The sequence below is a fragment of the Armigeres subalbatus genome, chromosome 3 (assembly GCF_024139115.2).
Source record: "Armigeres subalbatus isolate Guangzhou_Male chromosome 3, GZ_Asu_2, whole genome shotgun sequence".
Taxonomy (NCBI): domain Eukaryota; kingdom Metazoa; phylum Arthropoda; class Insecta; order Diptera; family Culicidae; genus Armigeres; species Armigeres subalbatus.
In genome coordinates, this window is record NC_085141.1 from 368807828 (window position 1) to 368927458 (window position 119631).

General features: G+C 41.4%; 1 protein-coding gene across 1 annotated transcript; it reads right to left on the reverse strand.

Annotated features, from left to right (window-relative positions):
- Positions 1-25260: 25260 nt before the first annotated feature.
- Positions 25261-102430, reverse strand: LOC134226397 (autophagy protein 5). The gene is made up of 5 exons (XM_062707156.1): positions 101823-102430; positions 101634-101758; positions 101474-101571; positions 77438-77543; positions 25261-25686 (listed from the first exon to the last, which is right to left on the reverse strand). Exons 1-5 carry the CDS (start codon positions 102176-102178, stop codon positions 25574-25576), a joined length of 798 nt encoding a protein of 265 aa, XP_062563140.1. The 5' UTR covers positions 102179-102430; the 3' UTR covers positions 25261-25573.
- Between the last annotated feature and the right edge of the window lie 17201 nt (positions 102431-119631).

Consider the following 119631-nt stretch of genomic DNA (forward strand, 5'->3'; position numbering starts at 1 on the left):
TTAGTTACTTTTTTGTTACACGGATCCATGCTAACGGCTGATAATGATTGTCGTATCCCAACCGAATTGGTTGGACGAATCCGCCATTGAATAGCGGTGCGACATTCCGTCTCTAAAATCGTCAATAAACTGACGGTTCGAGTCACCTCAGACTCAGTCTCAATCTCGCATGCTACGATTTCACCAACACTCACTCGCCCACATCAGCATCGATGCGCTGGTATATTGAAGCATTATGCCGCTAATTAATCATCATTCAACATTAACTCCGGATACTACATCCTTCTCCTTCTGTACTCCTTCGACTTTGGAAAAATCGAATTTTGCATTTGGAATTAATTAAGAGCGATTGCCATTGCCATTTAAATTGCTTCAAATTAAAATAATATCGTTTCAGAATTTGATTAATTTAAAGATAACGGGCTTGGTGGTAATGGCTATCGCTTTTGCTCCATACGCAAGGGATTTATCATGTGCTAGCAATGTCTTGAACTGGTAATAAGCTCCAATCAAGGCTCCAAACCATTTTCATCTTCTATCCTGTACCGTCACATTAGTTACAATTTATTAGATTGATGCAAATATCATTTGGATGTGGATATTCTTAAACTAATCCCCGGTATGATGTTTTCGATCGCCACTTTTCTTCTCATTTGAAGATAGACAAATTGCCAGTCAAATTTGAATGTGCGAATGAATAGGACATGCCGTACACGAGCGGTGTCACAATAAATCTTCAGCTTGGCACATTGATATTCTTTTCAAAATCTTAAAATATGAATATCATTTCATACAGTAGTGCATGGATTTAACATTTTGAAGTCAGGTTTCTAAAAAATCATGCATCTGTTTAGTATATAAAGAAAAATAATCATCATTTATCGGTGCAAATCGACCACAATTCAAAATATTCCTTTCAGCCTCGGTAGATATTCATTGGTTTCGCTCGATTTTCAATCAGCTATTGAGGATCAGGTGGCAAGTTTGGTATGGAAGTTTGATAGCATGCTGCGAGATTTTCGTGCCTGCTATGCCAAACGTCTGATCAAAACAAACACGAGTCAATGACGAAGCTGGTTACAAGCAAGTGATAGTAAAACGAAGATTTCCTTCCTTGATCCAAATCCAATTTTGATACCAATGAATCACATACAGTAGTTGGTTTCGTACCCGTCGCTACCGTTTCCAGGCGCTAACGTATATGTAAAAACAGCCAGCATGAGTTAACTATCTTAAGTTTGTATGGCGAAAGTTAACTCCTTGTGTGCCGCTGTAAGCACGCTCAAATCAGGCGATTCATTTCTAAATACATCTTTGAAAGCCAATCTTTATATCAAGCTTGTTTATTGGAATGTTTTGACATACTCCATAAGTACAAACAATCAAATTTGTAAACCGAAACTTCAAAATCTGTCTCACTCAAAAAAAAAATCAAAACTGGCAAATCTTTTAGTCGATTTTCAAATTCCTTCTACAAAATAATTGAAATAAATCACCCAGCATATTTTTCGGAACTAATTTCTGAAACCGATCATTATCTAAACCTAGAACTCGTTTAGTCAATCCTCCCACCTGATTCTTCTCTTGGGTTTTGATTTCTGCACGATCCACTTTTTTCGGATTCCTGATGCACGTAACGTTTTTTGTTCTAGACTAGATTCCTACACGCTCAAGATTTTATTTCCACTGCGAAGACCTGCTGGCTCCGGCAACTTTTATTAAAACTCTCGGAGACTTACTCGTTCCGGCAATTTTTATCCAACCTCGGAGACCTGCTCGCTCCGGTATTTTTTTATATCTAACCTCGGAGACCTGCTCGCTCCGGCATCATTTTTTTACTACCTCGGAGACCTGCTCGCTCCGGCTTTTTTTATTTAATTCAAATCTCGGAGACCTGCTCGCTCCGGCAACTTTTATTTAAACTCTCGGAGACCTGCTCGCTCCGGCATTTTTATTCAACCTCGGAGACCTGCTCGCTCCGGTATTTTTTTATCTAACCTCGGAGACCTGCTCGCTCCGGCATTTTTTCTACTACCACGGAGACCTGCTCGCTCCGGCTTTTTTTATTTAATTCAAATCTCGGAGACCTGCTCGCTCCGGAATCTTTTATTTAAATCATAGAGACCTGCTCGCTTCATGATCTTCTTTTTTTTTCTATTAAATTTGAAAACGCCATTTCCATTTCCATCTCGGAGACCTGCTCGCTCCGGAAATTTTTATTTAAATCATAAAGACCTGCTCGCTTCATGGCTTTTATTTTTTTTTTCTATTAAATTTGAAAACGGCATTTCCATACTTACCTATTAACCAATTAACTAGCACATTAATGGAATGTGGCCAGCATCCATTTCTATGTGCTAGTTTGAAAAACCGAACTATTACACAATTCCTACCGACTACGTCATGTCGTATCCCAACCGAATTGGTTGGACGAATCCGCCATTGAATAGCGGTGCGACATTCCGTCTCTAAAATCGTCAATAAACTGACGGTTCGAGTCACCTCAGACTCAGTCTCAATCTCGCATGCTACGATTTCACCAACACTCACTCGCCCACATCAGCATCGATGCGCTGGTATATTGAAGCATTATGCCGCTAATTAATCATCATTCAACATTAACTCCGGATACTACAATGATGTTAGTCGTTGAATCCGACGGCACATTAGCTGTAAAAGTCGTTTTTTTTTGGCGGTGTGCAACAGAACGGTGTGTGGTAGTGAGAAATGAACCACGGACTCGCCCAACTCTATGGCGAACCAAATATCCAGAAGTTGGCAAAAGCTGAAAGGGTACAATGGGCATGACATGTTGCAAGAGTGCCGGCCAGAAACCCTGCAAAGCTGGTGTTCGCCCTCGATCCAGCAGATTCAAGAAGACGGAGAGCTCGGCGAGCAAGGTGGGCAGACTGTTGATTTGATGTTATCTGTTTAGGTTTAATAAAATAAATGAAAACAAATAATTAAACTCTACATTATTGAGTCTACATGATCTTCACAAGAAAGGCATATCCCAAATATTATTAAAGCTGTTTTTATGATCACCTTTCTGAGAACAGCGTGGATGTACCGGGAAAACCGGTTTTAATCTCATTTCGCGCAGACTAATCAATTAGAATAGCAAATCTTATTTCACCTACCAACTTAGGAAAAAAAGGTGATTTTGACGACTATTACTAAAAAGCATCGAATTCATCACAAAATCTCTCAGAATCGTGGTCGTGGCGTTATCCCATTACTTAACTCACGGATTACAAACAAAGACAAAAAAAAACGCTAATAAACGAAGAAGGGATCGGCACCCAAGAATGATCGTAAAATTCGAGATTTAATTTTCTCGCCATCATCGAGAGGGGCTTCACTTCGCTGGAAGAGATGGGTTCCACGAATTTCCTAATTAGTGTTTTAGTTTTATGAATCTTGGATTGGTCGAGGTAGTGCTGCTAGACATTCCACACATCGTCCGTCGTCGGCGTAGTCCGTTCCCGTGTGGTTGGGGTTTAGAACGCGCATTTTTTTCTCCGACTGTGTTCTCCGCCCTTCAGCTGCCCGTCGTGTTTGCGCGGTTTCACAGAAACCCATTTTATGGACCCCGTTTTGACGGTTTGTTTTGATGCGCGAGCGTATGGGCATCAAATGAATACAGAAATGCTGTATTTCACTTTTTTTTGTCTTCGCTTAGAAGTCATCTCTCATGAGGGCATATTTTAGGGAATGATGCTTCTTTGTTTCGCTGTGGAGATTAGGGTTTGATAGCTTTTGAACCAGCAGACAGAATGGAATGTTTTTGGAGATTGAAACGGAAATGGCAATATTGCATTTTTTTGGCAGATTTGATTAGAGGTAATCGGAATAATGATCGTTTTTTCCAGAAAATTGTGAATAAGAGTTAAAAATATATAGATTTTTTGGTCTATAATTTAAAGCACATAAAAACCTATTATGTGCACATTCTAAAACTCAAAACTCAAAAAGTTCTTAGATATCTTTAAACCAAAAAACTGTTCGAAAACCACTATGTTTAAACATGTTAGTCAAAGATACTTTTGTTTACGTTCGAATGAGCCTTCGCACAAATGATGATGTTAATTTCCATTTACGACAGCGAAATAATACGGGAACATCATTTACATATTTACTCATATTACCCATCTTTTCATTTCAATTTAGTGCTTAAAAAAGTCTTAATTAAATCTGCTCATTTTTCAATAGACGTGAATAAATTTAGTTTCCGCTGAATAACAGTTTTGCCAAGTCTTATCACATTTATGAGGAGCTATTTTCGTTGGTTTCGCTTCGGCATGTTCCCACTTTCAATTATTTTTAACTATAGAAATTGGATAACTAATTTTCGTTCTTTCACTAATTTTATTCCCTGCTTCTATTCAGAGCATTGCACTGTTTATCAGTAAAAGGTGTGAATATTCTATTGCAGTCATAAACCAATAAATTAGCTACCCGGACCGAGCCAGAGGGAAAAAAACAGAGCACCATACGGACCCCATACCGAACGTCATCGTTTGGCTTTGTTCGAAGCCGTTTCGCTCTCGCTGTAGGGCTCAAGCGGTGCAATAACAATAATACGCCAAATAACAATGCGACCGATCCCATCTCGTCAAATTGGTAGATCTCCTCCGTCGTCGGTGTGGTGCGCTGACTTCAGGTGCGCACTGCATTGCTCTGCCCTAGGAAGAGGAGGTACCCGACCATAATTGTTATATTTGGGATCCTTTGGTTATTTTTTCTCGCCTTGCAGGTTAGTGGGAAAATGAGCTGCACCTTGTTAGTAGCTCTTCTGCCCGTCGCCTGGAGAAGGTGGATTAAACGAATAAAAAATGCAAATTTCCGTCATTGTTCGATGGGATGTACCCGTGATGGTACCTGAAGTGGCGAGCTTTAATTCCATGGGTGCATCTTCAGAAAACTAAATTCCTCGCCGGTGCACCGGATCAGAAGAGATCGTAAAATATTTGCATAAATTATGATGGGCTCAAATCGGAAACATGTGTTCGCAGCGAGGTGACGGATTCTGGATTGGGTTCTTGTTCTATAACCGAATGCGTGGGAACGGTTTATGGTTCCGAGGGCTTTAAATTTTCGGTTGCAGCAGGTATCTACAACATGGAGGAGGAACACGATATGCAATCAGAGGGATTAAACCGAGGGGCGTTTGAGTGAACGAGTTCAATTTTTGAACAAGTTGATCGACTTGCCCAGTGAGGAGAAGAAGAAACCATCTCAACTGATTATCAAACATAGTTCATGCTTTATTCCGCGCGCACACACAAACACATGCATCTTTAACTATACATAATTCCCAAATACGATTATATTTTGATGTTGAGCTTGAGCTTGAGCTTGAGCTTGATTGACTGCTCGTAGTTGCTACTCCATTATGACCAGATCAGCTGCTCTTGCACAGGGAACCAACAGATGTTTGCTTGGGACTAGCACACATCTTCAATGTACAAGTACTGGTGATCTCATTTGTTATGTCATACTGGCGCCTGCCACGTCAGAATGCAAGTCGATGTAGGGAAGAGGGAGGAAATGATGATGCAATCACTCACCCACAGTTAGCCGAATATACATCTGCACTTGCCACGAGTTCATGCGGAATTTGTTGGAATTTCTGGGTTAGGTTGGAGAGGCAGAGGTCCGTTTTGGTTAACGAGCTGCCAATGTGATAGATAGGAGAAGGTAACTGATGGAATTTCTAATTAGATGTAGGAAACGAGCTCTATAGTTCATTTCCAATTCTAGCAGATTACTGTTAGAATACTCAAGTTGAAGGTATAGGAATAAGAATGGAAACGGTATGAAAGTCCATTTCCAGTTCTAGCGATTGCTAGAACATGAGAAATATAGAGGAAGATACACAGTAGGAGAATGGAACGGACCTGGGATTGAACCCACGACCTCCTGCGTATGAGGCAGAAGCAGTAGCCATATGACTACCAAGCCCGCTTCTATAATTCCCAAATACGATTATATTTTGATGTTTTCTAAAAACTCCCCAGTAGGTGTCAGATTGTTGACCATATTTTTTTACATAAATCATAGTTTTTCATACCAGGTTTGTACGAAATCCTATAAATTGTGTATGCTTTTTATGCAATATTTGAATAAGAATCTTCAGGAGATTGCAATTGCATTCACCCATTGCATCTTTTTGGTCCTGAAATTTAATTAGAGGCGTGTGATTTGAGCCTCTGATTCAATGCTGAATCTTCGGTAGTTTAAGTCTCAAACATATCCTCGCCGTAATTTAGTTTTCCAAACTAAAGAAAGATTCTGATGAAAAACTGCTTTGTCCTGTTCAAACACAACTCATGCAGACATTTTTATCTAGGTTCGTTAATCAGTAATTTGTATATCTCATATCATCTACAAATGCGTCTTGTTCTGATACAAATCGGGTTTGCTTAATTGGCATTCAATTCATCGACTGGTAGGTCTACCGATTCGATTCGATCAAATTACCCACCTGCTGGTATCGCCATAAAATCGTCGCGCATGTTTCTTTTCCAAATTGCTAATTGATCGAACGTGATTGGAAGTTGAATATCTTAATCGATTAGATCAATATTTTGGGCATGTATCACCTCCTGTCAGCCAGAAGGTGTGACCAATCGAATTTCATCCCCACGCCATACGGATATCCAAATATATTTTCTCCGTTGATTCTACTGTACCGAGCGACAGCAACTCCGCCCAGAAAATTTTCGCTATTTGCGTGTTATGAGCGCGTGCTTCGCCGGTCATTGAGGGGTGGTGGGAAGTTTTGCACGGTCTCTCGCCTCGTATTTGCATACTTATGTATATAAAATATTCGGCGATTCGGTTTCACCAATCGCAAATTTGTTTACTCCCCACTGCCATCGTTTTGACCACATGGAGCGACCGCCGTTCACTCAACAACGCTAATGAACCGTATGTAAATTGGTTTCACAGATTCGATCGGTAGTACCTACTAATTAATAAATCTTCTCTGTAAATTCATTTGCTGGTATTCGTTCAACGAATAAATTTGTATGAAGGTTATGTCTTATCGTAAGGATTACATTTTTAACATACCTTTACTTTCTAGATTTAACATAGGATGTATGGATCATAACATCTATTAATTACTTACTTAAATTTGGTGGAATTCAATGGGATTGTACAAACTCGTCTTATGACAAGTGAAGACATTCCACTAAAAAGCTCAAAATAATTTTCTTAACTTAAATTTGTTTTATTTGATCATTTTTATTTGTAGGGGAGAATGTTCCCAAACCGACCCCCTAAATGGCAGAGGTCATGAAATTGCGAAATTTTTTTTTTTTTTTGCCAAGTTTCGTAGTCTATATTGTAGCGGAGACATTATTCTGTATTTCTGAGGCTTTATTGTGGATGCAGATGTGGAAAGTTAGGAGATAAAGAGGGTAAAGTGAAAGTATACGTTTTTGGCATTGTCAAAAATGGTGGTCCGAAACCGACCCCCCATGGTCCGAAACCCCCTTCCTGTAGTCCAGAACTGACATATATTTCGCACAAAAATAGTTTGAGTAACGACAACCGAGAGTGCAGACAGATTGGCCGACAGCGCCATCTGCGAGAAAAACCGGACAATCGGTACATTCCCCCTACAATTATGGAACACTTTTGCCAAAAAGTATTAACTTTATACTAATCAAATTCACTTTTTTCAATGAAAAATGAATTTCTATCAGCAATATTTGATATCTAACTAGCAAGCTATCTTAATTTTAACTGCTTCAAATGCTTGAAAAGCTTTAAATTTTTTTATTCGAGAATAATTACACAGTTATTAACTGCGAGGTTTCTAAGCCAGGTTACCATTTTTGCATTTGTATATCATGAGGCTAACACGATGATACTTTTATGCCCAGGGAAGTCGAGACAATTTCCAATCCGAAAATTGCCTAGACCGGCACCGGGAATCGAACCCAGCCACCCTCAGCATGGTCTTGCTTTGTAGCCGCGCGTCTTACCGCACGGCTAAGAAGGGCCCCAATATACCGTCTTACCCTAGCTAGATAAAAAAATTCTTTCCCCGTGTTCCCCTCAGTATAACTTCTGAACCCCTTGGCCGATTTCAACCAAATTTGGAATACACATTCTTTATCTTAAGGAGACGATGATAGGGGTGGTAGGAATGCTGTTTGGAAAAAAGAGACGGTGTGTGGGGGGGAGTATTGTTCAGTTATCGATGAACTCAGTGAAACTTCTGTACCATTTAGCCGCTTCCAACCAGATTTGGAACACACATTCTTTTTCTTAAGAAGACGAAGATAGGGGTTTGGGACGATATTTAGAAAACGGGAAGGTTGTGGAAGGACTGGCATTTTTCAGCTCTCTATCACCTCAGTTTAACTTCTGATCTACCCTTAGCTGATTTCAGCCAAATTTCACATTCTTCATATTAAGGAGACGACAATAGTGGATGGACAAAGGGAGGATGTAGGGGAGTGGTATTGTTTAGTTGTCGAGCAACTCAACCCTTCATCGAAATCATGTTTTGCCCAGTGAAAAGCAATGATTAATGTGTTTCTTTCTGAATGTCATCCCTTCTTTTAAAATAAACGTTTTCCTGGAATAAGACATCGGTGGAGGTTTTTACCGGATTAAAGCGATCCCTTTTTCAAAATCAGTCAATGTTTTCAAATGAAACCTGCCTTCTTCAAATCAAATGATGAAGTATCAATAACAAAACACAATTATCCTGTTGACCAATTGGTTTACTCATTTTCCGATAGTAAAAACTGCGAATCAAACTGGCAACTCTGAGCTAGGCCGGGTACATATACAGCCAGTATATAATATAATAATAATATAAAGTTTGAACTGAGAAAATGGAAAGTTCCTACATTATAGCCTGATAAAGGCGTCAAACCTGAAGGAAGCATATTCAGGATGATCAGTTGCTCTGTAGTAGGTTCCAGGTGCCCCGGGGGAAGTGGCCAATTTGAAAAACATTCAGAACCCTATCAATATGGGTATCAAGCTTCAAAATTTTTCATGAAGATGCTTCAGGAAGCATATTCAGGATGATCGAATGCTCTGACCACTCTGTAGTAAGTTCAAGGTGCCCCGGGGGAAGTGGCTAATTTGAGAAACGTTCAGAACCCTATCAATATAGGTATCAAACTTTAAGATTCTTCGAGGTGATACTTCTAAATGCATTTTAGAACCAGCAGCTGTCATGACCACTCTGTAGTAGGTTCCAGGTGTCTTAGGGAAGTGACCAATTTGCAAAATGTTCGAAACCATATCAAATACTCAATACTCTTAATCAAAGTTCAAGGTTTGTCATGGAGATGCTTTTGGACTCTCCTGTCGAATATAGTTCGCCGCAGCACGAAGTTGACCATCTACAAAACGCTCATTAAACTGGTCGACCTCTATGGCCACGAAAGTTGGATGTTGTTGGCGAAGGACCAACGCGCCCTTAGAGTTTCCGAATGGAAGGTGTTGCGGACTATTTATGGTGGGGTGCAGATGGAAGCCAATGGAGGTGGTGGTGGAGGCCAATGAACCGAGTTGTAACTGTTAGGAGAACTACCACACGGTACAATTTTGGCGGTTACGGTGGGCCGGGCATGTATCCAGAATGTCAGACGACAACCCGATTGAGGTGGTGCTCGATAATGATCCGACCGGTACAAGAAGAAGAGGCGCGATGCGGTCACGGTGGATCGACCAAGTGTAAGATGGCCTGCCATCAATGGCAGCAGGTCGCAAGCATGACTTAGCAATTGTGTGGGGTGCTATATCTTGACATGGCCATGGTCATATTATGGCAATTAAGGGCAAAGTGAAGCCTGCCGATTATCAAATTATTTTGGAAGACAAGGTATTTGTTGATATGATGACAAATCCTGAATGACGTCTGTTTTTCATTTTCGCGAAAGATCCGCAGGTCGCGTTCCACTTGGTCGATCCACCGTGACCGCTGCACGCCTCTTCTTCTTGTACCGGTCGGAATATTTTCGAAGCATCATCTCAATCGGGTTATCGTCTGACATTCTGGCTACATGCCCGGCCCACCGTAACCGCCAAAATTGTACCGTGTGGTAGTTCTCCTAACAGTTACAACTCGGTTCATTGGCTTCTTGCCCGGCCCACTGTAACCGCCAAAATTGTACCGTGTGGATAGTTCTCCTAACAGTTACAACTCGTGGTTCATTGACCTCCACCACCACCTCCATTGTCTTTCATCTGCACCCCACCACAGATGGTCCGCAACACCTTCTATTCGGAAACTCTAAGGGCGCGTTGGTCCTTCACCAGCAACATCCAACTTTCGTGGCCATAGAGGCCGACCAGTCTAATGAGCGTTTTGTAGATGGTGAACTTCGTGCTGCGGCGAACTCTATTCGACAGGAGAGTGAAAAAGCATCTCCACGAAAACCTTGAACTTTGATATTCATTTTGATATGGTTTCGAACATTTTGCAAATTGGCCACTTCCCCAGGACACCTGGAACCTACTACAGAGTGGTCATGACAGCTGCTGGTTCTAAAATACATTTAAAAGTATCACCTCGAAAAATTTTGAACTTTGATACCCATATTGATAGGGTTCTAAACGTTTTTCAAATTGTCCACTTCCCCCGAGGCACCTGGAACCTACTACAGAGTGGTCAGGGCAACTGATCGTCCTGCATATGCTTCCTGAAGCATCTCCGTGAAAAATCTTGAAGTTTGATACCAATATTGATATGGTACCGGATAATATATACGTGATTGAAAGGATATACTTATACATAATTGACCATAGTATCCGGAACCAGGATTACTGAAATGGCCATATCTCGGATGTTTTTCAACGGATCTTTTTGTCCAATTTCATCAATTTTTCAAAAATTTATAGGGATTTGAATTTGGGCCGAATTTGGGCCTCAATCATTTTGCCTAACCCCTGTAGTAACTTAAATCTACAATTTGATAACCTATCTAATTATGTACACTACAATTTGAAAACAAAAAACCTAATTTAGGACAAGCTAGGTATCGCTAGATGGCGCAACGAACCCTAAACTTCTCTTTACACTCACCAAAGCGTTCATGTAATGTTTTGATCCCGGTCAGACGGTGGACCTCAGATGTTCATATCCTGGGTGGGGTGTTCATTATCATCCGGAGGAATTTGTTTTGAACCCGATGTAGTTTTAGATGGTGGGTTTTAGCGCAGCTCTCCCAGACCAGGATGCCGTATTCGATCACAGGGAGGATGATCAGCGAAATATGCTCGAAGAACGGAATACTAATAATATATAAATATGTCTGAGCTCGAGATTCAGAATGCTGTCGAAGCCTGGGGCCTTCATGTTTTTCGACGATATAGGCCGTCAATTCGCCAGCAGAGATCTCCAACTCCTCCGAGAAGCCGTTGGGATTTAGATGAATATTGTTTGCTAACGACTGGTTCGTGCGGACTGACGATGTTCTGTCCGAGATTATGTGAGCTAACGAAGTGACGACCTATTTCGGCGACCTTCTCTGCAGGAGTTATCAAGCGATCCTTATAGCCATTGTTGTCTAATGGGATCAAATGTGGAATGGGCCGAGGCTTGAATTTTGGAATTTCGGTCAATTTCCAGAACGGGTTAGCATAGTCTGGGAGAGCGCGGATCTTATTGGAGAAATCAATTTTTCTGAGGTTCACCATTCTGGCCTGGATGATTTTTGTCAAACGATTGCAACGTGTCTGGTACTGCCTTAGCGTGACATTTCGTAAACGGATCAAATCTTCGATGGGTGTATCAATGGTTAGGGTGTTGCTAACCTGCCGAGCCGTTGGAACATGCTGCTCTCTGGCCACCGAGATTGCCTCTTCGATGGCACACAGCTGGCGGTCGATTCTTTCCGGCGTCTCCGGACGCACCTCGTAGTCTATGTCGTCGTCCACGCACCTTTGGAGTCCGCCCCAGTCGACTCGATGATAGTTTTGCCGGGACAGCTGATGCCGATAAACCGAGGAGCCCACTTCCGCCACCACGGGATAGTGATCCGAGCTGAGCTCCTGGTACACGACCGGTTGGGAGATGTGGTCGTGCATGTTGGTTACGTACACGTCGCCGGCCCAACTCAGCCGAGTGGGGGAACCCGGGCTCAGGATCGTGTAGTGACTTTCCTCCATGTCGTCGCTCCAGATGGTGCCATTTCGATTGCCGCGACTGTTGCCCCAGGCTTGATGCTTGGCATTCAGGTCTAAGGCAACGATATACTGACCTTACCTCCGCGTTAGTTTGACGATATCCTTCCGAAGAATGGCCGATGAGCCACTACTGACTTTGGCTTGGGTTGGGCAGAACGCCGCGATGATCGCAATTGTGCCGACAGAAGAGGTGATTTCGACACCGGTGGTTTCGATGACACTGAGCTGGAAGCTTGGAAGCAGACGACAGTTCTAGACCAACATTTGAAAAGGGTGTAACAGCCAAAATTTATTCCTTCTGATACTTTGTCCACATATCATAGAATCACATAGAACATAGAATCAGGAGAAATAAATTTTGGCTGTTACGCCCTTTTCAAATGTTGGTCTAGAGTTGATGTTGTGCGATGACCACACCACCTCCCCTGGTCGGCCGGTCGAGTAGCACGATTCAAAAATCCGGGATGTTGACGTTCACCTCCAGTTTTAGGTGCGTTTCGGTGATGAACGTCTATTTCCTTCTCCTCAAGGAAATCCTTCAGCTCAATTGTTTTGCTCTTTACTTGACTAGAAGAGCATAACAAAAACTGAACACAATTTCAACATACTGTGATATTTATAACTAATTTTGATTCAATTTTGTTCTCAGTAGCCATATATCTTTCAAGCGTTTTGACAGGATTTTATCATAATCTATACGCAGGATTTTGTTTTCACATTTTTTTTCGTTCGTGTTTTTGATCGTGTGACTTCAATTTACCACCAAACTCTTCGAAACATGTTTCATAAAATCCAGGATAAATCAAAGAAAAATCACATGATAATTGATATGCGTTAAACATGTAGTATGAGTGCAAAATTTTGAAAATATAAATCGTGTAAAAACAAAATCCGGTGTATATATCTTCTTCGATTGTACGATAATAGTAATTTCCCCGAATGTAACAATTCCCCGAAAATATAGTATCTCCTGCAAACACATTTTCGCAATCGAGTGTATGCGTCTGAGAAGAGCAGCGTTTGAAGATACGTTCAAGAGTGTCTTATTGGAGATTATCAAATCCTTTGATAGTATTGGATGTTCTTGATCCTCCAAGATGTGTTGTTGAATTATAAAGATTCAGAGTACAGTGTTACAAAGGTGGCTTTTATACTAGTTTAGCCGAAAACGGCTGCATTTACTAAAATTAGCTCGAACAACAATTCCGATCGAAATCGTTTTTTTCTGTTCCCAGCCGTGTGTGTTGGCGCAGTTCTGGTAGATAGAATGATTACTTCTAAACGTTCGCACCATTGATCCCTTCCAACAAACCTCCTGCAGCGCTACGATCCTTGGGCACATCGGCAAGAATGCGTGTGCTCCCGATGAAGTTGAAAGATTTGCAGTTCCACGAACCGAGTTTCCAATCGCTAGTCCCTTTTCGTCGCAGTGGTCTTCGCCGATGGTTCCGGTCCGTACTCTCATGTTGATTGTTCGTTGCTAATGTTTTTTTAAAGGCTGGCTTGCAGGGCCTGACACCAAACCCCCTAAATTTTCGGTGAACCATGGTGCACAGTTTCACTTAGAGTCCCTCGCTGGCATTCGGACGATGATCAGCTGCCCCTAACATGGAGAACAGACGCTGTTATGAGCCGATCCTGACATGGAGAACAGACACTCAGCAAGATTTGCACCCCTGGAGATGAGCAAATCCCCCCTTCCCTGTCAGCATACAACCATAGTTCCCATCGGGGTTGGTTACCCGATCTTCTCTAAGGTTCCTCGTATCCCGGCCAGCACCACGGGGAGGCAGGGATAGGAGTTGCTGGGTAAGAGGCTAAGGACCACGAGATGGGGTCTATTTTATTCTTTCAGGTACGCGAAGTACCAATTGTACGCTCTACCCAGCATTTGCCGTGCCACTTGAGACAGAATTAAACTATTTTTATCAATTCGCAGTGTTACCAGAACATGAACGGTACTCCAAACTATTCTTGAGTTCAGATCTTGAAGGAGTACCAGATCAACAGAGTAATTCAAAAGGTTTCCGAGCTTGTGTGTTAGTTGGTGAAGCCACATGGAACCAAGGATGTTATCGATCATTTAGTAATTTGCGTTCGATCATTTAGTAGTTTTTCAATAACTCATTCCAGAAACTGAATTTCAAAATGTGTTGTATTGTGGACTTCAAGTGCGAAAGTTTTTCTACAACTCTGCCTAACAGGTAGATGTTTGAATTTAACTTATAACGGAGCTATAGCGCTAATAAGAGCAGCTTAAACTTAATGATTGGAATTTTGTTATCATTTAGTCTAAGTAACTGAAACTATAACTATAACTCCGTTACTAGTGGAATTCAAACAATTAGGCAGGGTTATAGAAAAACCTTCGCATTGGAAGTCCACCATACAACACATTTTGAAATTCAGCTAGTTATTGAAAAACTACTAGCTGATCGATCGCAAATTACTAAATGATCGATAACATCCTTGCAGGGAACATCATTACACCAGTATATACGAAATACAACATTCTCAGAATATCTACGGTACTCCAAACAATTCTTGAGTTCAGATCTTGGAGGCCTACAAGACCAACAAAGTGTTTGATAGGTTCCTGAGTTTGTATGCTAGTTATAGAAACCCCATGGGACATGATTATGTCATTGTATAAAAAAAAATCTACATTCCCAGAAAAGCTACGGTACTCCAAACCATTCTTGAGTTCAGATATTGAAGTTCTACCACCAACACCAAGAACACCAACAGAGTGATTCATAGGGTCCGGAGCTTGTATGTTAGTTGGAGAAACCCCATGGGACATCATTACACCAGTATATGCAAATCACAACATTCCTAGAGTTCCTGCGGTAATTCAAATGATTCTTGAGTTCATATATTGGAGGTATTCAAGACCATTATTATTAAATCAGACTAAGGCCGAAGTGGCCTGTGCGGTATATAAGAGTCTTCTCCATTCGGCTCGATCCATGGCTACACGTCGCCAACCACGCAGTCTACGGAGGGTCCGCAAGTCATCTTCCACCTGATCGATCCACCTTGCCCGCTGCGCACCTCGCCTTCTTGTGCCCGTCGGATCGTTGTCGAGAACCATTTTCACATTCTGGCTACGTGCCCGGCCCACCGCAGTCGTCCGATTTTCGCGGTATGAACGATGGATGGTTCTCCCAACGGCTGATGCAACTCGTGGTTCATTCGTCTCCTCCACGTACCGTCCGCCATCTGCACCCCACCAAAGATGGTACGCAGCACTTTCCTTTCGAAAACTCCAAGTGCGCGTTGGTCCTCCACGAGCATCGTCCAGGTCTCTTGTCCGTAGAGGACTACCGGTCTAATTAGCGTTTTGTAGATTGTCAGTTTGGTACGGCGGCGAACTCTATTCGATCGGAGCGTCTTGCGGAGTCCAAAGTACGTACGATTTCCAGCCACTATGCGTCTCCGAATTTCTCTGCTGGTGTCATTTTCGGCAGTCACCAGTGAGCCCAAGTACACAAATTCTTCTACCACCTCGATTTCGTCACCACCGATGCAAACTCGCGGTGGGTGGCTCACATTGTCTTCTCTTGAACCTCTTCCTATCATGTACTTCGTCTTCGACGTGTTGATGACTAGTCCGATCCGCTTAGCTTCCTCTTCAGTCTGATGTAGGCTTCCTCCATCTTCTCAAAGTTACGTGCCATAATATCTATGTCGTCGGCGAAACCATATAGCTGGACGGACTTATTGAAAATTGTACCACTCGTGTTAATCCCTGCTCTTCGTATTACCCCTTCCAAAGCGATGTTGAATAGCAAACACGAAAGACCATCACCTTGCCGTAACCCTCTGCGGGTTTCAAAGGGACTCGAGAATGCCCCTGAAACTCGAACTACGCACATCACCCGATCCATCGTCGCTTTGATCAACCGTGTCAGTTTATCCGGAAAACCGTGTTCGTGCTGTGTTTAGCTGCCATAGCTGGTCCCGATCGATTGTATCATATGCGGCTTTGAAGTCGATGAATAGATGATGTGTGGGCACGTTGTATTCGCGGCATTTCTGCAGTACTTGGCGAATGGCGAACACCTGGTCCGTGGCGGAGCGTTCGCCCATAAAACCCGCCTGGTACTGCCCCACGAACTCCCTTGCAGTTGGTGCTAGTCGACGGCATAAAATTTGGGAGAGTACCTTGTAGGCGGCGTTCAGCAATGTGATTGCGCGGTATTTGCTACAATCCAGCTTATCGCCCTTTTTGTAGATGGGACACACGACACCTTCCATCCACTCCTGCGGCAAAACTTCCTCCTCCCAAATCTTGGTAATGACCCAGTGCAGCGTTCTAGCCAGTGCCTCACCACCGTGTTTAAAAAGCTCTCCTGGTAGTTGGTCAACCCCAGGGGCTTTGTTGTTCTTCAGCCGGCCAATCTCCTCCTGGATTTCCTGGAGATCCGGAGCCGGTAGAATTATGTCCTGCGCGCGTTCTCCCAGGTCCATCACCATACCGCCATCTTCGTCTGCCACATCGCCATTCAGGTGTTCTTCGTAGTGCTGCCGCCACCTTTGGATCACCTCACGCTCGTTCGTAAGAAGGTTCCCGTTTATGTCCTTACACATATCAGGCTGTGGCACGTGGCCCTTACGTGAACGGTTTAACTTCTCATAGAACTTTCGTGTGTTATTAGCGCGGTACAGTTGCTCCGTTTCTTCACGGTCTCGATCTTCCTGCTGGCGCTATTCAAGACGTATTCAAGACCAACAGAGTGATTAATTGATTTCCGAGCTTATGTGTTAGTTGGTGTAGCCCCATAGGACATCATGACACCAGTATATACAAACTACAATATTCCCAGAATATCTACGGTACTTCAAACCATTCTTGAATTCAGATCTTGGATGTCTACAAGGTCAACAGAGTGATTCAAAGGCTACTGAGCTTATGTGTTAGTTGCAAAAACCCCATGAGACATCATTACACCAGTATATGAAAATTTAAACATTCCCAGGATATCTACGGTACTCCAAACGATTTTTGAGTCCAGATAATGGAAATCTACGAGGCCAACCAAGTGATCCATAGCATCCTGTGCGTGTGTGTCAATTGTAGAAACTCCCATTGGACATCATTATACCAGTATATACAAATCATAACATTCCCGGAATATCTACGGCGCCATACATGAGTTCAGATATTGGAGGTCTAAAAGACTAACAGAATGATTAATAGATTCTGAAGCTTTTTTGTTAGTTGGAGAATCAACATCGAACATCATTACATTATTATATAAAAATCACAGTATTCCCAGAGCAATTACGGAGTTCCAGAATTCTTTAACAGAGTGATGCATAGGTTCCCAAACTTGCTTGTTAGTTGGAATTGCTCCAATGGACATCATTAAGTTCACACTACGTACGTAAAAAAAAGTGTTATTATGACCACAAACAACACATCCAAGGATGTTATCGATCATTTAGTAATCTGTCTTCGATCATTTAGCAGTTTGTCAATAACCCATTCCAGAGGCCTAATTTCAAAATGTATTGCATGGTGGACTTTTAGTTCGAAGGTTTTTCTACAACTCTCCGTAACAGGTCGATGTTCAAAATCCACTATAAAAGGAGTTACGGTGTTAGTTGCTATATTTATACTAAATAATAACAAAATATGCAATCATTTAGTATAAGTTATTGCTACTAGCGCTATAGCTCCGTTATTAGAGAAATTCAAACAACGAACTGTCAGGCAGAGTTGTAGATAAACCTTTGCACTAGAAGTCCACCATACAACACATTTTGAAATTTAGCTTCTGGAATGAGTTATTGACAAACTACTAAATGATCGAAGGCAGATTACTAAATGATCGATAACATCCTTGATCACATCCACATTTTTTTCGTTCCTTTTATCGTTAATAGTGTTATAGAATGAAGCTTGGTCTACGGGTACCACGGCGTCTCTTGATGACCGGCTGTACATATGAATTATTGCTACTCCAAGGGGTATCATGAGATGACAGTCTAACCAATAAATGAGGATTGCGTACCTAGAACTGAATAAAACTCGCAACACATTCAATCGACAATATAATTGGTTTCAGTATTGCACGGAAGTGGATGTTACTAAGACTAACATTTATATGTAAGGGTAAAGTAATTTAAGTATGAATAATATCACAAAATTTCATTTCAAACGTTTTTCACCGTACTTATCCCAAAATAAAATAAATGTAATAGCTAAAACATGCTGCTAAAAAAATCTATTTCTCAGTTCCTCTGCAACCATTTGATGTGATTCTCGAAATCATCAACAGAAGGTGCTTCAGTAAACCTTTCGAATCGACACGTTAAGCTCTGATGCACTGCTCTGCCGTAATCTGGAAAAGTGACGTAACAGCCATTTTACAACATGCATGTTTTCCATTTTTCTGTTAAAGAGCTCGATGAGTAGTACTCGTTAACACCATTTTTGGAAAATGGCGTATACGTCACTTTTTCAGATTACGGCATTGCTGCAAACATGCAGCACACTAGGAGCAAACTTTTTGAAAGCAGTGTACCAAGAGGAATCAATAGTTGAGTTTCTCAATAACAATCCTCTTCATCGGAAAAGTATGAAGTAGACTGGTAACAGGTCATTGTTTTTTTTTTTTGAGAAATGCTCTCATTGTTGATGAAATTTGTGTAAGGTGGTTATTCACTAAGTGCGTCACATCCTTTTTGGGACCGGGGGTCTGGTAAGCGTGACAAATAATAAAAAAACTAGAGGTTCATTACTAGAAGTATGGCGAAGGGGAGAGGGGTATTGAAATGGAAACTGTTTCGCATGACGTACTATATGAATCTTCCCTAGATGTCCTTCCTTCACCATAAATTTTTTTTGGCGGAAAATTCATGCTAGACCATCGTACATCTTCTTGTTGAACGATTTGAATATAAAGAATTGAACTCATGTACAGTTTGGATTGCCGTATATGTTCAACAGATTTTCAAAGTTTTGAAAATGAATCTTCAAATCCATCAAAAAAATCAATCTTTCAAAATTTGATTTTAATAGAAAATTGGAAAAGAAAAATCAGAAAATAATTCTTAAGAAAAATGCTTGGCGTTTGTTTGTTTTCAAGAACTTCGGTGAGTGCCAGTATTCTTTGATGAATCAAATCCTACATTGATTAAAATATGTAAATATTTTCTACTTCTTGAATGTCATATCGAGGGTAACTCACGTCGCTATCCAGCTTTCCACGCTCGCCATAATGGCGGCTGCTATAAACATTTCTGACAGTAACTGCTTCCGACGCCAACCAGACGCCAATTTGTATTCGACGCTATCGTATCTAGGCAACTATTTTACGTTGTTTATTGATATTTCAGAACAAAACTATTTATACAATCGAAATTGAAAACTTTTTTACATTCTCTGAACATTTATAATTAATTGTATTTATATTTGCAGGTTTTGATGCTAAAAGGTTACAAATTAAAGGATGAAGGTCTCGAGCAGCACTAATTGCATAGATTAAATACTACTTGGGCGTACATGACAGAGCTCATTCTGAATGAGGGAACAGGTCTCGAAGGCAGACGGTTGAATACAACCCATAGCTATAACAGTAACTTACAGAACTATAATTTCGTAATTTACTGTACACTCTCCAGCCAAGATAGAGCTTTCACATCTCTATTTGCAAGCACAAGCCAATGCTACTTGAGTTCTTGCATAGCACCACAGAACGTGTTTGGGAAATTGATTGATCGCAGCGTAATATTCGCTACGGATTCCTGAAGTTTGTAACAGCGAAGTGAGTGAGGTGTAGTGAATATGCTGAAGTTAATAAACCAGATATTTTGGAAATATTCCCACTTGATTCTGAATTTAGCTCAACTGTTAAATAATTATTACCTCTTTACCCAGTATATGTGCCTTTATTATCAAAGAATCTGTTATTTCATAGTCATAGTGCATAGTCAAATGCAGTATCAATGTATATATTACCCTATAGCTCCTAGCTAGATCATATATACTCAATCAAATCGGAATAGGAAACTTGCGCAGATAGACTTCTATCGCAATCCGCACGATAAACCTAACTTGTGGTACGTTTCATACTGCTTCGCTTAATTAAATTTGCGCACCACTAGCAAAGTTAGGTTTAACGCCCGGATTGCAACAAATATCCAACTTGTCTATTCCCTCTTTCCAGTTTCAACATGATGAAGAATATACAGAAATTATATCGGCTGCATGGAGAGGATTTGAAAAAATGATGAAAATAGCTAACAATCTACACGATTATAGCTATGGTGGAATACCATGGAGGATACAGGATTCGGGCCAGAACATCACTGTAAGAGACATATCTTTGCAACTTGCTCCGTTTGCCTTCGAAACCTGTTTTAATCCAATCATATGTCTCAAGTAGTATTTATATCTATACAAATAGTGGCCTCCATTTTTGAATGTATAACTTTTTGACATCAAAACCTGCAAATACAAATACAATTAATTACAAATGTTCAGAGAATGTAAAAAAGTTTTTAACTTTCGTCTGTATAAATAGATTTGTTCTGAAATATCAATAAACAACGTAAAATAGTTGCCTAGATACGATAGCGTCGAATACAGGTTGGCGTCGGAAGCAGTTACTGTCAGAAATGTTTATAGCAGCCGCCATTATGGCGAGCGTGAAAAGCTGGATTATCGAGCGCAAAATACTGGATCATGGTGTAACGAAGTTCCGTGGAGCTATTCCCACACATAAAAATAGTGGGGACTTCAAAGATTTTCATGTTGATCGATTTGAATATTGGTATCTGAGCTCAAACACAGTTTGGAGTGTCGTAAATGTCGAACGAATTCTGTGGTGTGTCTATACTGTCGTTCTACGCATAATTGTCCCATGTACATATGAAATCCCAGCAAGCGTGGGACAAATATGTGTATGACGGCAGTATAATAGTGTGACAAAATTCTGTGGAGCTATTACAACTCATAAAAATAGTTGAGACATCAAAGATCTCCATGTTGATCGTACTCATGGATAGTTTGGAGTGTTATAGATGTAGTCGGGTCTCCAGTAGCCTTGCGTACTAAAGCGTAGGATTTCCAATCCGGACATGGCGAGTTCGATTCTCGGTCCGGTCTAGGATGTGTTCGGGTTGGAGACATTCTCGACTCCCTGGCATAGTGTATCCATTGTACTTGCCACACAAGATACATACCCATACAATGGGGGGCATAGAAAAGCTTTCATTTAATAACTGAGGAAATGCTAATAGAAAACTGTTGAAAAGCAGGCTAAGTTCCAGTTGGAATGTAGAGCCATTAAAGAAGAAAAAGAAGAAAATGTTCAACGAATTCTGTTATGTATTTTTAATGGTGTGATGAAGGTTCATGGAGTTATTCCAACTCATAAAAATAGTGGAGACATCAAAGATCTTTTTGTTGATCGGTTTGAAAATAAGGATTTGAGCTCAAGGACAGTTTTGAGTGTCGTATATGTTCAGCGAATTCTGTGGTCTATATCTAATTGTGTACCGAAGTTCCGCATAAAAATAGTTCAGACATCGAAGATCTGCATATTGATCGATTTGAATATTAAGATCTATGCTCAAGGAGAGATTGGAGTGTCGTAGATGTCGGACGAATTCGCTAGTATGTATGTAATGGTGCAACGAGGAACCCTGGAGCTATTCCAACTTATAAAACTAGTGGGGACATCGAAGATCTTCATTTTGATCGATTTGAATATTAAGACCTGTACTCAAGGATAGTTTGGAGTGCCGTAAATGTCCAACGAATTCTGTGGTGTGTCTGTAATGGTGAATGAGGAACCGTGGGGCGGTTCCAACTTATAAAAATAGTGGGGACATCGTAGATCATTTTGTTGATCGATTGGAATATTAAGATCTGAGTTCAAGAACTGTTTGGAGTATCGTAGATATTGGAAAAGATCTGTTATACCGCTGGACAGGCGCGGGATATTATCATAAAGCATTTAAATTTCAATTATTTAACCAGAATGTGGTAAAAAGGCATAAAAGTATCATCGTGTTAGCCTCATTCAAAAGAAAGCATAACCTTTTTTCATTATTTAAATCACAATTAAAAAAAATTAACTTGAATTGCATGGTAATTAAGCAGAAATCGGTAAATATTTCAATGATAATTATTCTAACTGAATTCCGCCAAATGGCATTGGCAATGTCTTTCATGGCAATGGCAATGTCTTTCGGAAAAAAGGTGCATTCCGCGAAGTGTGTTTCGGAGATTTGGTACATTCCGCGGAATGTCGTACCGCGAAAAAAATCCACGAAATGTTTTTTGGCGAATAGTATACAACCTACCTGTTACCTCCTGTTACGATAATGAACTGATTCGGGGGCTACAACCCATGATAAATTTCTTTCAATAAGCTCCAATTGCGGGGGTGATGATGCATTTCAACTTGTTTTACACAGCTGTGGGAAAAATATGCTCCCCAACATAAAATGAGCGAGAACAAACGTTTTATCAAACTCCATCTGTGGGGGCCGCCTATCAGAATCAGTTTTTTTTTCAACTTGTATACAAATGCGATAGTTTTGTTTTCATGGCTTGCTATGACTCGAAGAGGTTTTTGCCTCTCTTTTATCGTTGTTCGTTATCTATTGAGAACGATTCCTAAAAACCCTGCTAGGAATACATTTTTGTTCTTTGGATTGCTGCGACTATGCCTTCTTATTCTTTTCTTCTTTTACATTTCAACTGGAACTTGGACTGCTTTTAAATTCGGAATTTACTTATTGAAAGTTTCACTAATAAAGGCAAAAAAAGAATTCTATTAGCACTTCCTCACTCATTAAATGAAAGCTTTTCTATTGACGCTTTGATGTTGCATAAAGATAAAGAAGCAGAAAGATGATACCTAATCGAAAAACTATTTACGGGAAACCATACGAAGAAGTTTTTAAAACTCTTCCCAATAATTCTAGAAGCAATTTAATTAAAAACGGTAAGCAGCGGCGTGGTGGCATTACGCCGTTGATGGTCGGCGACGTGGAAATTTTTGTTTTGTTTTTATTATCGAGACTTTCAGCCCGAGGCTGGCTCGTCTCGTAGAACGTGGAATAATTTCAAGCGTCAAAAATTCTTCGGAATATCCTTAGAAATACCTCAATTAATCCCTCAGGGATTCTTTTCCACGAGTTTGATGGGAAGTTCGACAAGGAATTCCTGTCGACATTCCTCCAGCATCGGAAGTATCCACAGGAATTCTTCCGGAAGTTACTCCAGGATTTCGTCTGGAAGTTCCTCCAGGATGACATCCGGAAGTTCCTCCAGGATTTCGTCCGGAACTTTCTCCAGGATGACATCCGGAAGTTCCTCCACGATTTCGTCCGGATGTTCCTCCAGAGTTTTGTCCGAAAGTTCTTCCAGGATTTCGTGTGGAAGTTTCGTGCGGGAGTTCCTCCATGATGTCGTCCGGAAGTTCCTCCATCATTTAGTCCGGCAGTGTTGGTAAAATCTCAAATTCTAAAATCTCATCGGCGATTCAAATCATGCATGAGTCAAATCCCATCAGAATCATGGCCCAGAGAATCGCTCATGATTCGAATTGCGATTTGCATCATTGCATGATTTTCACGTGTTCTTCTTTGTTGAATGCATTGAATTAACTTTTTTCGCTTAAAACAATAGCTAATAAACCTAAATGTAAACAAACCATACGCCTCGATTGCGTTTGGGATGCTTTTTAGAGCGGAATCATTTTTCGGTGAGTGAGCGAAGCGACGCGATTCTGTTCGAGAAAATCAAGCACGATGCTCTCACTACAGAACCGCAAGCTCATGCATGAAGCCTCATTGATGGAGATTTAAGTATGATTATATCGGTGTCAGGCCATTAGGCCGAATGAGAAGTCAGTTCTTCCTTTTTCCTACTCCATTCTTCTTTCTTCCTCCATCGTTTATTTTACTTTCTTCATCACTCTTTTCTTCTTGTTTTTTTAATTATTTCTTCCTTCTTTCTTTCTTCTTTTTCCTTCTTTACTCCTTCTTTTTTTCTTTTTTCATGATCCTTTCTCCCTTCTTTCTTCCCTCTTTCTTTTTTCTTTCCTACTCCTTTCTTCCTTCTTTCTTCTTTATTTCTTCCTTCTTTTTCCCTTCTTTCTTTCATGCTTCTTTCTTCCTTCGTTCTTCCTTCTTTCTTTCATTTTTCTTCTTTCTTTCTTCCTTGTTTCTTCCTTTTTTACTTCTTTCTTTTTCTTTCTCTTTCTTTCTTCCTTCTTTTATCCTTCTTTCTTCCTTCTTTCTTTCTTCCTTCTTTCTCCCTTCGTTCTTCCTTTTTCTTCCATTTTCCTCCTTCTTTCTTCCTTCTTTCTTTCTTTTTTCTTCTTTTTTTCTTTTTTTTGTCTTTCTTTCTTCCTTTTTTTCCTTCTTTCTTTCTTATTTCTTGCTTCTTTCTACGCCTCGATTGCGTTTTGGACGCTTTTTAGAGCGAAATCATTTTTCGGTGAGCGAGCGAAGCGTTGCGATTCTGTTCGAGAAACTCAAGCGCGATGCTCTCCCTACAGAATTGCAAGCGAGTTAGCTCATGCATGAAGCCTCGATGATGTCTCCATCATTGAGTATGATTCTACCGGTGTCAGGCCATTAGGCCGAATGAGAAGTGAGAAGTCAGTTCTTCCTTTTTCCTCCTCCATTCTTCTTTCTTCCTCATTTGTTTATTTTAATTTCTTCATCCCTCTTCCTTCTTTCTTGTTGCTTTTTCCTTATTTCTTCTTTCTTTTTTTCCTTTTTTACCTTCTTTCTTCCTTTTTGCTTCCCTCCTTCTTCTTTCTTTCCTCCTCCTTTCTTCCTTCTTCTTTCTTTCATCCTTCTTTCTTTCTTCCTTCTTTTCCCCTCCTTTCTTCTTTCTTTCATGCTTCTTTCTCCCTTCTTTCTTCCTTTTTTCATCTTTCTTTCTTTTTTGTTTCTTCTTTTTTTCTTCTTTCTTTCATTCATTCAAATTTCTAATATGGTGACTTTAATATCTAACTATGTATGTATGACGTTTCGTTATAACCGCGTAGATCGTAGAAAGGATAGCTCTGAAAGTATTTCTTTTTCGTTCTGTGTAGGGACAAACTAATTTTAATCCAATTATCTTGTCGTCACTATTTATTTACTTTTCGTCATGAGACCCATAAGATATGGTAAGATAATGAGGCAATTATTACGATTATATATATGTACGAAATAAAGACTAGGATGCCATTCAGAAGAATTTTCCACATTACTTCTCACGGATTATGTTGCTTACAATAATGCGAATGCAAAGCGATCAATTGCCAACTATTTCTACGCACATGGCTTCCCGGGCATTTGTGGGAATACAGTTATAGAGTAAGAGAATCACCCTCAGTGAAAGGGGTGTTACCTTTTTTAGTCAAACGTTGTACCAAGGCTCGTACACCTAACCATAGATCAAACAGAGATGCAGAAAGTTGTCCGGGTAGCTGAGATGTTCCGATAGCCACTGTAGCGGGGTCGTTCCCGGAACCGTGACTCCATGCGTTCGTGCTTCCACTGAAACGATAAGAATATATTTTTTTTTATTATTTTAGGAATATGATTCAGAACTTAAACGAGAAAATGTTGTTAATAGATTCAATTAAAGTTATCAGTAGCTGATACCGAATATTGCAAATACAGCCAAGTACAAAGATTGAAAAACAAACTGACGCATAAAAGTCAAGTACTTTCATGAACTGCAAAGGCGTGACCAAACTATAAAACCTGTTCCTTTATCTCTAAACAATTTACGCCAAAACCGCGCCACACCGCTTATCACTTATCAGTGCAACGATTCGTAACCTACACCAATCGCAAGACACCACGGTGACAAAGGCGAGGGGAGCGCTGGCTGTTGTAATCGATTGCAATTCATCACAACGTATTATGTGAACGTGACCAGGAACATCTATCATCGGAGGCAAAGTGAACCATCCCCAAGGGCAGTCCGCCGTTCAAGGACGCCAGCGTTGCGTTCTCATTGCTTCGAAATAACACCAGTCAAAGTCCAAATTCCTATGGTTTCAGCAGTAAAAGTAATCTAATGTAAAGCGTAATCCAAATCGTTCAATCATTTTGCGTCCGCTGCAACAACGGTCCCGCTTTCTGTCGCCACCATGTCTAATGGAATCGTGGTTTGATTTTTTTTGGTGAATACCAACGTAAATTTGGCTAATTACCGTCGGTGGCACTATGGGGTTTTCTAAGGGAAAATGTGGTTGCAAAATGCTTTTCGCATATTCTGCAACGGCAAAACAGCTAGTAATAATCGGAAGTATACAATGATAGCTTTAAATTTTCAGAAAAAATGTTGTTCTTTTGATGAAAATCTTGGAATTTGAAAAACAATCGAAAGACAAACTCAGAATACTTGTCATCAAATTCTGAAAAATACTTGCTGAATTACGGAAAGAAAAACCACAATATTCCGAAATCAAGCTTATAGTTTATCGACAATTTTGAAAATTCAGAGTTTTCAAAAGAAAAAAATGTTTTGTGATCCCGATGAGAAGTTTAGTGTAGGGTCTGGTTTTGGAATTCCATCGACGATACGACTGCAAGATAAGAAGATAACTTTGCTATGCACTTATATTTCCATTTTGAGATCATAAATACTTTTTGTCGAGAGGCAATTTTGTTTCTTTCTGCGAAGTACGTCAATATCAGAAACGGTTTTAAGTCTGAGTAAAGATGGAAATTTTTGTTGAAAATCACCTACAGAACGACATTTTATTTCAGTTTTAAAATTTAATAAGCTACAACCTTGCAACCTAAGAAGCAACACGTAGTGTGTGCATCGAAAGTATCCAATCAAGTACATGAAGTTTCAATAGACTATTACAAATTAGATAAATTCGGGAAATCTCGCAATTTTTCTGAGACTTCCACACCTTAAAACAGCGATTTTTGACCATCAAACCCAGAAATGGAGCTCCGTTGTTAGTAGACTGCTGGTTGCAATTCAATTCGCTAAGAAACAAAACCGAGTACACTTTTTGGCTCAAAACTCGCCAATTGCCGCATGGTAAGCCGTGTGTGTGGCTTCTGCAGTAGGTAGGCACTGCACGGCATTAGATCATCCTCAAAAAAGAAAAATTTCGCAAGATTGCATCAACCTCGATTCGAGAGTCGCATTCCGTCACCTATTAATAGTAGCAGCGCAATGCTCAGCCAGAAAGTGCGCTTATCACAAACGTCGAACCTTTTAGTCACTCTCACTCGCTAGGCAGTGTACTACGGCTCGGTGTTTTAGGGCGCACGGCTTATCGGATGGACGGACGAATGCCCTGGGCCTGGCCGGAGGGGGGAATCACAAATTTGTAACAACCATCGATCATGCGGCGCAGCGGATCGGACGACGACGGTGCAGCATAATGGCGCCCGCGCATCAATCATCACCCGCACTTGACACCTCGCCCCGTAGGGCCGCGCGCCGTTCAGACTCGCTGCTCACTCCTAAACTGCATCTCGACAGAAGCCAATTTGGGCGACTTTCGTTTCGAGTGCACTTGATTCGAACGCTGCTGGCCCTCCTCCTCGCTCATCTGCGTCTTCTAATTTGCTGTAACGAATTGCTGGCGCGTTAGGAATGACTGTACAAGTGCCTAACTATAGTGCGACTAGCGCTGGTGCTTCTATTTCGGGGCCTGACGTCCGAAAGTAGTTTGCCAGCGGCTTTTGTCTTTGACTGTTAAGAGAAAAGAAACAAAGGCGCTTGAAGTAGGCCGCTTGCATTTTCATTGACACCGACGGAATGGTTGAATATTCAAAGTTAGGGTGTTTACCTGATGGAGGGGAGAAACATGAGGAGGGTGTCATTCAGGAGTTGCGTATTGAAAGCATAGAGATATCCTTCGTTGCCCATTAGCCACTAAACTAGCATATCTGATTCGTAGACTGATATATGGAAAACAAAAATCACGTCTAATAAATTTTACAAGACCGTAGAGAAATGTAGAATTCGAGTTCTTTCTGAGCATGGGAATAAGGTTATGCGTATTGTTGGTACTTCGCGTACCTGAAGAATTAAAATAGACCTTGTGGAGCGAGAGCCCTCGAAACGTCTCATGCCATTCCTTTGATTGCTAATAAGGAAAAATCCATAAAGTATGTCATGCAAAAATGGTAAATATCTTCAGATGTGCACGTGTTGGGCTCCTCACTCAAAATAATTGTCACTTCAATTCCACTATAAAAAGTCATGTAGACTTTAAAAATCGAAACTTTCATCTGCCTTACTGGAATCAAATAAAACTTACTCAAATCACAAGTGTATCTTAATAAGAAATGTAGTGGACATTGAAAATAATATCTATATACTCTTCTAGTGAATTCTACTCAAAATGAATGTATGAAAAATATATGAGTGGGGTTCTCAGAGCGAAATGTATGTTTATCAACTATCGCTAATGAAACATTTTGCAAAAGCATTATGAGAACGATTTGCGAAGCAAAATATTTGAGTATGAAATAGTTTTCTACTCCTATTTTTGCCCTCGTCCGCTTCTAGTGGACGGGATACAGATCACTAATAGGGATACTATAGAAAAAAATTATCAAAGTTTCACTTAAAATTTAAGTACATGGCCAAACAAAAATTCACTTAAATTTTATTTTTATTTCTAGTGAATTGAGAATAATGAGTGCCATCACTAATAAATCATTTAACTTTTACACACGAAACTACATGGAAAATATCTGCATATGTTTTCAAGTAACTTTTAAGTGAAAATTATTTTGAGTGCTGGCTCTCGAGGTGCAGAAGACCGTCGCACTGTGGTCGGATATCATAAAATCATGGCATTAATAAATACCTTAGGGTAGCCTTATAGAAGTTTGGTGTCTTCCACAAAGTTGTTGCATGATAAGTAGGCCTTCACATAGTTCGGAACTTTCTCGCTAGGGCGGCGCTTCAGCTAACTTTTTATATGAGCGTGATAGGATGATGGTGTCTTCAGCAAAGTTCAAGAATTCAGTATTATGAGGAACTCTTGTGAAGAAACCATCTTTTAAAAGGCTTTTGATTTTGATATGCAATGCATCTTATGTAAAAATTGTGATTTAATATCAAAAATTGGATTATTTCTAGCTTAATTTTGTATCTATTTCCGCATAATTTGTCTGTATCCGGGAGAGTAATATATGGTAGGGTTGGACCCGATTGAACCGACAAACAACTTAAAAAATGCCATATTTATCATAAAATATTCAAAAATATATAGAAAAATCGGTTTATTTTCCCACTCCCTTCACATCCCACCGAGATTTTATCTCGGATAGAATCTGTGGGTTGTAAAGAATATAACGGAGGGGATTTTTGTTGCAGAAACTTGCCGTAACTCTCAAACAACCTACTTTCATTTGTTCAACTGTATGATTTTGCGCTCAATTTAACATACGCCACGAATTCCTTGGACTGCAAACTAGCATTTATAGTGCCATGCACAAGAAATTTTTATGCAGGCATTACATTTTCTTAAATAATAGTTTTCAATATCTTAATATTTATTTAACGTTGACATACCAACTGCAAAACACAATATAAATATAGAATGTTGTGTATATTAATCATCAAAGAACGTAATATTTTTTTTTTCCAAAATTAAGAGATGTGTCACAGTTTCCGGTGATGCTTCATGAGAGCCCATTTTCAACGATTTAGTGCTTGAAGACGAAAATAGAATATCACCAAATATACTAATACCAGATGGTATTTCTGACGAATCTTATCCAATAGATATCTTCAAATTTTTATGAGTTGCAAACTCCTCGAATCAAACATAGATTTATGGACGACGTTAAATAATAACAACGTTTTTATTTGAACTACCCAGAGTTTGTTAGGAATATGGATAAAATAAAACTTTCTTGTTTCAAAATCTGTCCAGAGTGTACGAACTTTAATCTCAAGAGAACTAAATCTATAGTGCCATTTAGTGTTTTCTTAACTAAATTCCGAAAAAAAAAGCAAAATAACTAAAACGAAGTTTAAACGCTGCCCAGAAAGTATATGTGCTCATTATAATATAAGTTTTACTGCATACTTTGATTGAATAAGTGACAGGTTTCCGACAAACACTTGTGGAGCTAAATAAATGTCAAGACATTGTGGAAGATTTGCGGCATGTTTCTGCAACCAAAATCCTCTCCGTTACATTCTTTGCAACCTAAAGATTCTATCCGAGATAAAATCTAAGTGGGAAGTGGAGGAAGTAGGAAAATAAATCGATTTTTCCTCATATTTTTGAATGTTTTACAATAATTATGGTATTCTCCATGTTCTTTATTGGTCAAATCAGCTCAGACACTACTACATATTGCTCTCTGAGATACAGAAAAATTATGCGGAAATAAATATTGCACATAGATACAAAATTAAACTAAAAATAATCAAATTTTGGATATAAAAACACAATTTTTACATAAAACGCATTGTATCTCAAAATCAAAAGCCTTTTCAAAGATGATTCCTTCACAAGAGTTGCTCATAATACTGAATTCTTAAACTTTACTGAAGACACCATCATCCTATCACGCTCATATAAAAAGTTAGTTGAAGCGCCACTCTAGAGGGAGAGTTGCGAACTATTTTTTACTACCATATGAAGGCCTACTTATCATGAAAAAAAACTTTAGGACAGACATCAAACTTCCACGAGGCAACCCTAAATAGTTATTTATTAATGATTTCATGATATCCGACCTCTACGACTCTCTACGACACTACCCATAATTTGATTACCCATAATGCCATTACCCCGAAGGCCACTACCCCGAACGGCGCAACCCCGAATGAATCACTACCCCGAATCCCATTACCCCTAATGGGACACTACCCCGAATGAGCCAGTACCCCGAATTAGTCATTATTTCGAGTTTATACTTCATTTCAATGAAATGAATTATAAATGTTACTCAATAAAAGTTCAAAATTCATATGAATGAACACTAATTGGAACTGAAACTGTTTCAACGCAGTATAGAACTAAGTATTCTTAGTCCGTAAGATCCCGTTCCACTTCGTATGAAACTCTTCAAGATTCCAATTTGAGGCAATTGCGGTCCACGTCAGCATGGCTACAAGGGCAACATTGTTGAAGTTGTTCCTTGGTCGCTGTAGTAAAAGCAACAGATTCTGGATGAAGCGTGGTCTAAATCTCAGAATCGACGAGTGGGTGAATAGGTGAGTAAGAGTGAGTGAGTGAGTGAGCGAGTAACAGTAAATGAGTAAGAGTGAATGAGTAAGAGTGAGTGAGTAAGAGTGAGTGAGAAGGATAGAGCGAATGATTGAGAGTAAATGAGTGAGTGAAAGTGGACGAGTGAGTAAGAGTGTTTAAATGAGTAAGAGCGGGTGAATAAATGAGAGTGGGTGAGTGAGTAATAATTAGTCAGGCAGAGGAAATGAGTGAGTAAGAGAGTGTGTTTATGAGAGAGAGAAAGAGAGGGAGATCTTGCTTGTCTTCGGGAAGTTGCGTTGACTTAAAGAAGGCATCATCTCGGTTCGCCTTCTGTCGGGAAGACGCGTTACTTTTTAAAAGGCATTATTTCCTCTGTGTGCCTAACAGGGTTGAAATATGTCAAAGTCAATGCATTGAAAAACATATTCTCCGGTCAATCTCATCGCCACCGTCGTGAGTGCGACTGTAGGGCAGCCAAAAAATCATTCCAGCACCAACCATTCAATTTACCATTCATCCCAACACAAGTCGCTCTGACAGACTGCTCAGTTCGTGCGCCACCGCATGAACGTAAGTGGCCCATTTAAACGCGTGGTGCATTTTTGTCATTTGCTGGGTGTATGTGTACATTTTACTGTGGCGAATTTCTTATTCGTGGCGAACTGGGTGATGTGAGTTCTGTTAATTTCTCCTCTCCTTCTTCGGGAATGTGAAATCGATCTCAGGGAAGGAAGAAAATAAAAAATGAAATGAAAAACATAACTTTCATCCAGTGCTGCCGAATATTTACAAGCCTGGTGCCTTATCGTGATATAAGCACGTTCATTTGAAGGAGGTATCATCTCCTCTGTCTGCCTTATACCGGGCAAACGCGTCCATTCAAAGAAGGCATCATCTCCTCCGTCTGCCTTATACCGGGCAAACGCGTTCATTTAAAGAAAGCATTATTTCCTCTGTGTGCCTTATACCGGGCAAACACGTCCATTTAAAGAAGGCATCATCTCCTCTGTCTTCCTTATACCGGGCAAATGCGTCCATTCAAAAAAGGCATTCTTTCCTCTGTCTGCCTTATACCGGGAAAACTCGTTCATTTAAAGAAAGCATCATGTCGTACCGGGAAAACGCGTTCTATTGTTCAAAAGGATCTCTTACCCTATTTCGTAGAATAGTACCTTTCTAGGTCATAATGACAAGACTGACAGTTAAAGTTAAATAGATGAAAAATCAAAACTGTTGCTTAAACTGGTTGCGATTCGTCGATATCTGATAGTGTTAAACATAATAATAGAATACTACAGATTCTACATTTTTTCGGGGTAATTGCTTTTCGGGGTAGTGGATTTCAGGGTGTCCCATTCGGGGTGATGGTTTTCGGGGTACTGTTACATTCGGAGTAGTGGCCTCCGGGTAATGGCATTCGGGGTACTGGCTTTCGGGGTAGTGTGATGGAGCCTATCCGACCACAGTGCGTCATTTTCGAAGCAGCAATTCAGGAAATAAGTGCGGCCCAAAACCGCACATCGTGAATTTCGAGCGGTGGATCCCATCGCAAACACTTCATTCAAGTACCGCAACTACTATAGTGGCGGCGACAAGGCAGAACGTGGAGTTAGTCTCATGATGCTCGGGAAACAAATGAAGATGATGATGAAATAAATGTTATCCGGTTTAAGTGATAAGCGACCGCGGAAGCGTGTTAAGAATGAAGGACAAATTCTTCAACCACAGCCTGATCAGCATCTATTTCCCACTAACTTGAAACGCAGGCCAAGTTTCAGTTGGAATGTAGTTCTATGGAAGAATAAGCTTGCAATGTACTTACGAGATTGACTGATTCACCGAAACCGAGTGCTAAACTGTTAGCAAGCTTTCAATCGTAAATATTATCGTACATAGATATTGTAACATACTAGAGTCGGTTTTTACCGCGTAAATACCAAAATATGTCTGAATGAACCGCGGAAATCCAGAAATTCGAGTAAAAAGTTGCACAAAAAGCGATTCCTGTAAAAATAACCGCCTAAAAACCGACTTCAGTGTTCATCGGGTATGAAGCATTGACTCTTCCTTGATCGAATGGTCCAAAAAAAATGAAAATCCATAGAGAAACGGCTGAGATAAACCAAAGTCTATCATATTTTCGGGACGTTTTTTAATTTTTTGCAATCGTAAAGTGTACCCAATATAAAAAAAGACAGACGTAGTTCTACCAGAGGCGTCGCGTCCGCATGTGCAACCTGTGCACTGCACATGTTGCAATTTTATCCCCAACATTTAAACTCTAGATAGATTTCTTGTCTTTCTAATCCAAGCATGTATTTGAATTATGTGCATTTGAAAGATGTTTCATGCAAATTTGACTATTAAATACATAAACGGAAAATATGCATGTTTTTTTTATAGGCGGCATGTGATGTGAGGCAACCAAATGCTGCGATGGGGACGCGTTATAGTTTTCTCTACGATACCGAACCGACCCACCGACACCACATGTTGTATCAACACGGAACTTTCAGCCGAGAACGTTTTGTCATGTATCATACACGCATTATTTTGTATGTGTGGATCATCTGCTCTAACCGCAATCGGCGATGTATAGGTAGTCAAAGCGTTCCTCGCAGGCAGTGCACGGTTTGGTGCCTATTGGCGCTTTGATGTTGCATGAAGAAGAAGAAGAAGCAGAAAGATGATATTCGAAAAAATCTCCACGGGAAACCATACGAAGAAGTTTTTAAAACTCTTCTCAAAAATTCTAAAAGCAATTTAATTGAAAACGGTAAGCAGTACGGGGTTGGACTTTTCTTCTACTGTATAATAACCACAATATTTCTTTTCGAAATTTTATTTTCTAATATTACACTTAAAACATAGTATAAGAAAAGTCCAACCCCGTACTGCTTACCGTTTTTAATTAAATTGCTTTTAGAATTTTTGAGAAGAATTTTAAAAACTTCTTCGTATGGTTTCCCGTGGAGATTTTTTCGATTATCATCTTTCTGCTTCTTCTTCTTCATGCAACATCAAAGCGCCAATCGAGAACCGCTTCAAACAGCGCATGCGCGATTCGGTGAAGAGAGCGCGGTCGGAACAAAATCGAAAGAGAAGAGTAAAGCGCGAGCATTTCTGCTTCCTCAAAGCGTTCCATGACGAAAGTTCCGCTTTGTATAAGCAACGCGCAGCAAAAGCGCTATTGATATTTTTAGGTACATATTGGGGAAACAGACCGAATTTTATGAAATTTGGCCACAATATTCTTTGATATGCAAAGAATGTTTGGGCCAAATTTGAACATAATCAGTCACAAAAAACCCCTCTGCCAATAATAGAACAAAACCTGCCAAAGCCGTCATTACCCCTATGTTAAATGGGATGGCCCGTTTACACATCCACTAATCCTGACGACAATGTACTGTTCGATAACACTAACGCGACATTAGCTCAATTTAAACAGAAATTGTCATCTGCTAATAAGCGCAATAAAACCTGTTTACAAATACGCCTATTATATTAGACATTGAAGTATCCGATAATATTAACATATTTTAAACAGACATTTCATCTTCTGATGAAAATCTATATTGTCGCAGAATTAGCGAATATGAAACGCGCCAACATTTTTAAAGAAATTTTTCGAGGTTTTTTTTCGAGAAATCCAATATATTTAGTTAGGGAGGGGGTAAGCCAAATGTCAATGGTCCACACGAATTTATGAAATTTTTTATGAGCAAGTTTCCATGCTGATGGACGGAAAACTTCTCGACATCTGTCCAGTCCAGAATATTGATCAAAGATATAAATTGTAAATAGAATAATTATTAATTGAGAAGAGTAAGGGCTATGAACTTCATTGTTCTCGTTATTGTACAGACTTTATTTTTCTGATATGACATGCTAATTACAAATTATTATTAGAGCCTATATATTCCTTTTCTGTTCCTTTTCTGTATTTAAAACTTCGTCTCATTTTACGAATAACTCAAATTAGAATTGAAAGTACCAGTTCAATAATTTCCGAATAGATATATTGCTTATTTGCCACATTGGAAACGATTCTGATGATAGTATTTTTTAATTTTACTTAAATCACTTTGAAGCTTAGTTAAGTTTGAGTTAATTCAGAAAATAAGAAGTAGCTAAGAACCAGTTAGATGCAACAAAATAAGCAAACATATTGAGAAACGCGCTGGAAAATTATTTGTTTATCATTTCAGGTCCCTTTTATGTGTTTTTTTTCGAAATATTAGAATAGTGCACAGGTTGAAGAATTGATCACGCGACGCCTCTGAGTTCTACGTTAAAAACGATAAGGGAATTCCGGACAAGTTAATTTCAATTTACTATATAAAATTTCATTCAGATTTGTATTCTATCAGATTTCTTTTATTAGCATTGGTTCATACGACTTCTATAGTTATTTGTTAAAAAAGTAACCAATTTCTTCTGTGCACAATATGAAAGTAATAACGATTATTCACATTTTCATTGCTAATCACGCGTAAACTCTCACTACATTTGTGCCCATTAACCATGTCGGCCTAAAAATTGTACCATACTCGAAAACAAGACTGTTTAAAACATATGTTGGTCTGCTTCTAGCTATCCACAGTCCCCTCGATTTTTTAACGGACGAACTATCGCGCAAATGGCTAACCCTATCACTGCTCGTTATTGGAGAAACTGTCAACAGGTGCCGACATAGATAGCAGTGAATAATTGTATGTATTTATATACCATTGTTAGAGTGTAAATTTATCAAAATTCAAATTTAATTCAAAATAAAAACTACATCTTAACGGCTTAACGCTCGACGGTCTAGTGACGAGCTCGGCGGTCTAGTGACTACCGCTTTTGCCTCACAAGCAGAAGGTCGTGGGTTCAATCCCAGGCTCGTCACTGTTAAGAAAATGTGGCGTGAACTACACACTAATTTTTTTTCGCTGAAATCCAGCAAAATTTTGCTGTTTTTTTGTGCTGTTCATCCAGCAATTTTTTCAGCAAACCAAATTACTGTTCAACCAGCAAAATCAAAATTCAAAAAAGTGACAGATCGAATACTGAAAATGCAGCAAAACATGATTCAGTTTGCTGAAAACCAGTAATTTGCTAGAAAAATTATTATTGCTGTATTTTCAGCAATTCTTCGTAGATTTGCTGAAATTACAGCAGTTACTGTAAATAAATCTCAAAATAAAACAACGAAAAAATATAATTGTGATTTAGAACGCTACATAGTACATTTTATTTGTATGATTATGCTATGCTCATTGAACGTTCAAAATACTGCAAAAATAGAAAAGATGCCGGTCCTTAAGCATCTCTATTCATTTCCCGTTCACGCTTCATGAGTATTCTACTTGTTGTATCGATTAATTTGTCTGAAAATGTAATGAGAAACAATTCAAGTCAATTAGTTGTAATTGAAAGTTGATCTAGTAAATATTTTTCATTTGTTTTTAGATAGGAGCTTATGAGCAAGCAAATTTGAAAAATGGTTCGTACTTACAGCAATGCTCTTACAAACAAAATCTTGGTCCACCAAAATGTTGACTTTTCTAAGTCACAATTCCATTCAATATTGATTCCGCGTATTTGTTCTATTGTCAAACACGAAACTTAGTCAATTGGCAATGAAAAATTAAAAAGGAGACTGTATTTTTAATTTGCAATATGTACTTCATTAATCAGCCATGTTGTCAAGCGATTTTGTTTTTAACAAAAGAGAAATAGCAAATACTGATGGTTTCCAGTAATAATTGGTTTGTTGTTATCCATTCAGCAATATTATTTTTGCTGGTTTTCGGTACTTTTATTAACTGATTAAATAGTAATATCGACATGACAGCTACATTACTGATTTACAGCAAAAATATTTTTACTGGATGCAAACAGTATTTCTTAATACTGTCATCTATAGTAAACTTCCAGAAAAAAAAAATGTTGTATTTCAGCAAACTGAGAATTGCTGATATGCTTTCAGCAAATGATTTTGCTGGATCATAAAAAGAAAATTTGGTGTGATGTATATAATTTTCCTTGGTGAATTCTCTATCTATGCTTCTACCTTATCCAATTAACAAAAAATTCCCGCTGCAGCAAGAGACCCAGCAGAACGTGGAACGTAATGGACGAAAGCGGAGACAGCAGACCCGCCGTTTTCAGGAATAAAAACGTCGCTTGGAAGAAGCGGAGTGCAAGGAGATGGAACAGCTGTGCCGTTCTCAAGAAACTCACAAGTTCTATCAGGAGCTCCATGCATTAGGCAAAGGTTTCGTGCCGAGAGCCAAGATGTGCCGGGATAAGGATGGGAGCATATTGACGGACGAACGTGTGGTGATCGAAAGGTGGAAGCAGCACTACGAGCAACTCTTGAATGGCGCTGAGCAGGGATTTAATCATAAAGAGAAAGAACAAGTCTCTCACTTATCATCTCTGTATACATATACGATATGTAGCATACCGCGAGACAGTGGCGTAGCCAGAAAATTGGTCTGGAGAGGGGTTTTCTGAACAAATTTTTTTCTCGAAAAAAAAAATTTCTTCTGTAAATTTTGTCTCGAGGGGGTTTTATGTCCAAAACCACCCCGTGGCTACGCCACTGCCGCGAGATACTTTTTCGCAAGCTGTGATGATAAAGAACTGAATCATGAATGTCATGAATGTCATGAAAATCATGAATGAAAAATGAGAATCACCATTTTCTGTGGGGCTGCCTATCCGATTCTGTTTTTTCGCACTTGTATACAAGTTTGATAAATTTGTTATCATGGTTTATTATGATTCGGAACAGTTTTTGCCTCTCTTTTATCGTTGTTCGTTATCTATTGAGAGCGATTTCTGCAAACCCTGGCGCTGAAAGTACATGCAATAAAAGCCAAGGTAGCGGAGATGACTACGTCAGTTCAATGAACGATGGAAGCCAACCACCCACCTTGAGGGAAAGCTAAGGATGCCATCCCCCAGCTAAAGACCAATAAAGCAGCTGGTATGGATGGTATTGGAGCTAAGCTCATCAATATGGGCCCGGAAAAGTTGGCCACTTGCCTGCTCAAACTGTTTGACCGAATCTGGGAAACTTAACAGCTACCGGAGGAGTGGAAGGAAGGGGTTATATGCCCCATCTACGAGATAGGCGACCAGCTGGAGTATGAGAACTTTCGAGCGATGCCGCCTACAAAGGAAGTTATCAAGCCGGCTTCGTTGACGGCCGCTCGACAACGGACCAGATCTTTACTGTACGGCAAATCTTTCAAAAATGCCGTGAATACCAGGTTCCAACGCCCCATATATTCATTGATTTGCAGGCGGCATACGACAGAATAGGGCTACAAAATGGTGAGTTGACATCCGAGATGGAGCGCCTAACATAGCTCTGGTCCTCACAAGTTCTAATACTCACGATTCCACGGGTCTTCTTATGGTTGTGTGCAGTGCCTGGGCACTGTTGTCCTTCTGACATCAGCTAGAGTGAGAGGGTGTGTCCTGTGGGGTCTGCCTAGGATGTGTTGGGGTTCGACAGTGGGCTCTGTTGAAATTTCTATAAAAAAAACTGCATGTGGTCCCAAGCATTCATCGGCTGAGTAAATAAAAAATAAAAAAATGGGTAGATTGGCACAACTTGCCAATGAGGCACAACGCATGAAGCTTGAGATCCTGGGACGGAGTGAAGTTCGTTGGCCAAACTTTGGAGAACATAGAACGTCGTCGAGACAAGCTCTTCTATACTCTGGTTTACGACGTGAACACGCTCCCCGGCATCGCGGAGTTGGCTTCCTACTAAGCGCTCAGGCACACTATGCGCTTATGAAGTGGGAACCTATAAGTGAAAGGATAATCGTTGCCAGATTTAGAACACGGGTCCGAAACCTTACTATGATCCAATGTTATGCGCCAATGCGTCAAGATCTGTTTGGGCGACTTCAATGCGAAGATCGGATCCGACAACTCGAACCATGAGCGCATTATGGGACGCCATGGTCTCGGAGAAATGAGCGAAAACGGAGAGCTGTTCGCAGAATTCTGTGGTAATAACGACATGGTGATCGGGGGATCGCTCTTCCCTCATCGACCGGTTCACAAGGTCACGTGGGTCTCCCGTGACGACTTTACAGAGAATCAATGCGACCACATCTGCATCAGCCGAAAATGGAAACGGAGCCTTCTTGATGTACGAAATGAACGTAGAACCTATATCGCGTATGATCATCACCTCCTCATCGGCGAAATACGCCTGCACATTGCGCGGATTCGTCGGCAGGAGGAGAGATTTAGACGAACTGGAGACGCGTGCTGTAGATATTCCGGAAGGTGACAGCGTGGAAGACCTATGGACCGCCATCGAGAATGCCTTCATCGCCACCAGCGAGAACAATCTGGACGAACTGCACAACCAGAGAAAACAATGGATCACCGATGAGACCTGGAGGAAGATAGAGGAGCGAAGAGAAGCCAAAGCCACGATAGAGCGATCAAAAACCAGAGGAGTCTTAGCCCGTCAACGATACTCGGCTCTTGAGAAGGAAGTAAAACGCTCATGTCGACGGGACAAGCGAGCGTGGGCGAAGGAGAGAGAAAGCCGTATCTTAGTGAAGGTACCTAAAAAGGGTGATCTGACTGTATGCGATAACTGGCGATGCATTATGCTGCTGTGTACCGTTCTCAAAGTTCTATGCAAAGTTATCCTAGCCCGGATTCAGGAGACGATCGATGAGACTCTCCGGTAGCAGCAGGCCGGATTCCATGCCGGATGATCCTGTGTGGACCATATTGTCACGCTCCGCATCATTCTGGAGCAGGTCAACGAATTCCAGGAGTCCCTTTACTTGATATTCATTGACTACGAAAAAGCTTTAGACCGTCTCAATAACGAGAAAATGTGAGGCGCCCTAAGACGCAAGGGGGTTCCCTAGAAAATCATCGGCCTCATCGAGGCACAGTATGAGACCTTCTCGTGTCGAATGCTGCACAATGGGGTCTTGTCCGACCCTATCCGGGTCGTAGCTGGTGTGAGGCAAGGATTCTATCACCGTTACTGGTCCTCATCGCAATCGACGAGATTCTGGTAGGTGCGATTGACCGTGAACCAAACCGCGGCCTGTTAGGGCAGCCTATAACCATGGAGCACCTAAACGTCTTCGAATTGGCTGATGACGTTGCACTTCTCGCTCAATGGCGCTCTGACAAGCAGAGCAAGCTCAATAACCTTGCCGAACGCTCCTCTTCGGCAGGTTTAGTTATCAACGTCAACAAAACCAAATCGTTGGATGTAAACATGGTGACCCCATCCAGTTTCACAGTAGCCAGGCAACCAGTGGAGAATGTTGAAAGGGTCCAATATCGTGGTAGCCAAATGGCATCAGACGGCGGTACCAAGATCGACATAAGCGCACGAACCAAGAAAGCAAGGGCTGCCTTTGCGAGTTTAAGAAATATCTGGAAAAAACAGGCAGATAAGTGAACGCACCAAAATACACATTTTCAACTCTAACGTGAAATCTGTGCTGTTATATGCTAGCGAAACATATTGTGTATCAGTGGAGAACACTCAACGGCTGCAGGTGTTCATCAACAGATGCCTGCGGTATATAATTCGGGCATAGTGGCCTCACAACTGGATCTCAAACAACGAGCTCATCGTCGTTGTCACCAGAGCAACAGAAATTCGGGATCGAAAGTGGGACTGGGTCGGCCACACTCTACGTAGGGGCAGAAACGAAATCTGTAAACAAGCATTAGACTGGAACCCAGCGGGACATCGCAGCAGAGGCAGACCCAGAGGCTCATGGCGGCGAAGCCTCAATAAAGAAATAAAAGAAGTTGACCGAAATCTAACCTGGCAACAGGTTAAAGCGATAGCTGGACAACGCTCAGGATGGAGATCTTTCAAGTCGGCCCTTTGCACCACCGGAGGTGTACTGGATTCATAAGCAAGTAAGTAATTCAAAAATCTTGGCGTATTATTACTATTGAACCGGTGCCAGCGAAAGTGGTACATGTTACATTGAGTAAATTTTACAGGAGACGCATTTTTCCGAAAACTTCGAAAATAAAATTCAAATTAGCAATTTTCTGCATCTCAACTGTACCAACGTGTTATGACTGATGTGCCTAAAGGTAGTAATGAGAAATATGCGAAGTTTCTTGACAAATTTCAAGTTTGTTGGAACAAAATGCACATGTACCACTATTATTGGGAGCAAAATGCAACAGAAACCTAAAATCGTTGCCAGTAAAAGTGGTACATGTACATTTTTAAAATTATTTTAAACGGCAGTAAACCATATTGAAATTCAAAATAGGGTTAAAATATATTGCGGAAACATCTATGTTGTACAATTTTCTTTTCAATAAATCGTTTTTAGGGGGTATAACTGCACATGTACCACTTTTCCTGGCAACGAAATTGCCATTGTGATATATACCATAAATTAAAAAGTGCATATCTCCAGATTTAGTTGTCAAAAATCACTTTTTCGTCATTCCCTTACTAAACCTTTGCTCCCAGAAGTAGTTGGTGTAAAAAACACAAAATCGACAAAAATGGTTTATGTACCACTTTCGCTGGCACCGGTTCATTTAAGGAAAAATATTTAATCTGTTGGACCTCAAGCCCCAAGTCCACCAGAAACAAATTCTATCCTTCTACTGCGCTTGAAGGAGAAGATATATTAAACGATAGAAAACTATATGGGATGCTTCTTCTTGCTCTACGGCATAGGCCCTATTTATTCTTGCACTAAGACAATTAAATTTGATTATTCTTTTGAAACTTAGAAGAAACGATATGAATACAATAATATGTTCATCTTCTCTCTTCCTGATTGCTCCGCGAATTCCCTCATAATTCCCTGATTTTTCCAGGTTGACAATAATTTCCTGATAATTCCTGGTTTTCCAGGGTTTTCCAGGTAGTCACCACCCTGCTAAACCAAAAATTTACATTGTTTCGCAATCTTATCGATATCATTGAAAACAGCCTGAAAGTTGGCAATAATGGTTAATCCATGTACTGTACATGAGGTGGCCAATAAATGTATGATGATGATGCAAGAAAACATAACTGCATTTTGTTTACTCCTTATTCATCTGTCTCAAGTTCATGTTAAACGATTGGTATCTATTAGTATCTCAATTACAATCAAACTTTTGTCTGTAGAACCTCAAGATTCCCGTTTTAACAAATTTAAACCAATTAATTGTGGGCTTCGTGGCCGTCCTTTTAGCGACGTCAATCGTCTAGACGCATGTGCTAAGGAGTGTGGGTTCGATTCCCGCCCCGGTAAGGAGGAAACTTTTCGTGATCGAAAAATTCTCTACTGGTCCAATGGTTGTTATGTGTCCGTTGTCTAATGCTTGGTGTTAAGTGCTCAGTCTGTACGACCTCTGGTCGAAGACGGTGTTCCTGTCTTTTTTAAACGTGTATCAGGTGCATGTTACGAAGAGTCCTATAATGTATGTTCTCCTGCATACTTGCGTTCAGTAGGCGCTTTGGTAGAGAGATTTACATTTTAGATTATTTTAAAGATAAATAATAGTTGATTAGTGGATTCTCATCTGGAACCACTAGAGTTGTATTAAATGTATGCAATGGTCATACTTTTGTTAAAATTTTCCCTACACATTAACTTAAATTGTTTTTTTTGCCCCTTTGGATTGCTTTGATCGGGGTGGGTTTTTGAAAATTGATAAGTGATTATACCGGAAGAACTAGTCTACTTTGACCAAATGAACACCGGACTGTGGGAATCAGCTAACATAATCCTCTTGAAAATTTTCAGGAATGTGGTTTCGTCAGTCAAATCAGTCACATAGGACAAAATCTAGTCAAAATGTAAATTTGAATATGTCAGTATTGTTTGTATGTACGTTAGGCGTTGATTATTTATTGAGTCATTTCTATTATTGTGAGTTGTATAATTAATGTAAAATACTACTTGTCTTCTATATTGTAGATCTGTTATTGTCATTGTGTTGTTGTCGGTTGTCTGTTATGTTTCAACATAAAGGTCTTATATAACTTTGTCTTATTAGTGTTTTAGTCATTGTTAGATACAGTATGTATAAAACTACAAAATAATCGCCTTACAAATCCTATGTCCTTCCTCTATCTATCAATATCTGCTTTCTCCTTTTATCAATCTCTTTTTCTCTTTTATATCTCAATCTCTACTTTTTTCTTCTGTCTTTCTTCTATCTCAGAATTTCAATTCAATATGTTTCTATCCAATAGTACAGTAAACTTCTACCTAAACAAATTCTCAAAAAAATAAAATAAAAAAATCTATTTAATAACTGAATCTTTTTTGTTTTTTCTTGGCTGATTTCTGATTTGCTATGATGTTAAGACTTATCATCAGAACCAATACAAAGTTTATGTATGAAATATTCATTGTTATGGAGAAACATAAATTCAGATTTCTATCATTAAGCTATTTTCTATTCATTTAATTGCTTAATGCATCGACATTACTATTTTGAATTTTTCAACCTGATGTAAATCCTGATAAGTCTAAATAGTTCTCCACTCCCAATTGAAAACATTTTGAAAATTGAATGTCTCTAAAATATAAGAATGATCTATTGTGAATTCATGGCTTCTCCATTTCAATCTATATTACAACCTATCCTAACCTACCTATGGCCACGCGCTGGCTTCGCTACTTCCAGTTGACGAGAAATTGATTAATTTCCCGACCCCTTGGAGAGTGCTAATGAGCCCTAGCGGATCCTCCATGTAAAGAGCTATACCTGATAATTATGCCGGGACATACGGTCAGGGGCTCAGTCTGCAAAGCAGCCGATCCACTGTGAATCGTTAGAGGCACACTGAAGTGCTCCAAATGTGATATGATACACAGATGAATATTATCTTCAGTACCGTCAACCCCCGTGACCTTGGCTAGGGACATTAACTTAAATTGTTATTGATAATTAAAATATATCATTTACCCTACTGCCGTAATCTGAAATTACCCATTTTGAATGAATCGTTTGATTGAGAAACTGCATATACCCATTTTACACAATTTCGAGAAAACGACAAAAAACTGTTTTTGAACAAATTGGCACCGAATCTTTCGGTTTCTTCTATACAGATCAACAGTTTTTGGCAACATTCAACTGCAAACAGTACTCCATAATTGCTCTTTAAATTGCGTGCATATATGTACCTACCCTAGTTACATTTTGGTTTTATACCGGTTTTATAACACTCTTGAAGAGTGAATTATGGTCTTCAAGAGCGTTATAAAACTTAAAATGTTACTTGGGTAGTTTCTCAAACAAACGAAAACAATTTTTTTTCGTATTTTTTGCCAGCAGAATACGTATTTTTGGACGAGGATTCAGAATATGTAAAAATCTCATTTTGGCCAAAAATGTTACATATCCAGTTTCTCAAAAAACGGTTCAAATGTATCTAAACAGCGATTAATCAACGCCTGCCGTTGGTATTGGCTGCTGGAACCCGTAATCTAAGACCGTAATTAAATCAATAAATTACCAGATTATTTTAACATAATTCATGCAGCCAGAAATTGAAGGTAATAGCGTCATCGGATATAAGCCAGGAAGTTCACGGAATTGCAATTTCATAAAATAATGCAATTATGTTTTTTTAGAGAAAGATACGAATGTTGATGTAGGAGCATGGGGTTGATTTTGGAATATAACCGTCTGAATTGAAAGCACCGAGAAGAAAACGTCACATGGATTAAGCAGAATTGGAGGAATTTGGATGACTGTTCTGTTCTGCTCATAAAACTTTGACACTTGGCCACACTTCTTTTAGGACTCGTTATAAAAGGAATGACTCTATCATTTTCTCTATAGTCCTCGGCTCGTAGGTACGTAAAGTATTTGCAAATCACTCTCATGTTTCAATCATTGAGCCTTTAATTGTGTTACGGTATTTATAACATTTTGAAATTTTCTATTTAATTTCAGAAATTCCTTTCCATAACGAGTCCTAGAAGAAGTGTGGCCAAGTGTCAAAATTGGAACAGGATCATTCAGGGATTGAACTAAGTGTTATTATCATTTAGTATATTAAGTGATACCATCGTTTCACGCTGTAAATATTATGTACCATAGACAAAGCTGTATCGGGGAAATTGCGGTAGAAGTGCGCCATACAACACTTTTCGGAATTCCGCATCTGGAATAAGTTATTGGCTGAATACTAAATGATAATGAAATGATAAGTTCAATCCCTGAATTTGTTATACAAATGCGCATTCCAAACGATCAGGATACCTGTCAAATGCGACACATGACGGCATTCATCTCATTGGACTCTAATAACCAACTACACGCCGGCATATGGCACGGACGACACACATAAGTGTAATTGCTACACAATATCACAAAACGAGATTCCTCGAGTTCACATAGCTTAACATTATATCACAGAATAATTCCTTAAGCTTCCTATTTGAAAATCTGAATTCCTGATATACCTAGGTTATAAAACAAAAATCAAACCATGTACCTCCGGCATGTGCATCAACACTCAAGCCGAAAGCTCTTTCTTCGTGATCTGACTGTGCGATCTTCGTATTATAGCTTTTTAGCGCAACAACAGTTTGATTGACGGCGGCGTGCAAAGAATGTAGTTACGCACGAATAATCGAAATGAAAGAAACATCCCAGTCAACGGCCAATGTGTTTTTTTTTCTCGGCGACCAACATCATCGGCCGGGGGACTTGGCAACTGACACCGTGTTGCCGCACCGCACCGCATACCTGCTCGATCGCCTATATCTGCCTACTAAATTCGCTCGCCATAGTTAGTCAGTTAGTTAGTTGACAGTTTTTCGCTTGCGTTTGTTGTTTTGTTAGTGACTAGCGAGTTTACTCGATCGGTGGGTTAGCTGGTCGGTTGGTCGGTTCGGCGGTGACTCAATGTCTGAAAATATCTGAACAGCCAAAAAACGGCACATAAGCGGTGAGCACACAGTGGCCGGAAATTGGACAAAATCAATTATTTTTTTAATCATTGAGGGTCTAGCACCAATGCGAATAGCGACACCCGGACTGGCGAATCTTTTTTACATCCGACACTTTTTGTAACATCAAACAAAAGACGAATATTTTAAAGGTTTTTATTATTCTTAGATGATATTTGTAATAAAGCAATGAAGTTTGCTCAGTACTTATTGAGCTGTACTGTAATGTGACAACAAAATCAATTTGTTTTCCATTTCGATGAAAAGATCTCCTCTAATGTTATGCTAGAATCATACAGAAAGGTTGCCAAATAATCTATCCTTCCCAAACCAACGCTGAACTGCCGAGGCGGATAAATGCGATAAACGTTAAATCGAGGGCGATCCCGGGTCAAGGTCCCACCAAATACAGGACAATTTCCCTCACCTCTTGTGCCTGCAAGACCATGGAAAGAATGGTAAACCGCCACCTCCGTGAGAAGCTGGTAGCAGAAGGTAGGTTTGGCTTCCAACAGCACGCTTTTCGCCCAGGGTATGGCACTAGTACCTACTTCACCAACCTGGGCAGCGTGCTTCAGAGCGCATACAACGAAGGCAAGCATGTTGACCTGGTCTCCTTAGGCATCGCCAAAACTTTTAGCAGGACCTGGACACCCCTGGTCCTCAACAAACTTCAGGAATGGGGCATCACCGGAAACATGCTTGCCTTTATCAAAAACTTTCTCACCGGACGGATCTTTACGGTTCTAATTGGCGGCACTGCATCCGGAGAATTCACCGGAGAAACTGGCGTCCCCCAAGGGTCGGTTCTTGCAGTCACTCTATTTTTGATTGCAATGAACGGAGTCTTTGGCGTCCTATCGGCGAACGTCCATCTTTTCGTGTATGCCGACGACATTCTCCTGGTCGTTGTAGGAGGAACTCCCGAATGAACAAGAATATAAGCGCAGGCAGCGGTCAGTCCCATTTACTGCTAGGCTGCCTCCATCGAATGCGTCGTGAATGCTGGAAAATGCATCCGGTGCCACGTCTGCTGTGGTCGCAATCAACTCGTAGGTCCATCCATCAAGCTCAGTCATGATCCCAATCCAAACCGGAAAGTTAGCCGTATTCTCGGAGTGAATATCGATCGACGGCTCACCTTCCTGCCACATTTCCGGGCCGTTAAGGTGACCTACAAGTCCTAGATAAGCTTGATGGAGACCCTGACCAAAAACACCGCTCAAACAACAGGCACACTACATTGGGAGTGAGCCAAGAAACAGTCGCCTGCTCTATGGACTGGAACTAGCCTGCTTCGCACGGACAAACTTAATTAACGTTCTATCCGTCTTTAACAATTACGTTCGACTGGCCTATGGACAACTCCATCCTACCCAAGCAGGATCAGCAGCTTGCGTCGACGCCGGTATCACCCCATTCCGGTATAGGGTCCTCAGAGTCATTTTTTACAAGGCCGCTTCCTTTGGTGCTGTGACCTCAGAAGAGCACAGGATCTCTCTCCTGGATTAGGCTGACCGGATCCTAAAGAACGTGGCCGGCACTAGTCTCCCCCCAGTGACCCGGGTTCACTGGCATGGAGCAAGAAGCTAGCTAATGCCTCCCGCCAGAATCGACCACACTGTCGCCACCGGATCCAAAAAAGGAGACAACACGCAAAAGCTAGGAGATCAGCCCTAGAACTAATAGCAACACGGTTCGCTACCATGAAGTCCGATAAAGGGATGGTTCCGTCTCCAGCCGAGGTGTCGATTTTGGAGTTTTCGGACCCAACCTAACATAATCCGATCCGATAGCTTAGCCCGCCAGGGTAATGTCTTTCCAGTCGAAGCCGCTGCCGTTTTTGTTGCTTCTATCAGTCAGTTTCTCCCAAACACCGGTAGTCGACAAGTGCTTTCGCTTTCTCGAAGCGAGACACAAATCGTGGGCGTGCCATTAATAATGCGTAGTAATTAATAAATTCTCGCTTAACTTTTCAAAAGGACCTAAGTAACATTTTTTTCATGAATTAGTTTGAGTACTGCAATCGAAAGCTTTCATGTTTTTTGGTTGATTGCGCTATTCAAATTAATTCATGAAAAAAATGTTACTTAGGTCCTTTTGAAAAGATAAGCGAGAATTGAGTACATATACTACTGCAGCTGCTATGTCCCATCGGCTGGCATCAGACCTAGTGGGTAGCAGGCCAGTAGTCACTGCAGGAGACATCAATGCGCTAACCGAAGCAAGGCAAGAAGAGGAAGCCGGGGAACTACAACTCGGGCGTGGAAGGATGCTCACTTCGACGGTTGGACCTTCAACAAAGTTATGGGTCTGGGAGAAAACACGAGAAGTTTAAGCGGTGACGAACTGGTTTCCAAGGAAGGCACAATCATGGAATTGCAGGCCCCAGGTATACTGGTGGAGCGAGCAAATTGCAGCCCTTCATGCAACCTTCATCAGGGCTAGTAGAAGCCTACAAAGGTCGAGCTCGGCGGAAGTTAGGGAAGAACGCATCGAGATATTCTAAGGGGCGAGGCTGGCCCTAAACAAGGCCATCAAAGAAAGCAAGAAAGACTGCTGCGACTGTTGTACCCCGTTAGGCATAATGGCGTTTGGCCTAAAGTTGTTTGGCTTAATGGCCGTTCGCCATAACGGTCATTTAGCATAATTCTTTTTAGCGCTGTGTGATTGATTAATAAGATTTGTCGAGCCATTCAGCTACGTTGTTCCCATCATATGGGCAATACGTGGTAATTGTACACATGATTGTACGACGCAGCAAAATAAAAATAGAGAAAGTTCCTGTCAAAACGGGAACATTTTAAATGTTGACACACTTATTAGCAAGAATTTCCTCTGCCTTACAAATGCATTATTTTAAAGGAGAGATCATATCTGAACTTTTCTAAAATCGAGCAAATGCCCAAATTGAAAGAAGGAATAATATCATCTCTCTTGTCTTCTGCCGAGCGAATAGATTTTGTGAAATAAGAGATCATACCCATCCCTACTATCGAGGTGGTTGAAGAATTAATACCAGCAGAGAAATTCGAAGACGCATAGTGGCTGGAAATCGTACGTACTTTGGACTAAGCAAGACGCTCCGATCGAATAGAGTTCGCCGCCTGACTATCTACAAAACGCTTATTAGACCGGTAGTTCTCTACGGACACGAGACCTGGACGATGCTCATGGAGGACCAGCGCACTGGGAGTTTTCGAAAGGTAAGCGTTGCGTACCATCTATGGTGGGGTGCAGATGGCGGACGGTACGTGGAGGAGGCGAATGAACCACGAGTTGCATGAGCTGTTGAGAACCATCCATCGTTCATACCACGAAAATCGGAAGACTGCGGTGGGCGGGCACGTAGCCAGAATGTCGAACAGTAATCCGAAGAAAATAAAATAATTGATATTGAGCGTCTTAGGGGAAAATGTTACAAGGTTAAACAATTTCAAACTTCCATTTACTTCCACTATAATAATACATTAGTGATTATAGTGGAAGTAAATGGAAGTTTGAAAATTTTTTAACCTCGAAGAAAATGGTTCTCGACAACGAACCCACGGGAACAAGAAGGCGAGGTGCACAGCGGGCAAGGTGGATTGATCAGGTGGAGGACGATTTGCGGACCCTCCGCAGACTGCATGGTTGGCGAAGTGCAGCCATGAACCGAGCTAAATGGAGAAGACTTTTATGTGCAGCCCAGGCCACTCCGGCCTTAGTCTGGTAATAAATAAATAAAACCCATCCCCACCATCAACCGAGCAAACCTGACTTGAAAAAATATATCTTATCTTTCCTTTCCTGTGCATATGTGTGTGTTGAAACAAGAAATCATATCCCATCTTGCCTACCACCGAGCAAAAGAACCATTTTGGAAAACAAGGAGTATATCTTGGATTGCTTTAAATCGATCAAATGCTTGAATTGAAAAAAGGAATCATATCTTCTCTTGCCTTCTGGCGAGTAAATGCATCCTTTCAAAAAAAGGAAAATGCCTAAACTAAAAGAAGGCATCTTATTATCTCATGTCTTCTATCGGGCCAACGCATGCTTTCAAAGCAGGGACCACATCTTTCCTTGCCTGAAGCCGAGCGATCACATCTCCGGTTACCTTAAACCATAAAAATGTCCAAATTGAAAGAAGACATCACATTCTCTCTTGCCTTCTACCAGGCAAATGAATCCTTTCAAAGAAGGGATCATATCTCCCCTTGCCTTAAACCGAGCAAATGCCCAAAATGAAATAAGAAATCATATCCTCCTTCTGTTGAGGAAAAGCATCCTTTCAAGAAGTGACCATGTCTTCCTTGCCTCAATCCGAGCAAATGTCAAAATTGGAAAATGGAATCATATCCTCTCTTGTCTTCTGCTGGGGAAATGCATTCTTTGAAATAAGCGATCATACCTTCACTTGCTTTAAACCGAACAAATACATTAACTGAAAAAGGAATCATTTCTGAATCATATCTGGAATCTTATTGAAGAAGGAAGCGTATATATCTTTTACTTTTACAGGACAAAGAATGCTTTCAAAACATTATTTTCATTCCCCCTTTTGCGTAAATATTTTTTTGTTCTTAAACTCTTACAATTTTGTTGCTCAAGTGTTCGTTTTTTGAGGCATGTCAAGAGCGATCTTGTGACTGAGCCAGAAGGAAAACTATGGTAAGTGCAAAAAGCAGATGTCACGTCTTCAAGAAGTGATTTTCATATAATTCTTTAATACAAAAATTATTTAAAAGCAGCGTCACTCTTAGGGGTCGTTCGGTAATCACGTAAGCACATATGGAGGGAGGGGGCGTCTGTAATTTTCTTACTCTTCATATATACCAAAAAAAAATAATTTGTATGGGAAAAATCTTACAAGGGGGGAGGGGGTCTGGAAAACCAAAAAAAAAATGCTTACGTAATTATTGAACGACCTTGATGTAAAAGCAATAATAATTATAAAAAATTGAACACATGTTGCATTACTGCCGAAAATGATAAACAATTATTATGCCACCTACCACCGTTCCAGAGTGCCAACCCGAACCCATGGAGAGACGCTTATGGGGTGGTGATGGCCAAACCAAGAGGAGCACTGACTCCTTCCGAGCGATATCCAACGAGGCTGAAGAGGATAATCGTAGTACTATTCCCGCACCGGGAGCGGGCCATTTGGCATAAAGTCGTTTGGCATAACGCCATTTGGCATAAGGTCATTTGGCATAACGGACATTTGGCATAATTGTGACCAGCGTCAAAAGTGAGGGTCTTTTGGCATAACGGACATTTGGCATAATTTTTCTTTGCGTTCGCTAAATGATGACAAGGTGGTGCGGGAAACACCCCAGAATAATAATTATAACAACCGTCGTTTACAATATTAAAAAGACATTATTCTCTCGTGGAAAGCATTTGCATTTGCAAAGCAATGCAAAAGTAGGCGTATGCCCGGATTAGAGCAATGGTGGATGTGATTCCTTCTCTTAAAAGAAGGCGCTTGCCCGGATTATGGCTATAGAGTATATGATCCTTTCTTTATAAGTAGGCGGATGCCCGGATTAAGGCCATGGTGGATGCGATCCCTTCTTTAAAAGTATACGCTTGCATGGATTATGGCAATTAAGGATGTGATCCCTTCTTTAAAAGTAGGCGCATGCCCGGATTATGACAATGGTGGATGTAGGATCCCTTCTTTAAAATTAGGCGCTTGCCCGGATTTTGACAATGGTGGATGAGATTCCTTCTTTAAAAATAGGCGCATTCCCGCAAAGGTAGATGAAATTCCTTCTTTTAAAGTAGGTGTGTGGCCCGAATTGTGGCAATGGTAGATGTGACTCCTTCTTTATAAGTAGACGCTTGCCGGGAACACAACAATGGTAGATGTGATCTCTTCCCCGAGAAGTACAATTCAGATTAATTTGGTTGCAGTTACTCATATGTGACTTGATTGGTTTTAGTAACTCGTCTACGACAAGTGTATTTCTTGAGTTTTTAATGTTAGGCGCTTGCCCGGATTAAGGCAATGGTGGACTTGATCCCGTCTTAAGACGCATGCCCGGATTGAAGCAATGGTGAATGTAATCCCTACTTTAAAAGTAGGCATGTGGCCGGAATAAGTCAATGAAAGATGTGATTGATTCATCCCTCGGAAGTAATTCTGACGTTTTGCTATTTCGTGTCTACCATCAGTCTAAAGTTATCTGAAAATAGCATCGACCTACTTTATCCACACTAAACAATACATGAAATATTCTTTTCGCTTTCACAGTTCGAAATTATGCCAAATGTCCGTTATGCCAAAAGACCCACACTTTTCTTGCAGTTCAAAATTATGCCAAATGTCCGTTATGCCAAATGACTTTATGCCAAATGACCCAGACCCTCCCGCACCAACCCATTTGCCGCCAGCAGCAAGGGTAGGAGCAGACGACTAAGAAGTTGCGAGGATGGCGGTAGAGTAGCTAATGGCGGTGGCCTGGTCCGGACGGGATCCCGAACATGGCGTTGAACGCAGCCATAACGACAAATTAGGACATGTTCAGATCAGCCATGCAGAGGTACCTCGACAAGTGGATAATCCCGTTTATATGGAAGAGACAACGTTTGGTCCTGTTATAAAAACCTGACAAGGAGACTCCTCTGATGGCTAATCTGTTTAATAGACAGTTATCGAACGTCAACTGTACAAAGAATTTCTCTACTCCAAACAAATTCCTTTGAAATTCAGAATATTTTTAGATGAAATCCAATCCGGTGTGGAAATACACGTGGTGGAATTAAACTAAACTACTTGTCTTAAGACAGTAAAAGATAGAATTAATCCAACTTCAGTTTCGAGAATGGCTACTGTGCGTTGCTGCGTTAGCGGTTGACGAAAAATTCAATCAGTCAAGCCCGTGCGCGAGTGCGAATGGCAATTCCAAGAACCAAAAAAACGACAACCACTACGACGAAGACGACGCGACACTTCAAAAAGATCCCCGGAGAGCTGTGTCCGTCGATGTCGTTTTTTACTGCCTTTCAAACGTGAAATTATGAATAATTATCTTTCGTTAGTTACTTTGCGCGACCGACGACGGCGGTTTCGGCTGTCAACTTTCGCTCGGTCTCGTCCGTCGTCCCGCCGTCAGAAGATTTGAAATTGAGAACGGAAAATCAGGGAAGACGCAGAACTGTGCACGCACGGCATATGGGAAAGGGAAGGTGCAAAGGACGGAGAATTTTCTCGAGCTGTTGCCACGCAGTCTACTGCGACTCGACGGATGACGGCGGTCCGAGTGTAGACCGTCGTCGTCCATTACGGCCGTCGGGGAAAGAGACACCTCGGGTGAAAGAACGAGGAGAAAACTTGAAGTTAACGACCTCGGGATGATCGTGACGAGATTATGACCTACACGGTCATTACGACCAAAGATGAAAACGACTACGAAGTATCGAACAAGTGGCGAAGAATGATTGATTTCGACAGAACGGTCACCAACTGGGCATCGATGAGTGATAATAGTGGAGCTATTCGGGGGAAATAATCGCCAAGCACTAATTTTCGATTGGCGTATAATTCGTTCAGTATTTATCACTTCTTGCGATCGGAGGATTAACAGGTTCCGTTCAAGCCTGCTGGTCGGCGCAAGTCCACCGGAGCCATGTCATAATGGCAGTTTCTCACACCTTGTCGCGCCCGGTCTTTCGCCTGATCCGGAACGAATTTTATTAACGACAGGCTCATTTGACATGGGGACCCTTCGATTCGTTTTCGGCGGAGCCAGCAAAGAGATACCAACATAGTTGTAGCAAACTGTGAGCATGTTATTTTTTCACTCGGACGGTCATTTATGATCTCATTAAGCCCACTTGCTGGTTGCTACCGCGCGGCCTGTGCTGTAACCTTGCACATTTGACACCGAAGCAGGTGAGGACCAGGGTGATACAATAAAGTCAATGATGGAAAGTCGCAATGAAAAGTAGAGTGTACAAATTATTGAATTTCAAAATTTATGACAATTCGATTTCAAAACTTTGTGTACAGAAAACGATTTTTAAATTATTTAAAGAAATTGCAGTTTATGAGTCAACAGAAATTATTTTCGCGCACTCTAGTGTTAAGCCCCCCCCGAGGGAGGAATTATTAAAATAGCCCCTTAAATCGCACGCTCTGCTGGGGGGTGAGGAGGAGGCTCGGCCGACAGAGCTACCAGCAACGGCCAATGACGGTTGGAGGGTGTTTTTTTTTCGCTGTTCCCGCGAACGTGTCGCTTCCTACGTTGATTGAGACTTGCATGAGATCAGTCGTCGTCGATCTTAAAATATATATCATTTTAGGTAAGCGTGCGGGAGACGACAACGACGACGGCAGCCGATAGAGAGAGGGAGCCCGAGCCACCACCATGAATCGCGTCAATCAATCTCTTCGAAGGGCGCGTCACATGATTGTGACCGGACAAAAGTGGTTTCCCGCGCTGCTGGGGCAAGCCGTGTCAATGATTGCGGGCTGGCGGGCAGGGTGGATTTGCTTACCGAAGTGAGGATCACTTGATCGCACTTGGTTGAATCACGTCTCACGAGATTTGAATGAAGATTTTAAAGCATGAAATAGGTATGGGAAATCTTCAACAGTTAGATATTTAACACCCAAAAGGCCAAGCTCTTTGAGAAAGCAATTTTTGATTTTGAAAAATTCATAACTTTTTTATTTTTTGTCCAATCTTGATGAAATTTTGACACAAGGTCCAATTTTTATTCTAGTTTTGGCTGCACACTGAGTTTTTCGGAATTTCTGGATAGTTCCGGAATTATTCCAGATTCCCTTGGGGTACCAGCAAACTGGTGTTTGGGGTATTTCGCCAGTTACTCAATTTTTCTCCATGGAACCCATATCAAACAGTATAAAACAATATTGCCACACTAATAACGAGTCTCATAGCGATTTTTCCGAAAGTTAATCTTCCATACGGACATCCCAGGAAGCTTCCAAATGTCCCCAGGGAACCTGTATAGGGGACAATTTCGATTTTGCTCCGAAACATGTCGTGCGACGGCTCTTTCTTCACAATTTGTCATGAATATACTCGCTGTTGTTATAAAAGTGGTCTATGGTCAGTTTGGCCACTCTTGTGGCACACGGAATTCCCCCAAGGAACCAGTAAAGGGGACAATTTCGATTTTGCACCGAAACATGTCGTGCGACGGCTCTTTCTTCACAATTTTTCATGAATATACTCGCTGTTGTTATAAAAGTGGTCTATGGTCAGTTTGGCCACTCTTGTGGCACCCGGAATGCCCCCAGGGAACCTGTATAGGGGCAGTTTCGATTTTGCCCCGGAACATGTCGCGCGACGGCTCTTTCTTCACATTTTTTCATGAATATACTCGCTGTTGTTATAAAAGTGGTCGATGGTCAGTTTGGCCACTCTTGTGGCACACGGAATGCCCCCAGGGAACCTGTAAAGGGGGCAATTTCGATTTTGCTCCGAAACATGTCGTGCGACGGCTCTTTCTTCACAATTTTTCATGAATATACTCGCTGTTGTTATAAAAGTGGTCGATGGTCAGTTTGGCCACTCTTGTGGCACCCGGAATGCCCCCAGGGAACCTGTAAAGGGGGCAATTTCGATTTTGTCCCGGAAACATGTCGTGCGACGGCTCTTTCTTCACAATTTGTCATGAATATTCTCGCTGTTGTTATAAAAGTGGTCTATGGTCAGTTTGGCCATTCTTGTGGCACCCGGAATGCCCCCAGGGAACCTGTAAAGTGGACAATTTCGATTTTGCTCCGAAACATGTCGTGCGACGGCTCTTTCTTCACAATTTTTCATGAATATACTCGCTGTTGTTATAAAAGTGGTCGATGGTCAGTTTGGCCACTCTTGTGGCACCCGGAATGCCCCCAGGGAACCTGTAAAGGGGACAATTTCGATTTTGCTCCGAAACATGTCGTGCGACGGCTCTTTCTTCACAATTTTTCATGAATATACTCGCTGTTGTTATAAAAGTGGTCGATGGTCAGTTTGGCCACTCTTGTGGCACCCGGAATGCCCCCAGGGAACCTGTAAAGGGGACAATTTCGATTTTGCTCCGAAACATGTCGTGCGACGGCTCTTTCTTCACAATTTTCATGAATATACTCGCTGTTGTTATAAAAGTCGTCTATGGTCAGTTTGGCCACTTTTGTGGCACCAGAATGCCCAGGGAACCTGTAAAGAGGACAATTTCGATTTTGCTCCGAAACATGTCGTGCGACGGCTCTTTCTTCACAATTTTTCATGAATATACTCGCTGTTGTTATAAAAGTGGTCGATGGTCAGTTTGGCCACTCTTGTGGCACCAGAATGCCCCAGGGAACCTGTAAAGGGGACAATTTCGATTTTGCTCGAAACATGTCGTGCGACGGCTCTTTCTTCATAATTTTCATGAATATACTCGCTGTTGTTATAAAAGTGGTCGATGGTCAGTTTGGCCACTCTTGTAGCACATGGAATGCCCCAGGGAACCTGTAAAGGGGACAATTTCGATTTTGCTCCGAAACATGTCGTGCGACGGCTCTTTCTTCACAATTTTCATGAATATACTCGCTGTTGTTATAAAAGTCGTCTATGGTCAGTTTGGCCACTTTTGTGACGCCCGGAATGCCCCCAGGGCACCTGTAAAGGGGACAATTTCGATTTTGCTCCGAAACATGTCGTGCGACGGCTCTTTCTTCACAATTTTTCATGAATATACTCGCTGTTGTTATAAAAGTGGTCTATGGTCAGTTTGGCCACTCTTGTGGCACCTGGAATGTCCCCAGGGAACCTGTAAAGAGGACAATTTCGATTTTGCTCCGAAACATGTCGTGCGACGGCTCTTTCTTCACAATTTTTCATGAATATACTCGCTGTTGTTATAAAAGTGGTCTATGGTCAGTTTGGCCACTCTTGTGGCACCCGGAATGCCCCCAGGGAACCTGTAAAGAGGACAATTTCGATTTTGCTCCGAAACATGTCGTGCGACGGCTCTTTCTTCACAATTTGTCATGAATATTCTCGCTGTTGTTATAAAAGTGGTCTATGGTCAGTTTGGCCACTCTTGTGGCACCCGGAATGCCCCCAGGGAACCTGTAAAGGGGACAATTTCGATTTTGCTCCGAAACATGTCGTGCGACGGCTCTTTCTTCACAATTTTCATGAATATACTCGCTGTTGTTATAAAAGTCGTCTATGGTCAGTTTGGCCACTCTTGTGACGCCCGGAATGCCCCCAGGGCACCTGTAAAGGGGACAATTTCGATTTTGCTTCGAAACATGTCGTGCGACGGCTCTTTCTTCACAATTTTTCATGAATATACTCGCTGTTGTTATAAAAGTGGTCTATGGTCAACAACCGGCTTCTATTTGCAAAAGGCTGTAAATGATGTATCACCGAATACTTTGTGTTTTATCGATGCCCACATAATATTATACAATGGGATTATAGAATTCCAAGAATTTTGACGATTCCAGTTATTGATTTTGATGCGGCACCAGTCAAAAGAGGAACAAATAGAAACAGGCTTCGCTATAATTCACACTTGAAATCGTGAACATATATGAAAGCAAGTAGAACTACGGTATTCGTTAGAATGTTTAGAGTAAAATCACAGCCAATGGCTGATTGTTTCATAGTTACAAGTGATGGGAGTTTTGAATAAGTAATGAAGCATTCTGTCATTTCTACCTGATATTCTGTATATTGTCCCTTACGATATCCTACTAGCCCTTCACTGCTTGCAGTAGCCTCGGAGTAATCTAAATGTGCACACATAGAAATACTTTAAAGAACTAGTGATGCTGTCTTGAAGTCGGAGGAAAAGTAAACTTTCAACCAGGACTTACTGGGGAATCTGAGGAGCAGAATTATGATGTTTCAGATATTCAAGAAAAAACAGAACTGTGTGAAAGTTTATTGAAAATAATGATGGCATTCATACATACATATATTTTTTTTCCTTTAACACGGTAATCACTTTGACGTAGTGTGTTACGGTTTACGATATATCATATTTAGTCCTCGCTACCAACAGCAGTCTCAGAAATAAAACATAATTAATGTTACCCTGCAGATAATTGAAAGCCTCGAATTTCGAATCCCGTTGGAGGATAAACTGCATGCAACGGAAGCACCTTTTCAAGCAATTAGTTAAAAAAAACCTCGATGCCCGTATCCGCTGAACTGACTGCTGGAAAATCGAGTTGGGGGTTTAAATACGTACTAACTTTTCATGAACTTGAACTTATTATTACAGCATTTGTTTTTCAGTCTATATTACATATTACAGAATATTGTGTATTTGGACAACATATTTTATTCCTGTAAGTCTTCTTCAAATAAATTATGTACTGGTGAGGACATTATTTCTTCAGGTTTTATCGCCATAGCTAATTTTTAGTCTATAGCTGGGAGGTTCGAATAAAATCGAATTTCGAGTATCGCGCATTTATGCGCCCTCATGCAGCATGAAAAGATAAATCTTAAGAGCGAGAAATTTTTGACAACTAAGTAACTGCAAAACATTTTGGCTCATGGGAATATTTTCAAAATACCCCTTCACTCGCTTGAAAGCAAAAAGACGACTCTTTCAGCAGCACCCAGGTATATAGTACATTTTTTGCAGTAGCAGACTTGACACGAGAAATTGTTTTTTTCGCCATAGCACCTTACGGCTCAGTTAATCATATGCTGACCGATTATGTAATTTCGATCTTATGTTTTTTGCTCGAGGCCTAATGAACAATAACTTGTCGTAAAAAATTAGGGTGAAGTTCTGAGAAAAACCCTATTGGGATCCTGATTAGCATCGGCTCGAGATTCTAAGAAGCATCCACTCATGATTATGAGCAAAATTCGTTCGAGATTCTAAACTAAATCCGTCTGGAATTCTAAACAGACTCTATTTGAGATTCTGAAACGAATCTGTTCGGGATTCAAAATTTCAAACAGAATCCGTTTGGATTCGAGTTCTAAAGAGAATCCGTTTGTAATTCTGAACATAATTTCGGTTGAAATTTGGAGAGGAATTTGTACAGAGTTCTGAACAGAGTCCGTTTAGGATTCTGAAAAGAATCTTTTTGAGATTCGGAACATAATTTGTTTGGAATTCGGATCCCAATCCGTTTGAAATTCTGAATAGAACCCGTCCTAACAGAATCTGTTTGCGATTCTGAAAAAAAATCTAATGGTTTTTGAACAGAATTTATTTAGGATTCTGAAAAGAATACGTAAGCGATTCTGAACAAAGTGGCCAAACTGACCAATGACCACCTTTATAAGAATTGCGAATCTATTCAAAACAAATTGTGAAGAAAGAGCCATCACACGACATGTTTCGGAGAAGGATTGAAATTGTCCCATTTAAATGTTCCTTGGGAGCATGCCAAGAGTGGCCAAACTGTCCAATGACCATTTTTTTTAAGAACAGCGAGTTTATTCATAACAAATTGTGAACATAGACCACTTTTATAAGAACAGCGAGCTTATTCATGGAAGATCGTGAAGAAAGAGTCGTCGCATGACATGTCTCGGAGCAAAATCGTAATTGTCACCTTTACAGGTTCCCTAAGGGCATTCCGGGTGTCACCAGAGTGGCCAAACTGACCATGGACCACTTTTATAACAGCAGCGAGTATATTCAAGAAAAATTGTGAAGAAAGAATCGTCGCACGACATGTTTCGGAGCAAAATCGAAATTGTCCCAATTGAATGTTCCTTTGGGGCATTCCGGGCGTCACGAGAGTGACCAAACTGACCATAGACCACTTTTATAACAACAGCGAGTATATTCATGAAAAATTGTGAAGAAAGAGCCGTCGCACGACATGTTTCGGAGCAAAATCGAAATTGTCCCCTTTACTGGTTCCTTGGGGGCATTCCGGGCATCACGAGAGCGGCCAAACTGACCATCGACCACTTTTACAACAACAGCGAGTATATTCATGACAAATTGTGAAGAAAGAGCCGTCGCACGACATGTTCCGGAGCAAAATCGAAATTGCCCCAATTAAATGATCCTTTGGGGCATTCCGGGCGTCACGAGAGTGCCCAAACTGACCAGAGACCACTTTTATAACAACAGCGAGTATATTCATGAAAAATTGTGAAGAAAGAGCCGTCGCACGCCATGTTTCGGAGCAAAATCGAAATTGTCCCCTATACAGGTTCCCTGGGGGCATTCCGGGTGCCACAAGAGTGGCCAAACTGACCATAGACCACTTTTATAACAACAGCGAGTATATTCATGAAAAATTGTGAACAAAGAGCCGTCGCACGACATGTTTCGGAGCAAAATCGAAATTGTCCCCTTTGCAGGTTCCCTGGGGGCATTTCGGGTGCAGCAAGAGTGGCCAAACTGACCATAGACCACTTTTATAACAACAGCGAGTATATTCATGAAAAATTGTGAAGAATGAGTCGTCACACGACATGTTTCGGAGCAAAATCGAAATTGTCCCCTTTACAGGTTCCCTGGGGGCATTCCGGGTGCCACAAGAGTGGCCAAACTGACCATAGACCACTTTTATAACAACAGCGAGTATATTCATGAAAAATTGTGAAGAAAGAGCCGTCGCACGACATGTTTCGGAGCAAAATCGAAATTGTCCTCTTTACTGGTTCCTTGGGGGCATTCCGGGCGTCACGAGAGCGGCCAAACTGACCATCGACCACTTTTATAACAACAGCGAGTATATTCATGAAAAATTGTGAAGAAAGAGCCGTCGCACGACATGTTTCGGAGCAAAATCGAAATTGTCCCCTTTACAGGTTCCCTGGGGGCATTCCGGGTGCCACAAGAGTGGCCAAACTGACCATAGACCACTTTTATAACAACAGCGAGTATATTCAAGAAAAATTGTGAAGAAAGAGTCGTCGCACGACATGTTTCGGAGCAAAATCGAAATTGTCCCCTTTACAGGTTCCCTGGGGGCATTCCGGGTGCAGCAAGAGTGGCCAAACTGACCATAGACCACTTTTATAACAACAGCGAGTATATTCATGAAAAATTGTGAAGAAAGAGCCGTCGCACGACATGTTTCGGAGCAAAATCGAAATTGTCTCCTTTACAGGTTCCCTGGAGGCATTCCGGGTGCCACAAGAGTGGCCAAACTGACCATAGACCACTTTTATAACAACAGCGAGTATATTCATGAAAAATTGTGAAGAATGAGTCGTCACACGACATGTTTCGGAGCAAAATCGAAATTGTCCCCTTTACAGGTTCCCTGGGGGCATTCCGGGTGCCACAAGAGTGGCCAAACTGACCATAGACCACTTTTATAACAACAGCGAGAATATTCATGACAAATTGTGAAGAAAGAGCCGTCGCACGACATGTTTCGGAGCAAAATCGAAATTGTCCTCTTTACAGGTTCCCTGGGGGCATTCCGGGTGCCACAAGAGTGGCCAAACTGACCATAGACCACTTTTATAACAACAGCGAGTATATTCATGAAAAATTGTGAAGAATGAGTCGTCACACGACATGTTTCGAAGCAAAATCGAAATTGTCCCCTTTACAGGTTCCCTGGGGGCATTCCGGGTGCCACAAGAGTGGCCAAACTGACCATAGACCACTTTTATAACAACAGCGAGAATATTCATGACAAATTGTGAAGAAAGAGCCGTCGCACGACATGTTTCGGAGCAAAATCGAAATTGTCCTCTTTACAGGTTCCCTGGGGGCATTCCGGGTGCCACAAGAGTGGCCAAACTGACCATAGACCACTTTTATAACAACAGCGAGTATATTCATGAAAAATTGTGAAGAAAGAGCCGTCGCACGACATGTTTCGGAGCAAAATCGAAATTGTCCCCTTTACAGGTTCCCTGGGGACATTTGGAAGCTTCCTGGGATGTCCGTATGGAAGATTAACTTTCGGAAAAATCGCTATGAGACTCGTTATTAGTGTGGCAATATTGTTTTATACTGTTTGATATGGGTTCCATGGAGAAAAATTGAGTAACTGGCGAAATACCCCAAACACCAGTTCGCTGGTACCCCAAGGGAATCTGGAATAATTCCGGAACCATCCAGAAATTCCGAAAAACTCAGTGTGCAGCCAAAACTAGAATAAAAATTGGACCTTGTGTCAAAATTTCATCAAGATTGGACAAAAAATAAAAAAGTTATGATTTTTTCAAAATCAAAAATCGCTTTCTCAAAGAGCTTGGCCTTTTGGGTGTTAATAACGCATAAATATATGTCCATCCACGTTTATACTGATATTATTCTCTTGATGATCTTAATATCTAAGCTATGGTGAAATATGATTAGACGTTTTAGTACGAACGTACGTGGAATTGCATAATGAGCTGAGTGATGTTATCGATGAATCATTATTACTTTGCTAGTTTCAGAGTATTAAAAATCACTTCCTTAGTAACGTAGAAAGCGGAAATTAACGGCAGCCATAGTTTGTACCACTGTCCACTTTATTAGGTGATCTTCACTGTTTAACCCTTTCAGGTCCAAATTTTTCTAAGCGGTATTACGCAGTAAATTTGATATGTTCTATTTGTTTTCATGATTTATAATGGAGAACTGACAAAACAAGTTGAAAAATACTTTTTCGGGATGTACTAGATCATCCAAACTGTCTTTGAGTCCGGAACTTGCGATCTACAGTTACAATGCGAGCTTTTTTCGTCACTCTAAGCTTGGATATGTATTCAACTATATCCATTACATATTCCTAAAGATCAAGAGACATGGTCAGATGGTTTAGGGATATCCTGGGTCAACTTGCAATCTACAGCCCCGAAACTAGATTTTTTCCCAAGTCGAGTCAAGTACAAGACACTGAAGACGACCACACAGTTGTGGTCGAAATACGTATCTGCAAAGATAACGAAAATTAACTGGTGGAATTAAATGGACAGTACTTAATTCGTCTTAGACGGTTTAATACATTCCACTAAAAAGAGCTTAATATATTTTTCTAGATTTTTTCGCCACTAGAAGCTTGGATATGTATTCAACCATGTCCATAACATACTCCAGAAGTCCAGGAGACATGTTAAGATGGTTTTGGGATATCCCGGGTCATCCAAACCGTTCTTGAGTTGAGAACTCTAGCTTTTTTCGTCGCTTCAAGCTTGGATATGTATTTAATTATATCCATAACATGTTCCAGAAGACCACAAAACAAGGTAAGATGGTTTTGTGACATCCTGGGTTATTCAAACCAGCCTTAAGTTCAGAACTTATCTACATCCCCCACTTTAGCTTTTTTCGTAGCTTCAAGCTTGGATATGTATTCAACCATATTCATAACATATTCATGAAGATCAGGAGACATGGTTAGATTATTTTGAGGTATCCAAGCATGCCCATAACATATTCAAGGAACCCAGGAGACATGGTAAGTTGGTTTTGGGACATCCTGGGTTATCCAAACCGTTCTTTAGTTCAGAAATTGCGATCTGCAGCCACCACTCCAGCTTTTTTTGTATCTTTTATGATTGTGTGTTTTTTTATGTTTTACATTAAGTTCAACACAGCACAACAACTCTAGCTTTTTTTCGTCGCTTTATGTTTGGATATGTATTCATCCATGTCCATAATACATTCATAAAAATCAAGGGACATGTTAAGATGAGTTTGGGATATCCTGGGTCATCAAAACCATCTTTGAGTTCAAAACATATGATGTACAGGCACACCAGTACATTTTCCAGCTAATCGTAAGCATTTAAAAAATCCGTATTTGCGACTATAACGCTGTTACAGTACAAACATGCTTTATACTGGCTTATAGAGCCTGGCTTATATAGCTTTATATTGCCGAAAAGGCAAAATATAATGCTAATGATTACTTAGGGTTTCTGTCACTCAAAGCTCCAATATATTGGTACCAATATTTCAAATTTTCTCAAAGTTACTATATGTTTGTGATTATTACAGTTGAATATACCAGCACCAATATTTCAAAAGATTTTTTTTGCAGCTGTATATCTCAAAGACAGATTGGATTGCCCAGAATGTCTCAAAACTATTTTTTGCAATTCCTGATCATAAAACCTGGTTTACAGTTGTCATTTGAGTGATAAAACGGCCTACTTTTCCATACCAACAGAATGGGTGCTTTAATGATCATTATGCAACTCAAATGGGTTGCATAATATTCATTATAGCACTCATTTGGGTGCTATAATGAAAAACCTACATTGGGACAGTAGTTACATGACTACATTTAGCTGAATTAATTTGGGTGAGTGTTTAAATAGTGTACTCTAAGCGTCTCGTAATAAATGAATTGGTTTGTTGGACATAACATCACAATTTTCCAAAGGCCATTGCATCCATCGCTTCATAGCTTTTCAAGCTATGCAATTTGGCACGATAAGATGGAATCTTATTGTTCTCTGCCGCAAAATAATTTATTAGCATGAATGATCATGTGGAGTGAATTCGATTGTACAATTTTGGTAAAGATTTATCATATTAAAGCCCATTTTTCGTCATTGCAAAAATAGCGTGTGCAACTTGTTGCAAAACTCGATTTTTTGCAACTAGCTGCACAAACTACTATTACGATATCCATAGACCTGCCGGGAAGTGTAATGCATGTAATGGAATTCATATTTAAGTTTTGAATAACGAAAAAAAAACTTCTAAACAGCTGTAAATCTGAAGTCCCGAACTCAAGGACAGTTTGGGTTGTCCAGAATATCTCATAACTATCTTACTATATGCTCTTGAGAGGTGTAATGAATATAATTAAACGGATATTGAAGCTTTAAGTATCGAAACGAGCTTATAAGCAGCTCTCAAGTCCCGAACTAAAGGACATTCTTGATTGCCCAAAATATCTCAAAACTATTCTACCATATCCTTTGACCTCCAGGAAGGTGTAATTGAACGGATATTGAAGCTTTGAGTACCGAAAAGAGCTTCTAAGCAGCTGTAGATCTAAAGTCCCAAACTCAATGACAGTTTGGATTGCCCAGAATATCTTAAAATTTTCTTACGATGTGCGTTTACCACCTGGGAGGTGTAATGGATATAATTGAACGCATATTGAAGCTTTGCGAACCGAAAAGAGCTTCTAAGCAGCTGTAGAACTCGAGTCCCGAACTCAAGGATAGTTTGTATTGGTGTTGAATCACTCATGCAGTCTCGCCTCCGTTGTGTACGACAAGCAAGCTGTTTTCGGTAGTGTTGTACTTTTTACAACAATGCTAGTCCTCGTTAAGGGTTAAGGGATAGTATTCGGTCACGTGCCCAAGCTTAGCTCCACCAGTGATTACAAAAATTAGAACACATTTTGTAACCTTCGCAGACACCTATTTCGACTTCAACTGTGAGGTCATCACCGGTGTCTTGTACTTGATTCGACGTACTTAGAAGGAAGGAAGAAAGAAAGAAAAAAGGAGGAAGAGGAGGAAGGAGGAAGAAGAAACAGGAAAAGAAAGAAGGAGAAAGAAATTGAAAGAATGTTGGGAAAATGGAAAAAGAAAGAAGAACGAAAATGAATTACTGACTTCTTACTTCTCACAGCCGAGGCTATATGACCATTCGACCTAATGGCCTGATATCATCATAAATATGTATTAACGTGTTTAGTATCATGTAACACGCACACATGAGCAGTCATTTGTCAAACTCCAGCTCACGAACATTTTGCGTTCATACGAATTCACGAAATGTTTATTTGAAAAGGCACGGCAAATGCTGGGTAAAGCGTACCATTGGTACTTCGCGTACCCGAAGGAATAAAATATACACCATCTCGCGGTCCTTAGCCTCTTACCCAGCAACTCCTATCCCTACCTCCCCGCGGTGCTGGCCGGGATACGATCAACTTTAGGGAACATCGGGTAACTAACCCCGGTGGGAACTATGGTCGTATGCTGACAGAAAAGGGGGATTTGCTTCTCTCCGGAGTACAAATCTTACCGTCTGTTCTCCATGTTGGGAACGGCTTACAAAAGCATCTGTTCCCCATGTTAGGGGCGGCTGATCATCGTCCGAGTGCCAGCGAGGGACTCTAAGTGAAACTGTGCACCATGGTCCACCGGAAATAAGGAGAAATGGTCCTCCGGAAATTTAGGGGGTTTGGTGTCAGGCCCTGCAAGCCAGGCTTTAAAAAACCATAAGCAACGAACAATCAACAAGAGTACGGACCGGAACCATCGGCGAAGACCACTGCGACGAAAAGGGACTAGCGATTAGAAACTCGGTTCGTGGAACTGCAAATCTCTCAACTTCATCGGGAGCACACGCATACGCCGATGTGCTCAAGGACCGTGGATTCGGCATCGTAGCGCTGCAGGAAGTTTGTTGGAATGAATCAATGGTGCAAACGTTTAGACGTAATCATACCATCTACCAGAGCTGCGGTAACACACACGAGCTGGGAACAGCTTTCATAGTGATGTAGGATATGCAAAGGCGCGTGATCGGGTGGTGGCCGATCAATGAAAGAATGTGCAGGTTGAGGATCAAAGGCCGGTTCTTCAACTTCAGCATAATCAACGTCCATAGCCCACACTCCGGAAGCACTGATGCTGATAAGGACGCATTCTACGCGCAGCTGGAACGTGAGTACGATAGCTGCCCAAGCCACGACGTCAAAATGATCATAGGAGATTTGAACGCTCAGGTTGGCCAAGAGGAGGAGATTAGACCGACTATTGGGAAGTTCAGCGCACACCGGCTGACGAACGAAAACGGCCTACGACTAATTGATTTCGCTGCCACCAAGAATATGGCCATTCGCAGCACCTACTTCCAACACAGCCTTCCGTGTCGGTACACCTGGAGATCACCACTGCAGACAAAATCACAAATCGACACGTTCTGATTGATGGACGACACTTCTCCGACATTATCGACGTCCGGACTATCTGGTGATGGTTAAACTACGCCCAAAACTATCCGTCATCAACAATATTCGGTACCGACGACCGCCGCGGTACGACCTAGAGCGACTGAAGCAACCTGATATCGCCACTGTATACGCGCAGCATCTCGAGACAGCGTTGCCGGAAGAGGATGAGCTCGATGGGGCCCCTCTTGAGGACTGCTGGAATAAAGTTAAAGCAGCCATTAACGACGCAGCGAAGAACAACGTCGGGTATGTGGGACGAAGTCGACGGAACGATTGGTTCGACGAAGAGTGCAGACAGATTCTGGAGGAGAAGGACGCAGCGCGGGCGGTCGCGCTGCAGCAATGTACCCGGCAGAACGTGGAACGTTATGGACGGAAGCAGAGACAGCAGAGCCGCCTTTTTCAGGAGAAGAAACGCCGCCTGAAGAAGCGGAGTGCCAGGAGATGGAACAGCTGTGCCGTTCGCAAGAAACACGCAAGTTCTACCAGAAGCTCAACGCATCCCGCAAAGGCTTCGTGCCGCGAGCCGAAATGTGCCGGGATAAGGATAGGAGCATCTTGACGGACGAACGTGTGGTAATCGAAAGGTGGAAGCAGCACTACGAGGAACATTTGAATGGCGCTGAAAGTACAGGCAGTGAAAGTCAAGGCAGCGGAGGAGATGACTACGTCAGTTCAGCGGACGATGGAAGCCAACCAGCCCCCACCTTGAGGGAAGTTAAGGATGCCATCCAACAGTTAAAGACCAATAAAGCAGCTGGTAAGGATGGTATCGGAACTGAGCTCATCAAGATGAGCCCGGAAAAGCTAGCCACTTGCCTGCACAAATTGATAGTCAGAATCTGGGAAACTGAACAGCTACCGGAGGAGTGGAAGGAAGGGGTTATATGCCCCATCTACAAGAAAGGCGACAAACTGGAGCGATCACCATCCTTAATGCCGCCTACAAAGTGATATCCCAGATCATCTTTCGACGTCACCATTAGCGAATGAGTTCGTGGGAAGTTATCAAGCCGGTTTCGTTGACGGCCGCTCGACAACGGACCAGATATTTACTGTACGGAAAATCCTTCAAAAATGCCGTGAATACCAGGTCCCAACGCACCACCTGTTCGTTTATTTCAAGGCGGCATACGACAGTATAGATCGCGTAGAGCTATGGAAAATTATGGACGAGAACAGCTTCCCTGGGAAGCTTACCAGACAAAAAAAGGGAATTTCTCTAAATATCCCTTGAGGATGATATGGAAATACTAATATCATCTTCCAAACTTAGACGTACATGTTCATGATAGAATTATAGGCGAAAGTATAGAATTGATAGTTCCGTTAGGATATGGCATCAGCGGGACTGAAGAATGTTTTATAGAAGTCGATTTGAAAGCGAGCGGAGGGCAATATTTGTGATGGTATAAATCGCACGACCTTCCTTCTGCCAAACTCCCGTATGAAGGGGGGAGGGAAGAATATCAGTGTGGAAGCTGACATATCTCCAGAACTTTTTATAGAAGTCGATTTGAAAGCGAGCCGAGGGCGCATCACAAATATTACAATGCATGCTCGGTCAAACAAATCAATATTTGTTCACACAAAATCCACTTAACATTCAGTTATTAAGAAATTGTGGGAAATAATCTTCAGTAATTTAAGGAATTGCTCCTAAAACTTTTTCGGCAATCCGTACTAGAATATTTCTGTCTGAGCATATTACAGAATGTCATTTAAAATTTGTTCGGAAACTCAATAATTTTCTTCTAGAATTTCTATAGAAACTCTTCCGTCGTGAATCCTTCAGGAAAGAAAAATTTCTCAGGGCAGTACCTTGAAGAATTTTCTACAGAAACTTCCAGGGAAACATATAGAGATATTTGTGAAAGAATTCTTCAAAAAATTTTTGGGGATATTCTTGAAGTTATTTTTATGAGAATTCATGGAGAGTTTCCAAAGAAGTCTCTGAAGAAAAACAGCAGAGTTTCCGGAGTAGTTTCCTTATGGTATGTCGAAGAATTTGCAAGGGAATTTTCCGGAAAAACCCTGTAGGGATTTCTGGGCAAATACTTGGAGAAATTCTGGAAAAGGTTCCGCGGGAACTACCGGGAGAATTACTTAAATGATTCCCAGAGGAATTTCTTGAAGGAATTTTTGAAGGAGTTCATGGAGAAATTTTCGGAAGTATTCCTTAAGAAATTCTTGTAGAATTAATATCCTTGGAGGAATTGCAGGATTAACTTTTGGAACAATTCCTAGAGGAATGTGCGATTTTCTAGATCTAGATTTCGCAATCTAATTTTCATAAGAAGTTGTTTTTAGAATTCCTGGACAATTTTCCGAAAGAACTCATGGGAGGTGAGTTCAGTGAAATTCTTTGTGAATTTCAGAGGGAAACTTCAGGAGAAATTCCTGGAGAAACTTCAGGAGACATTATTGGAGAAACATTCGGAGGAACTTCCAGAGGCATTCCTGGAGAAACTTCCGGAAGAATTTATGGATGAACTTTGGGAGAAATTACTGGAGGAGCTTCTAGAGAAATTCCTGAAAGAACTTTCGGAGGAATTCCTGAAGGAACTTACGATGGAATTCCTGGAGGAACTTCCGGAGGAATGCCTTGAGGTATTAGAGGCCGTAGGCTTCGTGAAAAGCCGCATACGATGGACTTTTTGCAGTTGAAGAGAACCTGAGGGCGCTCAACGTTCAGGGCGACTGGAAGCAATTGGCCCAGGATCGAGTCCAGTAGAGAAGGATGCTACATTCGGCGTAGGTTCATCGAAAAGCTGTAGCCCATCAAGTATCAAGTAAGGGGTATACCCCGTTAGGCATAAAGACGTTAGGCATAATGTACGTTAGGCATAATGGGCGTTAGGCATAAAATGACCCAAAGAACAGCCTATGATATAAAGAAGGCAGAATTATGCCTTACGTCCATTATGCCTAACGTCCGTTATGCTTAATGTCTATTATGCCTAACGTACTTATGCCTAACGTCCTTATGCCTAACGTCGCGGACCCCCAGTAAGTATCCTTGAGGAACATTCGGAGACATTCCCGGAGGAACTTCAGAGTGAATTCCTGGAGCAACTTTCGGAAGAATTCCTGGGGGAACTTTTAGAGCAGATCCTTGAGCAACTTTCGGAAAGCTTCCGGAACTTTCCTGGTGAAATTTACCGTGGAATTTGTGGAAGAGCTTCGGAGAATTTCTAATGCATGGAACAGGCTCACGGCGACCCACGCCGCTGGCTGAAAACGATGTATCACGCCGCCGCCTATAAATTTTTAATCGGCGCACAGGTCTAATCGTGATTGGCCGTGAAACAACAAATATGCATAGCTCACCAAATGAATAGATTCTTTGTGACTAGAACGCTATTCTTACTGTACATGCTTTGGAGTTGTGTGCGCCGGACCAAAAACCGTCGCCGGCGACGTTTGTCAGAATTCTGTCCGGCGGCGGCGGCGTGATTCGGCGTGGCAATTTTTTATTGCATTTTTTTATATTATAAAGACATTAAGGCTCAAGAAAAAATGGGCGATGAAAAAAGCTCTCTGAATGGTTTACCACCGTCTGTCTCTTTCCGTCCTTCAGGAAATTGTGATTGTGGTAGTGCAATACAGAGAAATAACACAACCACTCATTTAAAAAAAAAATACGGATTTGTGTAGTGTTGTGTTCTCTGTGTTCCCCCTTAACGGAAGAATCTTTAGAATTTCACGGTAAAAGTCTCATAAACTTCCCCACAAAATTTACTAAGCTTTTTCAAAAATATTCATTTGGAAATCATTTTCGAATTTTTCACGGGAACTACTTTGAAGTTTCGAGAAATCTTTGGAATTTTCAAGGGAAGCTCTTTAGAATTGCAAGGAAAATTATTAGTGAAAAAATCTTAAGAATTTCTACGAGAAAATGATCCAAATTTCTATAGTAGAATGTTCAGAATATCCACGGAAAGTTTTTCTGAATTTCCGTTTAATAATTTTCGAAATATACACAGAAAATTCTGCAAAATATGAAAATTCTGTAAATAATCCAGAGTTTTCACGGAAAAATCTTCAGAGTTTTAGCGGAAAGCTGTTTCGAAGTTACTTAGGAAATTTAATGGAATTTGCATGTTTTTTCCAATTTCTACATAGATAAAAGTGTGTTAAAATCAACCGGATTTTGCAACAATAACAGTATTTATTGTTGATACAACCACAAATAGGGTTGAATCAACCATACGGTACATACGATAGTTCATTGGGTTATTTCAATGGTTTGTTTCTTGAACTCACTAACAGACACAGCTTTTTTTTTAACTAATTTTATTTGCTAATTATCTAATACATGCATTCATCTCTTAGACTAGGTGTTCCGTGTTGTCTTAACACTATCATCCTTATTTGCTATGTCATATTTTTAGTTATTATTAACACATTTCAATTGCCTCTGGCAGTTAGAATTTTTTAACAGACACAGTCTAGTGGATTCAACCCTCGTATACATTTGTTTTAACCATGCTTTCCCGCTATCACTGTCAAATAATTAGGGATCGTAATGCTCACTCACGCAGATTTTCACCGAGAAATCATTTTGCGGGAAAGAAAAAAAAGGCCTGATTAGAGATAGCTATTTGTCCCTTACTGTTCGAGCCGCGAAAAGTTGATTGGCTTGTTTTCTTATATTTTTAATCTTTTTCGTGCCTTTGTACCAATGGAAACAAAAGTAGCCTTTATGGAATAAATACCTATCCCAACAAGCAGTCAACGTGGAGGTAGGGCTAAAATGAGCGCAACCCAATGCTATTTTCGTTGGTGTTCTAGGTTCAAATCCCATTGCGGTCCTAACTTCTTTTATAGACGCACACTGAAAAATTTCGCGAAAAAATGAGTGAGGCGTAAGAATGATGAACCGAAAAAATAATTTCATCAAGTAGGCACGGTTTTCGTTTCTTTTTCTCGCCACAGACTGCCAAAAAGATTCTCCTTAGCCCGAAAATCACTTGTTTTTGTCTCACCGAAACGAAAAGTATGAACCCTGCAAATAATACATAAGAACAACAATATACATGGTTGTTTTTACTAACGAAATTTCTGCGAAACTACTTTATCGACTATTATCATATCAACAAAAAAGGAAAAAGTGATTACAACAGAATCGAGTCATAAGTCATAAGAACGAAATTATTATTGTTTAAGTCACACGATGCACGATTGAAAAAAAAAAACAATGAAGTTCGTTTGAATAAAACGATGAATCCGTTTTGAAACTACAAATTTGAAGATTGAAACAACAAAGCCCTCGTTGATTGATGCAACAAACGAAGCAGTTGTTTCAATCGTACAAGATTTTACTCCGCGTGAAGAAAACTTTTCAAAATTTCCATGAGGAATTTTCTGGAATTACCACTAAACCTTTTCAGAATCACTGGCGGAGACAGAGGTGGGGCACCACACGATGCAATCACACCATTGTTCTCAACGGTTATTATTCTTGCACCAAGAGGTGCCCCACCAAATAACAATAGCTGGGTCCGCCAGGGTTCATAATTTAAACATTCAATAATTAAATTTTTACGAAAAGCTGTTGAATTTCTACGAGATATTCTTTGTTTTGCTTATAGGAAATTCTTCGGAAATTCTTCAGAAAATTACTAAAAAATGGGAAAGGGTCGTTTGGCTGAAAATCATTCGACGGAAAGACATTTCGTGCGGAATGGTTATAAATGAAGATCAGTTTGACCAAAAATTTCATTTGGCCAAAGCGTAATTCGGCCGGAAAAACCGTCTCTAGCAGGTTGTTGGCCGAAATGGTCGATTGGCTGAATGAGTCAACTCCGAAAATGCCGTTTGGTCGTAATGGTCGGTTGACAGAAAGGGTAGTTTGGCCGAATGGATCATACGACTAAATGGTCAGATGGCCATTTCGGTCAAATGACCTTTTCGGCAAACGGTATTTTTGGTATTATAGCCAAATGACCAAACAATATTTTCGGTCGTGTATCCATTTCGTTGAATGACATTTTGGGCCAAATGGGTCTAATGATTTATTTGGCCAAACACCTTTCGGCCAAATGGCCCTTTCTGTCGGTTGGTCGAAAGTAATTCGATGAGAAGCCATTTGTTCAAATGTCGCTTGGCCGAATAACACGGTAAGCCGAATTCAATTTGGCGGAATTATGTAAACGTTTGTCCGAAACAGTTGTTGGGTCGAAAATGGTTAGACCGAAATTGTAAACAATTTCAGGCTAGATGAGCTTCGGCTACATGGTTTGTTCGGTCAAATGCCATATTTGACCAAACAACATTTGGCTTTCGGCCAAATGTCTTTCTGTCAAACGGCCCTTCTTCGTTCAAAAATTATATTTCAACGAGAAATTTGGATTTTAACGGAAATTCTAAAACACGGTAATAAAGTTTGTAAAAACTGTTTGTGTGGCGACTGTTTCTTTTGTATTTTAGTAAAAACGGATACTCAGTCTTCATTTAGTAAAACGAGTATGTTATTTAAATTTTGACATGGGGATTATGTCTTCCTCAGGGGAAAAATAAGTGCCGAAACGTTGTGTAAATAACATACTTGTTTTACTAAACGAAGACTAAGTAGCCGTTTATCATTTACCTGCTTTTTTCTCCCGACTTCCTTATTTCTTCTTCCTTCTTTTTCTTTTTTCAATTTTCCTTCTTCCTTCTTTCTTCTTTCTTCTTCCTTCTTTTTTATTTCTCCTTCCTTCTTCCTTCCTCCATCTTCCTTCTTACTTCTTCCTCCATCTCCTTCTTACTTCTTCCTCCTTTTTCCTTTTTCCTTCTTCCTCATTCCCCATTTCTCATTCGGCCTAATGACCCAGCATCCATACTGAGGGTTGCAATCTAGTGTCGGTCTATGCAATTTTTGGATTGGAAATTGTCTCTGGGCATAAAAGTATTATCGTGTTAGCCTAATGATATACGAATGCAAAAATGTAACTTGGCTTAGAAACCTCGCAGTTAATAACTGTGGAAGTGCTTAATGAACACTAAGCTGCGAGGCGGCTCTGTGCCAGTGTGGGGATGTAGTGCCAATAAGATGAAGAAGAAGAACGATGCCGGCCACGTCCTCACAGTCAATTAGGATTAGGGGACAAAAATTAGTTCGACATTCATTGCTACAAGAGACCGAGGAATCCTCTGCATCTTTATAAGCGCACTGGAAGGGAATAGTACGTTAGTTGGGAAGTAATTCCAATGGAACTCGTCTTGGTAAACGACATATTATTTTAAACTACGCGCACGATTAAACATAAATAAATGGCCTTGACAGTTTGACATTTCAAAGAATTATTATCGGAGTTCGCTAATATAGAATTTGTTCTGCAGTTTGTCCGGTATTTATTTTACCATGTATGGCAATAACTCTATTTTACGGAACAATCTGTAACCAGGGCTGACAATAGTTATCGTCGCAGCACGAAATGCCACAGTAGCGACGAGTTGTAGTGTCTTCATTGCTACTCGATGCCTCGTCGATGACGTACACGACGTATGCTTTCGTCGTGCAACCAAATCGTCATGACGATATCGAAGAACGAAGACTTCATACCATCATTCTTCAAGCGGCAGCTGCCATGCAAAGATTTTTATTAATTCTTTGTAATAATGAATTTTAAGTAACGTACGAAGGCGTTATAAATGTTATCAATACATTTATGTTACCAAAAGTCTTACTTTTTGTTTATTTGAGACGCCATTATGTTTTTAACCAGTCCATCTACAATGACGACCAAACCAAAATCGTCTCAACTTTTGGCTGCGCGACTATCGTCGTGGTAGGCATGTTGCGCGAAGAAAACGAATAGGTGTTGCGTTGTGCAATGTTATGACGAAGACTATATTTTTTCGCTATCTCCAGATGACGAGAACGACTATTATCAGCCCTGTCTGTAACATTTAATACCAAATTCTGTCAGATAATTTTGGAATTACAGTTTGTTCGGTAATGTTTTACCAATATTCGGTCAAATAAATTTTGTCAATCGATCGTACTGTAATATTTCATGTTCACCGTAGTTTTTCGTCATAAAAATACCGAGCAACGAAATCTATTTTAAGTGTGATAATAAATTTTCCTAAGAATTTTCGATGAGTATTCCACCCAAATGATTTTCACGAATCCTAAAAAATAATTTATTAAATTGTAGAAATATTGATCAACACTCGTTACGGAAAACACTCTGTTGTTTCAGAATTTGAAGTCCAATTCAAGGAAATTTTCATCACAAGTAGTTCTATCCAAGTTACTATCTATTTATTTGTGAATCTACCAATAGCCCACCACACCTCCCTCTCGAACGAGAAATAAAATTAAAGTGAAATATTCGCGAATTTTTTTTTTGTAAAAATTGTTCCCACTTTCCACTTGCACAGAAAGCAAAAGCTTATGCAATTCTTTAACATCATTGAGTACGGGTGTTAGCTCTTTTGCTGATTCATTGACCCATTTCATACTTCCTGGTATTTCATGACCAGCAGCAGGCTAATTTCACTTACAATACGCCTCGCCTGTTTATGCTATTATTATCAATTGGATAATAGCTAACGAACCGGATACTCCAATCCAACGCGTATTTAGTTAGAAAATAATTTCATTGTGGATGTAAGTTTTAAACCAAATGAAAAATCACTAAAAATTTCAACGTTTAAACTAGTTTATTAAATAGGGGGAATGACGGATTTGGTAGGTTCTTTTCTATTATTTTTGAGGGGGTTTTCTATAACTTCTTCTTCTTCTTCTTCTTCTTATTGGCATTACATCTCCACACTGGGACAGAGCCGCCTCGCAGCTTAGTGTTCATTGAGCACTTCCACAGTTATTAATTGCGAGGTTTCTAAGCCAGGTTACCATTTTTGCATTCGTATCATGAGGCTAGCACGATGATACTTTTATGCCCAGGGAAGTCGAGACAATTTTCAATCCGAAAATTGCCTAGGCCGGCACCGGGAATCGAACCCAGCCACCCTCAGCATGGTCTTGCTTTGTAGCCGCGCGTCTTACCGCACGGCTAAGGAGGCCCATTTTTATAACTAATTATGCTTAAATTTGGCCTAAACATTCTTTGCATATCAAATATTGTGGCCATATTTCATGAAAATTGGTCAACAAAAACCCCCCTGACAATAATAGAACAAAACCTGCCAAAGCCGTCATTTCCCCTAGTTTAAATATTTGACAATTGAGTAGAAATTACTTTCGTTTACTGGCCTCGAGAAAAGAGATTTTTTAGTGGCTGAATTCTAACAGCTTGATGTAACTTGATACTGTCCCGACATGCTCAGGATGTTGACAAAAAAACTGTAAATTAACTTCAAGTTCAAACTGCTGTTTTCAACGAAATGACGATCGCATAAAATTCAAGACATTCTTTTCTTATACTCTGGTAAGTCATGGGCCCTCCTTAGCCGCGCGGTAAGATGCGCGGGCACAAAGCAAGACCATGCTGAGGGTAGCTGGGTTAGATTCCCGGTGCCGGTCCAGGCAATTTTCGGTTTGGAAATTGTCTCGACTTCCTGGGCATAAAAATATCATCGTGTTAGCCTCATGATATGCAAATGCAAAAATGGTAACTTGGATTAGAAACCTTGCAGTTAATAACTGTGGAAGTGCTTAATGAATACTACGAGGCGGCAATTTTCCTGGACCAGAACTGAGATTCGATTTCTTAGTATGTAGCAACGGTTTACCGCGGAGCTCCGGATAATCATGAGACCCATAAAGAATTAATTTTACTTTTAGAATGCACTGTTGTATGTATACCGGAAACTTGAATTTATCCAAATACTTAAAAACAATGCAAACATTTCGGGTGCCGTAAATTCATGAGAAACTTACTCTCGAATACACCTGGCCCTACTCAATCATTCAAGTTCGCCGAAATAAATCCGCTTCCTAGAATCACACCTTGACCGATGATCGTTGCTTCTATTCTCGAACAGAGGAAAAATAAAATTTCCGAAAATCAAACGCCATTAGCATATGCGTGCACATAAAGACAAATAGCCCTGCGCTGTCTGCTATATATGCAAAGGCACGCATCATGGGAAGCAAACCGAACGACAAAGAGCAAGGTGGCGAACGGTCCCCAGCGGCGGCGGCGGCGGTCGCCGCAGCGTGTTACAAGAAGCGTTAAGATTCGGCACCTTTCTGTTTGACTGACGCGGCAGGGTACCTAAACAACCAAAAGGGAAAGCAAACAAGGACAAATTGTCCTTTTTCCTGTTTTAGGCTTCTCGTGTATGCATTCATGGTCATGTCCTGTGTACGGCAACGTTTCCCACCAAACGCAAGTCGAGCGAAGTGATTAAGTAGAAGGGAAGTTAAAAACTCTTACCTGCTTTCCGGACAGGTGTGGAAAAGTCCTCCAACAAGTCCTGAAGGGTGCGCTTCTGGCCTGTTTCGCTACTCGGTGCGACTAGTTTCTGCTGGTATGAACCATCCTGTGGTATGAAGAGATAATGAAGAGAGATATTCTTTAATTTATTAATGTTTTACAAATCAAGAGTTAAAAGCTTTAGATATTGAACGTAGTTTCGCTCAAATACAGTCAAAATTTTCGACATTCCATCGAACCCCATAGGGTATTCTCGTTTTCGTTCAAATATGTGTTTTATCAAATATCAGTATAAAGAAATCTAGCTTATCTACTCATCTCTGGTAAAACACAAGTCTTCATCTAATGTCAAATCCTTATTTGACTAAAAATGATTATTTCTCTTGAAGTCATTTTTTTAATTAAAATTTTTGAATTCAATGAGAACTAAAGCCCATTTTGTTTCATTTCCAGCGAATTATGAAAAACAATTGGAAAAGCGCATTAGAAGTGATAAAAACAACACTGTTCATGATCTCATAGGACGCGTGAAAGCCATTCAAAGTTTAACTTACTAGAATACTTTAGCCGATATATTATCAATTCAGTGCAAATCCGAATTATAGCCGCTAACAAAGTTGGATTTTTCTCACAATTCGTACGTTAAACCTAACATCGGAAGTGGTGCGCTGTTTTCATTTGGTGATGTGCTATACAGCGCACTACTTCCGAAATTAGGTTTAACGTATGGATTGTGAGAAAAATCCAATTTCAATAGCGGCTATAATTCGATTTTCTACTGAATTTATAATAACATCAATACATTACATGTTTCAATCCTCTCTTGAGTGTTTGCGGGTTGAAATCGTTCAAAAATATGTTCACCCTAATAGAAAAAATGCGATATTTATTTGCGTTGAAATCTACATGTGAGCTAAAGTACGATTTATATTACGTCAAAGATAGGTTTCATAATTCTCATTATATGACATAATGGGAGAGATAACAGCATTCCGATCTAATCAATTATTAGTCATAAAATCCAGTAACAATATTGTCGGCGTGGCACCAACTTAGAATTCAGAAGTCGGGACTTCCGTACCGAACTTTCTTCCGAAGTTTTATCTGTCAAACTAATTGATGCGTTGTTTACCGCATCTTTAGGCGAATCCAGCGCACTACTTCCGAAGTTGGGTAAGTTGCCTGTATCATGAGAAAAATCCAACTTCGGTATAAAAAGCGTTCTAGCTTTCTTCCGCTTTCTTCCGGATAGACAATATATTAATCACAACCGCCATCGCAGATGGACGAGACGACTTGACACGGGGCAACAGTGGTTCGTGAAGCTTACTAGTGTGGATACATTAATGAAACTCGCCTGTAAGTATGCAGCATAATCTCATTCAGAGCTTTCATGATCCACACATAGAAACACACGCTCAGATGCAGCGACTGAAAATATATGATTTGTTTATTTGATTACATAGGTTTTCGTTACCGGTTCTTGATTTCATACATGGAAATAAATGATAAAGCTCATGTTATTGTTCAAACAATTACAAAAACTTTTTAGATTTCAATACTCAATAGCGCTCAATGCCAAAGCTGTGTCATATGGTGTGTTGAGATATTATATACACAGTGTAAACTAACAGATTTATCATACTCAATAGAGTAACCGTACCCTTAGTGGAGGTAGCACCAATAGTGGAGGTAGTGGGGTTTTAATGAGATTTATCATAATTATACACTTGGCGATGGTTTCAGTTGATCCGTCGTGCTTTAAATATACTGTTGTATGCAACTTATCCTAAGATTTATTTTGAAAAACTATTGAAAACAATAATTTTCCCTAATAAAATTGACTCCCTTGCACCTATAGTGGTGCAACTGTACCAATAGTGTCGAGTCTCATAAGAAATCAATGGATAGCATCACTATGAGAACCAAAATTAATTTTTACCGCCACTAAAGGAATAGTGTACCCATTAGTGGCGCAAGCAATATTTGGCAGTTGTTGACTTTAAATGACATCAATCTCTTTTTTGTTAGCAAATTCATTAATTTATCTATTGGCTAAGATATTAAAGCTGTAAATTTCCCATAATTACCAATTAAAAAAAATCTTTTTTGGATCTACTAATACCTCCACTATTGGTATCGTTACTCTAATATTATAATTATCATGATAATAAATGCAATATTCAATTGAATGTGTTAAGTGATGAACTTCACCCATACTAATAAAATAGCAAAGGTAAATAATATTTGATTAGAATTCATAAAATTTATTAGAATGTAGGCCATTATTTCTCGGGTACTTTTTCAAAACGGCGTATGTCGCAAATTGTAAACAAACCCGTTTTCAACAGCATATGGCATCAAATTCATCTAAAAATGTGTATATCTTCAAAGCTACATGAAAATGTGTTTTTAAAAATGTTAATCAATTTTTTGCAAAACGGTGTAACATCATTGTTGAAAATATTGCACATACACCGCTTAGCAGAAAATGTACTTTAAAAAGTTTTTTTGAACAACTAAATAGTTTAAAACGTGCGCCTGCTTGTACTTTTTCATCACTGATTTTAAAATTAAGCATGTTGCTCAAATATTCTGATTTTCGTTGAGAAAAACATTTTACGTTGTTTTTCTGCAGCAAATGTTGTTACGTCGTGTTGTAAGTGTTGCAATTTTTTTGTCGCATGTGCGTGAAACGTTTCAACTTGACGCAACATTTCGACGTATCAACAATGCAGCGTACGGAGCAGCGTAACATTTCGACGAAAGTAGCATGACCTCGGTCATGCTGACGTATAAAAACGACGTATGTGATTTATCTGTTGCAGAACGTTGTAACATATATTTTTATCAAAATAACTGAAGTGAACATTTCGCAGTGCAGATTTCAGGGTCAGTGACGATGAACCTTTTTATAATGTATCGTTGAGGTGTATTCAATTGCAATAAAAATGATTAGTTTCTAAATAGGAATAAAAATGAATTTTGAAAACTTTCAAGCTCATTTTCTCAGCTTGATCAAAATGTTACATACGCCGATTTGAAAAAGTTCCCGAGATTTATTAATGAGTGTACACTTTTTTTTTAAGTCGTTTATTTAGTAGGCTCAGCTGTTTTATAAAAAAACTCTACGGAGCCGAAATCAATTAATTTACATTATATTAATCTGAAGATGTGTCAGACGTGCGGTGTGAAACATCCTTACGAGAGATCTTTTTCGGAGGCGACCGGTCTATGGCTGTAACCTCAGCTGCTCGATCCCTCCGTTGACTCGTTGATGACTTTTGTTGCTCCTTCTCCTCCGTCTTCAGCGAATTTACGTAATCCGTGTATCCCAATATCGCCTTTTTCACGAACCATATCCGATCAGTTTTGTTCTTGAAACTCATGGTCTCCGCCATCTTCTCCCTCTCTACCATTGAGTATGGAATAGAAATTTCCGCCTGTTGGGTTATCGTTTTTGCTGGGCTAGACTCCAACTCAACCACTCCCTCCGCTACTACTTCTATCACGTCGTTCTCCGAAACTTCAACGTTTGGTTGTTCAGCTACTCTTAATTAAAATCCAATCACAACATCCGAATAGGTTTTCTTCTCGCCTTCCCTTAATTGCCTGTTATCCTTCTTTTCTTTTTGGATCCTGTTCCTCAATTTTGGACACGAATCTTTTCGGTGCCCTTCTGCTTGACACACAAAGCACTTATTCCGTAAATTCGGATAATATATCCGTGCCGTCCAATTGTTTAGTTGAAGTGAAGGGGGAACTTCCTTATTCATATCAATGAAAACTCCTCTAATTCCGGTGAACATGTGGTCCAACCCCAAATCCTGTGGGAATTTCTCCCGGATAATATTTTCCACTTTCCCGTATTCACTAAGGCGTTTTTCTAAATCGTTGTCCGGTAGTTCAGGCGGCAAATCAAACACACGAATGTATTGGATTTTACTACCTGCCGCGACCATATGAACTTCCACGGAATTTCCATTCGAATAAGCAAACTTTCGGGGCTCCTTGTTCCTGATCAACGCATTTCGCATAACATCTTCCGAAACGAATTTAATAAACAGCGATCTATCCATTGCTGTTCTATACACTGTTTCCATATGTGATACATCCGTGCCAAGTTGTCGAACAAAGGCTGCTATCTCAACCCATGTCGGACGGGGAGCTGAAGGTGGGAACCGAAACTGCACCGTATTCACAATCATTTCGCACATGGCATACGAACGAGAGAAATCTAGAAAACAAACCGAAAACAATAGCTACCGCTTTATGGTGCTGTTCGAGAACAACGTGCTGCGATACGTCTGCCAGCGACGGTAGCAAATGAGCAACTGAATGAGTGCACACTTGAAAGTCATAACAAATAACTAATACACCCAGGTTTTTTTTACACGGTTTGGTTTTAGTCGATTAAGACCTTCAGCGTGAGTTAACCCCACGTAAAAAATCACAAAAAAATCAAAGAAAATTAAGATAGCATTTTAAAAGTTGTGAAAGTTCAGATTAACCGATCAATTAATGAATTCCATCCGCGTAGAAAAACCTGGGTGTAACTAACTGTTGGAGTCGGACCCAAGTACCATCAATTAAAATATATTAGACTGTCCCATTTTGTACTATAATCCCCCCAACTAAATCGTCTCATCGCTGCTCTCGTCAGCAGTGAGAGAGTGCAAAGGCACTGCAGCCACTGTCCACTGTTGGTGGACTATTCGTAAGAATAGCACAAAGCGAATGTGCACAAATTGTACCTATCAGTTAGTTCCAAATAATATACGAAGTCAAACGGACGTACGGTCGATCTCGGTGTTGTTGTTCGCTATCTATCACGGTCAAGTGGGAAGAAAATTTATTGCGGTGGCAATTACCCTTTCGCGGTGGAAATTTTGGTGGTGTTATAGTCGAGTGCTTCGGTCGGACCTTAGTGAAAAGGTGGACGAGCTTCTTTGGGCCTACCTTTGAAGAATAAGTGCGTTTTCCTGGACACAAAGGGCTTGTGGCGACCCAAGCCCCTGGTCAGTACTCCCGCGTGTGTTTGTTACTGGACTTAGTGCTTTTCGGTGGCTGCTAAGGCAGCGAAGAAAGTCCTTCGATTACCGGAAATTTCGCGCTCGAACATTTTTGGTCCTTTGAGCTGGATCGAAGGCCAAACCGCGGTCGGAAAGTGCTATAAAGTGCCGGTGAAGAACAAAGTGCTGACCATACACGCTAGTCAATTGTGTGGCCATTGTACATTGGCAAGCAAGCGCCATCGCGCTCGGAGGTTGCTACCAAGGCGGGTACACCTCGATAGTGTGTGGAGAGAAACAAAACGATCGCAGTGAAAGTGATATTGCGCGCGCTCGATAGCAACACGTTGTTGGCTAATTGATGAGCCCGTAATCAAAGCGATCGATTAGTGGACGAAGAAAATTTGGTGTGTTTCGTGGAAGAACTTTTCCGCTTGAGAGAGTGTCAAGGCGGACACTACTCTGTTGGTGCAGGAGAAGACATTTTGTGACCATCTTGGGTTCATCTGCGGTCATCAAGCAGGTGATTGAACCCCCAATTGCCGTCGTCATCGAAGCCATTTTCGACGCTGGTAAAGCGTCCTCTTCGATCAAAGCTGTTGTCGGGAAGCTGTTTGCCGGTGTGTGGTGGTGCTAATATCACTACTAGGATTGGAGAGACATCTGCAACAACAATCCGGTGAGTCAGTTCCAGTTATATGCATGTGGCTTGTGGTAGCAATTAAATTGAAAGATAATTCCAACCAAATTGAATTCAACTTCATTTGGTTGACGAAAGTTGGGTGACTTTTTTCCGAATTTGTTAAGTCATTGTGGCAATTGGTGGGAAACGGTACACAATTCAAGTGGAAACCGCTCGCGCCCTTGATTGTGTTGCCGCGTAGGATTGGGTCTGTTCGCGACGGGAAGGAGCAATACGTTCGATTAAAACAACCCTCTCCCGTCGATTTCTTCGTCGCGAAGGCCAATACACCGCGACGGGAAGGATCTGATTCGTTCGATTGTGTGTTCGCCTCGCCGGTTCGGTTTCGCGAAGAAACGAGTAGCTCGCGCCGGGAAGGAGATCCGTTTCGATTTGCTACCGTTTCCGTACGTTTCCCGTGTTTGTGTGCTCGCCGACAATGCCGCCCAAGGAAGAGAAAATCCTCGCGGATAAGGTGGTCCAGCGGCAATCTTTGATCGCTATGCGAAAAGCGGTTGAGAAATTCATCGCTGATTTCGATCCAGTGCGTGACAGGTGCCAAGTGCAAGTGAGAATCGACTCCCTAGACAAAGTGAATACTGCGTTTGCGGAGGTTCAAGATACCATCGAGCGTCTAGATAGCGAAGATCTGGAAGAACATCTTGCCGAAAGAGTAGATTTCGAGCATCGGTATTGTACCGCAAAAGGATTCCTGCTTTCGAAACTCCCCACCGAAGGTAATCAAGCGCAACTGAACGCCTCGTTTGCTGCTCCGCCTGTCAACTTCCACCTCCGCTTACCGCAGATCGACCTCCCACGTTTTAATGGCGATTTCTCACGTTGGTTGTCGTTCCGTGATACATTTTCGTCCATGGTTCACTCCAATGCGGACATACCAACGGTCGCCAAACTGCAATATCTTTTGTAGTCTCTGGAACGGTCGATATCGAAGCCGACAATTACGCTTGCACTTGGGACGCACTCCTCAAGCGATACGACAACCGTCGATTCCTCAAGCGTCAACTTTTCCGGGCACTCTACGATTTGCCAGCAGTGAAGCAGGAGTCTGCTAATCGCATCCACAGCCTGATCGACGATTTTCAGCGCCATGTGAAGGCCCTGAAGAAGCTGAACGAACCTGTGGAGCACTGGGACACACCGCTGGTGAATATTTTGTCGTACAAGCTGGACCAACCCACTTTGCGAGCCTGGGAGGAGAAGACTAGTACGCAGGATGACGTGAAGTATGAAGAGATGGTAGAATTCCTCTATCAGCGCGTACGAGTGCTGAATTCAGTAGGCTACGAGCACCATCAGCATCCAACGCCGTCGGCAAAGGTGGTCGGAAACATTCCAAAACCCACCAAAATCAAGTTCGCAGCCAACGCCGCTGCATCCTCCAATTCCTCCTCACCATGTCTACTGTCTTGTTCCGACAATCACGTCCTACGCAACTGCCCTATCTTCCTCGGGAAGGATGTACGCCTTCGCCGAGAATTCGTCACGTTGAGGCGGTTGTGTTGGAACTGCCTGTGCAGCGGACATCAGTCGAAGAAGTGTACGTCGAAGTTCTCATGTCGTACGTGCCACGAAAGACACCATTCGCTGCTTCATGATCCTGCTTTATCCAAGTCGTCATCGAGTTCAACCGTGTCATCTACTATTCCCGTTCAACAACCGTCTCCGTCCACTAGTGTGGGCACTCGGAGCTCCGCTCCTCCCAATGTCAGCATGGCAGTCCGAACTGCGTGCAATACTGTTTTGTTGGAAACGGTTGTCCTTAATGTCGTTGATGATCACGGACACGAGTACCAGGCAAGGGCCTTACTGGACTCGGCTTCAATGTCCAACTTCATTTCAAAGCCACTAGCAAAGCTGCTGTTCAACCCCCGTTCGAAAGTGGACATATCCATAGCAGGGATCGGCCTCTCCACGCACAGTGTGAAAAGTGCAATTACCGCCACCATTCAGTCGAGAACCCAGGAGTTTTCGACGAAGCTACAGTTCCTTATTCTTAAAAATCCTTCGGCACAGCTGCCGACCATACCACTCAACATCTCGTCGTGGAACATTCCCAGGGTTGGTCTCGCCGACCCTCAGTTCCACATCCCAGGGAGGATAGACCTCGTTATCGGCAGTGAAGCCTTCTGGGAGATTCATAGTGGTCGGAAGATTCCGTTAGGGGACGGACTTCCATGGTTGACTGAAACACCATTCGGATGGGCTGTCGCTGGCACCGCATCCAGTCAACACAATTGTATTCCTCGGATCTGCAACCTTTCTACGAAAGATGATCCGTTAGAAGCTACGCTTCAGAAGTTCTGGGAAATCGAGGACATCTCTGACGGACCAGCACTATCCGTTGAAGAAGATCGTTGTGAGAAGCACTACGTAGCTACTACCACCCGTGATCCTTCTGGAAGGTATATCGTCAGTCTTCCTCGAACCGACAATCCCGATTTTGTCCTAGGAAGCTCAAGGGATATCGCAGATCGCCGTCTTATGAGTGTCGAGCGGCGTCTCGAACGTGATCCTGCCACCAAGGACGCATACCATCGTTTTATGGACGAATACCTCCAGTTAGGGCATATGAAGAAGCTTGTCGATCCGGTAGACGACGATCAACCGCACTGCTACATACCGCACCACGCCGTCTTCAAAGAGTCAAGCACGTCTACAAAGGTTAGGGTCGTTTTCGATGCGTCGTGCAAGACATCCTCCGGATATTCATTAAACGACACACTCTTGGTTGGACCAGTCGTTCAGGAGGATCTGCTCTCCATCGTGCTGCGTTTCCGCATTCGCTGCGTCGCTGTTGTCGCCGACGTGGAGAAAATGTATCGGCAGATGCTCCACCCTCCGGAAGACTGTAAATTCCTTCGGATTCGCTTCCGGACTAACTCCAATGATCCTATTTCCACCTATGAGCTGCAGACGGTGACCTACGGCACCGCGTCTGCTCCATACCTTGCAACGAGGACTCTGCAGCAGATTGCACGCGACAATGGGCGCCAGTTTCCAGCTGCAGTAGATCCAGTCATTTACGATTTCTACGTCGACGACTTCCTTTCGGGCGCTGATAACGTAGAATCTGCAATTGAAGTAAGGCAACAAGTGACATCGATGCTGAAGACTGCAGGCTTCCCAATCAAGAAATGGGCATCGAATGTTCCGGAAGTTCTTCATGGTGTTCCTTCGGAAGATTTAGCCGTTCAACCGCTGCATGAACTTCAGGACGAGCAGGCAGTTTCAACCCTGGGTCTCGTGTGGGAGCCGAGAACCGACGCACTACGGTTCAAAGTCCAACTACCTCCACCGGCCATAGTCCTGACAAAGCGAAAAGTGATGTCTTACATTGCGCAAATCTTCGATCCACTTGGTCTTGTGGGTCCTACAATTGTGGTGGCCAAACTATTCATGCAGCGTCTATGGGCACTGAAGCATAATGGGGAGGCCTGTGAGTGGGATACAGCACTCCCAACCAAGCTACAGGAGGAGTGGAAGGCGTTTCATAACACTCTACATTTACTGAGCGAAGTTCGTGTCCCACGATTTGTTTCGCTTCCAAACGCCGTCAATCTCCAACTCCACTTCTTCGCCGACGCCTCTCAAGGAGCTTACGGATCCTGTTGCTACGTACGAGCAGAAACCAGTGGCGGAGTATCTGTTCAGCTACTGACGGCAAAATCAAAGGTCGCGCCGTTATCCAGTCGACATTCCATCGCCCGGCTGGAACTCTGTGCTGCACGACTATCAACGCAGCTATTCGAGAAGGTGGTTTTTGCCTTGAAGATGTCACCACCCGCTTATTTTTGGACGGACTCCACTACCGTTCTCCATTGGCTACGATCTCCTCCAAGCCGTTGGAAGGCTTTCGTAGCGAACCGAGTGTCACAAATCCAGCACTCGACCGATGTCAGTCACTGGAAGCACGTATCCGGTCTCGACAACCCCGCTGACGATATTTCACGTGGACTCAGCCCTGTCGACATGCTACAATGTAAGCGCTGGTGGAACGGCCCAATCTGGTTATCCCTCGATTCAGATCACTGGCCGAATCTCATTCCCACCGACGAAGAAGCAGAGACTATCACCGAAGAACGCAATGTGTCATACGTTACGATGAGCGTCATACAGAACGAGTTCCATGACAATCTGTTTGCACGTTACTCCAGTTTCTCCAAGCTTCGTCGCGTTACTGCGTTCTGTTTACGATACCTGCAATCCTTGCGAGCACGCGCAGTACTGCGCCGAACGGACGCAGACAGCTACCACCAACTCAGTATTCGCAACGATACCGTTTCTCCAGTCTCCACCGACGAATTGCAACGTGCTGAACTTCATCTGTGTCGGCTAGCTCAACAACAGTCGTTTCCTGCAGAGATCTCTCACCTATCGAGCGGTGAACCAGTCATCAAATCATCCGCCATGAAGTGGCTGAAGCCATACATCGACGAAGATCACATTATTCGCGTCGGTGGCCGGCTGCGGAACGCCACACTCTCCGATTACGTCAAGCATCCTATCGTACTCTCTGCCAAACACCCGCTGTCGACTCTGCTGGCTAGTTTCTTTCACTTGAAGCTACTGCACGCAGGGGCCGCAACTCCTGCTAGCCACACTGCGCCAGAAGTTTTGGATTCTTGGCGGCAGAAATTTGTCCAAATCCGTTTTCCACCATTGCCACACTTGCTTTCGTAGCAAGCCCACACTAGTCCAGCAGAGCACAGCAGATCTTCCGGCATCGCGAGTCTCACCAACTCGTCCATTCTCCGTCTGTGGAGTCGACTACTGTGGACCGTTCCTGTTGAAAGCAACCGTCCGCAATCGTGCTCCAACCAAGGCTTACGTGGCAATTTTCGTTTGCTTCGCCACGAGAGCCGTCCACATCGAGCTTGTTAGCGACCTCACTACAGCTGCTTTCCTGGCAGCCCTCCGTCGTGTGGTTGCTCGAAGAGGAAGAATCGCTGAGCTACACTCGGACAATGCGACAACTTTCAAGGGTGCGTCACACGCACTCAACCGTATCTACCAGATGCTGAAGGTAGACAACAACGATCGGGATCGGATCTTCAATTGGTGTGCGGAGAACGAGATTCGGTGGAAGTTCATTCCGCCACGTGCACCGCACTTTGGCGGGCTTTGGGAGGCTGCCGTCAAGTCAGCAAAGAAGCACCTCCTGAAAACAGTAGGCAACACCAACATTGCCTATGAACAGATGTTGACTCTACTGGCACAGGTCGAAATGTGCCTCAATTCCCGTCCGCTGACTCCGATGCCAAGTGAACCGTCCGATCTGGAGGTCCTAACTCCAGGACATTTTCTCGTCGGGGCCAACCTTCAAGCGGTACCCGATGCTGATTTTCGAGGGATTCCTGACAACCGTCTGGAAGTTTACGATGTGGTTCAGAAGCATCTCCAGAACATCTGGGCCCGCTGGTACCCGGAGTACCTTCAACAGCTGCAGTCACGGGCAACGAAAGGCTGCAATCCCCCGGTCACCGTTGAGGTGGGCCGCATCGTCGTCGTGAAGGAAGACAACATCCCTCCTGCTAGCTGGCCACTCGGGCGTATCATGAAGCTGCACCCGGGCAAGGACGGGGTCGTCCGCGTCGTAACTCTACGCACTGCCCCAGGAAATGACATCGTTCGTGCCATAGCCAAGATCGCTCTACTGCCGTCACCGGATCCAAGCATCTGAAACCGTCGTTCCAGGTAGAGCAACCCGCAAGGGAGAACTTGCTCGAAGCGCACCTGCGCTTAGCACAGGTAATTGCAGTTCCATTCCTTTCAAGCCAAGTCGTTCGATCTACCTGGTCTTCTTTTTTGTTCCCGGTCAACTGCGAGGATCTACGGCGGAGCGATCACTGAACTGATGTCTTCAACAACCACAACCATCCAAAACTACACATGAATTCGTCCAACGCTGTATTGTTGGAACCCCTACGTGTTCCAAGGTGGCCGGAATGTTGGAGCCGGACCCAAGTACCATCAATTAAAATATATTAGACTGTCCCATTTTGTACTATAATCCCCCCAACTAAATCGTCTCATCGCTGCTCTCGTCAGCAGTGAGAGAGTGCAAAGGCACTGCAGCCACTGTCCACTGTTGGTGGACTATTCGTAAGAATAGCACAAAGCGAATGTGCACAAATTGTACCTATCAGTTAGTTCCAAATAATATACGAAGTCAAACGGACGTACGGTCGATCTCGGTGTTGTTGTTCGCTATCTATCACGGTCAAGTGGGAAGAAAATTTATTGCGGTGGCAATTACCCTTTCGCGGTGGAAATTTTGGTGGTGTTATAGTCGAGTGCTTCGGTCGGACCTTAGTGAAAAGGTGGACGAGCTTCTTGGGGCCTACCTTTGAAGAATAAGTGCGTTTTCCTGGACACAAAGGGCTTGTGGCGACCCAAGCCCCTGGTCAGTACTCCCGCGTGTGTTTGTTACTGGACTTAGTGCTTTTCGGTGGCTGCTAAGGCAGCGAAGAAAGTCCTTCGATTACCGGAAAGTTCGCGCTCGAACACTAATTAATAACTATTATATATACTGTGAAATATATTCCAACAACGTTTCTCAGGCAAGTACGATCTCAATACGACCAGTTCAACTCGCGTAAAAAATCTCGATTCCAGCCAAAACGCCGCAACGCTTCATCTAGCTGAAAATTGTTTCAACGTCATTGCTCGAAATGATGCGCAATTCTTGTGCGCCTACTACCAGAATGTCAGGGGCCTACGCACGAAAACGACAGATTTGGAACTACGATTGTTGGCTTGTGATTACGACATAGTAGTTATAACCGAAAGGGGCCCTCCTTAGCCGTGCGGTAAGACGCGCGGCTACAAAGCAAGACCATGCTGAGGGTGGCTGGGTTCGATTCCCGGTGCCAGTCTAGGCAATTTTCGGATTGGAAATTGTCTCGACTTCCCTGGGCATAAAAGTATCATCGTGCCAGCCTCATGATATACGAATGCAAAAATGGTAACCTGGCTTAGAAACCTCGCAGTTAATAACTGTGGAAGTGCTCAATGAACACTAAGCTGCGAGGCGGCTCTGTCCCAGTATGGGGATGTAATGTCAATAAGAAGAAGAAGAAGAAGAAGTTTTAACCGAAACGTGGCTACGGTCTGATATATGCAATTCAGAACTCTCGTCGGACTACACGATATTTCTTTGTGATCGTAGTGAGTCCACCAGCAACCTTTGTAGAGGTGGGGGTGTGCTAATTGCTGTGAAACATGAACTAAATTGTTTCGAGGTGACCCTCGATGGCTGCATCGAACTCGAGCAAGTCGTATTGTGCGTGAAACTTCCAAATCGATCCGTATATATCTTTGGAATTTACCTGCGTCCAAAATCTGATCCAGCGCTCTACTCCGCCCATTTCTCCGCCGTTCAACGAGTTTCAGACATGTCTTTGGACAACGATATCATTCTACTACTAGGGGACTACAATCTCCCTAAAATAAAATTAACGTGTCCCCCAGCCAGCCATTGATTAAAATGATATAAGAAAATTCCGAATAATAAAATTATAATGAACCTATGCTACTACACGTCACGCGTGCTTATTTTTGGATTGACAGGTCTGTTGCTCAATCGGAATGACACTGACATTACAGTTTACAGTTTGAATTCCTATTGGAACATTTTCTGTCTTCATGTGAAGTGTCTTCAGTGTCAATGAGTGTTTGGTGTGTTTAAAAACGAAGCGATCAAAAGCGGTTGTTCAATTTTTTCGTAGGTAGTTGTGAATATCATTTTTTTTTTTCAAAAAGGGAAAATGGAAATTGAATCGGAACAACTAATTACCCTTGTTTTCACCAGAAAACCTTTGTGGGATAAAACATCGAAGCTATATTGGAACAAGTTACTTGTTGATAAGCTATGGCGGCAAGTTTCTAATGAGTTGGAATCAGATGCAATCGGTAAATATTACATTTGACTATTTTAATGAAAAAATAGTCTATTTTTTCCATAACATAACCATAACAGCGGACGAAGTTAAGAAAAAGTGGAAAAATCTACGAAATTCTTCCGGAACGGAGCTGAAGAAAATTCCAGAAGGACGATCCGAAGATGGTGCTCTTTTGAATTTCGAATCATACACCACATGGCCTTATTTCGAATCTACTTTGTTTCTTACAGATTAAATGACCTCTAGAAAATCAGGAGGTAATCTTCCACCCTGTCGCGGCGAAAATGAAGAAGATTGGAATGAAGCAGACCTCCAGCAACCAGAGGCGAGCCAGCCTGGGGCTGCAAGTCTCCTTAATAAAGATAAAAAAAAAAAAAAACCTCCAGCAAGCTGGTCAGTTGGTACCTACTGAAGATGGAGTCGAGGACAGGGATGCATACGAGGTTCAATCCATCGCACAGGCCAACGCTCAACCGATATTGCAATCAATTCGATCTGGAAAACGAACTACTGACCACGAAGATGAGAATAGGAATAAATACGAGGACCACGGACCAATACGAGGGGCCCTCCTTAGCCGTGCGGTAAGACGCGCGGCTATAAAGCAAGACCATGCTGAGGGTGGCTGGGTTCGATTCCCGGTGCCGGTCTAGGCAATTTCCGGATTGGAAATTGTCTCGACTTCCCTGGGCATAAAAGTATCATCGTGTTAGCCTCATGATATACGAATGCAAAAATGGTAACTTGGCTTAGAAACCTCGCAGTTAATAACTGTGGAAGTGCTTAATGAACATTAAGCTGCGAGGCGGCTCTGTCCCAGTGTGGGTATGTAATGCCAATAAGAAGAAGAAGAAGAAGAAGAACGAGGACCGGAAGCTGAGACTGCTCGAAAAGAAGGTAGATAAACAAAGGAGGTAGATACTACAAAGGACGAAGATGAAGACGAAGCATTCTTCAAAAGCATACTTCCACATGTAAAGAAACTGAGGCCGGAAGACAAGTTAGTGTTCCGGATGGAAATACAGAGCGTTGTTCAGAACCATGTGTATGGAAAACCTAAGAGGACACAAATCATGCAAAACTCCACGCCGTTGCACACAAATGTTGAAATAAGGACTCCACAGCCTTCATGCTCATACCAACGAACTCCAAGCCGACAGCAGACTCAAAGTGTTTCTATCGAGTACGATGACCAGGACGAAGATAATGGCAACACAATGACAACAACAGCTTACTCTCCTATGATTACCGCCGAAAGGCAATATTACTCAGTGATAACATCGCCTATTTCCAGTGTAGAAACACAACAATAAGGGTAATTTTGAACTGTAAACATTTATTTTTCCTTAAATACATAAATTCGAAGCTGACTTTATAGTGTATTTCTGGCCATGAATCTCTTGAAATAGTCGCGAATAAAACGTCCAGAATTTGTACTGATTTTGCTAGGAGGCGTTGACACATTGTCGGCTCTCCTCCCAATGTAATCGGCGGCCTCTTCCAGCTGTAAGCTGACTCCTTCATGGTCAATAATCACGTTGTGTAGGATACATATCGCTTTGACTATATCATCACCAAGTTTTGGTGATATCTCAATAGGTTTAAGTAGAATCCTCCATTTTGAGCTCATTATGCCGAACGCACATTCAACGCATTTTCTTGCTCTTGACAACCTTGAGTTGAAATACGCAAGTGAAGTAGTCAACTGGTTTCGTGGGTATGGACGGATCAAGTGTCGTACCAATGGATATGCTTCGTCTCCAACAAAGACGTATGGCATTTTCATGGTTAGTTCGTTATCGGGTAGTAAAGCATCTGGTGGAACATTGAGTTTTCCTTTGATCAAAAGTTGATACATATCAGAAGAGCTGAACGTTCCAGCATCGCTCTGCTTACCGTATCCACCGATTTCCACCATCAAGAACTTACTGTTTGCGTCTGCGACGGCTTGCAAAACGGTTGAATGGTACCCTTTATAATTGTACATTGAACCGGAACCAGGTGGGCATCTCATTCGGATGTGCTTGCCGTCAATCGCACCGATACAGTTCGGGAAATTCCACTTTTGCCAATATTCATCCGCCACTAATTTGAACATTTGCTCGGTTGGTGCTGGTGTAAATGGGCTGGAGGGTGTCCCATAAAACCTGACACGTTTCTGTAACTATCGCTGCAACCGTTGAGCGTCCCATACGAAACGAAAATCCGAGAGTAGTAAACGATGATCCAGTTGCTATAAATCTGCAAGAAATGTGATAAGTCTTTTAAAATAATTTGAAAATACAATATTTCTTACCTGATAGTGATAATCAACCGTTCACAGGGTAAAATCGGTTCTCTATTGCAGTTTGTCCAATTTTTCATCAGTTTCCTTTCAATCAAACTCAAAATCACATCGAAAGTGTCCATTCTAGTGAATGAACTTCTCCGGATATTCACGTAGGTCATCGTATAGCCTGTAAAACTCCCCATCGCGTTTCCCGTTACGATTTATTGAATGAATGGCAAACTCTCTTCTTGTTCCCATTAAAAAGTTAATTGTGCTTGATGAAGCGAAATATTCTTCATCTGACGAATCCATCTCTAAACTTGTTTATTTGTTGCGTACACGGAGAAAAAACAGTCCAGTTTCCAGTTTGAACCAAAACAAAATCACAGCACAAATTTGAAAACTTCGGAAAATTCCGAAGTGGTGGGTTACTGTACATTTTTAGTTTAGAACAACTATTTTTTTACTAATTAATGATTTGAGTGTATTACTTCTACGTGAGGTTTTTTTTAGTTGTTTTGAATTTGTCGCATAAAAACTAAAATAATGGTTGTTTAAAACAAGAATTAGTTGAAATGGACCATTTTTTAATTTGTTCCAACTAACATCCCAATTTAAATCAAAATATTTTATATGCAACTTGGTTAAATTTACCATATATTTTTTCCGTGTACCAATCACATGTGTGACACTTTCAAAAACGCTTCCAGTATGTCGTACCTCCTTTGATCGCCGCTTCGCTTCTCTCCAGCCTCTTCGCTTCGCTTCGCTTCTCTCCTCTTCGCTCCCAGTATGTCATCAGCCTTACCATCAGTGGCGTTTTGACGACGATATCAACGGCTTGCTTCCCGTAAATGCATCTAGCGAGCAAGAAATTTCTCTAGTCGAATCAATCTCTGCCAGCGGTCTGGTGCAAATCAACTACATTTCGAATTGTAATACAGGCATACCTCGATAGTACGTACCCTCGATTGTACGTACATTTTACCTCGATAGTACGTACACCGAAAAAAATTTTTTTTCGTTCAATTCTCTGTACGATTTTACTTAAAGTTTGAATATATTTTAATCATACTACATGCGTGGGGTCCTTCATATGCTACGTAATAATTTTACATCTGATTTAAACATCATTATTGTGATAACGAATTTAGTAGAAAAACTTTAAAAAAGCAGCGTGTCATAAATGTTTGACAGTCTTACGTAACACAAATTATACTATTATTTTGAACAATTTAAGGAACATCTGAAACAGCTGATTACATATTCAGTTTTTACAGTAAGTTTAGTTCCAATCTATGCACTTGTCGATGACAAAACAAAATTTGAAAAAAATAGCAGCGTTACCAAAATGAGGATAAATTTATTTGGTCGAATAGTTATTTTTATTTTATTTATTTTGTTATTTTTTTCAGTTATTTATTTATTTGGTATAATTCCCAGTAGTTCATTGAAACATTCGTCAGTGGATTCCACTAGAGATTCAATCAAGAGTTCCTTCTAAGATTCCTCTAAAATTTTCTTACAAACATTCCTCCGGAAGTTCCTCAGCAATTCATCCGGAAGCTCCTCCAGAAATTATTCCGGAAGTTCCACCAGGAATTCCTCTGGTAGTTCATCCAAAAATTTTACTAAGACTCATGGGAATGCGCTAGTCAATTTTTTCCACATTTTTTCCGTGGAAAATTCCTACGAACATCCATCTTAAATTATTGCCAAGTATTTCTCCGTTAATTATTTCAAATATATCCAAAATTTCCCCTTTTTTTCTTGGTGATTTTTTCAGCAATTTACTCAGAAATTCCCTTAGAAATATCTACGTCTCCTTTCCCAGAACTTCCACCAGAAAATCATTCTGATATTCCACCAAGACTTCTTCATTGATTACTTCTAGGTTTTTCCAGAAATTCCCTTTGAATTTCTTCAGTAGCTAACGTGCAAGCCCTTGATATCCAAGAACTCTTCTGGAGAAATTGTTCATTGATTTTTTTCTTCGGGAATTCTCCCGGAAATTTCTTGAGAAATTCGTCTGCAAATTAATATGTCTATTTCTCCAAATATTCTTCCTGAATTTTCATCAAAACTCTTTCGAGTACCTCCAAAAAAAACCTTTTAAATTCCTCTGGAACTTATTTAATGAATTCTCCCGGAAGATCCTACCGGAATTCTCAAGGTTGCTGCAGGTACTCCGCCGTTTGGGGTCTAATGGCCATGTTGCCAAAGATATTTTCCCACGTCGCACTTTTAGGTCAGAGATCAGCTCCACGCTAGTTTCAGTTGTGAATAGATCGCCAACCAATGATTAAGATTTAAAGGCTTTATCGACAAACATTACATCAATTCGTCGAGTTAAATTGTTCGGTGTATGAAAGGTGTATGTACGGGCCTCCTATCAAAATGTTTGGAGTGGACATATAACCGTTTCGGACATATAGCCTTGGTGTACGAGAAAGGTAAAATCGATTCTAAAGACGAGGAAATTAAAATAACTTAGAAAAATCGTTTTTTACATATTCAAAATCAGTTTTCTTGTTATCTTTATACTCATCTTAGTGTTATGAATTCATATAACTACGATTCATAAAAAAGGTTCCTCCAAACCAACGCGATGCGGCTGTTGCCATAGCCGACAGTTTGTCGCTTTGGTAAGGAAGCGTCAATGGAGCCAATAGAGTCGCAACGACACTGACAGCTCAGGGCAACCTTGAAGCGTTTCATTCCCATAAAATTTATAGGGGAAATCAATAAAATACGTTACGTAAAATGTAGTGATCTATCAACCATCTCCAATCGTCGCGTTTTGTAGTAACATGCATAATTATATTATATTAGATGTCATCTTTAAAACGTCGCAAATATGCTTAGAGTACAGAGCTTTCTATCAACATTTTGGCTTCCAGGTAATTTTATAAACATTCTTCTACTCCTTTAACGAGAACAGAAATGCACTCCGATCTTCCTATAACGAGCTTCTTGACTCCTGCTACCGTAGACACCCGGACAACTTGCAGTCAAATTTGAAGAACAACCCCTCTATGTTTTGGAAGTTTGTGAAATCTCAGAAGCCAAGTAACCAAATTCCGAAGACAGTGAATTACGGTAACGCTAATGCAACTACATCTAACGAGGCTGCGAACCTTTTTGCGGCATTCTTTCAAAGCGTATTCAATGCAACATCTCTGCCTCCAGCCCACGCAGCAGGCTTCCAGAATGTCCCAGTCGATGAAATACGTCTTCCAAAGGTGCAGGAGTGGACTGCTTAACGCCCTATCTCCTGAAAAGCTGTGCCGAATCTTTTGCGACTCCACTACTACTGCTTTTCAATCAATCGATAAAAGACAATAAGTTCCCGGAATTATGGAGAACTGCAAAAATGATCCCTGTCCACAAATCAGGAAGTAGGCGCAATGTTGAAAACGACAATAACGGGAGAATCTTTTGAATTTCGCCTCAAAAAAATGATGAACTTCCCCAGATAATTCTTCAAGTTTTTCCAGAATATTCATTTGAAAACTATTTTCAGATGTTCCACGGGAACTACTATCAAGTTTCAAGAACTCTTTGGAATTAGCAAGAGGAGCTTTTTTGTATTTACCAAAGAAATTTGTTGGGGATTTACATGAGAATCTCTTCAGAGTTTTTACGGAAAGTTGTTCCAAATTTCTACAGGAAAATATTCGGAATATTCACGGAAAGTTCCTATTGAGTCTCTGTTGAGTATTCTTTGAAATTCACACACAAAAATTGTGACTAGTAAAAGAGATGCTTCAACGTTGAATTCCCCAATCTAGATCAATGTTTTTTGTTTTTTGTCCTTTATTGGAGTGATTTTTTTTTCGCAGGAAGAAGTTCATCATTAAACGTTTAAATAGGCATAGCCAACTTAAAAACATCGGAAAAATTCTCGGAATTTTTGATGTTTGTTTTTGGATTTCTTGAGAAAATTCTTTCTATTTTCGATTAAAAATTCTTGGTAAGTTCCATTGACCGAAAGTGACAGACGGCCGAGCTGGTAATTTGGCCGAAAAAGCCGTTTGCCCTAACAGGTTGTCTGGCCGAAACGATCGTTCGCCAAAAAATGGTAAAAATTTTATTTGGTCCAACGAGGCCTCTCTATTTTTAAGTCGATATTGGACTTTAGGTCAAAAGACATCTAGCCAGGTACCATTTGATTTAGCAAAACGTTTCAGGGATACTGTTACTGTTATCAGATCAAAACTGGTTTGACCGAAAATGTAGTTTAGCCGAAAGCGATGTACAGCCAAAAGGAAAATTTGGACGGACTTTTAAAAAGCTGGTTACAAAAAAACAGGGCATTTGGCTGAAAATGCCGTTCAGGAGAAAAAGTCGTTCGATCGAATGTACATCATTTGACCAAAAATGCCGTTTAGTAAAAAATGTCATTTGGCAGAAAGAGCCATTTGGTCCAAAAATGTCCTTTCTGCTTCCTTCTTCGAAAAGTGTCGTTTGGCTGAATTGATCATTTAGCCAAAAAAGACGTTTAGCCGAATAGGTCATTTGACAGAAAATGCCGTTCGGCCAGAAGGGTTGTTTTGCAGAAAGGACATTTGCGGGCCAAATTACCATTCCTTCCAAACGGGATTTTCGGTCAAATGATCTATTCGGTTAAACATTTTTTTCGGCCAAATTACCAGTTTGGCCAAATGCATATTTCGGCTGTATGTTGTTTTCGGTCAAACTACATTTTTGGTCAAACCATTTAAACGGATAAACGTTCAATTCGGATCAATGAGATTGTGTATCGACTTAAAAATAGAGAGGTTACGAAATTTCGTTCAACGGTCGTTTGACAAAAGGCCTTTTCAACGTAAATGTCATTAGGCCAAACGGATGGATATTTAGATTAAACTACCCATTGAGTTATTGACATTTTGAACGATATTTTCGGACAAATGACCTATTTTGTCAAACGACCTTATCGGCCAAACGGCATTTTGGGCTGATTACCTATTGAAAAAGACTGATAAGGGAAAACGACTTTTTCGGCCAATCTACCAGTTCGGACATACGGCTTTCGACCAATGGAATTTCCTAAGAATTTGTTATGAACAATACACTGCGGTTCTACACATTATTGTCCCATGTTACCTTTGATGGAAAAATCCAAACTCAATTCAATTTTTTTCCACTGATTTCAAAATCGATTGGATCTTAAAATTTAACAAATATTTTTGGGATGTTATGAGCATAGGCAAGACTTTTCCAGGATATAAAACGAATTACGACTTATTCAAACGGTTTTCAGTCTCTATCATCATCAAAAAGCAACTTCATTTTTTCGGTGGGACAAATTGACTTGAGTTAACGATTTTTCGTCAAAGGTAACATGGGAAAATTATGCGTAGAACGGCAGTACACTAGTCGTTCGATAATTGCTTGTTTTCGTTTCAATTAGCCAATGGCTTTCGCTAACTGCGACGCAAACAATTGTCAGACGTTGTCAAAATAGAAGTGCATCTAATTGTTCACCGCTATGCAGCTATCATCGACTTTAACATCTTTAAGCGCAGCTGTCCGATAAGTGCAAAACTGATGTAACTTTCGAAATGCAGTTAAAAGCATTGCAGTTAAATGACTTTCAGTTATCGAACGTCTGCTGTACAAAGAATTTCCCGTAGAAATCTAATAATTTCGAATAATTTTTCGTTGGAACATTTTGAATAATCTTCCGCGGAAATTCTAAACAAGTTTCTGTTAAACTTACGGAGAATTTCTTCTGAACATTCCAGAGATTTTTTCTCGAAAACTCTTAAGAGTCTCCAGCGAATATTCTTAAGAACAAACTAGTCGTCTTTATTATTCTAGACTGAGAAAGCCAACGGTAAAACACTCATTCTACCAGCCGCACTTTTCTACAATTATCAATTATCAATGTTTTGTGCAAATTTGAAAGAATACTCAACAGGAACTTTTCATAAATTTCCGAATTCTTTCCTGTATAACTTAAGAAGATTTTTTTGTGAAAATTCTGAAGTTTCTCATGTAAATTGCGACAAATTTTCTGCTAAAATTCCACACAATTTTATTGAGGAATTCAAAAAAGCTTCTCTTGGTAATTTCAAAGATTTCTCGAACCTTCAAACAATCCGTAAATATTTTCCACATTTTAGAAAAAAATATAGATTTTTTTTTTGAGAAGTTCATTAGATTTTTCATGCGAAATTCAAAAGATTCTTCTTTTAATTGAAATTTAATTTGAAATCACTCCCATAAACAAAATTATTTTGCAGTTACTTGGCTGTCAGACATTTCCCGCTCTTCGAATTTCTCTTTCCACGCTGCATGAGAGCGCACAAATGCGCTAGACTCTACATGACTTTACGATTGTTTACATACATTCATGCTACAATCAGCTGCTGAATCTCGTGAAATTTCGTAACGAGTGCTTTTTAGTTGCATTACCACAAATTTTCCACTCGAAATATAATGTGAGAATATTTGTTACAAAGAATACAAAACTCAAACAAAGTTTATTTTTATTTTTTCCCAAAATAATAACAATACTTCTCAATATTAGATCAGAATCGAACATAACCACAATCTTCAATGTTTGGCTCCGGCACAATAGAAAATTTTGGCTTCAATGTGACAACCAAATCTATTCTATCCGCACCACCCAGGTTATTATGACTACTTTTTTTGTGTTTGTGTTTGGGACTATAACATAAATTGTGCTCAACAATAATGCTGTCCAATGAGCAGCTCGAAGTTGTTCCCGTCCTGCTCTTTCTTTTTTGTCAACAAATGGGCATGAGAGGGCATGAGCAGGACAGGGAGAAACTTCGAGCTACTTCAAGCTCTCATTGGACAGCACTAATATCTTGCACACTCAGCGAACTGGACTAGTGAAATTCATAACTGGCGCCTTATGAATCTTCGACTGATTATCACACCGACAGTGCTTCTTATACGCAGTTACATTCTCGAAAATTCAAGCGTCGAAGACCCCGACGTTCATGGATCAAACCCAGTCTGCAGAACTTTTAAAATAAAAATCTCGTGTTGGCTTGAGAAATGGATTGCGAGTTATTTGACTATGCGTCCAATTTGGGAATCTCGAGCTCATTCAGTAGCCACTAGATTGCAAAGGCCGACGGAGGTCCTTCGTAGCTTAGTTGGTTAAAGCACCAGTCTAGCGTACTGTAGGGTCATGGGTTCGAGTCCCATAGAAAGGAAAGTGATTACCTCCAATACATTTTCCAAAGCAATATCTTCCACATAACGTACATATTCACATATGAGTTTTCACAACATTGTAAATTAATGTCCAAGTCGGGTGGTTTAATCCCCGGAACTAGGCAATTAACTTTGATTGAACTAAATGACCTTTTAAAACACGTGCTTGCCCATAATAAAGAGGCCCGCACATAGGATACGTTTGGCACATTTCCCATAAGAAAACTGTCAAACGCAAAGCAAACGAATCCTATGTGCGGGACTGCGAAACAGTGAACGCCTTTTAAAGCACGCATTTGCCCGAACTAATGCGCAAGATTAAATGACACCTTCTTTTAAAGCATCAGCTTCTGCGGAAGCATTTTCAAAACTAATGCTTCCTTCTTTTTAAGCACGCATCTGCCCGGAAAAATTGGGGGAGTAAATTACACTTTATTTTAAAGCACGCACTTGCCCGGAATAATACGAAAGAGTGAAAGCACGCATTTCCCCGGAATAAGGTGGAAGAGTAAATAACTTCCTTTAAAGCACGCATTTAAGGGGCGGGCAGTGATATGGGAAGTGTACCGGTTTTGGTCACCTTATTGCCGAATTTGGCCAACCACGGTACGTAGCTACGGGTGGTTTTTGGACATAACACCCGAGACAAAATTTATTTTAGAATTCTTTTTTTTTTGAAAGAAAAAATGTTCAGAAATCAACCATCATTTCATTATCATTCAGTATTCAGCCAATAACTCATTCCAGAGGCATATTTCCTAAAAGTGTTGTATGGCGGCCTTCTAACGCTATTTACCCTCTACATTTTTGTCTAAGGGTACATTGCTGTCCTATATTTAAAGCGTGAAACGCTAGTATCACCTAATATACTAAATGATAATAAATGTTAATATATTCTGTGTCACTGTGTCTCGTTTTACACTAAGATAGAATAAGATAGGAACAAATACTCACCTCGGCATAACATCGAACTGGAATGTGTTTGAAACCGTCTTGGTCCGGAATAGGTTCCATCAATCGCCGATTAACGGCCCAGAATTGGTCAAATTTATCTAAAATTATCATTAAGCTATATTCTAACTGTTTAACATTCGGTAATCCAATCATCGCATACCATTAACTAATCCCAACCAGAGCTGATTGTGGTCCTTCTTTTGCATAGCTGAAACCACTTGACCACGATGCTTCAGCACGTCCGCTTCCTTCAACCCGGACATGAAATGTGCTTCAACGATGTCTCTGAAAAACAAAATCATCTCGTTATCATAAATCAATCTCGTTACTTCGCCACAATCGCAAGTACTTGTTGGGGCACCGGAACAACACATCCTCCGGAAATTTGGAAAAGTGTACTGTCACAAGCCACGGCAGAATGGCATCGCTGCCGATTAGCAAATCAAACAACACCCCGATCGGATAGTGCCACTTGAGCGGCGTTCCATTGCTGTCCATCCACATTTCGCCGTCCTGCAGTTCGTTGGAAACGAACCGGAGGAAGTGCTTCCGCACCTTGTCCGAAACCAGCGGGAAATAACTCAGACGCGGAATCAATAGAAAGAACTGTTCCGGTTCCACATCGGTCTCGTCCGGAGCCAGTTGGAATTGAATCGGGATTTTACCTTCCCAAATTTCACGCAGGATTTCACGATCGTTTGCCATTGTTGTGAGTAGTGGAAACACGAAAACCGGCACCACACAAAGAAACCCAAGAGCTCTGATCTTTTTACAATAAAACGAGGACTATCTCAGTCACATCACAAATCGAACCAGCACAACTTCAGTAATTTAAAATTAATAAATCGGATTGAATGATACAAAAAGCTTGAAATTATTCACTATTTTCACTTGATATTATTTTTGCCTGCTCAGTGGTTGTTTTTGTTTGTGTTGTGTTGTCAAACTTTTCATCGTGATCTCGGCTGTCAAAAATATCGATGACGATAGGGTGGAAAGCCGGCGGCAACCATGAAAGTATCGTCGATTTGAGTGAAAAGCCGACTGTTCTTAAATTGACCTCCCGAATAGAAATTAAATATCGAAATCGATTCATTATGCAACGTACACACCAGTCAAGCAGTTGGACGAACATTGACTCCGCCCCCAAGAAAACGCATCGGTTGCTGCTTTGTTTGAACGTGTGTGAAGTTGTTCGAACAACCATTTGACAGTTGGCGGCTCGGTTGGAAAAAAATAAAACGGTTTGATTTTGGTTTGAGTTGTCGGGGGTGGAGTCAAGGTTCACCGAACATGTTTGAGCATTTGTAGTGAAGTTGAACAAACTCCCATATATTTTTTGATGGTTGGTGTTCGAGTTGGTGCTTCGGTCGTTCGTGTGTGATATTGTTGGTCGAATAAATTGGTTGTTCGTGTCGCTGTTGGTGAAACTTGACGAATGTTTGAATAAACGAGAGGTGGAGTCAATGTTGGTCAAACTGCTTGACCGTGTGTACGTTCCATTAAAATTATTCAACATCTGAAAGCAAGATTACAGGCGCGAGTATTAGTCGTTTGGCAGCGCAGTATCGTCACTTGACATTTAACCGGTCGCTACTAAATGAGCTGCTATAACAGTAGCGCAACTGACAGGTGAAGGTGATCAAAATACTCGCGCCCATTAATGATGCTCTAATCACATCGTATCATGGAATAATATTGTGGAATAACTCGATATCCAGATTTTCCCGACTGCTTTTATGAAAAGATATTGTCGCGCTTATCTTTTTCTAGAATGTTGCGGCGGTCATACACTCGCAGGCTCGACTGCGAAGGTAAACGTCAAGATAGCCGCAGTGTTAAAAGATAGGCAGAAATTTCCCGCTTAAAACAAAACCACGTGCTTTTCGCAAAATGACAGCAGTGTTCGATTGTATTAGTGAGGGGCAACCCGAATAAAAAATATAATACAAAAACTATATAACGTAATGTAACATTACTATTGAAAACAATAGGTTTCCATTAAATTTTAATGTTGGCATAACTGTAGAATCACAATACGATTTATTGTAATGAACCATTCAATGAATCGTAATCGAAGTTTTCGTAATAGAATACCCAAATAACCGTAAGCATTAGTTTTAGGCTTTAAATCAGCATCAATGATGCTTCAAAGCATTATAACAGCCTTGCAAATGTTTCGAAGCTCTTATTCAACATTATATCAGCATCGTTAATGCTGCAAGATAAAATGTTTATTAACATTAAATTAGCATTACATTAGCAATAAAATCGTAATAAAAGCAGTGTTTAATGCAGTCAGTTGGAACTTCTGTATGTAGTAGTGAGACTTTTCTCGGATGATTTTCTACCGGCAAATAAAAGATAATGGTTTAAGTATACCTTTCGGCAGCAAGACATGAAATCGCATCCGTGGCCGAAAGAGCAAAGGAGGACTACTTCGTGGAACCTGTGCAATGCTTCCAGGTTCGAGACCCATATGTAGAACATTCTACGTAAAAATTACAAAACAATATCATCAGCATAACTTTCTAAATAATATAAATAACTGGAATCACTAAATAATGGTAAATTAGATTTTTTTTGTTTTCCCGAATTTTCTAATCCGTATCATTTGTCGTGATTCGTCAGTTGTTTATTAAATATAGACAGCTGATCAGCTGCCCGCAAAAGCTCTTCGAAAGCGCCCGAGAAATTCGCCCGAAAAAAACGGGCGAAGAAAATCTGACGTTTCTCTTTCAGCCCTATATAAGCATCACTAATGCAACAAATGAGCTTTCATCTATGCATTACAATAGCATGCTAATTCGCCTTTTCCGGCATTATATCAGCATTGTAACTGCACTGAAAGCTGATAAGCATTAAACGGGCAGCATTACGTGCAGTTATAAAGCTGAATTAAAGCAGCGTTTTAATGCTTACGGTTACTTGGGTATACGGGTGGTTAAGCATCGTAACAATACAAAATTTAGCATTTTTCCATACATTTTTATTTGAAAAACTATAGACTATAATGTTTTTCTATTGTATGAAATATTACAAGCTGGAAAAAAATGTGTGACATATTTCACATTTTTCTTCCAGTGTTGGATGCGAGGTCGGTAAAGCAGAACTAAAAGTTGATTCCGCCAAAAATAATATTTTGACATGTTTACATTCTATATTTTTTTGCATTTATTTAAATTTTGCGTTTCGAACCAATGATGGTTTGTAGTGTTGTGTGTGTCCCTGTGTCTTTCCCCACTGGTCCATGAGAGATCGTTAGAGGGGATTGAGTTGGCAGCGAAGATGTTTTTCAGGTATGTAATGTTTTAGAATGGGCAAGTGATTTGAATAGTTCTGTTGAATTCAATTGAGTAGCCAAGTTGATCGTTTTTAATATTGGTTCAATTGAAGTGAATTATAGAGTTTTTCAGATGTTAAATTCACGTACCAGTCAAATAACTTGTTCAATTCACTTGCCCAATCTAGCGTCAGAGATAAAAATATTAAATTATGTTTAATCGATTGTAGGATGTTAATTCCATCACTATTTCCCTGATGGCCAAATGATGAAGAACCGTCAGGTGGATTTACGATTCCGAAAATTCTACTGTAAAGGTGTGTTTTTTTATTATCTGTATTATGAGTAAAAACTCTAAGGATGACGGCAAAGATAACGACATAGTTATTCCATCATATAATACTTTGAGAATAGGTACCACTACCGAATGATAACGATTGGCAATTCCCGGCAGGGACTCTTATTCTCGGCATAAAACCAATTATTGCAATGCTATTTCGAAGAAAACTTCATCATTGCGCTTGCACAAAGCTAATCAATAATATTCTGTAGAAGGATTTGAAGAGCCTGAAGGGAATGCATGTCGTTTTTACAAATGTTAGGTACAATAATAACATGATAATATTCACGCTATTACTTTGGATCTTGTAAAATAATTATGAGTTGGGTGGGATAATAGCTTACTTTAAATATCATTTTCCGATGATAGCTTCGGATGATATTATGCATCCCAAGATAAACACTCAGATCATGTTCATCTCAATCAGCCTCCGTCGAATCGCGCTGGAGCGCGCCCATTTACTTTACACACGGCGGCTATTCAGCTATGGCAGCCCCATTCGGCGGCTTATTAAATTTAACAGCATAGACACGCACCCTGTGTAAAAGCTTATGGGCGCGCTGCTGCGCAATCTTTGCTTGCGCGTTATCACCGCGAAGAGGTGAGTGTTTTAGAAGAGCGCGACAATATTATTATTTCAAAAAGAGATAACAACTGTGTGAAATTTTCTAAAGCACATATTAGTCAAAACGAGTATGCGCTTACATGTTAAGATACTGAAAATATTCCTATGAACTTTCAATGCGCGGGGAGGGAGGAAGGATGGTTATGAAAATCTCTTATTTGAAATACACCAAAATTCGACAGAAAGATTTTCCAAAGTTTTTGAATAACTTAAACATGGTAATAATATTGATCTCATTACTATTCTGTGCAGGAATCTGTGCGAGGATCTGAGCTTGGATTATATACTAAACGGCCTTCACCGGGAATACATATTGGATCTAGTTTTCTTTAGTAACACATCAGACTATTTTAAAAACATCAAAATTAGATACTAAGCAAATCTGTTTCAATACATTAGAAATACATTAGTATAAATTGTTACCATATATTTTACTATAAACTCACTGTAAAACAGTAATACAATTTTGATACTAAATTTCAAAACAATACGCATACCATTGAATTTATTGTTTACCATAGAATAAATGGAACATGTATTGTTTGTTCGATAAGCTCTATGGTACATTTTTATACGGGCGCAGTATCCTATTTTATCTCGAGATGCATAATATTTTAGTTACTAGATAAAGATTGTCGCTTCGGTTCCCTTTGTTCTGCTGTCCGAAACATGTGTGGTACATACCTGTCAAATCGTATGGATTTTCCTTCTTTGACATTTAGCTCCCCTATCCTCGCCAGCAAAAGATGTTCCGGACAGCGACGACAGCGACAATCTTTATCTAGTAACTAAAATATCTTTTCTTTTATGGCTTTTATGGTTACTCCGAGGATGCGTAAAGAATCGAGGGGAACTCCAATGTATAATGCATAATAAAACATAATTTTATTGATAACTACATATATTCAGTCAAATGAATAATCTATTTTTCAATATTACAGTCGCGGAACAATATGAAATCCGTTTTGCCGCTGGTGTTGTCGAGAACAGTTGGAAGTAAACGTGCTCCCTGCAGTCGGTTTTGTTCCATACGCTGCGGCTTCCCGGCCTTCGGCAACAACACCAGCTTCTGTCTTTTCTATCTTTCGGGGAATCTACACTCATCTAGGCATCTTTGCATAGCTAGCCGGAACATGTTCGGGTTCGCTATGATTGCTGCCTTGAGAGCGCTGTTCGGAACTCCATAAGGCCCTGGAGCTTTGTTCCTTACCAGGGATTTGGCCACCGCGAGTAACTCTTCGTTCGTCACCGGAGCCACCATTTCGGCCGCACTCATATTGCAGGAGGCCAGGGACTTGTGGCTCGAGACGGTTGGATTCGCGAGACGTTGGCTCCTTCGCATAGGTTGTCGAAACACGCTCTGTTACTGCTCTTGATGGCCTTGTTAAAGGCCAGTTTCGCAGCTCGAAACACTTCACGGCGGTCTGCTCTTTCATCCTCGGTGCGGGCACGTTGCATCCTACGTCTAGCCTTGAGGCAGGTTGATCGAAGGGCCGCAATCTCGGGACTCCACCAGTATACCGGGCGTCTGCCATTTTTCGGCAGGGCTTTCCTCGGCATGGTGGCGTCACACGCGCGTGATAGGACAGCTACCAACGCATCCCCGCTTAGACCTTCAGTGTTGGCTTCCAGTCCCAGGGCCGCGGTGGAAACTTCGCTGTCGAAGTGATTGGTTCTCCACCCCCGAACCTGACAGGGATCCCCGGACCTCGGATGTTGCACGCCATAGTTGATCTTAAAGCGAATTGCTAGATGATCACTATGGGTGTAACCCTCGTCCACCCTCCAGTCCAAGTCTGGTGCCAGACCAGGACTGACAAACGTTACGTCAATCCATGACTCGACCCCGTTCCTTCTGAACGTGCTAGTGGAACCATCATTGACTAGCACTGCGTCGAGCTTCGCTAGCGCCTCTAGTAACGCTTGACCCCTTCGATTGGTGCAGCGGCTACCCCACTCCACTGCCCAAGCGTTAAAATCTCCTGCTATGACGACCGGCTTACGACCCACTAGGTCAGACGATAGCCTATCTATCATCTGGTTGAACTGTTCTAATGGCCACCTTGGTGGGGCATAGCAGCTACAATAGAACACACCATTGATCTTAGCTATCGCGACACCCTCAGCAGAGGAGTGTATCACCGAGTGTATCACCTCTTGGATCGGGTACCGTCCCGTCGTGCTAATAGCCGCCATCGGGTCCCATTCGGCGGAGCGAGTTCTAATGCGCATGACATCGTCTCAGGCGTCCCCCAGGGGAGTATCCTCGGGTACCTGCTGTTAAACCTGTTCACCTCCGACATGCCAGAATTTGCAGAAGGTGGAATTCTGTCTCTGTTCGCAGACGACACCTCCATCGTCACCCAGGTAGAGTGTTCAGAGCGTTAGTGGCGAAACTAAAACGAGGCCTGGATTCCCTGGACCTTGGGTTGACCCTCGACTGCAATCTTCTTTTCCAGCGTTTATTTTAATTATTTATTATTATTCATTATTAATTTACGTTTTATTGAAACTACCCGAGCAGGAGAAATTTACTCAATAATACCTCATTCTGTTATTGATACCGTACTCTGTTATGAATAAGCCTTGCATTTCATTTAATTTATTTAGTTTACATCTAAACAGATAACACTGAATCATCAATTTGACGCCACAATACACGGTTCGAGGCCACATCTCTCCATCCTCAAATGCGCCTCACGATCGCAAAGTCGTTTTGTACCAGGTCTGCCCACTTCGCTCGCAGCGCTCCACGCCGTCTCGTACCTGCCGGATCGGAAGCAAACACCATCTTCGCAGGATTGCTGTCCGGCATTCTTGCAACATGTCCTGCCCATCGTATCCTTCCGGCTTTAGCTACCTTCTGGATACTGGCAAAGATGGCAAGAAGGAACAAGATAACCGAGTTCAAAGCTTTTCATACATCTCACCGGAGACACTGAAATCGATGAAAGTGCTTCCATCTGTTGCACAAAAACTCAACCATTAATACTATTTTTGAAGGTTATGTTTATCGTGTATCAAGAATGTAAATAAAAAAAACACAAACGTCAGTAGCAGTTACTCAGCAACACCATCTGTATTTGTTGTTTTTTTTCCGAAACTTCTATTCGTGACTTCTGTTTAGATATATTTTTCTTACAGCTTTTTTTTTCTTTAAAACTCTGTTTACTCCTCTGTGTGACGATGGACAGGCCTATATACATGAACAAGTCAAATATACTGTTCCTCAGTTACATGACAGATCGTAGCAGCCATCGCATGCAATATACACATTCGCAGTCAGTCAATTCCTCCTTCATCACGAGGTGAGTCGCCAGTGCAAGCAATGTAAACATGATGGGTGATTCAAATGTGCGATGTTGAATTGCACATCCTCCACGATAACAAGTCGCTCCATAGAATTTATAACTCGCTCTACATCCAATGCATAATCATGGTCAAGGCCAAATGCTTGTCGCGAGTTTTCCTTGGATTTTCGTTAGTTAAGTGTATTTGTTGATCGATGTCGACATTTCCCAATTCAACTTCTCCAGCAACATCTAAATCAACTTTTCAACTTCTCCAGCAATGGTCTAAATCCAATGGAGTTGCTTCTTCGATTTATTAAACATCTATTTCCATCGGAGTTGATATTATTACTGCTGGTTTAACCGGGAAAAGCGATGGAGCTACAAAATGCCTCAAGCCAAAATGGATTTAACAGCTGTACTTTGTTATCATCGTTCTTATAAAGATACCCTTGTGATTTATTTCTGTGATTTTTAGAAGCAGAGTTGGCGAAATGTTAGAGCAGATTGGACCAGTGGCGTAGCCACGGGAATGTTTTGGACATAACCTCCCCCCCCACAGAATCAAAAATTTAAGGAATTTTTCTTTTCGAAAAAAAAAATGTTCGGAAAACCTCCAACCCCGCCCCCACGACCAATTTTCTTGCTACGCACCTGGATTAGACTGTTCCTATTGATACCAGGTTTTGACAACACTCTATCCAGGGTCTCACATCCCTAAACATAATTTAATATTCGCACTTCATCAAATGAAAATTAGATGGGTAAACAGCTTGCCAGTTCAATTTTAAAGAAACTGTTTTTGGCCTTCGCCTTGTGTAAGTTGTTTGCATGGTGCAATGGCTCAGCTGCTATTGTTTTATTTTATTGACATTTCTTCAGAAGATGATCGATTAAAATTAACAGTGTAATAGTTCGGTTTTTGTTCACTTGCGGCGCTGATCGTGTCTCCGTAAAATCATAGAAGTCGGGTATCTTGTTGCTTCTTGTCATCTTTGATACTGGGTTCGCCGTAGAGCTGGGCGAGCTCGTGGTTCTTTCTTCGCCGCAGCAAGGTACCCGGCACACACCCTCTTCTTGCACACCGCCAAAGATGGTCCTAAGCACCCGTCTCTCGAATACTTCGAGTGCTTGCAAGTCCTCCTCGATAATTGTCCATGTTTCATGACCGTAGAGGACTACCGGTCTTATCAGCGTCTTGTACATGACACATTTGGTGCGGTAGCGAATCTTTTTTTACCGTTAGCAAGGATCCAAGGTAGACGAATTCCTCGACCACCTCGAAGTTATCTCCGTCTATCGTAACACTGCTTCTCAGACGGGCCCTGTCGCGCTCGGTTCCGCCCACAAGCATGTACTTTATCCTCGATGCATTTACCCCCAGTCCAACTTTTGTTGCCTCACGTTTCAGTCGGGTGTATAGTTCTGCCATCTTAGCAAATGTTCTGCTGACAATGGCCATGTCATCCGCGAAACAAATAAATTGACTGGATCTGTTGAAAATCGTATCCCGGCTGTTACACTCGGCTCTCCGCATGACACCTTCTAGCGCAATGTTGAACAACTGGTACGAAAGTCCACCACCATGTCTTAGTCCTCTGCGCGAATCGAACGAACTGGAGTGTTCGCCCGAAATCTTCACACAGTTTTGCACACCATCCACCATTACTTAGATTAGTATGGTTGTAACCGTTCGCGAATGGTTTCGAGGTGATTTTAAAACACGGTGGCTTAAGCGCCACTCTCGAAGAGAGACCACCGGTCGTGTTCCCTATTTGCCCGACTTTTACAGACCCTTTACCTCTGGGGACTCTCGAACGGTCGCTGGCTCCAAAATTACTTACGCTTAATATTCTTTCCCCACTTCCCACCTACCTGAACTCGCTCAACCCACTGAAAAAGAACGGAAAGCAACTTTCGAAGACAACTTTAGACTGTAGCCACGGCAAACGCAATGGGAGTGAATTTTCCCAGCCCCGTGAAACGCAAAACAACTAAAACTCAAGCTAACTTCTTCAAATTACTTAACGGCATTTATTCTTTAATTCGGGTTGGACGTATCGGTACGGAATGGAAAAAAAAGAGCTAATCATGGCCATGAAAATACAAGCTCACATACCTGCGCAGGGTTTTGCTTCTCGATGCACTGATGCGAATACTCCGCCGGGAAGATGGCGACGATGTCCTCCGACCAGGTTGTGGCGATGGCGGCCGATTGGCTTTGCCGCAGATGCTGCAGATTGGCGCGCAGCGATGGAGGTCGAGCTCGAGCGATATGGCCGAAACTAAAGATGCGGAGGGAGTGGCGGCTGGACGGAAGGCTTCCGATTTCGGAATCGAGAGTGGTCCGGAATAACCGTTCCCTCAAGCTAGTAGCTTCCTTTCCCTAACGACCCGGCTTCGCGTACCTTTCCGGTTCACCGAGCGAGGACTAAAAGGAAGACTACTAACCGTCGGTTCGGGTTCGGTCCAGCGTACGATTAATGACGACGTACGGGGACCGCACTCTCGGGACTGATCCACGGGAATTGGCTTGGGGATCTTACCTTCGACGGTTGATTGGCGACCGCCGAGTTTTCGCTTTTAGACGAGCGACTTCACTCCTCCTCCGTTTAACTACCTTTACAGGCGGGCCTTAACGCACGCTCGAGCTCTCGATGTCCGTTGGACGAAATGGCGGGCCCTGTAGACGCCACACGTATTCCCGTACCCGACTCCGGTCGAATACACGAAATCCAGCCCGTACCAAAAAGCGCAATGCGCTGGAAAGTCCAACGCGAATTCGTTTCATTAACAAAAACTTTACATTAAACATTTAAATTCGTTTTACCTTTTTGTACGTTTCACTAAACTAACTCGGTGTTCGCGGAATTTAAAAAACACGTCCTAATGACGTCTGCTACGTTAACTGTTAATTTTAAAAACTTGATTAAAATAGACACAGAATAATTCACTCCAATCACACTTTACCTATTAGTCAAACTAGCCAAACTCAACTTAAAATACTGAAAAACTTCGTAGCCTACTCGCAAACACTTCTGATTACCAGCCGTTCACTTAACGAAATGATCGAGTTCTTGTCTGAATTTTATAAAGAAACTTATCCTTTTGAAAAGTCGTCAATTATTTTAAATTTGCGCCAAATAAATTTGAAATGGCGACAAAGAGTGCGCGCTTTCGGTGAGTCGATAAAAACGAGCACATGAGAACACTACAACAGTACATGGTCAATTTCTATTTGGATAATAATTCAGTCAAGACACAAACCTCGTAATCGACATACAAATAAAAATTCAAATTTCTTTTCGTCCGGTTTGCAAATTATTTACGTAATGTAATGTTTCACTATTTGATTAATTCCAAATAACTTTAATTTATGATTTTACTTAAAAAGAGAAAAACGTCATAAATTCTTATTTTGACTTAATCACAAATTGATTGCAAAAACGTAAAACGTTACATGGTAAGCTTTCCAGGGAAGCTGTTCTCGTCCATAATTTTCCATAGATCTACGCGGTCCAAAGTGTCGTATGCCGCCTTGAAATCAATGAACAGATGATGCGTTGGGACCTGCTATTCACGGCATTTTTGAAGGATTTACCGTACAGTAAAGATCTGGTCCGTTGTCAACGAAGCCGGCTTGATAACTTCCCACGAACTAATTCACTAATGGTGACAGCTGTCTCGCGGTCCTTAGCCTCTTACCCAGCATCTCCTATCCCTACCTCCCCGTGGTCCTGGCCGGGATACGAGCAACCTTAGGGAAGATCGGGTAACCAACCCCGGTGGGAGCTATGGTCGTATGCTGACAGGGAAGGGGGTGTTTGCTCCTATCCGGCGGTGCAAAAAAGTCTGTTATTCATGTTAGGAGCGGCTCAAAACAGCGTCTGTTCTCCATGTCAGGATCGGCTCACAATAGCGTCTGTTCTCCATGTTAGGGGCGGCTGATCATCGTCCGAGTGCAAATGTGCACCATGGTCCACCGGGAATAAGGAGGAATGGTCCTCCGAAAATTTTGGTGTCATGCCCTGCAAGCCAGCCAAAAAAAAACCACGTAACGAACAATCAACAAGAGAGTACGGACCGGAACCATCGGCAAAGACCACTGCGACGAAAAGGGACTAGCGATTGGAAACTCGGTTCGTGGAACTGCAAATCTCTCAACTTTATCGGGAGCACACGCATTCTCGCTGATGTGCTCAAGGACCGTGGATTCGGCATCGTAGCGCTGCAGGAGGTTTGTTGGAAGGGATCAATGGTGCGAACGTTTAGAGGTAATCATACCATCTACCAGAGCTGCGGTAACACACACGAGCTGGGAACAGCTTTCATAGTGATGTACGACATGCAAAGGCGCGTGATCGGGTGGTGGCCGATCAATGAAAGAATGTGCAGGTTGAGGATCAAAGGCCGGTTCTTCAACTTCAGCATAATCAACGTCCATAGCCCGCACTCCGGAAGCACTGATGATGATAAGGACGCATTCTACGCGCAGCTGGAACGTGAGTACGACAGCTTCCCAAGCCACGACGTCAAAATTATCATAGGAGACTTGAACGCTCAGGTTGGCCAAGAGGAGGAGTTTAGACCGACTATTGGGAAGTTCAGCGCTCACCGGCTGACGAACGAAAACGGTCTACGACTAATTGATTTCGCTGCCTCCAAGAATATGGCCATTCGCAGCACCTACTTCCCACACAGCCTCCCGTATCGGTACACCTGGAGATCACCACTGCAGACAGAATCACAAATCGACCACGTTCTGATCGATGGACAGCACTTCTCCGACATTATCGACGTCAGGACATATCGTGGCGCTAACATCGACTCTGACCACTATCTGGTGATGGTTAAACTGCGCCCAAAACTATCCGTTATCAACAATGTTCGGTACCGACGACCGCCGCGGTACGACCTAGAGCGACTGAAGCAACCTGATGTCGCCACTGCATGCGCGCAGTATCTCGAGGCAGCGTAGCCGGAAGAGGGTGAGCTCGAGGGGGCCCCTCTCGAGGACTGCTGGAATACAGTCAAAGCAGCCATTAACGACGCAGCGGAGAACAACGTCGGGTATATGGGTCGAAGTCGACGGAACGATTGGTTCGACGAAGAGTGCAGACAGATTCTGGAGGAGTAAGACGCAGCGCGGGCGGTCGCGCTGCAACAAGGTACCCGGCAGAACGTGGAACGTTATAGACGGAAGCGGAGACAGCAGACCCGCCTTGTTCAGGAGAAGAAACGCCGCCTGGAAGAAGCGGAGTGCGAGGTGATGGAACAGCTGTGCCGTTCTCAAGATACACGCAAGTTCTATCAGAAGCTCAACGCATCCCGCAAAGGCTTCTTGCCGCGAGCCGAAATGTGCCGGGATAAGGATGGGTGCATCTTCACGGACGAACGTGTGGTGATCGATAGGTGGAAGCAGCACTACGAGGAACATTTGAATGGCGCTGAGAGTACAGGCAGTGAAAGTCAGGGCAGCGGAGGCGATGACCACGTCAGTTCAGCGGACGATGGAAGCCAACCAGCCCCCACCTTGAGGGAAGTTAAGGATGCCATCCAACAGCTAAAGACCAATAAAGCAGCTGGTAAGGATGGTATCGGAGCTGAGCTCATCAAGATGGGCCCGGAAAAGCTAGCCACTTGCCTGCACAAATTGATAGTCAGAATTTGGGAAACTGAACAGCTACCGGAGGAGTGGAAGGAAGGGGTTATATGCCCCATCTACAAGAAAGGCGACAAGCTGGAGTGTGAGAACTTTCGAGCGATCACCATCCTTAATGCCGCCTACAAAGTGATATCCCAGATCATCTTCCGTCGTCTGTCACCATTAGTGAACGAGTTCGTGGGAAGTTATCAAGCCGGTTTCGTTGACGGCCGCTCGATAACGGACCAGATCTTTACTGTACGGCAAATCCTACAAAAATGCCGTGAACACCAGGACCCAACGCATCATCTGTTCGTTGATTTCAAGGCGGCATACGACAGTATAGCCACAGACAAACAGACGTAACACTAGAAAAAATACCATAGACCATGACTTCAACGATCAATTTGAATTTGATTGGTTGCGCGTTTCACAACTATAGGCGCTTGCGTCGTAACCCCTTCGAGTTTGACATTTCACTCCAACGCCTTCTGGTGACAATGTCATACGAAATATTATTTCGTGTAACATGCTCGCAAGATGGTGGTAGAGGAGTTGGGCGATGGATTTTTTAGAAAATCGTTCAAGCTGATACGTCTGTTTGTCTGTGGTATAGCTATGTAGAGCTATGGAAAATTATGGACGAGAACAGTTTACCTGGGAAGCTGGGAAGCTTACCAGACTGATCAAAGCAACGATAGATGGTGTGCAAAACTGTGTGAAGATTTCAGGCGAACACTCCAGTTCGTTCGAATCGCGCCGGGGACTAAGACAAGGTGATGGACTTTCGTGCCTGTTGTTCAACATTGCGCTAGAAGGTGTCATGCGGAGAGCCGGGTGTAACAGCCGGGGTACGATTTTCAACAGATCCAGTCAATTCATTTGTTTCGCGGATGACATGGACATTGTCGGCCGAACATTTGCAAGGGTGGCAGAACTGTACACCCACCTGAAACGTGAACCAACAAAAGTTGGACTGGTGGTGAATGCGTTTAAGTCAAAGTACATGCTTGTGGGCGGAACCGATCGCGACAGGGCCCGCCTGGGAAGCAGTGTTACGATAGACGGGGATACCTTCGAGGAATTCGTCTACCTTGGATCCTTGCTAACGGCTGACAACAACGTTAGTCGTGAAATACGAAGGCGCATCATCTGTGGAAGTCGGGCCTACTACGGGCTCCAGAAGAAACTGCGGTCAAAAAAGATTCGCCACCGCACCAAATGTGTCATGTACAAGACGCTAATAAGACCGGTTGGGTGTCAGGCCATTTGGCCGAAGGTCATTAAGCCGAATGGTCATTAGGCCGAACGGTCATTAGGCCGAATGGCCTTTAGGCAGAATTAGCAAAAAGTGAAAAATGAGGAGTTCTTTCCTCACCTTACCCCTTCTTCCTTCTCCCTTCTTGCACCTTCCTTCTTCTATCTTTCTTCTTCCTGCTTCCTGCTTCTTCGTTCCTTCTTCTTTATTCTCTCTTCCTTCTTCCTTCTTCCTTTTTCTTCTTCCTTTTTCTTCTTCCTTCTTTCCTTTTTACTTCATTCTTCTTCCTTCTTCTTTTTTCCTTCTTCCTTTTTCCTTCTTCTTTCTTCCTTCTTTTTTCTTCCGTTTTCCTTCTTCCTTCTTCCTTCTTTCCGTCTTCCTTCTTCCTTCTTCCTTCTTCCTTCTTCCTTCTTCCTTTTTCCTTCTTCCTTCTTCCTTCTTCTATCTACCTTCTTTCTTCTTCCGTCTTCCTTCTTCCTTATTTCCTTCATTCCGTCTTCCTTCTTCCTTCTTCCTTCTTTCTTCTTCCTTCTTCTTTCTTCTTTCTTCTTTCTTCTTTCTTCTTTCTTCCTTCTTCCTTCTTTCTTCTTACTTCTTCCTTCTTTCTTCTTCCGTCTTCCTTTTTCCTTCTTTCCTTCATTCTGCTTCCTTCTTCCTTTTTCCTTCTTCTTTCTTCCTTCTTCCTTCTTTCTTCTTCCTTCTTCATTCTTCCTTCTTCCTTCTTCCTTCTTCCTTCTTCCTTCTTTCCTCCTTACTTCATTCTTTGTCCTTCTCCCTTCTTCCTTCTTCCTTCTTCCTTTTTTCTTTTTATTTCTTCCTTCTTCCTTCTTCCTTTTTCCTTCTTCCTTTTACCTTCTTCCATCTTCTTTTTTCGTTTTCTACCTTCTTTCTCCCGGCTTCTTTTATTCTTCTTCTGTCTTTATTCCTTCTCCCTTATTCCTTTTTCTATTTTCCTTCTTCCTTTTTCCTTCTTCCTTCTTCCTTCCTTCTTCTTTCTTCCTTCTTCTTTCTTCCTTTTTCCTTCTTCCTTCTTTCTTCTTCCTTCTTCCTTCTCCTTCTTCCTTCTTCCTTTTCCTTCCACTTTTCTCCTTCTTCCTTCTTCCTTCTAAATTCTTAATTCTTCCGCCTTTTTTGTTATTTCTTCATCCGTTCTGCTTCTTCCTCACTTCGTACTACTCACTTCTCACTCCCCAGTTCTTATTCGGCCTAATGGCCATTCGGCCTAATGACCGTTCGGCCTAATGGCCATTCGGCCTAATGGCCATTCGGCCTAATGACCCAGCATCGACCGGTTGTACTCTACGGACATCGACCGGTTGTACTCTATGGACTATGCTCGAGGAGGACTTGCAAGCACTCGGAGTATTCGAGAGACGAGTGCTTAGGACCATCTTTGGCGGTGTGCAAGAAGACGGTGTGTGGCGGCGAAGAATGAACCATGAGCTCGCTCAACTCTACGGCGAACCCAGTATCCAAAAGGTAGCTAAAGCCGGAAGGGTACGATGGGCAGGACATGTTGCAAGAATGCCGGACAGCAACCCTGCAAAGATGGTGTTCGCTTCCGATCCGGCAGGTACGAGACGACGTGGAGCGCAGCGAGCGAGATTGGCAGACCAGGTGCAAAACGACTTGGCGAGCGTGGGGCGTATTCAATAGGGTGGCTCAAATTAGTATGGGAAAAACTTTGTTCAATTTTTTGATGGGCCGCCCTCTTATTCGGTTCTATTTGATGCCCTGATGCTCTGGACAAAATTTCAGCCAAATCGGTCAACGTTTGGGCGGTGCTAAACTCGTTGGAAGTTTATATGGAAAAATGTATGCAGAAACATCCAAAAACAGTAAATTGCAGCTGGACTACACAACTTACGATGAAAAACTATGATACTCATTCAGATCTTGGAGAATTTAATACAGAATGTTATGCAGAAAACCGCGAGAAGATTCGAGTTTGCCCGGCTAAGTTATTAGCATTTCTCTGCAGTGGGGTTTGAGCAAATTTCGTTTCTTTTACCTTTGAAAAGAAATAAATTCACCATTACAACACTCCAGTAAAATGCTAATATCTTTGCGTAATAAACTCTAATCTTCTCACGGTTTTCAACATAACATTCTGTATTTAATGCGACAAGAACTGAATGAGTATCATAGTTCTTTATCATAAATTGTGCCGCCCAACTGCAAATCACTGTTTTTTTTATGTTTCTGCATACATTTTTCTATATAAACTTCCAACGAGTTTAGCACCGCCCAAACGTTGACCGATTTGGCTGAAATTTTGTCCAGAGCATCAGGGCATCAAATAGAACCGAATAAAAGGGCGGCCCTTCAAAAAATTTGAAAAAGTGTTTTTTGAGCCACCTTAGTATTCAAGGATGGAGAGATGCGGCTTCGAACCGTGTATTGTGGCGTCAAATTGTTGATTCAGTGTTATCTGTTTAGATATAGACTAAATAAATGAAATGAAAGGGATCCAAACCCGACGATACTGCATTGCCAGAAATGTCCTTCGTGGCTCAGAGCTAAACAGAATAGATACGATTGCGTAACTCTCATGTCAAAACGTACGCACGTGTATCTATTCTGTTCAGCTCTTTTTTAGTTATAAAGTATTTGTAGAGCAGGTTGTATGTAAAGATCATTAGACGTGAGGTTTAAAAACATACATATTGCGGAAATAAGTAAGGGTCAAAAAAGAAAATGACAATGGATTGAATTGATCTAGGAGTGAGGTATCCAATTTTATATATTTAAATCTAGCAACTTATTCAATTAAAAAAAAATTAACAGTGATTGGTACGATACAATATTTTCACGATTTAAAACGTGAGCGCTTAGATTTTATTATTTTACTGGTTGCATCAGGTATACAATATTTATTTTTCCATTCCATCATTAATGCAGGCCTCTGTTGGTGTTATCATGTTCACTTTTACTGTTACTGATTTTATCCGTTACTGTAGGTATTACTAAAGGATCAATATTCGATCTGTACATTGCTCCCAAACGATCAATGGCATCAAAGTCACTTTGCCGCCTTACCCGATTTGTTCCCGATCGAATTTCCATCTCGATTGGATGGGCGCATATTTGCGTTGCAAAACTCATCACAACGACGATGAAGAAAAGTCCTAATGAATGATTCATAGCGAAAAACTTATTTGCAATTTAAACTGTAATATAATAATTTTGTTAGGAATAGAATTAAAGTGATATTCAAAATAACCTTTCGAGAAGAGCTGAGACAATCGACTGAACAAAGTTCGATATGAATCCTTCACGTAGATTCAGGGCGGAATATGCATGCATCATACGCTTGATGTTGATAAATAAATCGCTGTACTACGAAGAAAAACATTGATAAAGAGTAGTTGGCTAATCTTCAAATGATTTGTTCTTTGGAAAATATAACGTATATGAAATTGAATCGGGTTCTACAGTAATAGTTCATATAGGGGATGGAAAGAATAACTGGGGTATGTATTTTTTTTTGTAAAATTTTAGATGTGTTGTAACAGCGTCAGGGCACCAAACCGACTAGCTCCATTTTCTCGAGTATTTCTAGCAATCAGCAAGAAAAAAAACTCCTGTGCATGTTACGCTCATAAACCTCATTGAGAGGTTCTCAGCCTCTTACCAGCAGTTCATATGCCTAGATCCCGTGGTACCAATTATAGGGTAAAAGTAATCTTAAGCAAAATTCAGTGATAAAATTTTCATA

Bases quoted from the DNA above. Each gene is read 5' to 3' on its own strand.
- LOC134226397 (XM_062707156.1), bottom strand. From the start codon at position 102,178: ATGGCAAACGATCGTGAAATCCTGCGTGAAATTTGGGAAGGTAAAATC. The intron at 77,544-101,473 runs GTGAGTATTTGT...TTCATACCACAG, and splicing joins CAGTTCGATGTTATGCCGAG to GATGGTTCATACCAGCAGAA. The intron at 25,687-77,437 runs GTAAGAGTTTTT...TTATCGTTTCAG, and splicing joins CACACCTGTCCGGAAAGCAG to TGGAAGCACGAACGCATGGA.